Source organism: Nesoenas mayeri (genome assembly GCF_963082525.1).
Source record: "Nesoenas mayeri genome assembly, chromosome: Z".
Classification (NCBI taxonomy): domain Eukaryota; kingdom Metazoa; phylum Chordata; class Aves; order Columbiformes; family Columbidae; genus Nesoenas; species Nesoenas mayeri.
This window is the reverse complement of record NC_137542.1, coordinates 47,149,215-47,293,393: the sequence shown is the minus strand read 5'-3', so window position 1 is coordinate 47,293,393 and position 144,179 is coordinate 47,149,215. Positions and strand designations below refer to the sequence as shown.

The 144,179-nt window shown below is 39.6% G+C and overlaps 1 protein-coding gene across 4 annotated transcripts; it reads right to left on the bottom strand.

The window, feature by feature from the left end:
- Positions 1-69,899: 69,899 nt before the first annotated feature.
- Positions 69,900-133,077, bottom strand: CSNK1G3 (casein kinase 1 gamma 3; the record flags this gene model as incomplete). Of its 4 annotated transcripts, XM_080362373.1 has the most annotated exons (13): positions 69,900-69,954; positions 76,002-76,025; positions 76,388-76,494; positions 84,513-84,608; positions 85,590-85,685; positions 86,704-86,852; positions 91,084-91,168; positions 91,301-91,386; positions 99,243-99,477; positions 100,757-100,905; positions 122,319-122,388; positions 129,049-129,089; positions 132,900-133,077. In XM_080362373.1, 13 exons carry the CDS (start codon positions 133,075-133,077, stop codon positions 69,900-69,902), a joined length of 1,371 nt encoding a protein of 456 aa, XP_080218499.1. The 4 variants fall into 4 exon arrangements, with proteins under 4 accessions (XP_080218499.1, XP_080218500.1, XP_080218501.1 ...); XM_080362374.1 differs by lacking the exon at positions 76,002-76,025; XM_080362375.1 differs by lacking the exon at positions 84,513-84,608.
- Between the last annotated feature and the right edge of the window lie 11,102 nt (positions 133,078-144,179).

Genomic DNA, 144,179 nt, shown 5'->3' with positions numbered 1-144,179 from the left:
GTGGGGGCCTCTTCTCCCGCTTGCACAGAGCCTGTGCTCTGGGGGTTTCTCTCTCGCTCGGAGAGCCGCAGCCGCTGCCCGCGGGGGGACGGCAGGAGGAAGGCGGGGGCAGCCGGCAGGCAGGCAGGGAACCCCGTGCTTCAGCTGCGGCCCTGCCAGCGGCTGCGTGCAGCGGCGCTGCATTCAGCAGGTACAGCCCGCGTCGCTCCGGCCTCCAGCCAACAGGGCCTTCCTCCTTGGCAGCCAGTGCTAAGGGGAGGAGAAGAGGCACCAAGACCTCAACTCTGCATAAGAACAGAGCAGACTTCACGTTGCTCAGAGAAAGAAAGAAGCCAGAGAGTTGTGATCAATGGGGCCGAGTCTAGCTGGAGGCCTGTATCTAGTGGAGTGCCTCAAGCGCCAGTACTGGGACCAGTACAGTTCAATATATTAATCAGTTACTTGGATGAGGGAATATAGTGCACTGTCAGCAAGTTTGCTGATGACACCAAGCTGGGAGGAGTGGCTGACACGCCAGAAGGCTGTGCTGCCATCCAGCGAGACCTGGACAGGCTGGAGAGTTGGGTGGGGAAAAATTCAAAGAAATGTAACAAGGGCAAGCGTGGAGTCTTGCATCTGGGCAAGAACAACCCCAGGTTCCAGTGTAAGTTGGGGAACAACCTGTTAGAGAGCAGGCTAGGGGAAAGGGACGTGGGGATCCTGGTGGACAGCAGGATGACCATGAGCCAGCACTGTGCACTTGTGGCCAGGAAGGCCAATGGCATTCTGGGTGTATTAGAAGCAGGGTGGTTAGTAGGTCGAGGGAGGTTCTCCTCCCTCTCTACTCTGCCCTGCAGAGGCCGCATCTGGAATATTGTGTCCGGTTCTGGGCCCCTCGGTTCCAGAAGGACAGGGAACTGCTGGAGAGAGTCCAGTGCAGAACCACAAAGATGGTGAAGGGAGTGGAGCATCTCCCTTATGAGGAAAGGCTGCGGGAGCTGGGTCTCTTTAGCTTGGAGAAGAGGAGACCGAGGGGTGACCTCATTAATGTTTATAAATATGTAAAGGGTGAGCGTCACGAGGATGGAGCCAGGCTCTTCTCAGTGACAGCCAATGATAAGACAAGGGGCAATGGGTACAAACTGGAACACAGGAGGTTCCACTTAAATATGAGAAGAAACTCCTTCACGGTGAGGCTGACAGAACACTGGAACAGGCTGCCCAAGGAGATTGTGGCTCCTCCTTCTCTGGAGACATTCAAAGCCCACCTGGACACATTCCTGTGTAACCTCATCTAGATGGTCCTGCTCTGGCAGGGGGATTGGACTAGATGATCTTTTGAGGTCCCTTCCAATCGCTAACATTCTGTGATTCTGTGATTCTGTGATTCTGTGATTCTGTGCTTTTGTGCACAGCATTCAACGAAATAAACGTGAGTAAATGCTCAATATTTCCATGACCAAGGCCTGTATTTCTTGCAGTGCCATATGTCTGATGGTTGAATTAAGGCAACCTGTTAACCTCTCTTTCTTGTGTCTCTGTTTCCTTAGCTGTGCTAGCAGCTGAGCAGGTGAGGCAGGCAGGCAGAGACCTGGCTTGCAGCAGGCAGGGTGGCCGTGCCCAGTGCCCAGCAGATGAGACTGGGCCTGTCCGCGGTGGGCTGCAGGGACCGGCACGCAGGGCAAGACCCTCTCCCTACACCCCAACAAACCTGCCCGAGCACATGGAGGTGTAGATTAAAAAGGCTTTATTGGGAGGAGCGGTCAAAAGGGCAGCAGCCCCTCGCTGACCACAGTGAGGATCCTTCCCACTGCATACGCCACGTTGCAGTAGGTCTCCTCACGCAGCATGTGCAGCAGGAGGCGGTAGAGGAGCTCGGTGTCGCAGCAGGAGGCGTAGAGCACTGCAGCCGCCAGAAAGAAGAGGACAACCAGCTCCGGGATGACGAAGAGCACGCAGAGCATCCTGTGGGGCAGAAGAGACATGGGAGACTGGGCAGGGTGGACGCCTTGCAAGCCCTTCTAGATATGGGATAGAGGGAACCCTACTAGGAGCTCCACAGGCCACCTCCCTGGCCATTTCTCCTTGCTCCCTCGGGCAAGCTGGGACACGAGACTCCGCAAGCCTGGGAAAACATCCCGGCCCAGGGAAAAGTGACGCCGAGCACTTCTCAGCTGCAAAGGCAACAGCCGGCCAGCAGCTTGTCAGCAGCCTGGCGTGTGAGCCCCACCGGTTGGAGCAGGCGCCTAGCCCATCATCCCAGGCTCTGCCCAGGAGCAGGCCCCAGGACACAGGGGACCCAGTGGGGGCACTCACTGCAGCCAGTAAAGGAAACCGCGTCTCCTCGCCAGCAAGTCCTTCTCCTGCAGGTCAACACAGAGCAAGGACACTTGTCAAGCACTGACGCACAGTCGGGACAGACGGAGTTACACGGTGGCCCCGACCTCCGCCTTGAGCAGGAGCGTAGCCCATGGTGCCCATGTCACAAACTCCATGGAGCCCTCTACCCAGGGAGACCCCCGCTGGCCCTGGGGCAGGGGCTGGCACACGCTCTCCTGCTTACCATCTGTTCTTCCACCACCTCTGGCAGCGCAGTCTCCGGCGTCTCAGCCTCCTTCATCTTCTGCAGATAGCTGGGGGCAACAGGGCTTGGTTGGACGACTTACAGACCTCCACAGCCACGCAGGGGTTCGCTTTCCAAACATACGCCACCCCAGCCAGGGACTGGGCTCCCCTGTCACACCCCCACTCCATTGCCTGGCACCAGCACTGGCAGCCCCATCCCTGCGGGTGCTGCAGAGACACCCTGGAGACCCGTATGGGCTGAGGGGCCCAACTCACCAGGCCTCTTCCTCCTCCACCTCCTCTTCAAAATCACGTATTTCCCGACGCAGCGCCTGGGAGTCAGAAGAGTTGCGAGTGCCTGAGCCCGCTGCGGCCCCCCGCCAGATCCCCCACCCCAGGGCCTGTGGGCACCCACCCCTTTTCCCCCAGCCCTTTCGGCTTTACCTCGGTCTCCTTTATAGCCTGGTGCAGCAAGTCCACAGTCTTTGCATAGCGCCTTTCCTCCTGCCAAACAACGGGTACTTCATGCGGGTGGCTGGGCTGGGACACGGACACCCCCGACCCTCTCCTGCCCCACGGCCGTGCCCACTCCGGCCTCCTTCTCCCCTCTACCTGCTGCGTCTCTTCTCCTGTCGCGCCTCCCTCCAGACATGCTGCCTCGCACTGCTCCTGTGGGAGAGGAGGGCATGAGGAGCAGCCATCAGTCGGGGCACGGGGACAGCCCCACGAGTGCACTCCCCTCGCCATTATCCCCTCTCCCAGCTCCCTTCAGGCACCGTCTTTGCCCCCCTCGCGTCCCCTCTCCTTCCCAGCCCTGCAGCCACTGTGGGCAGACAGAGGCACCCCCATGCCCAACTCGGGACGCAGTCCATGTCTGGACACGGTCCTGAGCAACTGGCTCTAGGGGAGCCTGCTTGAGCAGGGGCACGAGATGAGACACCACCATCTCCAGAGCTCCCTTCCAAGCTCAACCAGCCTGCGATTCTGCAACCTCACCTCACACTGGGCCAGCAGAACCTCCAGCTGCTGGAGCACCTGCTGGCAGTTCTGGTAAGATGCCGCCACAGCAGAGTTCTGCAAAGAGGAGCCGCATGGAGTCATTGAGGCCCTGACACAGCCTGAGCTGCTGCAGCTGGGGGAACATGGGCGGAGGACGGGACACTGACCTCCTCGCTCAGCAGCCCCTTGCTTTGCTTCAGCTCCTCCTGCTTTGCCTGCATGGGGAAAGGAGGGCTCAGGCGCTGAAATCTCACAGCCCCAGCCCGCGGCGACAAGAGGACAACTCCACACCTACCAGTGTCCCCCTTGGCCTTTGAGTCATGGGAGAACCCTGAAACAGGCACTCCTCGAACATGTAAAGGTCTTCCTCCAACATGTTCATCTTGATTTCCTCACTTGTGTGTCCTGACACTGCAAGGTCTGAGGGACACGGCTGTGGGCACTGTTGGGCACAGACGCAGTTGGGGACGTTTCCCAAGAGCACCCGCAGCCGCGCTCTCTCGCGCACAGGACACGGCCGCACACGTTGCACAGTCAGGGAAGCCCAGGGCCTTCCACTGCACAGCGAACACGGGACAGGTCGTTGGCGACTAGTCTCCAATCTCCTGCCCCGCAGCACCGAAGTTCTCCTCCAGATGCTTCCCCGCCTCGGGGAGCAGCCCTTTTTATTGCCGCCAGGGTGCCCATGTCACAAACGCACAGTGTCATGGCGGTGACACGGCCAGCGCTGCCCATTGTGACATGGCCCTCCCCTCCGTGGGGCTGGTGCCAGGAGCAGATTTGGGCTCCAGCTGCGGCCGCAGGAGGAGCAGGGCTTCCCCCGCAGCACCCACTCTTAGCACACAGGCGGGAGCGAGTGCGGGCGCCACGTGTCGGCGTCTCCCTGTGGGCTTTGCCTGTTCCTTGACCAGCCGGCCGCCTCAGCTCCCCAGCCCAGGATCAAGCAGGAGCCAGGCTGCGCATGTGCTCCCAGCCGGCACCTGCAGACGCTCACACACACGTGCGTGCACACGTGCATGGACGACCACCCCGTGTGGGCTCCAGCACAGGGCTCAAGCATCCAGCCCCAGGAGGGAACTACAGCTCAGGAAGGGGAAAATCAAGAGTGGGGGCCTCTTCTCCCGCTTGCACAGAGCCTGTGCTCTGGGGGTTTCTCTCTCGCTCGGAGAGCCGCAGCCGCTGCCCGCGGGGGGACGGCAGGAGGAAGGCGGGGGCAGCCGGCAGGCAGGCAGGGAACCCCGTGCTTCAGCTGCGGCCCTGCCAGCGGCTGCGTGCAGCGGCGCTGCATTCAGCAGGTACAGCCCGCGTCGCTCCGGCCTCCAGCCAACAGGGCCTTCCTCCTTGGCAGCCAGTGCTAAGGGGAGGAGAAGAGGCACCAAGACCTCAACTCTGCATAAGAACAGAGCAGACTTCACGTTGCTCAGAGAAAGAAAGAAGCCAGAGAGTTGTGATCAATGGGGCCGAGTCTAGCTGGAGGCCTGTATCTAGTGGAGTGCCTCAAGCGCCAGTACTGGGACCAGTACAGTTCAATATATTAATCAGTTACTTGGATGAGGGAATATAGTGCACTGTCAGCAAGTTTGCTGATGACACCAAGCTGGGAGGAGTGGCTGACACGCCAGAAGGCTGTGCTGCCATCCAGCGAGACCTGGACAGGCTGGAGAGTTGGGTGGGGAAAAATTCAAAGAAATGTAACAAGGGCAAGCGTGGAGTCTTGCATCTGGGCAAGAACAACCCCAGGTTCCAGTGTAAGTTGGGGAACAACCTGTTAGAGAGCAGGCTAGGGGAAAGGGACGTGGGGATCCTGGTGGACAGCAGGATGACCATGAGCCAGCACTGTGCACTTGTGGCCAGGAAGGCCAATGGCATTCTGGGTGTATTAGAAGCAGGGTGGTTAGTAGGTCGAGGGAGGTTCTCCTCCCTCTCTACTCTGCCCTGCAGAGGCCGCATCTGGAATATTGTGTCCGGTTCTGGGCCCCTCGGTTCCAGAAGGACAGGGAACTGCTGGAGAGAGTCCAGTGCAGAACCACAAAGATGGTGAAGGGAGTGGAGCATCTCCCTTATGAGGAAAGGCTGCGGGAGCTGGGTCTCTTTAGCTTGGAGAAGAGGAGACCGAGGGGTGACCTCATTAATGTTTATAAATATGTAAAGGGTGAGCGTCACGAGGATGGAGCCAGGCTCTTCTCAGTGACAGCCAATGATAAGACAAGGGGCAATGGGTACAAACTGGAACACAGGAGGTTCCACTTAAATATGAGAAGAAACTCCTTCACGGTGAGGCTGACAGAACACTGGAACAGGCTGCCCAAGGAGATTGTGGCTCCTCCTTCTCTGGAGACATTCAAAGCCCACCTGGACACATTCCTGTGTAACCTCATCTAGATGGTCCTGCTCTGGCAGGGGGATTGGACTAGATGATCTTTTGAGGTCCCTTCCAATCGCTAACATTCTGTGATTCTGTGATTCTGTGATTCTGTGATTCTGTGCTTTTGTGCACAGCATTCAACGAAATAAACGTGAGTAAATGCTCAATATTTCCATGACCAAGGCCTGTATTTCTTGCAGTGCCATATGTCTGATGGTTGAATTAAGGCAACCTGTTAACCTCTCTTTCTTGTGTCTCTGTTTCCTTAGCTGTGCTAGCAGCTGAGCAGGTGAGGCAGGCAGGCAGAGACCTGGCTTGCAGCAGGCAGGGTGGCCGTGCCCAGTGCCCAGCAGATGAGACTGGGCCTGTCCGCGGTGGGCTGCAGGGACCGGCACGCAGGGCAAGACCCTCTCCCTACACCCCAACAAACCTGCCCGAGCACATGGAGGTGTAGATTAAAAAGGCTTTATTGGGAGGAGCGGTCAAAAGGGCAGCAGCCCCTCGCTGACCACAGTGAGGATCCTTCCCACTGCATACGCCACGTTGCAGTAGGTCTCCTCACGCAGCATGTGCAGCAGGAGGCGGTAGAGGAGCTCGGTGTCGCAGCAGGAGGCGTAGAGCACTGCAGCCGCCAGAAAGAAGAGGACAACCAGCTCCGGGATGACGAAGAGCACGCAGAGCATCCTGTGGGGCAGAAGAGACATGGGAGACTGGGCAGGGTGGACGCCTTGCAAGCCCTTCTAGATATGGGATAGAGGGAACCCTACTAGGAGCTCCACAGGCCACCTCCCTGGCCATTTCTCCTTGCTCCCTCGGGCAAGCTGGGACACGAGACTCCGCAAGCCTGGGAAAACATCCCGGCCCAGGGAAAAGTGACGCCGAGCACTTCTCAGCTGCAAAGGCAACAGCCGGCCAGCAGCTTGTCAGCAGCCTGGCGTGTGAGCCCCACCGGTTGGAGCAGGCGCCTAGCCCATCATCCCAGGCTCTGCCCAGGAGCAGGCCCCAGGACACAGGGGACCCAGTGGGGGCACTCACTGCAGCCAGTAAAGGAAACCGCGTCTCCTCGCCAGCAAGTCCTTCTCCTGCAGGTCAACACAGAGCAAGGACACTTGTCAAGCACTGACGCACAGTCGGGACAGACGGAGTTACACGGTGGCCCCGACCTCCGCCTTGAGCAGGAGCGTAGCCCATGGTGCCCATGTCACAAACTCCATGGAGCCCTCTACCCAGGGAGACCCCCGCTGGCCCTGGGGCAGGGGCTGGCACACGCTCTCCTGCTTACCATCTGTTCTTCCACCACCTCTGGCAGCGCAGTCTCCGGCGTCTCAGCCTCCTTCATCTTCTGCAGATAGCTGGGGGCAACAGGGCTTGGTTGGACGACTTACAGACCTCCACAGCCACGCAGGGGTTCGCTTTCCAAACATACGCCACCCCAGCCAGGGACTGGGCTCCCCTGTCACACCCCCACTCCATTGCCTGGCACCAGCACTGGCAGCCCCATCCCTGCGGGTGCTGCAGAGACACCCTGGAGACCCGTATGGGCTGAGGGGCCCAACTCACCAGGCCTCTTCCTCCTCCACCTCCTCTTCAAAATCACGTATTTCCCGACGCAGCGCCTGGGAGTCAGAAGAGTTGCGAGTGCCTGAGCCCGCTGCGGCCCCCCGCCAGATCCCCCACCCCAGGGCCTGTGGGCACCCACCCCTTTTCCCCCAGCCCTTTCGGCTTTACCTCGGTCTCCTTTATAGCCTGGTGCAGCAAGTCCACAGTCTTTGCATAGCGCCTTTCCTCCTGCCAAACAACGGGTACTTCATGCGGGTGGCTGGGCTGGGACACGGACACCCCCGACCCTCTCCTGCCCCACGGCCGTGCCCACTCCGGCCTCCTTCTCCCCTCTACCTGCTGCGTCTCTTCTCCTGTCGCGCCTCCCTCCAGACATGCTGCCTCGCACTGCTCCTGTGGGAGAGGAGGGCATGAGGAGCAGCCATCAGTCGGGGCACGGGGACAGCCCCACGAGTGCACTCCCCTCGCCATTATCCCCTCTCCCAGCTCCCTTCAGGCACCGTCTTTGCCCCCCTCGCGTCCCCTCTCCTTCCCAGCCCTGCAGCCACTGTGGGCAGACAGAGGCACCCCCATGCCCAACTCGGGACGCAGTCCATGTCTGGACACGGTCCTGAGCAACTGGCTCTAGGGGAGCCTGCTTGAGCAGGGGCACGAGATGAGACACCACCATCTCCAGAGCTCCCTTCCAAGCTCAACCAGCCTGCGATTCTGCAACCTCACCTCACACTGGGCCAGCAGAACCTCCAGCTGCTGGAGCACCTGCTGGCAGTTCTGGTAAGATGCCGCCACAGCAGAGTTCTGCAAAGAGGAGCCGCATGGAGTCATTGAGGCCCTGACACAGCCTGAGCTGCTGCAGCTGGGGGAACATGGGCGGAGGACGGGACACTGACCTCCTCGCTCAGCAGCCCCTTGCTTTGCTTCAGCTCCTCCTGCTTTGCCTGCATGGGGAAAGGAGGGCTCAGGCGCTGAAATCTCACAGCCCCAGCCCGCGGCGACAAGAGGACAACTCCACACCTACCAGTGTCCCCCTTGGCCTTTGAGTCATGGGAGAACCCTGAAACAGGCACTCCTCGAACATGTAAAGGTCTTCCTCCAACATGTTCATCTTGATTTCCTCACTTGTGTGTCCTGACACTGCAAGGTCTGAGGGACACGGCTGTGGGCACTGTTGGGCACAGACGCAGTTGGGGACGTTTCCCAAGAGCACCCGCAGCCGCGCTCTCTCGCGCACAGGACACGGCCGCACACGTTGCACAGTCAGGGAAGCCCAGGGCCTTCCACTGCACAGCGAACACGGGACAGGTCGTTGGCGACTAGTCTCCAATCTCCTGCCCCGCAGCACCGAAGTTCTCCTCCAGATGCTTCCCCGCCTCGGGGAGCAGCCCTTTTTATTGCCGCCAGGGTGCCCATGTCACAAACGCACAGTGTCATGGCGGTGACACGGCCAGCGCTGCCCATTGTGACATGGCCCTCCCCTCCGTGGGGCTGGTGCCAGGAGCAGATTTGGGCTCCAGCTGCGGCCGCAGGAGGAGCAGGGCTTCCCCCGCAGCACCCACTCTTAGCACATAGGCGGGAGCGAGTGCAGGCGCCACGTGTCCGCGTCTCCCTGTGGGCTTTGCCTGTTCCTTGACCAGCCGGCCGCCTCAACTCCCCAGCCCAGGATCAAGCAGGAGCCAGGCTGCGCATGTGCTCCCAGCCGGCACCTGCAGACGCTCACACACACGTGCGTGCACACGTGCATGGACGACCACCCCGTGTGGGCTCCAGCGCAGGGCTCAAGCATCCAGCCCCAGGAGGGAAATACAGCTCAGGAAGGGGAAAAATCAAGAGTGGGGGCCTCTTCTCCCGCGTGCACAGAGCCTGTGCTCTGGGGTTTTGGAAGCCAGAGAGTTGTGATCAATGGGGCCGAGTCTAGTTGGAGGCCTGTATCTAGTGGAGTGCCTCCAGTGCCAGTACTGGGACCAGTACAGTTCAATATATTAAACAATGATTTGGATGAGGGAATATAGTGCACTGTCAGCAAGTTTGCTGATGACACCAAGCTGGAAGGAGTGGCTGACAGACCATAAGGCTGTGCTGCCATCCAGTGAGACCTGGACAGTCTGCCGAGCTGGGTGGGGAAAAATTCAACTAAATGTAACAAGGGCAAGTGTAGAGTCTTGCATCTGAGCAAGAACAACCCCAGGTTCCAGTGTAAGTTGGGGAACAACCTGTTAGAGAGCAGGCTAGGGGAAAGGGACGTGGGGATCCTGGTGGACAGCAGGATGATCATGAGCCAGCACTGTGTCCTTGTGGCCAGGAAGGCCAATGGCATCCTGGGTGTATTAGAAGTCCCTCCCTCCAGACATGCTGCCTTACACTGCTCCTGTGGGAGAGGAGGGCCTGAGGAGCAGTCATCAACTGGGGCACGGGGACAGCCCCACGAGTGCACTCCCCTCGTCATTATCCCCTCTCCCAACTCCCATGTTCCTCCAGGATGAAAGTAGTAGGTGCCATTTATTGCCACGAGTGCATTTTTATACAGTTTGACCAATTGATGTGTCTCTCCACTATTGGTTATGAGTTACAGCAGTAACATCTCATTGGTTTATTTTGTTATCATCAGTGTTACTCTTCTACTCTTCTACAGGCTGCCCAAGGAGGTTGTAGCTTCTCCTTCTCTGGAGACATTCAAAGCCCACCTGGACACATTCCTGTGTAGCCTCATCTAGGTGTTCCTGCTCTGGCCAAGGAAATGGACTAGATGATTTTTCGAGGTCTCTTTCAATCCCTAACATTTTGTGACTCTGTGATTCTGTGCTTCTGTGAATGTTAGTTTCTTATTTTCCACTGCAGACTTGTTAAACAAAACTTCAGAAAGCATGAGAAATATATTATTCCAGTGGCAATCTCTAATTCAAAGTCAGCTTTAACGATTAAGTCTTTTTCTTTTTAATATATAATTTTGAGCTCAATTAAGCCAATTGTGTACTAGTGTTCTGCCACAAAGGAACAGAAATGACTGACATATTAATATTTTAAATATTTGCTTGCGAGCTGAAAAGAATGGCTCAACAAAATGCATAACCCTGGAGAATAAGAATGCAGTCCTGAAGGTGAGGAACCTCCAGGGCAACAGAAGTATGACATTTTTTGTCACACAGGTGCAAACAGAAAACTGCATTTTTTGTGCCCACAAATCTTAGTTACAAATTGGGCAGTGTGGATGAGGTCCTTAGAATCATAGAAGATCCTGAGTTGGAAGGAACCCATGAGGATCCTTGAGTCCAAGTCCTGACTCTACACAGGGCAACCTAAAAGTTAAACCATATATTTAAAAGTATTTTTTAAACTGCTCCTTGAACAGCAACAGGCTTGGGGATGCTTCTCTGGAGAGCTTGTTCCAGTGCTTGACCACTCTCTCAGGAAGAACTTTTTCCTGATATCCAGTCTGAACTTCCCATGTTGTTTTAATCTGTTCCTTCACAATCTATCACTGGACACCAGAGCAAAAAGATCAGCAACTCCCTTTCCATTCCGTCTCATGAGGAAGCTGAGTTTATACATCTCCTTCAGCCTGGACAAACATAGTCCCCTCAGCTGCTCCTCCTAAGTCATGTTTTTAATTCCTTCCACTACCTTTGTTGTCTTCCTTTGCACATGTTCTAGTATTTTTATATCCTTCTTATATTGTGAAGACCAAACCTACACGTAGCACAGATGATACTGCACCAATGCAGAATATAGTCGAACAATCACTTCTTTTGATTGGTTAGCTGTACTGTGCTTAATGCACCTCAGGATATGATTGGCCCTTTTGGCCTCCAGGACACAGAGTTTACTCACGCTGGGATAAACATCAACCAAGACCCCCAGATTTCTATCTACAAGACTGTAGCCTCTTATCCTGCAGACTATATGTATATTCAGGATTACACCACCCCAGGTGCCAAATCTGGCGTTTGTCCTTGTGAAATTTCACAGCTGGTGATGGCCTAGCACTACCAAAATCTCTCTGTAAGGCCTTTCTACCATCAAGGGAAACAGTGATTCCTCCTAGTTTAGTATTGTTTGCAAACTTACTTAGTGTGCATTCAACTCCTGTGTCCAGGTCTTTAATAAGAACATCAAAGAGAACTGACCCTAAAATTGAGCCATGGGGAACTCCAGGACTAGATAGTAGCTAGATATTACCCGAAATACTACAACTCTGTGAGCCCCATCCTTCAGCCAGCTCTTTACTGATCATACATGGATCACTGTGTACATGTCCAGCTGTATATTGGACATTTTGTCTGGAAAGTTACTGTGACAGACAGTATCAAAAGCTTTGCTAATTATTATTTAAAAAAAAAAAACCCACAAACAACAAAACAAAACATCCCCTTCCTTTTCTTTGTCTACTCTGCATGTAACCTTGTCATCAAAGGATATTAAGTTATTATAGTTAGGCTTGAACCTATGTTGTCTCTGACTGATGACTGCCTTGTCTTTCAGGAGATTTTCAGTAACTCACAGAACAGTCTTCTCCATAATTATACCAGTCACTGAAGTAAGACTGATAGGCTTATAGTTACCATGGTCTTATTTCTGGCCATTCCTGAAAACTGGAATGATATTTGCTAGCTGGCAGCTGACTGAGGCCTCTCTAGATTTCTAAGACAATTGATAACTAAGAGACATCTTGCAATAACATCAGCCAAATATTTTAGGATCATCAGGTCCCATAGACTTATGTACACACAGTCGCAGCAGCAAATCCCATACAAATTCAAAGACAACTGGGAGTCTATCACTCCCCTAGCTGTGGTCATCCAGCCCAGGGCTCCAGATGTTTCAGGGTGCACCACTGCTCTTAAAGAGAAAGGCAAAGGCAACATGAAATGTCTGCTATATTTTCATCCCTATTTGTGAGGTGGCAACCAACATCATCAAGTAATGGACTAATGTTTTATTTAGTCCCTCTTTTTCCTGTTAACATTCTTTAAAAAGCCTTTTTTGTTATCCACTGCAGTACTGGTGTGCTCCAGCTCCAAGCTTTGGCCAAAGAAATTCTCCTTGCAGTGGAGAACAGCATCACTACAGTTCTTCTGTGTTGCTTTACCCTGCTTTCAAAGTCCATACATTTTTTGCCAAAGAATCCAGAAGAAGATCCCTGTTCAGCCAAACCAGCCTTCTGCCCTACCTCCTTGACTTCTGAAAAGTTGGAATTGCCATCTCCTGTGTTCTTTTAAAAGGTGGCTTTTAAAAAGTGACCAGCATTCATGGACCCAAATACTCTCTAAAGCAGATTCCATTGGGATCTTATTGACCAGTTCCTTGAGCAGCCTAAATCCTGTTCTTCTGAAATCCAGGGTAGCACCTCTGCCAACAGTTTTTCTCATATTGACAAACAATTTAAGCTCAAAAATTTCATCATCTTTGTGGTCAGGATAGTCACTAATCATCACTTCACCCACAAGACCATCTCTATTTACAAACAACAGATCTAGGAGGGCATCTTTTCCACTGAGCTCTCTAAGCACATTTATCAAAATGTGATTTTCAAGGTGCTTCAGCACCTTGATGGGCTTGAAGAGTGGGCCCATGCAAACTTCATGAAGTTATAAAATGACAAGTTCAACATCCTGCACTTGCATAGGGGCAACCCCTAGTATTGGTACAGACTGAGGAATGATGGAATTGAGAGCAGAAAAGGAGAAGAACTTTGGGATCCTTGTGGATGAGAAATTGGACATAAGCCAGCAACACATGCTTGAAGCCCAGAAAGCCAGTCATATTCTGGACTGTGTCAAAAGACATATGGCCAGTAGGTTGAGGGACGTGATTGTCCCACAACTCTGCTTTTATGAGACCCTTGCCTGTATTCAGCTCTGGGGTCTTCAGTACAGGAAAGTCATGGATCTTTTGGAGAGGGTCCAGAGGAGGCCACAGAAATGATCAGAAGGACGGAACACCTCTGCTATGAAGAAAGGTTGAGAGAGCTGGGGTTGTTGAGCCTAGAGAAGTGAAGGCTCTGGTGAAACCTTATTGAGGCCTTTCAGTAGGAGGGCCTATAAGAAAGATGGAGAGAAACTTCTCACCATGGCCTCTAGGGACAGAACAAGGGACAACAGTTTTAAACTGAAGGAGGGTAGATTTAGATTGGATGTACGGAAAGCAGTTGTTGTTTTTTTTGTCATGGCAGTGGTGAGACGCTAGAATAGGTTGCCCAGAGAAACTGTGGATGTCCCATCTCTGGAAGTGTTCAAAGTCAGACTGGATGGGGCTTTAAGCAACCTGATCTAGTGAAAGATTTCCATGCCCATGTCAGGGGTGTTGAACAAGATGTTATTTAAAAGTCTCTTCCAATCCAAAACATCCTGTGATGCTATGAATTTGCTAGAACTCTTCAGATCTGCTGTATGACACTTCCAGTTAACATCTGGAAAGGTGAAGTTGTTCATATGGTCAAGGGCAAATGATGTTGAGCACTGGGTTGAATCCTTATGGACTAATACATCAATGTCCTTCCTGCCTGGGTGATGTATAGTAGACTTCCACAGCAATATCTGCTTTATTAGATTTTCCCCTAATGTTTACCCAGAGGTGCTCAACCATTTCACCGCCGCTGCAAGCACTGTACAGTCCAACCACTCTACACACAGCACTACATTGCCTGCCCTGCCCCTCTCTCCTGAAGAGCCTGTAACCCTCCATCACAGCTCTCCAGTCACAGGACTCTCCCAAACAAGCTTCACTTAGGCCAAAGCTGCAGCAGCTCTGGGATTGAGCCAAAGCTTCCAGTTCCTCATGTTTACTCCTCAATCTGCAGGCATTCATGTACAAACATGTAAAATGCGCTCCATTGTATTGGGTGCATCATGGAGCAGAGTGAAAGTCCTCACTACTAGCACACTGTCATTCAAATCTTGTCATGTTATCCCAGAGCTTATCACCAGTAACCCTGTCCTGCCTCACATCCCTGCAGCGTCACCTTTCCAAGCCACGGCCTGGGCTTCTGCAGGAGAGAGCAGCCAGTGCCTCTGGTGAATGAAGGGCTGCTACACTGCAGTGCAATGCTTCAAGCCACAGACCACAGGACATGCCACTGCGTTGAATCTTCGTGCTGTGGACCTAGCTGAGACCTCGGTCCTTGAGAAGAAAAGCCAGCCTGAGAAGGCAGGTAAATTTCTTTGCTACTGCCACCTTGCACCAAGTGGCAAAGATGAGGTCAGGCTCATGTTTGTTGGGGCTCCTCCTTGTTCTCATTACATAAGCACCATCTCGAGTTCCCCGAAATGGAAAAGTGGTGGGGATGCCTCCTCCTTGTTTCCCTCTCCACTCCCCTGCAAGCTGTAAGTAGTACAAGGACAGGAGCATCTCAGGGCAGAGCTGGGAACACAATGCAGAAAGGGGGGTGAGCACGTGATGTGAAGTCAGACTTTGCCCACCCTTCTGGTATAGTACGCAAGTGCCTGAGCAAACCTGGATGGGAAGAAATTTAGGTGTGTGGAACACCAGGTGTTGGAGACAGTTCTTAGTTCATCCCTGAGCCTGGGCTGGAGTGGCTAGGAGACATCAGCTGAGCCTGTCTGGCACTGTGGCTGTTGATATATCTTCACCCAGGCTGGGCTTGGGCAACCAACCAACCAGCCCTCCTGGCTCTGTCAGGGCATTTTGTCCTATCAAAATGGGCCTTGCTAAAAAAGTCTGTCCCCATCTTTCTTATAGACCACTTTAAATACTGAAAGGCTGCTATAAGATCTCCATGGAGTCTTCTCTTCCCCAGGCAGAAAAATCTAAATGCTCTCAGCTGTTCCTCATAGGAAAGGTGTTCCAGCCTTCTGATCATTTTTGTGGCCCTCCTCTACACTATCTCCAACAGGTTCATGTCCTTTCTGTACTGAGGCCTCCAGAGCTACACGCAGGACCTCCAGCTTGGTCCTCACCAGAGCGGAGCAGAGGAGCAGAATCACCTCCCTCCACCTACTGACCATGCATTTTTGCTGCAGCCCAAGATACAGTTGGCCTTCTGGGCTGCAAGCACACATTGCCAGCTCATGTCCAGTCTTTCATCCACCAGTAGCCCCTAGTTCTTCTTCACAGGACGGCTCTCAACCCCTTCATCCCACAGCCTGTATTGACTCTGGGTGTTGCCCTGACCCAGGTGCAGGACCTTGCCCATGACCTTGTTGAACCTCAAGTGGTTCACATGAGCACACTTTTCAAACTTGTCCAAGTCAGGCAAGTCAACTGCACCAGTCAGCTTGATGTCATCCACAAACTTGCTGAGAGTGCACTCAATCCCACAGCCTATAACATTGATAAAGACATTAAATAGTACTGGACACAATACGGATCTCTGAGGGACACCACTTGTTACCAGTGTCCATCCAGACATTGAGCCATTGACCACTGGTCTCTGGATGTGACCATCCAGCCAGATTCTCATCCACCAAACAGTCCACCCAACAAATCCAAACCTCTCCAATTTTGAGAGGAAAATGTTGTATGGGACCATGTCAAAAGCTTTACGAAGTCCAGACAGAAGACATCCCTAGCCCTTCCTTAGTCCACCGGCATAGTTACTCCATCTTAGAAGGCCACTAGCTTGGTCAGGCTGAACTTGCCCTTGGTGAAGCCATGCTGGCTGTCTTGAATCACCTCCCTGTCCTCCATGTGCCTCAGTACAGCTTCTAGGAGGATCTGTTCCATGACCTTTCAAGGCACAGAGGTGAGGCTGACAGGTTTATAATTCCCAGGATCCTCCTTTCTACCTTTTTTAAAAATGGCTGGGATGTTTCTCTTTTTCCAGTCACCAGGGACTTCACCTGACTGCCAGGACTTCTCAAATCTCATAACGAGTGTCTTGGCAACTACATCAGCCAATTCCCTCAGGACTCTGAGATGCATCTCATCAGGTTCCATAGACTTCTGTATGTTCAGGTTCCTCAAGTGTTCAGGAACCTGATCCTCGCTTACAGTCAGAGTGACTTTGCTCCCCCAGTCCCTGCCTTGCAGTTCATCCACTGGAGAGGTGTAGGAAGAGAGCTTGCCCATGAAGACTGAGGCAACGAAGCTGCTGAGTACCTCAGCCTTCTCCTTGTCCGTTGTTACCTGTTTGCCAGTCTTGCTCATCAGGGCGGGTACACTTTCTGTGACTTTCCTTTTCTGGTTGACATACCTGTAGAAGCCTTTCTTGTTATTCTTTGCATCTCTTGTCAAGTTCAGCTCCAGATGTGCCTTTGCCTTCCTGACCCCATCTCTGCACAACCAGGCAGTGTCCCTGTGCTCTTCCCAGGATCCCTGTCCCTGCTGCCACCGCCTGTGCTTTTTCTTCTTGCCCTTTAGTTTGAGCAGCCTGTCTCAATGCAACCATGCTGGCCTCTTGCCCTCCTTATCCCATTTCTACACCTATGGATTGTGAGCTCTTGTGCTCTATGGGAAGCATCCTTAAAAATCTGCCAGCTCGGTTCTGCTCCCTTGTCCCTGAGGGCAGTTTCCCAGGGGATCCTGTTGACTAAGTCCTTGAAGAGCTGGTAGTTTGATTTCCTAAACTTCTGGGTCCTGACTTTACTCTTCACCTGTTCCACCTCTCTCAGGACTGTGAACTCCAGTCTTGATGTCAATGATGAGCTCACTTGTATTGGTGACCATCAGGTCCAGTATTGCATTCACCCCTGGTAGTGTCACTGCCACTGGCTCCATGGGGCATGAGGACAGCAATCTCTGCAGTGTTCCTCAAGCACCAAGAATGCATTTCCCTGGGCTTGTTAGACCACCTAAACCAACCTTTGTCACTGTCATCCAGCTGAAAGGGCCTGACAGCCATGGGCACCTCCAGGTGTGTTTGGTGCTTCCTGTCTTCCCAGAAGTCTGTCTCTATTCTTTAAAAGACAGATGAAGAAGGATTTCCATCCAGCAGATGCAGCTTTGAACGTGGCCCTGCCAGGACCTGGGATTATAGCACAGAGCCTCCTGCAGTCTCATCCAGATGCATCTTCCCCCTACAGCCCCTTCAGTTAATTCCATTGGACCCTCCAAGATGTCCACTCCCTCTGCATGTCTTGTCTTCTTTAAATAAGTTCCAGTTTTCTTAAAAATAAATAAATAAATTAATAAATTAATAAATAATATTGTTTCTGTAAAAGTAACTGGAAAACTCTCTAAAGGGCCTAAGTGAGAGTCTCCCAATGGGCACATTTGTTTTCATAAAGTACTTCACACTCAGAAAGTTGGATGATGTAATGACTATTCCATGTCCTTAGTGCGTTATGTAGGGAAACATAAATAATTTCCTCCATTATTTATAAAAAGATAGAATGATCTGTGAATTCACATACATACAGTGAAGTAAACTCAGAACTCAGTATTCAGCAACTACTACCATCTGGTACATTTTAACTTGTGCCTTTTGGGCTACTGCTGAACACATCACCATTCCAAAGAGGTTGCTTTGTTTAAAGTGCTGGCTTGAAGGATTCTCAGTTCTATGCTGGGAAGGGAAAATATAAATACACTCCATTCCCTCATCTTTCTATGGCCTGCTCAGACTTTCATTCGTGACTGTACTTAATGTTCCTGAAAAGAGGGCATAGCAGTTAGCTGACAAATAAATGTCTGAACTGAAGTCAGATGATTCTTCATGATAAAAGAGCAGGAACTTACCCTGGGTAGTCAGATGCTTTACTAAAATAGATATTAAAGGCATTTTTACACTCAAATCTAGGCAAAAGAATTATGAAAATGTTGATCAATTTTGGATGTCAGTGATGGCTGTTCAGTGATTTCATTTAGATAATAATTGACTTGCTCCATTTCTGAATATGAGCATTCACTTTAAACATAAGAATCAGAAAAAAACAGCTGGCAGCGAATGTATAAGGGACTAGAAAACAGGGACTGCAACAAATGCCACAGTGACTGGCTTCTGTGGCAATAGAGTTTGACATATGTAGAGGGAGCAATGGGGCTGAGGACTAAGCACTGGCTCACACTTATAGCTTTCAGAAGGGAATCCCCATACCAAAAGCTTCTGGATGGATTATACAGATTAGGCCAAAACTGTTTGGGGGAATTCATTGGAGCACCACAGCAAAGAGATATGCAACACTGATAGTGCTGGGGTCCAGAGTTTACTGGCTAGCTGAAAGAGCTATCATCCCTTAAGGCAATGGTCTGCTATTGTGTTGTTGCCCTACGGGTTTTCTAGCATTGACCACAGCACAGAAAATCAAAAATATGAATTGAGGCTGCCATGGAAAGCACAATTACTCCTACTATGTTATTGGCCATAGGTGTTTTTTCCCATGTCAGCCTGACTGGTGACTAGTGCTGTGTCATTTCTCTTCTACTGTTGCAAGGAAAAAGTCACTGCCAAGACAATGTATTTACCATTTTACCATTATTATTTCTGGTCATCTTACTTTCTATAGTACTTGCTTTCTCAAATACAAATATAAAGAGTGATAACTACAGATACCTATATCTGTATTTCACCTCTGTACGTTTGCTGATCAGAAAACATGGCATCCCAGGCTGCCAGTCCACAGAGATGAGTTAACTTTCCACTCCCCTTTACCTTTTTCAGGGAAAAAATGCAACCAGATTGCACTATGGTCTTTCACTGAAGGAGCCTCAGTGGAAATGAGCATTCCAGTCTGGACCCCATGGCAGATGAACACAGATTCACTTCCAGGCCCATGGCAGAAAGTGGACTGTCTCAGCCAAACATATTTCAGTGTCTGGTGACTGAACAGAAAATCAGTAACTGAATAGGATTAAGAGTTCAGAGGGGTAGGTACCAGATATGAATTGCCTTTGTGAATACTAGAAAGAAATCTCACTGGGTAAGAATAACAACGACAACTATAGCATTCAGATAACTGACAACAAATTGCTGAATTGGTATTTTTTTCTTCTTTTCTCCCATTTTTTTAAAGGAGAAAGAGTTATTAAGCAAGTATACATGAGGGTAATCACTGTTAACACTAACACCTTTTCTTTCCATTTAGTATAAAGGGGAATTTATAACATTTTCTGTCTAGGATACTGCTATAATGCTAGTGGAAGTATCAGAGTTACAAAGATTGTAATTTAGCTATGCATTTGTGCTTTTGTTAAACCTGTAATCCCAGCTTCAAGTAGACTTGTTAGGAGCAGCCAGTTACACCCTTGCAAGGAGAAATCACCAGTTGCCTGTTACATGTTTTCACTATTTTTTCACAGATATTTTCCCTAAATACATTACTCAAAGCAATAGCAAAGTTACTTAAGGCAACAGGAGCTCCAGACCAGAAAAAGAACTCCAAAAGTACAACTGCATTTGTCGTAGACCTGTGAATTCCTAAGATCCCTCTCATCCAAATTCATTGCCAGCCTCATACCTGACAACAGTATTAGCTCTATTGTAACCCTGGAAATCAACCTAACATAACTTGGGTCTTATTTGTTCAAGGTCATTTGTTGTCATGATCTGGTTTAAAATACGAATCACAGTAACAGATAAAACTAACTTCTCTTTCACTAACTTGGAAACTGAGGTATGCAGCTCTGTCCTTAGAGTATGTGAAATGTGTTCACAGCGTTAAAGGACTAGACAGCTTTCCAGATATCATTTAGAAAACCTCCCTAGCCAAGGGGCAATGATCAATTTTGTGTTAAAACTCAGCTGGACAGTGCAGTGCAGAAACACTGAAGGCCATGTCAAATACAAACACTGAATGCTGGTCTCTATAAACTGACAGACCCCTGGGTTATGTGAGGTAAGTAGAGAATTGACGCCATTATGCTGTAGCCTTCCTAAATTCTAGAATGAATATATAATACAACAGTGTAATAGTTACAAACAACAGGCAGATGAAAAAGCAAAAACTGATTCCAGATGGACTGCCAGACGTACAAGAAAAATACAGGAAAACACAAGCAATTTCTAACCGTTGTGGAGCAACTTCTGTTTTCCACCTGTCTACCTCATGAAAAGTACTATGACTGCAAAGTTACATCAGACACATCTGTAAAAATAGCTTAGCAGGAAGACCAGCTAGAATATACAAAAACTTTTATTAAGCAAAATAGTTGTATTTCTGTTATGCATAATTGTGCTTTATACTACCTAGAAATGCATATATATGTGTACACATGCATTCACTCACACAGCTAGGTTAATTTGTGCTGGAACTTCATCTTCTGATGCTGCCCAAAGGAGAAACTGAAACACCTTCCCCCATCCAGAATGGGCGCCTAGCTGTTTTGCAAACTGCCTAAGCTCCTGTTCACTAAAAACTTCCTGCAATTAAACATACCAGACGTGACACATTTTGAAGTTCTTCCTTAGCCTAAAATGAAGTAAAAAGAAATTGACTGAATTGCGGGTCAGCAGTCAGCTGACTGAACTCAAACACAAATTCAGACCATCTTAAGTCATCATTTCCCGTTCACATTGTTTTGTTCTCCACCAAGTGAATACAAAATCATTATAGTAAGCTTTATGTAATCCATCTTCATACACAAAGAGAAAAGATCTACTTTGGATTGCAGCCAGCCAGAATTTAACTTGAAAGCACAAGTGGAGAGAAAAAAAGACTAAACAACTTCTAAATCAACTTTCATAAAACTGAATAAAAGATTACTTCCCATTCCTGCACGATCAGGGTTATTTAAATGCCAACATAGCATATTAATGACACAAAGTTACAAAGCAATGGTACAACTGAATACTTTATAAAAATAAAAAAACAATTTATTAACTCTTCAGCTAGAGGTATCTCGTGCCATGACTTTTTGTAGTGCTGCCCTTCAAACAGAGCTGTAGCTCAAGATAATATTGACACTGAAAATGGCATACAGTGCAATAGGTGACTTACATAGCAGTGTTTTCTGCTGAAAGCATATTGTCCTATCTTGGACTTACAATCACTGTCAATGAGTTTACAGGTGAATTTCAATGAGGCCTGTGTTGTGGAACCCTATAATTCTATAGAAGTGTAGTTATGACAACTTCATGTGTTTTGGTTTTTTTTTGTTTTTCTAAAATTCTGTTGATTAATGGCTTTACAAAGATACTTCAGGTCTGGTGTCCTCACAAAAGCCAACTTGTATGTTTCAAATCCCATTCTTCATTCTCTTATCAAGGATAAAATGGGATAGCTCAACAAAGTGTAGCACTGATGTACTTGGCAGCTGATAAAGACATCACTTAATAGAATTAGAAAAAAACTATGGTGGCAAAAAATAAAATCATTATAAACCCTGTCTTATGAGTTCAATGTTGTTTACCATTACATGAAGAACCTAATACCATTTGTTAAAACTACAAATAATAAAAAAGCTCTTCTAAAATGTTCTTTGAAAAAAACAGAAAAGTTGTATGCTCATTAAGGATGCGCATACAGAATATAATAACTGCATGCTGTTAGTTCATATGACATTATAAGAACTTTCAAAGCACACAATAAGAAACACATTTTGTATGGAAATCAAATTTCTACATTCAAGGATTGTTGTCTGTATGAAAAAATTTCTTCTGTAACAAAAAACGTTTATACTTACAACCTTTCCCCTCTCCTCCTCCCACAAATAAAGACACCACCTGAAATAATTTCTTCATCACTAAAAAAAAGGGAATGAGTCACATACCAGGTTTCAGTTTAATGCATTTTTAAATGGCTGAGGTATAAAGCCCTTGAAATCAAGTTTTATAATTAAATGTTGATAGACCCTTAACTTTAATGGATCTTCCAAGTGCTTCTAGAGTAGGTGTTACTTATAATGTTGTAAAGTGATTTTTAAAACTAAAGAATTTCAGCAAGGCAGATAAACAGATGTTTGGAAGGGCATCGCTATTTAAACCTCACTGATTCATGGGACAAGCTGCAAGAAAAGCCAATAAGCTTTATGGAAGCTCACAGCAGAAACTGCGGACTTTATTAGACACAGTGCCACCGTTGTCTGAAGATCACCAATACATATTCATTTCCATGTTGTAACATTTCAGCTCCTGCATTTTGTACATGTTACCAGTAGTGAAATATATACCTCACCTCACAGGATAGGGGTCTCCTTTACTGATATAGTTTTCATAGGGTATTGAACGTAATAAAATCCATTGCTCAACTGTTTCATCATACACAGCAGTGAGTTATCTGTCACATAGTTCTTTTATTAGTCTAGCAACATCATTTCTTTCAAAGAGTTAGGAACAGAGTGACTTCCCTCAGACTTCTTTGTGTAGAATTAAAAGCAGAAGATATGTCAGAATTTACCTGCAATATTACCCAGTGGTCAGAATCATCTTCCTGGAAATCATTCCACTATTGGAAAAGCAACCAATAAGCCATCAAACCACTTTATGTAATTGATTAGCATTTTCTGCTTGTAAACACACACACACACACACACAAATCAATATTCTTATGGCTATGAGATCCAGCCTTAATGATTTAGTGAGACTGTAATTTACTCCAGGCAAAAACAACAACAGCAACGAGTTTAAGTCTATCACAAAACTCTGCTTATGACCTTTCTTTTGCTTGATGTTGTTGTCATCAAGTTATGCTTTGGCAAAAGGGAAGTTCAGCACTAGCAAAAGCACAATAAATCTAAGGTTTCCTGATTACTACCTTTTTTCATCAGCACATAAATTAAAAACAAAAGAGGAGTCTTCAGAATAATTATAATTTATGATATTGGGATGAATCTTTTTCCCTTATACTTGATCTCCTTCCTTGTCTAACACATCAGTTTGGTGGCCATAAGAAAAATTCCTGATTAGGGTTAGATTCCCCTATTTTCCAGGTACCATCTGCTGCACCTGAAGATTATGTAGAGACATGTTTATACCTTCTGTGCAAGGACAAGCCCTAAGATTACAATAGATGTGAGAGAGAAGTAAATTAGCAAGAGTTAAGAAGTGAGACAGTGCTTTAGTGTTGTTCTTCTTCGTGACCCATTGTAGGGATTATTAATGCGAAAACAGTCTTTTTTTTTTTTTTACAAATTAAAAGAATGACAAGTCCATACTTGGGATCTAAAGGAAGTTATATTAACAAATACCATATTTGATACACTTTACTGTAAAGAATAGTTTCAGATTAATTTTTTGTAATGCTATAAAGAAGTCCATGTTTTTTATTTTCTGTATGCCAATGTAGTTGGAAAGACTGTAAACCTACTCAGACCTTTTGTCACAGGTAATCTGATCTCTACCTGTAACATAATGGCGAAGAAGCATCCTTTGAGCAGTTTTAGATTTCACTGTGGTTGTTTTTTGCTGATTTATTTTCTTCTCAACTTCTCACTACTTTTTTCCCTTTTAGAGCTTTGCTCTCATTACCATCAGTCCTGAAAAACTACATTGCCTTTAGATACAGTGAAGCCTAAAGAGGGCAGAAGCAAGGACAGAAGACCTCTTCCACTGACCTAGACAAAGGGTCACAATAATGTTAAAATTACAGGTCCTTTAAAAGGTGATCAAACAAACCATACAGAGCACAGAGATTTGATACCATCATGACATATTGTACTGCTACTATGCTCTTCTCTTCCATCCTATTCTTTGTGTCCGCAGGAAGCAGAATTCACAAGATTGTAGCTCTCTGAACACATCAGTAAGTTATAGTATTGTCCTTTTCAGTCTCCTGCTGGTTCATACGACAGGAACCAGTGGAAAAGATAGTTCACAGATCTTATGAAAGACTGCAACAAATGTAGAATCCTTGAGGTGGTTGCTGGGTCCCCTGCACCAACAAGTTTAACACAGTCACAGTCTCCTTCAGATTTTTCACATTCTCAACAGAATTTAAGAAAAAATATTCTTTATTTTCCCTCTGAGTGGTCAAGTGAAGACTGAGGGAAGAGGAAACTTTAAAGTGGTTACCCACACTTAGGGAGTATGAACTCATCTTTGTTATCTGGTCCTCCTACTCCCTCCTGCCAACTTGGCACTTTAGGGTTTAGACAAATCATAAAGTAGTTTCCATACTCTAACAAAAATATGTTTATCTGCTTTATTCCATGTGGTTTTGATACAAAGATGCACTGTTCTGTCAACAAAGCATAGGTCCTCCGGGCATCTCTCCATGTTTTCTAATTCTTCACTCTTACATACGCTAAATATGAATAATGAATCCACACATTTATTTGTATTTTCTCTCAGAGAATTAAAGTTCATAACTCAACCTTTCAGCTGCAGTATGTTGCTTATTTCAATTATGGTTACAAAATATTGTAAGGGTAGGAGAGTTGAATAGTACCTCAAAGAGGTTGCCTTAAGAATTAATTGGATTTTCATCCCAGTTTTATTTAGCAAATGTCCAACTGTTCTGCCAGTTCTCACAGCAGATCAGCATACAGGTCTTTAGCACAGGTGTTTCTGGGACTGGGATTTGTTAGGAAAAATTTCTTTTTAACAGCTTATGGCCATTTTAAAGCCAAAAATTATTCTAACATTTTTCAAGATCCTGTTGGAAATACCCACGCACTTCTTGTAGAGACACCTTGCCACAGATCTGATGATCTAAAAACCAATGTAAGTAATATTATGTAATATTTCCACCTCTAACAAGTACTTTATTTGTGCAATCTCATTTATTGCATTCATATATAACTGACAGTCAGATAGCATAATCTTTAATCACACTTTTCATAATCAAATGATGAATGGGGTAAAGCTGAGCCACTGTGATGGGGACTAATTCATTTGAAGGCATGAGTCTAGCAGTTTTTAGTTCATTTTAACACACCACTTCCACTGACTTTTTGCCAGATCTAAGAGTTACTGCAGCACTGCTTAATAACAATGTGTGGTTTCTGACATTTATTTATAGTGTACTAAAACCAAAATCAGGCTGGGTGGTAAGAGTTTTAGACCACCTGAGATGTCTTTAAATTCTCAGCATATGGTCAAGTGCAGCAAGAACAGTAATAATTCCAAATATGCAGTCATCACACTATCGGCTGATTCACCCTTTAAAGTTACAGATTCATTTTAGGGAACTGTTTTTCCCAAGTGTCCTTTTGAAAAATGGCTTGTTGGAAATCTTTTTATCAGTTAAGTGATGCAGAAATACTCGGAGAGACAGCAGTGATTTTAAAATTTTATTTTAAAGTGAGGCCATGTGTGCACAGAAAATTGATGGATTTTCTGGAATTAATTTACCTTTTTTTCTTTCACTCTCTTCTTTGCCTTTAGTGTGAGGCAGCACCAGTTGTTTGTTTAGTTTTATAACTGTGTAGCTGTCAGTTTAAGACGTTTTTTATGTAGTAACTGCTTTAGAAAACCTACCTTTTCTTTCAAACTTTTATTTTAAAAAGTCTTTCCTAAGTGTCTGAAGGGTATTTCATGTGGGTAACAAGGTGACAGTGTAAGGCAACACCATTTTTAGTGACCAGGAGACTAATCAGTCCCCTCCTCCTCCGTCTGTATTGTCATTTGATGCGAAGGACACACATTGTCCCCTGTCCAGCAAACCATTTAAGCACTGGTAGTCTCCTTGACTTCAATAGTATTATTCATGGGCCCAAAGTGAAATATGTGCTGAAGTGGTTTGGTGTATTGGATTGTTGCTGAGCAAGGGCAGCAAAGCAGAATCTAGTACAGAGCCCCTAGTGCAGGAAACACTGTAGTAGTAATAGCAATCTTTTTCAGGAACAATGGCTTTTGAATTTTCAACAACAAATCTAGATGCAAATAAAATTATGAAATACATGATTTTGGGGTTTTTTTTAAAGGCTAATTAAAATAAAATGAAACTTAGAATCTTAGAATGTCCTGAGTTTGACAGGACTCACAAGGATCAAGTACAACTCCTGTCCCTGCATAGGACAACCCCCAAATTCACACCATATGTTTGAGGGTGTTGTCCAATCATTTCTTGAATACCATCAGGCTTGGCACCATGACTACCTCCCTGGGGAGCCTGTTCCAGTGCTCCACCAACCTCTGGGTGAAGAATCTTTTCCTAATGTCCAACCCTGGCACATCTTCCTGCCACTCCCTCAGGTTCTGCCATTGATCGCTAAAGAGAATATATAGGCACCTGTCCCTCCTCCTCCCCTTGTGAGGATGCTCTAGTGCTCCAGGTGAGGCTGTATCAGCGCAGAGCAGAGCGAGACAGTTACCTCCCTCGCCTGGCTGGCAATGCTGTGCTTGATGCACCCCAGGACATGGTTCGCCCTCTTGGCTGCCAGGGCACACTGTTGGCTCATGTTCAACTTGCCATCAATCAGAACTCCCAGATCCCGCTCCACGGAGCTGCTCTCCAGCATCTCATACCCCAGTCTGTATGTACAGACAGGTTTGATATGTCCCAGGTGCAAAATCCAACACTTGCCTTTGTTGAACTTCATGTGGTTTGGTTGGTGATTGCCCAGTTCTCCAATTTGTCCAGATCCCTCTGCAGGGCGTCTCTGCCCTCAAGAGTGTCAACAGCTCCTCCCAGTTTTGTGTCATCAGCAAACTTAGTTACTATTCCCTCACGTCCTGCATCCAAGTCATTTATGAAGACATCGAAGAGACCTGGCCCTAAGATGGATCCCTGCAGAATGGCGCTAGTGACTGGTCACCAGCCTGACATAACCCCATTTACTAGAACCTTTTGAGCCCAGCCCATCAGCCAGTTGGTCACCCATTTCCATTGTGTATTTATCCAGCTGTGTGCTGGACATCTTGTCCAGGAGCATACTGTGAGAGACAGTATCAAAGCCTGAGGTCTAAAAGGATGACATCAACACCTTGGTCAACTAGGTGGTTAACCTTGTCATAGAAAGAAATTAAGTTGGTCATGCAAGACTTTCCCATCCTGAACCTGTGCTGGCTGGGACCAATGACTGCATAGTCATTCAGATGTTTTCCAATAACTCCCAGAATAATTTTCTCCATAATTTTGCCAGACACAGAAGTCAGGCTGGCAGGCCTGTAGTTGCTGAGGTCCTTGTTGTTGCCTTTCTTGAAGACTTGGACATTTGCCAGCTTCCAAAGTCACAGAGAGAAGCTTATTTTAAAAAGCAACAAAATCAGCCTTGATTTGACACACAACGCTATCTGAGCCAGAGGCACCCTTCGTGTGAATTGGGATAGGTTCAGAATACTGGAAATTTCCTGACAGGTGCTGAGCCTCCAATTTCCACTAGTTTCATACTAGTGTTAAATGTTTCCAATATAACTTATATTGACCCTCAATTTCAATTGCTTTTCTACTCTGCCAGTAAACAAAAGTACTATGGAAAATTAATAAAGTCTTCATGAGTCAAACATATCTACCAATATGTAGTTGACAGTATATTAAACTTTCTTACCTATAGCCTTTAAACTAATGGACAAAATAGTTCAAGCATTTGGAATTATGTTTTCTGCAAGAGACTGTCAAACAAGCTCCCATCCCACAGACTCAGGCTAGCTGAGATTTTCAAGTAACAAGTGTTTCTTTTTGTGTACGGTATGGGAGCCTGAGAAGGACACAGACTGTTGGGATTGTGCTCTGGCCTCTTTGAGACAAGAAAGGCCACCATTAAAAAAAAAACAAAACCAAGAACAAGGGAGTCTTGTATCCTTCCCCTGCCAGACTAAAGACAGTAGGTCAAGGGAAAGGAGTGAATGGAGGCAATTCCATGCTTGGGGTGGCAGGCAAAACCCCCTTTTGCCTCCTTGCTTTCCCAGGTGCCTCTGTACAACAGGTACAAGGCTCTGGATGTGGAAGCCCAGTCAATGGACGAGGAAAGTGGGGGTCCATCTACACCATAGGTGTTGACAGGATCAGAGAGGCCTACCCCATGTATCACAACTGCCTTGTCAAGGAAGAAAAGCAGGTTTATAGTTCTAGGTGACTGCCTTCTGGGGTGTACAGAGGGTCTAACATGCCAGACAGACTCTCTTCTTAGAGAAGTCTGCTGCCTTCCTGGGGCACAGTTATGGCCTTCGGACTACTACCTGTTGTGGGTCCATGTGGGTGGCGATGATGTTGCAACCCATAGTCCAAGCCTATGGTAATCAAGAGGGACTTTAAGGCCTCGGAACAGTTGGGGAGGGAATCAGGAGCAAAGGTGATTTTCTCCTCTCTTTCCAGTTGTGGGCAGTGACATTAGAAGAAACAAACAGAGGGACACAGATGGAGAGATGCAGGTGGACAGACAGACGTAGTCTATTAATACATTGCTTTGTGGCTGGTGTCACCACCACAATTTCATTTTTTTTTTTTATAATGGAATGACCTGCATGACACCAGATGTGCTGGGATCAAATGGAGTTCACCTTTCTCAAAGGGGAAAGAGAGTCTTTGGACATGAGTAGCCAGGCTCATCAACAGAGCTTTCAACTAGACATGATGGGAGAGGGGAATGATGACAAGGGGCCTGTGATGGGAAAAGCTGTGGAATGGGACACTGAGGACAGAGGAGTGGGGTGCTAGCAAGGACCTTCAGCCAGTGGCGCTGAGATGTGCTGGCTTCACTGGAGTCCACCTGAAGTCTTATGGAGACAAGTCAGGGGCTCCTGAGGTAATACTGGCCAACAGAAAAACACTAGTCAAATACTTCAGAGGAATTAAGGGGTGTTCCTCTAAGAAGGTGGCACAGCCAACAGCCCTGCTGAAGTGGGTCTACTGCAATGCTCATGGCATGGGCCACAAACAGGAGGAGTTGGAAGCCACTGTGCTGCTAGAAGTGTATGACCTAGTGGCCATTACTGAAAATTGGTGGGATTGGTCCCATAACTGGAATGTGGCTATTGGTGGCTGCGAGCTGTTCAGAAGGGCCAGGCAAGGAAGGAAGGGTGGAGGAGTTTCCCTCTACATCAAGAGATGGAAAGAGTGTGAAGAGCTGTCTCTGAAGAACAGCCATGAGCAGGTTGAAAGCTTATGGGTAAGAATTAGAGACTGAGGCAATAAGGGAAATCTTGTGACTGGTGTCGACTATAGGCTGCCCAATCAGTGAGAGACAGTTGATGAAGCCTTCTTACTCCAGCTACAGGAGGCGTTGTGCTCACAGGCTCTTGTCCTGCTGAGGGACTTCAACTACCTCAATATATCCTAGAAAAGTAGCATGGTGAGCTGTAAGCACTCTAGGAGACACCTGGACTACGGAGAGGGTAGCTTCTTACGTCAAGTAATAGACATCCCTACCAGGGTGAATGCAGTACTGGACCTGATGGTCACCAATACAAGTGAGCTCATCATTGACATCAAGACTGGAGTTCACAGTCCTGAGAGAGGTGGAACAGGTGAAGAGTAAAGTCAGGACCCAGAAGTTTAGGAAATCAAGCTACCAGCTCTTCAAGGACTTAGTCAACAGGATCCCCTGGGAAACTGCCCTCAGGGACAAGGGAGCAGAACAGAGCTGGCAGATTTTTAAGGACGCTTCCCATAGAGCACAAGAGCTCACAATCCATAGGTGTAGAAATGGGATAAGGAGGGCAAGAGGCCGGCATGGTTGCATTGAGACAGGCTGCTCAAACTAAAGGACAAGAAGAAAAAGCACAGGCGGTGGCAGCAGGGACAGGGATCCTGGGAAGAGCACAGAGACACTGCCTGGTTGTGCAGAGATGGGGTCAGGAAGGCAAAGACACATCTGGAGCTGAACTTGACAAGAGATGCAAAGAATAACAAGAAAGGCTTCTACAGGTATGTCAACCAGAAAAGGAAGGTCACAGAAAGTGTACCCGCCCTGATGAGCAAGACTGGCAAACAAGTAACAACGGACAAGGAGAAGGCTGAGGTACTCAGCAGCTTCGTTGCCTCAGTCTTCATGGGCAAGCTCTCTTCCTACACCTCTCCAGTGGATGAACTGCAAGGCAGGGACTGGGGGAGCAAAGTCACTCTGACTGTAAGCGAGGATCAGGTTCCTGAACACTTGAGGAACCTGAACATACAGAAGTCTATGGAACCTGATGAGATGCATCTCAGAGTCCTGAGGGAATTGGCTGATGTAGTTGCCAAGACACTCGTTATGAGATTTGAGAAGTCCTGGCAGTCAGGTGAAGTCCTTGGTGACTGGAAAAAGAGAAACATCCCAGCCATTTTTAAAAAAGGTAGAAAGGAGGATCCTGGGAATTACAAACCTGTCAGCCTCACCTCTGTGCCTTGGAAGGTCATGGAACAGATCCTCCTAGAAGCTGTACTGAGGCACATGGAGGACAGGGAGGTGATTCAAGACAGCCAGCATGGCTTCACCAAGGGCAAGTTCAGCCTGACCAAGCTAGTGGCCTTCTAAGATGGAGTAACTATGCCGGTGGACTAAGGAAGGGCTAGGGATGTCTTCTGTCTGGACTTCGTAAAGCTTTTGACATGGTCCCATACAACATTTTCCTCTCAAAATTGGAGAGGTTTGGATTTGTTGGGTGGACTGTTTGGTGGATGAGAATCTGGCTGGATGGTCACATCCAGAGACCAGTGGTCAATGGCTCAATGTCTGGATGGACACTGGTAACAAGTGGTGTCCCTCAGGGATCCGTATTGTGTCCAGTACTATTTAATGTCTTTATCAATGTTATAGGCTGTGGGATTGAGTGCACTCTCAGCAAGTTTGTGGATGACATCAAGCTGACTGGTGCAGTTGACTTGCCTGACTTGGACAAGTTTGAAAAGTGTGCTCATGTGAACCACTTGAGGTTCAACAAGGCCATGGGCAAGGTCCTGCACCTGGGTCAGGGCAACACCCAGAGTCAATACAGGCTGTGGGATGAAGGGGTTGAGAGCCATCCTGTGAAGAAGAACTAGGGGCTACTGGTGGATGAAAGACTGGACAGGGTCCCAGGGAAGACCTTACTGTTGTCTTTCAGTATTTAAAGGGTCTATAAGAAAGATGTGGACATACTCTTTAGCAGAGCCTGTTATGATAAAACAAAAGGTTTTAAACTAAAGGAGAGGAGTTTCAGGCTAGACATTTGGAAGAATTTTTTTTCCATGCAGATTTTGAAACACAAGAATAGGATGCACACGTAAGTGGTAAATGCCCCATCCCTGGCCACATTTGAGGCCAGGCTGGATGGGGCTCTGAGCAACCTGATCTAGTTGAAGATATCCTTGCTCATTGCAGGAGGTTAGACTAGATGACATTTGAAGGTCTCTTCCAGCCCAAACTATTCTATGAGTCTATGATCCCAACCCTGGGAAAAAAAAAAAATTAAAAAAAAAAAAATCAAAGTGCTAAAATGTGCAGTAGGTCTGTTGGATTTACTTTTGTTTTTTTAATTTGACCTAATTTTATAAATATAATCACAGGACACGTTAACGAAGGACAAATCAGAATAACCTCTGATGTAAATAACTGTTTAAATTCATTCATTTCATGCAGGGTAGTTACAGTCACAACTATTATCAGGGAAATACAGATGACATAAATGCATTCTGTGAGAATTGCTCTTAAAAAAAAAATCTCCTTTTCCTACAAGAATCTTATTTTTAATCAAATACACTTTACTTTTCAAGCAGGAAGCCAATTTTGTATTGCAAATGTTTCTGCTAAGTGATGGAATGTGCAGTCATGCACCAGCAATTGAATCCTGAAATTCAGTTTGTCAGCTAGGCAAGAAAAAGCTTTTGGGTTCAAGCATGTACTATATTACAAGGGGAGGCACTTAAATACATGAAGGGGAGGCCATACATTTTATTTCAGAAGACTGAAATACATCTTGCAATGCAGAGCTTTGATGTTATTCATATGCTAACAATATACCATTTCCTCCAAGTGCTCAATACATTGGAATAAAAAGACATAATTTGCTGACATTGTGCCGAACACTTCCTGTCCAGAATACTGATCAATTGCCATTCAGCTTCCAAAGCTAATCCACCCAAAATAGCCCTCAACCTAACCTTTAAATTATTCTTTTAACACTTTTAAATTCCAGTTAAAATAATTTACCATTTTACAGAATAAAATGGTGAAACAAAGACTATAACTGTATTTTCACTCAGCTTCTAAAATGCAGTTCTAGTGCCCCAGGGACTCCTTTCATCTAGTGTAAGTGCTGGCATATGATGTGATTGTTAACATAGCTGGCCACCAGATGAAGTGAATTATCTAAACTGCCAAGGTCCCTACTTTCATTCCAATTTAAACATCAATTTAACACTGAAACTGAAGGGTATTATGAAAGCTTTAATATGAACCATTTCAGACAAGAAAAAGAAATAGAAGGATTTCTCAAACCACCAAAACAAACAAACATGTAATTCATTGAACACGAAGATGAGTTAGAAAGTGATCAGTGCACAAAGGCATGTCTATCTAATTCCCCATGCTGATAAATTAAGGCAGTATACCCAGGGCACCTTGCAAAAAAAATGAATCACCTGTATGAATCTGCAAGGGCATTATCCAGAAGCAACTGTTATACCAAGTGGTTAAAAGTGGAGCCTGTAACCAACAAATATTTGGTTATTTTTCCTAAGGGAAAACAGTTCATAGTACATTCTTGCCTTTATGATTACCATATTCAGGAAGGATTTTCTCCAGTTAAAAAAAAACAAAAAAAAAAAACAAACTGTATTACAGATTTTTTTCTGTGAGCCACTTAATCACCTTTTTTCTCAGCTCCTTCCTCCTCCATATAATAATTCTCTCACTCTGCTCAATACCATACCCACAAGGCTGTGAGCTCTTCAATACAGCAGCTCTCTTTGCACAGTACAATACAGTTGCCTCTTATCTAAGGTACTGAAGCATCAATAGAAAGAAAATCCACAAGCAGTATTAATCAGCTTTCCGTGCACTAAGAAGATGTTCTAGTCTCAAAGCATGTGAAAAAATTCTCTGAGCAAATGTTCTGGTGCAAATTAAGTTTTTATAGAGAGAAGGACCCACATCTTCAAGGATTTATGTGACTAGCTAGTGATTTAAAAAGGAATGACTAGTGTTAAGATATGGTTGTTTATAGACAGTTTGCATAGGAGTAGAAAAATAAATGCAAAAAATGTAAGCCATAAGTCTAGTATTTCTTCCTCCAGTACTATGTAGTACTACAAGATGTGTTCAAATGAGAAGAAGATGTTTCTAATGAGGTTAAGCACAGTGCACACAATAGGCATGTACACAGCTTTTTGTAAAATTCAAGTTTATTAGCTACTAGCGTAAATTATCTTAGCCCTTTAGTGGGAAGAAATGCTATTTCCGCATTATACTTGAACAGAGAAAAATTGATAGGTGGATGAGAGTAAGAAATTACCAAAACGAAGGAAAGTCTTTGAAGAAAATGCAAATATGGTTGCTGTGCTCTGACATTAATGAGACTGTGCTGGATATACTTTACCCATTTGGGTCAATATATTACAAAATGAATAACAACAAGATTGCAAACACCTCCCAGAATTATTCAAGATTGTGAGGATACAAGTTGGCTTCTAAAATTAAGAGGGAAAGAGACAAAGAAGGGCAATGAAACTGGTGAAGGGTCTAGAGAACAAGTCTTATGAGGGACAACTGTGGGAACTGGGTCTGTTTAGCCTGGAGAAAAGGAGGCTGAGGTGAGACCTGATCGCTGTCTACAACTACCTGAAAGGAAGTTGTAGCATGAAAGGTCATTGGTCTCTTCTCCCAAGTAGTGAGTGATAGGATGAGAAGGAATGGCCCCAAGTTGTGCCAGGGGAGGTTTAGATTGGATTTTACAAAAAATTTCTTAACATAAAGTGCTGTCAGTCATTGGAACAGGCTGCTCAGGGAAGTAGCTGAGTCATCATCCCTGGGGATGTTTAAAAGACAAACAGTTGAGGTTCTTAAGGACATTGTTTAGCACTAGAGTTAAGTGAATGGTTGGACTCAATGATCTTGAGGGTCTCTTCCAACCAAAATGATTCTATGACTCTAAGTGGCAGACTTCATGAGAACATGATATGGGCCCAACCTATAAAATGAGTCGGAGAGGGAAAGAAGCCCCATCTAACATCATTTACATGAACAATGGCTGTACATGGAACAGAGCACCAAAGCAAAAAGGTGGTAACTATCACTTTGAAGGAGATTTGACAGTTTTGATGGGATGAAATCAGTCAACATACCAATAGATGGTTTCTTTGTTTTACACTGGCAATTCTGTATTTGTCTCAGCCAACTAGCTGCCAAAACCTCAACTCTGCAGCATGAGTAAAAAAAAAAAAAAAAAAAGCATTCATACCAGAAGGATGGACAAACTACTCTTTATTCACTCAATAAGCCTGTATTACATATAGAGAGCACTTTCCAAATACTTCAGTGCAGGTTCAAACACATATATCCACTTCTTCTCAGTAAGGGTGACAGAGCACTGGAACAGGCTGCCCAGGGGGGTTGTGGAGTCTCCTTCTCTGGAGACATTCAAGACCCACCTGGACATGTTCCTGTGCAACCTCACTTAGGCGTTCCTGCTCCAGCAGGGGGATTGGACTAGATGATCTTTTGAGGTCCCTTCCAATCCAGAACATACTGTGATACTGTGATACTGTGATACTGTGATATCCAAACCCTGGATTTACATGCTTTAGATGCCAGATCCTTTTCATGTATAAAAAGACATGTTTTTCAAAGTGCCATAGATAGAGCAAAGCAAGTCAGAAAACGTGCAGCATTCACACATAGTAACCAAAATTTCAGCACTGGAACTTAAGGTCATCCTCCTGTTCCCTAAACAGTTTGATAGTTAAACATAAGAAAAATTGTAGGCAGTGAAATTTAAGTTAGTATTTCTAAAGGCAAAACAGTTTTCAATTTACTTCCACTTTGGGCATTTATGAACAAGAGTTAGGTAGCCTATAAATCAAGTCAACAATTCCACCATCTAGTTTAAGTGATCCCTCCCACTTAAAAGGTACTGAGAGAGCTGGCAGAGGTGCTCATCAAGTCACTTTCAATCACTTATCAGCAGTTCTGGCTAACCAGGGAGGTCCCAGTTGACTGGAAGTTGGCAAACGTGACATCCACTGACAAGAAGGGCCAGAAGGAAGATCCAGGGAATTACAGGCCTGTCAGTCTGACCTCAGTGCCAGGGAAGGTTAGGGAGCAGATCATCCTGGTGATCAGGTCCAGTCAGCATGGGTTTATGAAAGGCAGGTCCTTCTTGACTAAACTGATCTCCTGCTATGACAAAGTGATGAGGGAAAGGCTGTGCATGTTGTCTACCTAGACTTCAGTAAAGCCTTTGAAACCATTTTCCACACCATTCTCCTGGAGATACTTGCTGCTCATAGCTTGGCTGGCTGTATTCTTTGCTGGCTGGATGGTTGAGTCCAAAGAGCTGTAGTGAATGAAATCAAATCCAGTTGGTGGAGGTCATGAGTGGTGTTCCTCAGGACTCAGTATTGGGGCTGGTTCTTTTTAATATCTTTATCAATGATCTTGATGAGTGGAGTAGTTTTGCAGATGCCACCAAGCTGGGTGTGAGTGTTGATCTACCTGAGGGTAGGAAGGGTCTACAGAGAGATCTAGACCAGCTGAATCAATGGACCGAGGCAAATTGTACTGGCTTTTGCAGAATACATCTAATCACTTTTTTCAATTTCCACAGGTATAGTCCAGTAGTTCAATAGTATGTTTTTGTTGAAGAATAGCTATAAAAATTCATAGATATGTATTTTAAGCAAAACTATGGTTCATAAGTTATTTTTCCTCTTATACAACAACAACAAGCACCAAGAAAAAAAACCATCCATAATACCTTGAGATAGGAAGGACAGATGGGAGTATGGGAATGGAAGGTCACAAATCTCATCTTTCTCAGAAAAAGAGTAGGGATGAAGTTGGGGCAAGGGCCAGAATTAAACATCTCATACCAGATTATTGATTCCATCACAACATATATTTTGTTTTCCCACCTATCTCTCCTTTGACAAATATTTCAAACACTTCTTTTTTTTTTTTTAAACTCCTAGTTGATACGTCTTCACAAGACACCTAGCCCTAGGAACAGAGCATACAATGTACTATGGTATCCTGTACTGTGTATCTATTTCTGCTACTTATTGTAAAAGATATAAACGGATCAGGTGTGTTACTTCAATACTGATGCCACTCTACAGGCATATATTGCAAATATTGCCTTCTTATCAATGTGTTTATTCGTTCCATCACACTTTTAATGAACTAGTAGTTTATAATTACTTTACACACCCATAAAATACCACACAGGTGGAATAAAACTGTAGTGTTTTACATAGGGTCCTCATAATTTTCGCATTTCCATCCTACTTTTTCTGAATCTCAGGCTTTTGTGTGTGTATGCATTCCTATATTTTTGTGGCTTTAGCATTATGTTTTTAATTCTTTTTATGGGAAATAACTAATTTAAAGTGAAGGCACACAAACACACATTCTGGACTAGCTGAATCAATGGACTTGCGAATACAACACCAGCAATGCTTGTCAAGTGTGGAAAGGAAGATAAAATCAAAATACATACAAATACACAAAGAATGCTTCCTTTTTCGTATTCCTTTTCAACTTTCTGATATTGGACATTCTGCTCAAGACTCAAGACCATTTACAGTAGTTCCAAAATGCTGACATTGTTAATGCACAGACCTCAGCAGGACAAGGAGTGTTGAGGATGATTGATTGAAATTCAGAACATCTCACAAAATGATTTGTTTGACATACCCAGTAGGGAACTCTTGTTTGTTGAACTTATTATTCATTCATGTATTCATGAAAAAAAATACAATAAAAGCATAATCCCTCCATAGTGCCAGAATGATCACATTGAAATGAATCCAGAGCTTTGCAGTGCTAAGCAAGGTTTTTACTTTGCAACAGAACTGTTTTATATTTCAATATCATTAGCTGAGCCTAGAGTTTACATTATACTTATAAATCAGCAAAGGAAATTTAACCTGCATTGTAATCTAAGGTTATGCTGAAAATCAGATATTAAAAATACACATGCATAATAACGACTGGTTATATGACTATTTGATTTTCTTCTTCCTAAATGATTTAGCAATTACTGTGTTGAAATGTAACTAACACTGGGAATCTGTTTGCATATTGACAACTAAAATATGGGTCAAAGAAATACAGAGATAACAGATAGCTGTTGGTGAATTGAAAGTTCTTACAATAAACCACTATCAATAGGGAAAAAACCTGTGTTCAAAATACTGAAAAAAATAAAGGACAGCAATTTAAGGGAAAAGCCCTTATCATAAGATTCAGCATTGAACAGCATCTACATTCACAAATATGAGTGGGATATATTACATTTTCCGGTATAGTGTATCAAACAATGCTTGATTTTCCATTCCATACTAGACTTCCCTATTGCTCCTCTCCCCAAACTAAACTTTTGGATGTTTCTATTCAGCTTGCACTAGTTTTACATTGTATATTCATATCCTGTCTTATTCTAAGAAGAAATACATTGACACACTGGAGACACTGGGTTTTGCATTACTAACCTCCGTAATTTGTCATTTTCAAACACAGTAGATGCAGAACCACTTGGCAACACACTGTTACTGTATCTGACCTTGCTGTTGTCAAAATGTTACACTAAACCAATGGGACCTCTGGAAATCTTGTTTTCTGCTTGCTTCAAAAAGAATCTCCTCACCTCTCTGCTAAATGCTTGTAACTTGTGATAGATGGATAGGGAGTCCTGACTTTGCAAGCTCTGGGTCAACTTTCCATTGAATACATTCTATCAGTTTTAATCAATCAGATCAAAAGGGTGAAAAAGCCTTGAGTTAACAAAGTATTCCTGACTGCATAAAAAATTATTTTGGAAGATATAGTGAAAATAATTAGGCATAAACCCAGCCTTCCAAAGCTGAGACTAAACAAAAGAGTAAGCAGTTATCTCAGTTCTCAGTATTAAAGTTGCAGGAATCCTGTTAGGGGACATGTACACTCTTTGCCTTCCAAAAAAAAAATGACTTACCTTGCATTAATCTGTGTTCCTATTCCTTTGCCTGTACAAAACACTTAAGTCAGTCAAGGTTGTGTGGTTTTTCTGTTTCCTACTCGTGAAAGAAAGTTGATGAGTATCAAACCACATGAGTTTTTACGTACAGAAGACTTTATCTTCCTTTTCCTGTGACCTAAGCACAGGAGATTTCCATGATGTCACCCCAGCAAAAGGAAAAGCACAAGGTTCATCCCTGAGTTGATGCCCTTGTGTAGAATAGAGGAACAGTTAAGTTTGTAATGAAAGAAGATTTCAGCCTTTTGAATAAACAGCACCTTGAACACAGAAAGTGACTTAAGGTTGGCTTCAAAATAACGTCAAAGATATTTTAACACCATGCACAGTCTCACTGTGTGTTCTAAAGGGTGTTGGGTCTTTTTATGTGGAAAGTTTTAAATATTTTCTTTTATTTACCGTCAATGCCTCGATCTGCTGTTACCACTGGTAAGCACTTTGATGTGTTCATATACAGAAAAATTAGTATGGATGCCTAGAAGACAACAGTGCTATTTTCCAGATAATGGTGAAATAACAGCTTTTTAAAGAAACTTTTCTTCAATTGGGAAACAGTGCCAATTTGTTATCAGCTTGTCAGCACTTCACTAACTACTTTTGAAATAACTTACAATTTTTTGTATTTTGTTCTTCTGCATTTTATTAATGCTATGAGTTACTGTGCTGGTTCAACTGAAAATGGGCTAATTCTCGTCATGTAGTTAGAAAGCTTTCCGTTTCATAGCTAGCACGGTCATTATTTTTTACTTAGTTTGAGAACAAGCAGATAACACCCCAGAACAGAGTTAATGTTTTTAATTGCTCTGGTCTGAGCGCCAAGGGCACTCTGAGTGCTCTGCCTAGAGGTGTGAGGCAGTGAGGAAGTGGGGCAGAGATGGGGCAGAGCTTGGCTGACATCCAGACTGATCAATAAGAGTATTCCATCCCATCAGCATCATACTCCTTATTTAAGGATTTGAGTTGGGCTTTCCTGCCCTTCCCCTCTCTCTCTCACTCTTGCTTATCCTGGAGTGCAGCTGGGAGAGTTTTGGTCTGCACATTTAGTCTGGCCTTTTCCCACTTTGCAGAGGCATATGGGCTTTTCTGGTTTTTTTCCTTTTTTTTTTTTTTTTTCCTCTCTTTTGTATCGGCGGCTCAGGACTGAAGTATGGCTTCCTGGGACTGGCTGCTTAGTGTGGATGAAATTCATGGGGAATTGCCTTGAGTAGTGTATTAGTATTTTTTTTTATTTTATTAAACTGTGTTTATCTCAATCCAAGTTTCTCCCTTCCCTTTTGATTCTCTCCCCTGTTGGAGGGCACGGGGAGGGGTTGAGCAAGCAGCTATCCTGGTTGTATTGTTAGCTTGGGTTAAACCATGGCAGTTACAAATCATCAGGAAGCCTAAAAGAGTTACAAGCAAATATACACCAGCTAACAAGACATTCTGCTAACAAGTCATTTAACAATTAAGCTTCCAATGCATTGGGGACATCTAAAAATGTCATTTCATATTCTATATCAGCATTACTTCAAATGGTGCTTCTGATTTCCGTCAAATTGGAAATTTTCAGAAAAGTGAAATTGGCTAAGAAACTCATAAAGTGCAGAGCCTGAATTAAAAATCTATTTCAGTCAAATAAAAATTGGAAGATGCTTTCACTGGAATTAAATTGTCAAAAAACAGGAAACAACTCAATTCTCAGAAACATGTATAACCTCTTAGGAGCATCTGTTAACAGAAAATAAGCTCTCTGCATGATGGGGTCGGAGAACCTTTCTCTAGTTCAGCAGTGGAAAAAAAAAGCCTCTCCTTACTCATCTCTTTCGAGCTGGAGGTCTACAAAAGGGTCTACACAAGCGTGTCTGTCTTCTCTCTGTTCTGAGCACCTTAAGGGCTTCAATTAGAAAAATACAACTTCTCAACCTTCAGTCTGGTGACAAGTTTTTGTTCTCCTTATCAAGGATATGCAATTTTTCAGGCTGATGTCTACCACGCAAAGTATACTCACACACCATCCTACTGTATCTACAAGGCAGAGCATACTGCTAGGCCAGCAGAAATACTTTTGTATTGACCTTGGAAAGTAGGATTAGTATTTCAATAGTACTAATTCAACAGTACTGATGCCACTACGCATCTTTCAGAACTTTGATTAGCTCACTTATCTTTGCATAACACCATACTGAATTTTACACCATAACCCAAGAGTCACAAATATGCAATAAATACACACACTTATCAGAGCCTTTCTACCAGTTCTTCAATTAAAGCTCTTACAGCCAGGAGCTATTCAGATTCTCTATTTGGAGGAATCATCTCCCTTCATTCTAAGGCTGCTCAAGCAGCCTTTTTGACATATCACTCTCTCCTGTATTGAGTGTCCAGTATCCATATCAGGTAGACATTTGCAAGCCTGTCATCTTCCAAGCCAAATAAGACCCAAAAAGTGAGTCTTAATTTCAACTTCATACTGAAGATGCTTCTTCTAATCCTTATTTGTGAAATGCTCCATCTCTTCTCTTATACTCACGCCCTGTGGTCATTTTGCTTTAGCTTAATCTGAGTAAAGCTAAATTGACCTAATCAGCCTGCAACTGTTAATCATATATATAAAGTGATTTTAAATTGTTACCCTGTTCCATCTTCAATGGTTATTGTATACAATTTCCTATATCGAATGCTAACACAGGAAATTACAGTTAAAAACAAGTGATAGGTCAACATCTCAGACAGTATCTGACTCCTTTAGGAACCCTCCAAAGTGATACTCTAAAGCCTTCCTTCCCTCAAAGTCCTGATGGATTCTAATTCTCTCATTTTCTCAGTTTGTCACACCATCCTCTCACCATCCTAGTCAGGCAAAACTGAGCTGAACCTGCTTTAGCAGAGAATGGTAGATCCTCATCAAGAAGGACTATGTATTCTGTGACAGCAGCTCAGAAGAACAGCAGAAGTGTGTCTTCTGCTGCGAAGGCCTCTTCAATGGTCAATTCAATTAATTTCAAAAGTTTTGCTCATTCATTTCAGGAAGAAAAGTTTTGCCCCGTTTAACATGCAGTCACTACTTATTACATAGACAAACACCAGCCCATTACCCACTCCCTGTGAAACCATTACTAAATTTCTAAACTTGTTAGAAAATTATTCCTAAAAAGCCTTCCACTGACCTTAGTGCAGAGAGATTAACATTAAAGTGTTTGGGAGCAGCAATCTTTCCTGCTCACACCCAAGTCTTTTGCCAGCTGATTTCAACACGGTGTGAAAATGCCAGTCATTAGACAAGTGTAAGCTCCTGTCCTCACATGAAGTTCATTTTAAGATCAAGGCATAAGTCAGTGTAGCCATAGCAATAGCAATTTTATTTTAGCACACTGATATCCAAACAGTTACCTTGGAACCTCACTAGATAGACTTGGATAATCAGCTGTGATTATAACAGTTAAATGGTCATGATTTAAATACTACAAATTGTAATTTTCATACATGTGTTTGAATTAAATATTTCTGTCTTTTGAGGACAGTGAAATAATTTGCCCTGATATTCACACAAGCTTCTTTTCTATTTTTTTTTCATCCTTTTTTTTCTTCTCCTTAACCAACAGCCAAGTGACAATCAAAACCGTAAACTCATGCTGTCTTTGGAGATCAAAGAAAATCAAGGAAATTGCTTCCAATCTGATCCTGAGTAATCAAACTTTCAGCTGTTTGATATTTCAAAAAGCAAACAGATCAGCATCAAATGGAATTGGCTTTTGCAAAGTAATTTTTTTATCCTGCAGTCAAATAAAAGCACAATTAACTTTCCCTGCAAGCTGATTTTGGAAAAAAAAAAAAAAAATACAGAAACAAGAGAAAAAGAATGGAACAGGATGATCCAATGACATTTTATAATGTAGACTTGGTTATTATTTTAAAAAGAACCAGAATAAAAGGCAATTTTATTTTTTTCCAGATTGGTGGGAGAAGCAAGAAGGAGGAGAACAGAGTGAAATAGCAGACTAAGCAAAATAAGTGTCCTTGGAACAGATGACACTGAATGCTTTATCAGCACGTACCAGAATATACTGTCTAGTGGTCAGAAAATCAAATGTCACAGCTATGCCAGGGGCATGGTTGTTTTGTGGATTCTGACAGGAAAACAAGCACCCTGAATACTCACTTCAGCAGAACAAGTGCAGCCTTCTCCACTCACAGTCTAAGATACTTTGGGGCCTAAACATAAGCTACACCTATTGCTCATTTGAACAAACAATCAAAGCATGTACAAACCAAAACAATGTGTTGTTTATTTTGTGCCATCTGCCACCAACATGACATAAACTTGGACAGCATAATCCATTACTCTTAGTGGAAGAATAGCATGAAGGTGTTCACTGTCAGCAAGCTTTTTGTTGAGAAAGTGTGTTTATTTTGTAATTGTTCAAAGAACATTCCAATTTGTTTACGTAACTTCTTGGAGGAATGTTGTGTCAATTGAGGGCTTGAAGTCCTATTCACCTGAAAAATCTAATGTATCATAAGAAAAAAGAAAATACAACAGCATGACCATTATGCTGCTGCAAAGCAAAAAAAATGCCTGCAGTAAAAAACACCACACTGATTTAAGCACTGCTGTCAACATTTGCTTCTTTTAGGCCCTAAGGACCAATAGCCTCTTAGAGGGAAGTAAATCTGGGTCTTACAGACAGGCAAAGCTCCTAGTACTGATTATTCACAGTCAGGTCCCCAGGAACTCTTACCACATTTCATATTTTTTCAGTTTGAAAGAATGCAGTACTTATCTTGAAACCTCCTTTTTCCCAGAAATGTAATCCATCAATAAAAATGTAACATCAGTGCAAAAAACCCCACAGAACTGATGTTTGCCTCTGATTTTCCCTTAAGTGTTAAATAAATTAATATATGACTATCCACCTCAAAAATCGTTATCCAATAGTGTTGTCCATAACCATAAAATAATATTCACTGGTGTGAAACTAAATTGGAAGTCTCTATAAATAGCCATAGGCTGTGATAGCCATCACTGTCACAGCCTTCTTTTCCTAATTGCATATGTATTTTTGCTTCTGGATTAAGCAATTGACACAAAGCAACCGAGTTTGATAGTTATTGTGACAACAGCTATCCATTCATTTCTTCTAGCTGCTTTTTGTATCTCCTTGAACTGTGAAATGAAAGGTAGTACCTTAAAAGTTAAGTTATACTGAGGTAAGAGAAAAAGGATGAAAGATGTAGAGAATAAATAGCTGGCTCAGGAAAGACCTGAAAATCCAGACCTGGTTCAGAGACTGGTATTTAAGCTTATGTCTCTAACATGAAAGCTAGCTGCAGAGGCTCTTTTGTGGAGATGCATCTGGCTGTATGAGGTAGGATGTCAGAAGTAATGGAGCATGGAGCCTTCAGATTGGAACACACTCTCTTTCAACCAGACTGAAAAGCAAACAGAACAAAAGATAGCTCCTTACTGAAGATGTAGATCCAAATCGCTTACACATATATGCAAATGACAAACTGTAAATAAAGTTTCTCTTGGTAACTCTACAACTTTAAAACTCCAAATCTTGGATCAAAATGAGGGATTGTGGTAAAAAGGGGAAAGAAAGATATACTACTTGCATGTGATCATGTTTTGTGCAATGACAGTATTTTTAAATGGCCATTGGTTAATCTTAAAACTGTAAAACTAATCCTGTAAAGACCAGAACTCTTGAGACTTTGTTTCCTACTGTGTTCTCTGATCTATACCAATGCACATAGCACGGGCAATGAACAGGAGGAGCTGGAAGCCATTGTGAAGCAGTAAAAATATGATATAGTTGCCATCATGGAAACATGGTGAGGTGGCTCCCAAAACTGGAGTGGTGCATTGGATGGCTATAAAATCTTCAGAAGGGACAGGCAAGGAAGGAGAGGGGGTGGGGTAGCCCTGTGTGTTAGGGAGTGTTTTGATTGTCTGATGAGGGTGATGTGAGGGTCAAGTGTTTACGGATAAGAATCAGGGAAAAGGTAAACAAGTCTAGGAGCTGGATGAGATCCACCCAGAAGTACTGAGAGAGCTGGTAGAAGTCTTCACCAAGCCACTTTCAATCACTTATCAGCAGTCCTGGCTAACCAGGAAGGTCCCAGTTGACTGGAAGTTGGCAAACGTGACATTCACTGACAAGAAGGGCCAGATGGAGGATCCGGGGAATTACAGGCCTGTCAGCCTGACCTCAGTACCAGGGAGGGTCATGGAACAGATCATCCTGAGTGATGTCTCATGGCACATAGAGGACAATCAGGCAGTCAGGCCCAGTCAGTATGGGTTTATGAAAGGCAGGTCCTTCTTGACTAAACTGATCTCCTGCTATGACAAGGTGACCGGCTTAGTTGATGAGGGAAAGGCTGTGCATGTTTTCTACCTAGACTTTAGTAAAGCCTTTGAAACCATTTCCCACACCATACTCCTGGAGAAACTGGCACCTCATAGCTTAGATGAATAAGAACTAGCTGGATGGTTGAGTCCAAAGAGCCATGGTGAATGAAGACAAATCCATTTGGTGGAGGTCACGAGTGGTGTTCCCCAGGGCTCAGTATTTCAGCCATTTCTCTTTGATATCTTTATCAATGATCTGGATGAGGAGATCAAGTGCATCCTCAGTAGTTTGCAGACAACAGTAAGTTGGGTGGGAGTATTGAACTGCTTGAGGGTAAGAAGGTTCTACAGAGATATCTGGACAGGCTGGATCAATGTACTGAGGCCAGTTGTATGAGGTTCAACAAGGTCAAGTGCCAGGACCTGCATTTCGGTCACAACAACTCCAAGCAAATCTACAGGTTTGGAGAAGATTGGCTGGAAATTTGCTTGGCAGAAAAGGAGTTGGTTGGTTGACATGCAGCCAAATACAAGCCAGCAATGTGCCCAGGTGGTCAAGAAATTCAACAGTATCCGGGCTTGTATCAGAAACAAGGTGACCAGCAGGACCAGGGAAGTGATCAACCCATGTACTCGGTGCTAGTGAGGCCCCACCTTGAACACTGTGTTCAGTTTTGGGCCCCTCGCTACAAGAAAGACATTGAGGTACTAGACAGAGCTCAGAGAAGGGCAACAAAGCTGGTGAGGGGTCCGGAGCACAAGCCTTATGAGGAGCGGCTGAGGGAACTGGGGCTGTTTAGTCTGGAGAAAAGGAGACTGAGGAGAGACTTTATCATTCACTCCAACTACCTGAAAGTAGTTTGTAGAGGGGTGGTTCTTGGTCTCTTGTCCCAAAGAACAAGCAATAGGATGGGAGAAAAGTTGCACCAGGGGTTGTTTAGATTGTATATTAGGACCAATTTCTTCTCTGAAAGGGTTTTCAGGCATAGGAACGGGCTGCCCAGGGAAGTGGTTGAGTCACCATTCCTGGTGGTGTTTAAAAGACGCATAGATGAGGTTCTTAGGGACATAGTGTAGAGGTGGACTTGGCAGTGCTGGTTTTATGGTTAGGCTCAATGATCTTAAAGGTCTTTTTCAACCAAAATGATTTTATGATTCTATGATTCCCTTGTTTACCAACAGCGCTGATCAAAGGAAGTCTCTATGGTTTATTCCCAGTAGTGAGGTGTATGTGCTTGCTGAGGCTGGTGCCAAATGAACAGTAATGGTTGAGCTCTGCCTGGTATTCCTGCCACTGATCACTTTTCATTGATTTTCATGCATCTTTCAAGAATGTAATTATCTTTGAGAAATTCAACTTTCTTTCAAAATTGCTTGAAACCGACCAATTTTTGGCAAGGACAAAGGGAATTGACAAGCAGATGGCTTCATTCTACCTTCTAGGTCTTTCAACAGTCGCTCATAAGTACGCGTGTTAGCTTTTTTGCTTGTGTTCTTGGTTTCCCTGTCTGTTAGAGAGCTCAAAGAACCTAGGTTGGCATTTGCTCTAAGATACAATTTTTGCTACCATTACTTGAATGGGTGAAGTTATTAATTTATTTTGTCCTGACTTTTAATTCAAAATCAGACATTCTATTTCAAAAATTTATTTATGAGTAGCAGCAGCACCATAACTGCATATAGATACACCAGGAATGCAGTCCAACTGTATTATGTGCACAGAAACTAGACAAAATCCACTAGTTTGCATAATAGTGTTCAATTTATGCTTTATCTTTTAAAATATGCACATAGTACTGCATGCTCAGATGTTCTTGACATATTTAGTATATTCAAGGAACATATTTTGGAGAAGAAAGTCTCAAGAGTAGCACTATCTGAAGAACTGTTAACAGACATAGATCATGTATTTAAGATGGAACAAGCCGGGCAACACCAACAAAATATGATCAAAAAAGATACGACAAATGTATCTCAGTTCAATCTCTCTCTAAACCAGCAAAGCTGAGAAACAAAGCATTACATTTTCAAGCACATATAATTAGGCATACTTAACCCCATCTAAGTAGTCATTCTAACCTTGTACATTTCAGTAGCAAGTGGACTGATTTGTTATCCATCCTGTAGATTCAAATGTGTATTCACACCCACAAAAAAACTGGGAAAGCAAAGAGATTATGTGGAAAGAATCCAAACAAATTGAGAAGGAAAATCATCAGCTTCAGGCAGTGCCAAATCCTTCTCAGCAGAATTATTACTTCTGAAGATCTTACTGTGTTGCAGTTTCTTATTCTTCATAAGAAAGACCTTCAGTTTTATGAACAATAAATATCTTCCAAACCATGAACAGATGCATTTCAATGCAAGTCATTTTATTATGAGAGCTAAAGAAAACTGTTAAAAATTAGCCTCATCAAAGAAAAGTAAACTAAAGAAAAGCAAACACTTATTTTACTATGACAGTTCAGATGCTATGTTACATGATCAGCAATAATCTCTTACATTGAAGGACATAAAAAATAACCAATACTCAACATATGTCATAGGTTCCTTAACTTTCTGGATGCTAGACTCCTGTCAGCTCTCAAAATTATACTGATTTTTTTACATGAAAACATTAGACATGCAAGATGTTTGCTAGGATGAGCTGAAGCTGCCTTGAAGACCAGCAGTACATACTTGACCTTTTTTGTATTAACAATGCCTTTGAGAAAATAAAATCAAGTTTAAGAAAGTAACCATACCCACAAGAGATACAGACCGTGGTTTGAAGCTCAATCAAAAACATGTTCACATTTGGATTTCATAATACTGTAATTACAAGACTATAGGTCATAACTGCAGAACTGTTTTCAGATTTCAAGAGCTTCCTTTTGGCTGCTTTGACCTTGAGGTTAAATGGTATAAGAATATTTTGGTTTTCTTCTGGTAATTTTGTCAATTGAATTAGTAATAAAGAAATAAACATTTTATACATCAAACTACCAACAAGAAATACAAGGAATCTAATTAGGCCTTCAAGTTCAATATTTACACATAGAAAGTCAATTTTACCCCAAATAATCTGTTTCTGCTGAAACAGCAGTATGCAAATAACATTTCAGTCCACAAATGTAACTGCTGTGTAATCACAGAATCACAGAATCACAGAATGGTTGGTGTTGGAAAGGACCTCTGGAGATCATCTAGTCCAACCCACGCCTGGTTTGGAATTATTTGTACAGAATAACAAACACATTAGCAAAATATTTCAGTCAGACCTTCCAAATCTCACTACTCTAAGTTGCTCCATCTTAACCACATTTTAAACACAATGAGACTGAGCAACTATAATCTAAATCATACACTTACCAGTCTTTTTCCCACAAGCCTTGAAGTCTAAAAGTTACCATGGAAACAAATTCTACATTTCCACAAATTGGAAGAGACAGTTAAAAGCAAAACAAAACTAAAAATAAATAAATAAATAAATAAATAAATAAATAAAATTAACTCATTGCTAACTATTCAAGGTATAAAGATGGCAATGGCTAACTAGATTGCAAGCAGTCAGGAATAATGAGAGGGGCACTCTCATTAATTAATTAATTAATTAATCAGGCATCCAAAATAGTATGGGTCTCATAAGACCCTCTTAAAAAATAATAAATAAAAAAACCCCACATTGTTTCTTCCAAATAATTATTTTTACAGTGTATTTACAACGTGCTGTTAAACTGTTAGCGTGTGATAAGAGTGTCACTAAACCACAAATTATCCTTTCACCTAAGTGGAGGCAGAACTCCTGACTGAAGCTTTAGATTCAATCAGCATATACTCAAAGTGTTGCCTACATCAGAAAATTACAGAAGGATTTAATCTCTCACAGCTCTGGTTTCCTATCTATAGAATGGGGATGGCAGTGCTTGTAATAGCAGATAATTCTTGGGAGAGGTACTGCTTAATGTCTATCTGCATGGATACCTAATCATGTAACGTCATACAACTGCCATATTGTGCTCTATTTATATTCCATGATGCTTATCTGTGACTTTGAGCAATACAAAGAAGCTGTAACTCCCAAGGTCATCTCTTCTGTTTATAGAGGCAAACAGATGCATCTCCTGATACCTATTTTATAACAAGGTCTGATACATTTCAGATTATACATGACCTAAAAGCATATGAAAAATCAAACCACAAGGGATAGAAGCCAAAAACATACACAACTGGGGATCACCTATCCTTGTTTGACTATTTCTACTATTGGATGAATGAGGACTGGAATTCTTGTTACTTCAGAAGTCCTTTTCTCATTCATAGGACATAAAAATAATCAGATATAGTTCTGATATGGGAATTTACTTGCAAAGTCTCCTGCTTCTGCATGATACGATTCTCAAAATATCTAGGGTTGGGGGGCATTATCCTCCTGTTCAGTTTGACATCTAATTTATCCTCTAAATCCTCGTCATTCATTTTAACCTTGTTTAATCACTATATTGATCTTAAACATTGTGTCTTCTGAGAATGCCAATGAATGTGACAGTCCTGATAATGGCTTATGTCATGTGAATCCCTGTCAATTATAAACCAGCTTCAAAGCGCTAATGACACTGAAGTAGATCAGATAGTAACTGTTCTTAACCTAAGCCAGATTTGAAAACACAATGATGAACAGTTGTATCCAGGTTTTTCACTTTTTTTTTTTTTTTCAGTGTGTATTTCTAAGAAATCTTTGAAATGTGGCAAGCTACTCATTGGGATTTTTGAACTTGTACAGTAAAGAGTCACATTAACTGAAAAGGTTTAAAATCGGGACTAGACTAGGAATCAGCAGATCTTTGGAATGCATTACAGCCTCATCCTGACTGCATCAGAAAAAATATAGGGGACGGGGAAAACATCTCATTTCTGTTTTTTTGTTCACTTGTTTTGTTGTTTGCTTGGGGTTTTTTTATCTATTCCATAGTTTAGGAAATTTATTGTAAAACAAGTGTTTTCTTCAGCCTCAACTGTAAACCAATAAGGCTACAAATAAAAAGACAGCAAATATCTAAAGAATCTGTACATTTTTTTGCTTAAAATAAAATTTAATAAATATTATGGGGATTTAATTTGTTTTCTTCAAAGTGTGCATGTGAGGCAGACTTTTTCCAGTACTCCTCAAAAATAAATATGGCTACAAGAGGAGGTCATAAAACTTCAGTATTATTTCTCCATGCTGCTTCAGTGCAAATGCTGAAATTATTTCTAGAAATTCAATCCACTGTTATAAGTGACAGTTACTAAAATCAAACCTATTGTTAAATACAGTTTTATTCTTCTTTTGTCCTAAAAATCTTTCACTTGATGAAAACCAAGAATGAATATGCTGGTTTTTTGCTATAAAAATGCAAATTTGCAAAAATGTTATTTTTGGCATAGTGCAGATCAAGTATAATCACAGAATTCATAAAATTTCTTAGCATTGTCTGCACAGGATAAACATTCACTGTTCTTACTAAGAAGTACATTTTAACATTTTCAGATGAGAAAAATTGGGTGTTCATGCAGCTTTAAGACATTGTCCCAGTTTCGGACTAGCTACCATCTCTGGTCATTGAAGAAATGTCAGTGACAGAGCTTATAAGTAAAATCCTTTTAGCATAATAAAAGAAAAAAAAAAAGTAATAGACACTAAAGGAAAGGGGGTAGAGACAGCAAGAGAGAATTGCATGCTTCTCAAGAGATACAGCAGAGAGGACACTGATTAACTGACACCATCTAAACCAGAATATTCTAAGGGTGTTTAAGGGGCAAAATAACTCTGCTTCTTTCTCTGCTAAAAAATGTACACTAACCACCATTTAAAAAACAACAACAACAACAACAACAACAAAACCCCAAACAACAAAAAACAAACAAATGAAAAAAACCCTCAGTCTCTGATTCAACCTTCTTTGTGTCATAAATCTTTAAAGTACCTCTGTATTGTTTTTCTCAGGTCCATTCTTCTGATATGGTTTGATCACCTGTAACCCTGGTCTCCCTCTGAGGCTGGAAACTTAATATCTGTTTTTTCCTACATCTTCTATCAAGCAGAAAAGGAATAAGAAAATCTTCAATGATCTTTGCTTCTATAAAGTGACTACCATTCAACTTCTAAAGCATTACAGCTTTTTTAAACTGTTTTTCTCACATAGCAAAAGGGGGCACACACATCTGACTCAACATTAAAAGCCATATGCTTTAGCAACTCAAGTAATTCATATTGTGCCCCGTTACCTGCCATGACAATGGATGTACTGACTGACATTCAGTACGCATGCAAGTTTACAATGTTATTCTTGTCATTTTGGAACAATCATCTAAATTTAACATAGCCTTTGATTTTCTAACAAACAAATCTTCTGGATTACAATCCTGAAGTTACCTCAAACTGAACTTTATATATAAAATCATCACTAGTCTGCAACTCTATGGTGTTTCTCAAGTTTGCTTCACTTTTGCTTCAAACTCATTTACTTTCCCAGCAGAAGTCATGTCACCACTAAGATTAACACATGTCAATTTTACCACAGATTTTATCCAGAAACATTTCACAGTAACTTCAAGTAGCCAATTACAAGACATATTCTGATGCACAAGGAGTGAAACGATGAAGTTACCATTTAGGATACTATAGTCTTTAGTTCACTGATGATGCTTGAACACCTTCTACAAACAATTCTTCATTACTACATAGGATATATAAGAACATCTTACTCCCTAAATAATGCACATTTTGTCTTTAAACAGAAGTTGCAAAATCGTTTGGGTTCTTATTAATACAGTACCTTGGACTAAAAGTATAATACCTTTTTTATCTGCATTCTCTTCCTGTCACAAGTATTCTTTACACAGACCCTTGCACACTAAGCTTGTTTGCAAAATGTACATTCTTCATTACAGAATTCACTAATACTCTCCTTATGCATACTCCTGGAAATCTGTAGTACACTAACCCAGACAATGGTATGTTGCCTTGTTTCCTTAATTCAAGGCTCATTTGATTACATTCAGTAACGTGGAAAATTCCTGTGCATTTTTAAGTTTAAACCAATACATTTTAACATCTTGCATATGTAAAATATTGCACATCTGTCATAAAATTCTCATCTGTTACGAACGGGAAAACTTTTTGAGAAATTTATGGTTTTCATGTTTTGTGACACTTCTTTTGAAGGTTTAGACATGGGAGATACTTTCTGTGGTGTCATACACAGTCTGAAAACACGTTCACTCAAGTGAACTGTTGTAGACTTTCATCTTCTGACAACTGCCTTTTTAGTCATGCTGATTTTAAGCCAACCAACTTCCAGCCATATCTCTGTTTTCACTAGGCATAAAGAACTTTCACCAACACGTGGAAAACACCTTAGACTGTAACATCTTCCAATCTCTCAGAAACCAGACAACAACTAAAGAGAACATTAGCATCAAGCAACAATTTCACAGACAGTGAGAGAGGGAGCCCTCACGCCTCTGAGAACAGCTGACAGCTTGCCCTCATTTGAAGAAGCATTAGCAATGCCTTCCAACAATAGACCCAAGTCTATTCCACTTCTTTTCCACAGCTGCATAAAGGGCACAGATAGCATGTTCAGCTGCTTGTGCAGATCTTCTTAGCACACGTGAGACTGCCAATCAGGACACAAGGCAAAACTCCATCAGGGCAGGTTCTGTGTTGACATATTCCTGCCTTCATTTCATCAAATTGTTGTGAAAACCATCCTGTAACCATTCAAATTGTACCTACAAAGAAAACTGGAATAGTATCTCTTCTTCGCGCTTACTCTGTACTATCCGAATACTTGCTTTAAAATTGTGTCCCTCCAGAAAGGCCTTCCACAAAGCATCTGCTAGACTTAGAACACACACATATATTGATCCCTAAAACATAATACAATTTGAGAAGAAATTGAAACAAAAAATTCTGTAGGGAAAAATCAGTTAAACAAAATCTAATAAATATAAATACAACCCTAGAGTTACAGATTGAAGTGATTTTTTGTTGCTATCCTGTCAAATGTTTAACCAATGCCAGATTACTACCTTTGCTCTTTTATTAATCTTATCTGCATTGCTGTGTTCCCAGGCTACTACAAACATTGCATAAAGCCATATCTATATGGTAAATAAGTTCTATCTGGTTACCTAGGCACAACACAAACCATTTTCTGTGAACAGAATAAGAAATTCAATGTCTAAAAATGCAAACCTTAGAGGAAAAAAAGACAACTAAGGTTTTCTGCCAGAATGTGTTATTCATATTTAACATTCATATTCTCCTAACAATTTTTTAAGCAATGAAAGTGAACAATATTTAGTGTAATTTAATTTTAAATCTTATGCTAAAAGCCAGTGACCTTTGAACTTTGGAAGTTGTGCTACTATCCACATGGCAAATGTAATTATGGAATTTGATTTCTTATATGTTGTAAACAATGAAACTGCTTTAACTGACACTGATATATATATTTGTAATAACTTCTGTGTAAATTAAAAATCAATGCCAATTTTGGATCCCTGGATACTATCTTTATTGAACTGGATATTTCTTTAGAATTGCAGAAATAGGGAAGAAAATGTTTTGCTGAATGTGCAATATATATTTTAAACCCCAGTGTAGTTTGCATGCATGCAAGTTATGTTTAGAGCTTGTGTATCTCACACTCACATACATGAACATAAAGACAAATCCCATCAGATCTAGGCTGCTGCCAGAAGGTTTTCTTCCAGCTGATATTTGATTGTCAAGCGTGCTTCACAATGACTAAGTAGGATATCATTGTATTATCCAGTACCAATGCTTCAGTGCAGCGTAGACATTCAAAACAGGGTTAAAAAAACAAAAACAAAAAAAAAGCCTGGAAGTAGAGTTATTAACGTTTTTTTTTCTTCCAAATTTTTATGGGGTAATCTAGATTTAGCAAAACTTTCAGCCCTTTTGGGCTTTCAAATACATACTTGGCAAACATTTCTTATTTTATCATTTTACTTTGTCCTCATACTCATTGATTGAATGTTGGAAAGCAAACTACAAATACAAATATCTAAAATAAAGTTACAACTTCATACCAAGGGCAATGTTTTTGTTTGGCTTCAATAAAAAACATTTTGTGATCTGGAAAGATGTATTCTTTATGAGTTCAGGTAGATTTCAGTCTAGGTTTTTAAATAGCTGCTGTGGGGAGTGGAAGACAATCTTTGTATTTCAGCCCTCCAGTAATCTGTAACAGTATAACAGTAACCAGTAATCTGAATACAGTATATAATGTCAGATTTCCAAACAAAAGTGAATGGAATTGTAAACTTCAGGAATTTTCCAAACTAGAAAGACAGGATGGAAATACAACATCGAAATCTGAGAAAGTTAATAAGTTTTAGCTTAGTAGGAAATATTTTATTGCCATAGGGAGGTTTAAAATCACTTCAGAAAAATAGAAGTGCAGGAGTCATTTCTCTTTTAAAAAATATGTCACAGTCAGTAATCATGAAAAAGGTGATTTATTGCAGGATTCTATGCCCAAGTTGTAGGTGCTTAACGACAAGTATGTGCTTACATGCTTTTCTAAATAGAAGTGTATTTAAGCAAATGCTCCAAATCAGCATGCTGAATTACATAAAATATTTTTCTATTGTCATAAAAAAATCACAATAGCTTATATTTTTTCCCTAAAAGTAAAAAAGGATAGAGGTATATTTTGAAATGACCTTTCATGTTTAAACAGTGTTCGCCATATAAGCTACATACTAAATAAAGATAGATCGAGTAACAATGAAGAGAATAAGAACACTCACAGCTCAAAGGTCTTGCCCTCATACACAGCACTGGGCCACATCTGATCTCACAGTGGTTTATCCTGCTGTGACTGCATAGACTTCATTAAGCTTCATCCTTTATATAAACACAAATGAATACATAAATAGAAAGCAAAGAGTTGCACAGATTTTACACTAGAAAAGGGGTGAGGGGGAAGGAACCTCAATCAGGAAGCACCCAGCTACAGCTCCAGTTCTGTTTTCAAAAGCTGTTTGTTCACATTGTACCCCAGGCAAGAGAGCTAATTTACACCGTATCTTTAAAGCAGCAAAATCAGTACAATATTATAAAATACTACAGAAATTTTGCTTTTTTTAAAAAAATAGTATTTCTCACCTGTAAGGGCAACTCAACATGACCTAAATTGAGTCTTTAAATAGAAGCATTGAACCACAACAGCGTTTGTAATAATTTCTTTTTGCTCCATGTCAAGTGGAGAACTCCCTTCTTGGATCCTTTCCTAGCATTACTAGTCTGTCATCAGGATGTATCCAGGACTTGCACCCCACAGTGAGAATCATTACAGCCCCTCTCACTTCAGTCTCCTTTCAGCAAACTGTGTTTGGGAAAAAGGGGGTGGGGAAACAAAAACAAAAAAACCCACAAACAGTAACAACCAACCAACCAACCAACCAAAAAAAAAAAAAAACACCACGGAAAGCTTCAAACCATAATTAATTTCTGCTAGCTTGCTAAAAGAAGCACATTTTTGTAATCAGTAATTTTACTATAAGCATCTTCTCATGAACTAATTCCTTTTATAAATAAAAGACTAAGAAGAAAAAATTTATAAGCTAGCCCAGCATAACCCAGCATACCTGTGGTTATATTTTACATAACAAACAAATCTTCAGCTTGTAATTTGCTTCTGATGTAGCCTAAAAGCACTTTATTATATTAAAGCTTATTGATGCCTGTAAGGCCATTTTACCTACAGCTATTTCAAATGTAGTGAAATAATGCAACACTAATCTCTAAGACTTTTATTCCATAATAGATGTTTTTCTCACTAAATCAATTCAAAGGCTAATTGGGGTGGAAGGTGACTATCTCTAGTGGTTATAAATACATTTGCATTGCTATCAATCTTTTTACACGACGGATGTTTAACGAGGCTGAACAAGAGCTCAGCCTGGCCTTAGAACGGTACAACTCGACTCAACACGTAGTCAATGCTGCCATCAAGTGGCACAACTCGCAGTTGCAGCACTCGCCAGTTTCCAGGTCGGAGCTCCTCGCACATACTCAGTTCCCACACACCAAGAGGGGGGAGGATCGCGATAAAGAGATGGCAGAGACGATGCTTTTGCTCAGCTCCATTTTGTCCCGTGGGTTCCGGCGCCCGAGCAGCTCTTCCAGCACGCAAACACTGCTGCTCAACCTCCCTCAGCTCTGCTGGGCGCCTCAAACTCGACCGGTTACCACCTGCCCACAGTCAGGGCTGTATCGAAAAGCAGCAAACACCCCCATGACAGCTTAAACCAGATAAGCCTTGCCTCAAGGTCTAGACAGACCAGAGAAGGTTATTGATTCCGTAAGTGTATCTTGGACCGTAGTCTTTTGTCCACACATTCTAAGACACTCAAAACATCTATAAGTGCATTTCATCCTCCTGCCCAGTGAAGACTCCTCTTCTCATCTTCCAAAACAAGCTTACTCACATGTACAACCCAGAAAAAAAAAAAAAAAAAAAAAAAAAAAAGGCACTTTGCAGTTGTATTGGGCACTTAAGATAAGGTGTTGTATATACTCCACAAGTTACAGCTATCACGGAGAGACAAGGACCAACAATGCCCATCACATGACCATCTCAAAGAAATTTACAGGCAAAGATGTCCAAAATATTCCTGTGAGCTGGACGGAACAGGATATCCAAAATATATAAGTCCAGTTTACCTTCCCCCCAACAAAAAATGAATTTGTCTGAAGAAGGTGATAAGGCTCTCCTTAGACAATAAACTTTAATAAATATTTTTGGGCTGAAGCATGTTCAAAAACATCTTTACAACTTCCACCTAATAAGAAATATAGAGATATGGGAAAGAAGCCATCTGTTTTTCTAGCAGGAAAATTATTTGGGGAAAGAGCTATTTTGTTTCCTTGGTCTGCCTGTGACAGAGTCAGATTATCTGAGCTCAGTGGCTCTTTCCTCCATACATCATTTCTGCATGGACAGCTTGCAATGAAGTGTATATTGCTCTTGAAGAAAGGGTGATCTAAACCAATTATTTTGCATACATCTGCAACTTTTACCCATCACCAGCCAGACTGTTACAAGCATTATCACTGGAAGGATCATACATAGTGAATGGCAAACATATAATAAGCAAGCAGACAATACAACCTTTATGAAGTTACAGTATTACTAGGTGCTCTCTAGAGTTTTACAACCAGAAACTTGAAATAGTTAATTGCTGCTATGATAGAAGACTGACTGGGTTTACTGAAGCGAGCTATTATGATTCCAGAATTTTGCTTTCATGTGCCTAATGTTTCAGTAAACAGTTCATAAACCTCAAGTTGTGATATTAAAGCAGCAGGCAAGAAACTTGTATTCTGTTTTCATTTCTGTATTCATTAGTACTGAGCATTTCTGCACATATGCAGAAGACATTATTTCTTCTGTAAATATTAATGTGGTAGCATGGTACTTCACATTGCAAGTAAACACAAGACTTTGTGTCAATGAATACACAGGCTAAAACAAGTATTGGAATAGAAGTGGAAGCCTAAGGGAAAATAGCATCATGAAGACAGACAAAATGAACAAAATGAAATTAAAATAAGTTACAGACACATATGTGTAATGGTAGCTGACAGCACTTTCCCTAACTACAATGTAAATTTACACTGTTTGAAAAGAATTAGGGGATATACTTGTCAGATGGCCAGGGGAAATTAAAAAAAAAAAAAAGCAACAACACAAAGAAACATATTTAAAAATCTTCCTTGAGACTTAAGCCAAGAATTCACATTGGGAAATTAAAAAAAAAAATTAAAAAAAAAAAAAAAGTTCAATTTAGCAGGCCTGTGGCTAAATAAGGACTGAACTTTACAAACAAAAGCAAACTACCCTCAAATGTGGTACATATGCTGCACCATTAGTATTGCTCATTTCATGCCTTCTGAGATCACAACTGGTGTCACGCTGACATTTTTAATTTCTGCCTCAAGAACTTCTAAACAAAGATGTATACAATTAGAAGACAACTGAACAGAATACATCATATCATTTATTAGTTGCTCAGAAATCAGTATCTTCACTGTTTATTGGACAAATATAATTGGCTTGCACAGTGTAAGCAGATGTGAAAAATGAGAAACTAAGTACATATAAAATATGCAAGATGTCAAAACAAGCATTCCAAACAGAAAAAGGACAGCAATTGTCCATTCCAGATTTTCTTTGATGTCATGACATATTGCAATACATTATCAACAACAATTAAAAAACAAAACAAAACAAACAAAAAAAACCCCATACCCCTTCCCCTGTTTTCATTCTTCATTTCAATTAACCATATTTGGAAACACTATCTTTGAAAAAAAGTCATAAAAATTCATTAGAAATGTCCTTGTAATCACCTGTCTATGCTGAGAATGTTTGTAGTTTCTGATAAGCCATCTTAGTTTAAATACATTTCCTTAAAACCTTCACAGTTATTGAGCGGGACAACCTTGTATCTTCACAGTAAAGACTGACTAGAAGCAATCGGCTGAGTTTCCATGCAAACTAATTCTGTGCTGTTTGCTCTGCACCTGCTTTTGCAGGTTACGTCAGCTCACTGCTACATTGCCATTGCATTAGCCTGCTTACTGAAGGAAAGGCACAAACAAGCACAGCATCAGCAAGGACCATAAACCAACATTTTACTCATGCTTATAGGGAATATTTGAAATTAAATCACTAAAACACTTCAGCAACCATAAAGTTCAGTGAAACCACAAAGTTCTATATTTTTATTTTGATCTAAGAGCAGCATTCAGATTTAAAAAGATTTTGTTGCATGGTAAGATTATTCACATGGAAGCAGATGCAGTTAGTTTGTCTGCTGAATCAGGCCCTAATTTATATCACATTTCATCCAGCAGAAATGCCCTGGTTTTGCTGTAAAGTGTTACCATCTATTAAAACAAAATTGGAATCTTTTCAGTCCAACAGCTTTCCTTAAAAGACTCTTCCAGGCAGGTTTGACCTTTACATTACAAATTTCATTTCATTGTAAGCTCTTACATTTATATTACTGCTTAACATGAAGTCTCACTGAAACGTGACCTGACAATTTCTATCTGTATTTATTCAGGCTAAGCTTTCAGCTTAACAACCATTGGGCTAAAAGTGTAGTATCATTACTGTAGAAATAATATTTCCTGCTATTTCAGGCAACGAAGGTCATACCAGCTTCACATAAAAGCATTTTTTTTAATGTTTTCCAATTGTGGCATACATTTTGAATTCCTAGTTTAAATCACCTATAACAGAGTGTTTGCCTAAATGGCTTTTTTTTCCCAACTCCCTTTTCTCTCTTTTAAGTCAGGCATAGAGTTTATCATTAACACTGCCTCATCAACAACATCGGTTGCTTTTTCTTTAAGCAGATAAATACTTTTAGAAATATGTAGATATTTTTGTGCTCTGTGGATATGCTTCCATGCTCATAGAATATGCTCTATTGTACAACTTTAAACAATATACTTTCAATAAGTTGTAAAAACACAAATATTTACAAGATAGTTCTTAAAAATATATCTACAGTCTTTTTAATAGACTAGTTACATGAGGGTGTCAACATTTATAGCAGTTCAACATATTAAATACAAGGATCAGTAGCTGGGTTGGTCTTTTTTGTTTGTGTGGGTTTGGGGTTTTTTGTTTGTTTGTGGTTTGTTGGGTGATTTGGTTTTTGTTCGTTTGTTTTAGGCAATGCATTTTAGCTACAAAATGGAGAATTTTCTGAAGCACTTACTCCATTCCTGGTCACAGTTCTTGATAAAGCATATTTTATTTGGAAATAACTAATGATTTCAGTTACAAAGCACATATAATAAGAACTTTCAAATGTCCAATCTATGTGGCAGTATTGCAGCACAGTTAAATGAAGTATTTTAACACTCGTAGCAGGAGTTCTGTTAAAAAAAGAAACAAACCAAAACATAAAAACAAACAAACAAACACCACACCATGTAAAAACCAGTTCATCAGCAATGTTTATTTTGTGTCTGCACAAGTGATATAAGATGTTTTGGTCCAGGGCTCCAACTCTTCCTCAGTCACTCTATGTCCATTATCCTAGACAGCCCAGCACCCATCTGACAACAATCCCTATTTCCATACATCTCCGTTCCCACAAGTAATTAACTCTCTCAAAAGACTGGAAGTCTACATGACAAGCAGTTAGCCTGGGGAAGAGAGGGAAACATAAGCATCTGGTGAGTGTGGTTATACAAATGTTTACTGCCAAGGTGTTACATTTGTACAAGGATTGAGATCAGGTGAAGTAAATATCATATTTGTGAAAATATGGAACTTGAGAGAAACAACCTCAATACTAACAGCAACCCAACTGCAGCGTATCAACTGTATCCAATGAAATCCAGCAGTTGATTTAATAAACTGTAGTACGCTGGCAAAACAAACAAACAAACAAACAAACAGAAACATTAGATGGAGATGGGGTGGGTCATTACTATTATTTTCACTGGACATACACAAATTGCAACTAATTGCAGAACACTATGCCCCATTGTTGTGCTTATGTGCAACCTATAATTACGACAGGTCAAAACATACAGTGTATAGCTCAAGCTACTGAATACATAGTACTTGCAGAGAGACGTGGTAGCTGCTCCGTCCCTGGAGACATTGCAGGCCAGGCTGGACGGGGCTCTGAGCAACCTCATCTAGTTGGAGCTGTCCCTGCTCATTGCTGGGGGTTGGACTAGATGACCTTCAAAGATTCCTTCCAACCCAAACTGTTCTATAATTTGATGACAATCAAGTTTTGACCCATCAGCTCTATTACCAAGTCCCTCAAAAGTTGCATCAAAAAACCTCATCACATACTAACTGTGGAATGTCATACATCTTGAATGTTGTACATCCAAGACAGGAATTTTCACTGTCTTATATGTTATTTGTAGACTTCAATACTGAGAATCAGTATTACAGAATGCTTACAGTGTGCTATTATACTAGGCAGGACAAGACAAACGGCCACATGACTGAACAGTTTAGCTGCTACTGACATGGTTCTTGTCAAGGTTAAATTCTGCCTCATGGACCAAATACAACACAGGAATTAGTATAACTCCTCTCTAGAATATATCCCTCCAAAGCTATTTGACTCTGGAAGAATGCAGACCACTGAGTTCTATATGTTAGTATTTTAACGGGTGACCTGCTAGATAGCAATTCCAAAATGAAATCAAGTATCATTGTGAAACATCTCTAATATGCTGTCTGTATTAAAAACAGAGGAGTTGTGTATGCCTTTTAGAACAACTTCCACATCAGCTGTTACAGTTGCACGGATTGTACTTGGTTAGTGTGCCAATAACTCATCATTCTTATGGCATACCATAAAGAAAATCTTTGCATCCGAAAGCCTGAATACAATTATCTTCAGAAGAACATAAAACTACCTATCAATAGAAATCATTCTAAAATGAATGGGCTTTAATACTAGTCCTAAAAATACAGTATTGAATTGCCTTAGTTTTCTGGATCATTCAAATGAACACTGGAACATATCACAGCTTTTGAAAACTACATATATAATGATTGGATTTTTTTCTTCTTTTAAATATCTCAAACCCTAGTAGGCTTTTAACCTACTGCCTCTTAATTTTTCCCCTCATATTCTTTTACACAGACTAGGCCTAACTCAACAAGTTTTATACAACAAACACACTCAAGCGTAGTGCAGGTTTTTTGCCTTTGAAGAACCAATAACTGTTCACGTTATGTGTACACACATGTAGAATTTTAAAATCTGGCTTTGATCACTAACGAAAAAGTGTTTGATGCGTAAATCTCTAAACTGTGACAGCAATGTAGGAGAGGAATGAACTGGCTTCTTATATGAGTCCATATTATGAAGTCATGACTTTATAAGGTACTGGAATTATGAAATATAATTCAGATCTCAGAACTGACATGCAGTTAGGCTACCAATTCATCAATCTGTTTACTGGATTTTGTACATATTATTCTTCATAAAATATGAGGAATTCATATCTCTGTTAGGAGAAAAAGTCTATCAGTCTTTGGAGGAAAAAATATTAATAGAAGTTTCCTTAATAACAGGACAAATAAGTTTTAAAAGTTCCATCTTATTATTCAATAAATTTTTCACTACTGCTTTCTGATAGCTCAAAGATGAAATGGGTCACTTCTGTGCTGATCAAATGAATCCCATCTCAGTAATTGCTAACTGATCAATGAGGCAAATCAGAATAACAGGGAAAGAAAGCAGACATTACCACACACATTTTATCTAAAAAAGGGAAAAACCTATTTTTCTTTAATATGGGCATAAACAATACAAAGCAACACTGCAGTAAAATAACCACACATTTTAATAGCAGATCTCTTCAATTACGTCAAAAAACTCAGTTAAAAAAAGTGCTGAATTTGCATTTTTGGTATTGTCTTTTATTGGAATTCTTTTAAGTCAAGACTGTTGGTCTCCATTGGATTTTATTTAATTATCCACAGCTATTAAGTAAAATGCAGTAATACTACTCAGAAATATTTAAAACATAGCTTTTTAAACCATTGCATATACAGTGTATTTAAAAAATATGAACCTGATTTCAAAGCACAGTGCTTTCAAATTGGGTCCATTTTATGCAATACCCCACATGTGGTTACATGGTTCTCTGAGTAAACTAGACACTTAGAGCAGTAGCTGGTACAAACCTGTTCCTAGCTGTGTCCTCTTGGCTTGACCAGCCACGTTTTCTTAGCCTAAAGACACAACCCTTCTTTCCCAGGGTACTGACTTGAACAGCACTGCAGGGTGACAGCAAAGGTCTGTTGACTTGCAACTTGTGTCTGCCTGGGCCAGGCTTTCAGGAATGCCCTGGCACTTGGAGGGAACCCTCCTTACTCTTTCTAAACTTCCATCAGTTAGCTCTACCCAGAGCATCCAAAGGCTTAGTTGTTCTCATTTAGTATCCATCGAGGAAGAAAAGCATTTCCAAGCTTGCAGCAATGACCACAGGACCTGTGCAGTCCATCTCATTTCTTTAGAGGGGAGCTCTGGTGAAGCTGATGACTCTGCATCCCTTACCTTTCCAAAGATGCTCTGTAATTTTTTCCAAGGCCACCAGTTTCAGTCCATTCAGTGGGTTGATGATGGCATCTGTGTTGTGGTTGATGAGGAAGTCTTCCAAAATGAAGTGGTGGAGCAGGTCACTAATCATTTCCCCTTGGATTACTGGGGTTTCATTGTGCTTCCCATCCCTGTCTTCCAGCTCAGGGGGCTGGGTACCTGGAGCACAACTGGTCTTACTATTAAAGACTGAGGCAAAAAAGGCATTTAGTACCTCAGCATTTTCCTCATCCTCTGTCACTGTGTCTTCCCCTGCATCCACTAGGGAATGGAGTTGCTCCTCAGCCCTCCTTTTGTTGCTAATGTATTAATAAAAACATTTTTGGTAGTCTTTTAGGGCAGTAGCCAGATTCTGCTATAGTTATGCTTTGGCCCTTCTAATTTTCTCCCTCCATAACTTCACAGCATCCTTCTAATCCTCCTGAGTTGCCAGCCTCTTCTTCCAAAGGTTATAAATTATCCTTTTATTCCTGCATTCCGACTGCAGCTCTCTATTCAGGCAGGTCGACTGTCTTCCCTGCCGACTCGTCTTCAGCACACAGGGACAGCCTGCTCCTGCGCCTCTAAGATTTCCTTCTTGAAGAGTGACCAGCCTTCCTAGACCCCCTTGTCCTTCAGCACTGCCTCCCAAGAGCCTCTGCCAATCAGTCTTCTAAACAGGTCAAAGTCTGCCCTCCCAAAATCAAAGGTAAGAGTTCTGCTGACCTCCCTCCTTACTTCACTAAGAATCAAAAACTATTATAGTATCATGATTGCTATGTCCAAGACAAGACATAGGCCATGTGTTACATCTCCCACAAGTCCTTCTCCTTAGACAAAATAGTTCACTGGGGCATCTGGATCCAAATACTCTCAAAAGCAGATTCCTAGGGGACCTAACTAACTAGTTCCTTGAGTAGCCTACACCCTGCTCTTCTGAAATCCAGGGTAGCATCTCCACTAACAGTTTTTCTTATATTGCCAAAGCTCAAAAATTTCATCACCATTGTGGCCAAGCTAGTCACTAATCATCACTTCACCCATGAGACCATTTCTATCTACAAACAGATCTAGGGGAGCATCTTTCCCACTCCACTCCCTTAGCACATCTATCAAAAAGTAATCTTCAAGGCTTAGAGGAGTGGGTGCATGCAAACCTCATGAAGTTCAAAAACAGTAAGTTCAACATCCCGCACCTGGGTTGGGGAAATCCTTAGTATCAGTACAGACTGAGGGATGAAGAGATTGAGAGCCGAAAAGGAGAACAGCTTTGAGATCCTGGTGGATGAAACACTGGACATAAACCAGCAACAAGTACTTGCAGTCCAGAAAGCAAATCATATCCTGGGCTGCGTGAAAAGACACATGGCCAGCAGGCTGAGGGAGGTGATTCTCCCCCTAACTCTAATCTTGTGAGATCCTTGCCCAGAATACTCTGCCCAGATCTGGGGTCCCCAATACAGGAGAGACATGAATGTGCTGGAGCAAGTCCAGAGGAGGCCACAGAAATGGTGAACCTCTGCTATGATGAAAGGCTGAGTTGGGATTGTTCAGCCTAGAGAAGTGAAGGCTCTGGTGAAACCATATTGTGGCCTTTCAGTATCACAGTATGTTTGGGATTGGAAGGGACCTCAAAAGATGATCTAGTCCAATCCCCCTGCTGGAGCAGGAACGCCTAGGTGAGGTCGCACAGGAACATGTCCAGGCGGGTTTTGAATGTCTCCAGAGCAGGAGACTCCACAACCTTCCTGGGCAGCCTGTTCCAGTGTTCTGTCACCCTCACTTCTCTTTGAGAAGTTTTTTCTCAAATTTAAGTGGAACCTCTTATGTTCCAGCTTGATCCCATTACCCCTTGTCCTATCATTGTTTGCCACTGAGAAGAGCCTGGCTCCATCCTCATGGCACTCATCCTTTATATATTTATAAACATTAATAAGGTCACCCCTCAGTCTCCTCCAAACTAAAGAGACCCAGCTCCCTCAGCCTTTCTTCATGAGGGAGATGCTCCACTTCCTTAATCATCTTTGTTGCCCTAAAATAGAGTATATAAAGGGGGCCTATAAGAAAGACAGAGAGAGACTTCTCACCATAGCCTCTAGTGACAGAACAAGGGACAACAGTTTTAAACTGAAAGAGGGTGGATTTAGATTGGATGTACGGAAAACATTTTCTTACTGTTAGGATGCTGAGACCCTGGAACAAGTTGCCCAGAGAAACTGTGGATGTCCCATCCCTGGAAGTGTTCAAAGTCAGATTGGATGGGGCTTTAAGCAACCTGATCTAATGAAAGATTTCCATGCCCATGTCAGGGGTGTTGAACAAGATGTTATTTAAAAGTCCCTTCCAATCCAAAACATCCTGTGATGCTATGAATTTGCTAGAACTCTTCAGATCTGCTGTATGACACTTCCAGTTAACATCTGGAAAGGTGAAGTTGTTCATATGGTCAAGGGCAAATGATGTTGAGCACTGGGTTAAATCCTTAGGGACTAATACATCAATGTCCTTCCTGCCTGGGTGATGTATAGTAGACTTCCACAGCAATATCTGCTTTATTAGATTTTCCCCTAATATTTACCCAGAGGTGCTCAACCATTTCACGGCCACTGCAAGCACGGTACAGTCCAACCACTCCTTTACACACAGCACTACATTGCCTGCCCTGCCTCTCTCTCCTGAAGAGCCTGTAACCCTCCATCACAGCTCTCCAGTCACAGGACTCTCCCAAACAAGCTTCACTTAGGCCAAAGCTGCAGCAGCTCTGGGATTGAGCCAAAGCTTCCAGTTCCTCATGTTTACTCCTCAATCTGCAGGCATTCATGTACAAACATGTAAAATGTGCTCCATTGTATTGGGTGCATCATGGAGCAGAGTGAAAGTCCTCACTAGCACACTGTCACTCAAACCTTGTCATGTTGTCCCAGAGCTTATCACCAGTAACTCTGTCCTGCCTCACACCCCTGCAGCGTCACCTTCCTGAGCAGTGGTCACGACCTGGGCTTCTACAGATCCAGGCAAACAGTGGTGTCTTAATGCTGCAAGAGCAGGAGGCAGAAACTTAGCAAAAATGGCCTAGAGAAGCCCTGCAAGGGGCTCTGCTGAGTGCTGCAGAGGAAAGAAAAAAAAGTCTCACCTTCTGGCACATGGGGACAGCCTGCTTCTGAACCTCTAAGATTTCCTTCTTGAACACAGACCAGCCTTCCTGGACCCCCTTGTCCTTCAGCACGGCCTCTCAAGGGACTCTGCCAACCAGCCTTCTAAACAGGTCAAAGTCTACCCTTTGGAAGTCCAAAGTGGCAGTTTTGCTGACCACCCTTCAAACTTCACCAGGGACAGTAAACTCAATCATTTCATGATCGCTATACCCAAGGCGACCTTCAACCGACATGTGCCCCCTAGCCTTTCTCTATTTACAAGCAACAGATCCAAGCGGGGCTCCTTCCCTGGTAGGCTCCCTAACCAGCTGTGTCAGGCAGTTGTCTTCCATGCACTGCAGGAGCTTCCTAGAATGCTTTCTCTCTGCTGTGTTGTACTTCCAGCAGACATCTGGTAGGTCAAAGTCCCCCATAAGAACAAGGGCTAGTGATCAGGAGACTTCTCCCAGCTGCCTGCAAAATATTTCACCTGCCTCTCCATCCTGGTTGGGTGTTCTGTAATGCAGGGGGGTGGGGGGGTGGTGTTAGGGGCTATGGGGGGCGGGGGGGTTGGTGTTAGGGGTTTAGGGGGGCGGGGGGGTTGGTGTTAGGGGTTTTTTGCTTGTTTGGGTTCTCTCTTCTTTTTTTTTTTTTTTTTTTTTACAGTAGTTTTAGATTTAGCAGCATTTCATAACAGGATAATATTTCAGAGGAAAGTTGTGTAAAGATGTAAATGTCTTAAATACCCCATATTATAGTATGGGAAGCCCCCAAAATATGCAGTAAAGCTGTATTTTGAGTAAGGTTCAAACAGATACAGTAATAAGATATGAAACAGTCTGTCTTACAAGAACAATAAAAATTGAGCATCTGAGAACTGAATACATCTTTAAAACTATACTACTTCAGTTACTATCACTCATTCTGAAAACTTGAAGAGGAAGATACCTTCAGAAAATACACTACATAATTTGATCAGACAATCAATGAAGCATCTTCATGTTTGAAATATCTTTCAAAAAAGTTACTAAAAGCTCCTAAAAAGCTACTGAAAAAACACACAGGGGTGTATTTTTTAGCACTCAGGTGTTAAAATTCCTTTTCAAAATTTTGAGGAAGACTTTAGTTTTAAATAAAAAGAAAACATGAACTTGAAAAAAATTTTACTTGCAATAGTTCTGTGTAACAGCACGTGAATGACAAATCTGCTTATAAAGCAAAGTGCCAGCAATCTTAACTAGAAGTCTAGCAACCAATTTTGCCTATAAACATTGCTCTCAAATAAATATGCCCTTTTTTATATCATATCAAATGCTTTACAGCTAGGAACAATCATCTCCACTGAATAAAAGGCTGGAACTGAAAAACTAACTAGAAGTCTGCTTTTTCTAGATACCTACCTGGCAAAATTAAAGACACATTTATTGCATATGTCACAGTATCTGTAGCAGCTTTTATTCTAGGTAGCACAGACAGCATAGACTTCAATCCATGGAGACCCTGAGTAGACTTCCTAGTTACAAACACATGCATTCAAGTGTCTTCACTCTATTGTTATCATTAGATATATTAAAGCATATAGCAATAACACCTGTTAACTAAGCAAACATAACTGCAATGTTGAGGTAGCATTTTGAGTAACACATTTCCAAATTCTTTGCTGCCCAACAAGATAGAAACTGTTCAGCAGTTCTTAAAATAACAGCTCCCATTATTTCATCCAAGACTGTAGCAAAGGCGGGGAAAAGGCAAGTTTTAAAAAACTATCTTTATTTTTTTTTTTCTTACATTTAAACTAGGATGTATTTCATTAGACACCCAGCCAATGCTGACTTCATTAGTTTAGTCAGGAAAAAAAAAATGCAAATCATAATATCATAACCTGAACACAGCTGCATTAGTACTGACCGCTTTGCTAGAAGAAAACTTTCTTCAGCATTTAAATCAAGCACTTAAAAAAAATTGCTGAAAAGCAAGTCCCTAGACACTGGTCATTTCAGCAAACAAACAGCTTATATATTCAAATATTTTAAGTCCATAATATACACACTTTCTTTCTACGTGTATAGAGTTCAGATTATACAAACACTGTAGAGGTCAAAAACCTCTGAGAATAAAACTAATCAGGTGTGTGAGAAATACACATACCACATGTACTTAAGACCTTATGAAGAAACAAATTTGGTCAAGTACAACAAGGAAGGATGTGTTTTCATATGAGAATGGCAAGTAACCTACCTTTTCAGTTCAAATAAAAGCAGAGAAGTAACTTCATGGGTTTGAGATAATCAATAACACAAACTGGTGGAGTGGAAACCTACAACATATAGTATGTTTCTGTAGGCCAAGTTCAGGTTTTTTAAAACTAAAACTTAAGGTCATGAACAGTAATAATGACAAATATCAAAGTATACATATGAGCACATAATCCAAACAATAAAATATACTTTGGGCTGTTAAGGAAAAATAAATTACAAAATACAGTTCAAATACTTGTAAATGTAGTAATGAATTCAAAGGTGTGCATTTATCTTAACATATATTTTAAATGCTACCACAAAACGGATTAAAAATAAATAAGTATGCCAAAAGGCATATGTGGATAGGAAAAAAATGCTAACTATGTCTAGAAGAACTAAAAAAAAATCATATCATCTGAGTTTTGGTCAACAAATCTGTCTAGTCACATTTATTTTTCAAAACACTTCTTCAATAACTGGCAGCTAAACATGAGAAAAGCATACCTCTGTCACTATGGCTTTAAAGAAGCATATATTTTCTGAAGAAAATATAAAGTGGGCTGCATTGTCCACAGAATTGCTGGTTTGTTCAGACTGCAGGCACTTCATTGGACTGTGGGGAAGTACCTGACACTTTCTTGCTATCTTACTATAGTAGTGACGTTACACTGAAAGACAAGAAATTTCCAAGAAAAGAAATTTCAGGAAATTTTGGGTGCTATGTACTAGTGTGCAGAGAATAAAAAAGCCTAATTCATTTCCATTGCATTTGCTTTCTAAATTAAAGAGTAAAACAATTTACAAACAGATCTTGAACATTACATGGCACACACATATTTTCAGTTTAAAGATGTTGTCAATCATCAATTACCTTAGTGAACACATAGGCTTTAATAGTGATTCCACTGTAACCAGATTCACATTTATTTCTCATTTTATAATTCCTCTGTAGATCTCTTTTGAAGGTATTTCAATCTTACTAACATCACTGGAAACACAACCTGAATTATACAAACTTCTGTATTCTTTGTATAATACACATACTCTTGTCATTTCTAGTGTACTACAATTCCATTGTAGGCATAATAAAAGCAGGTTTTCAAACCTAGAAGCTACTGGCAATACTTTGTTCATCAGTATCACCAGCATTTAGACAACTGTCAACAGTTATATCAGCATCCGCAGTATCTCTAGACAGTGACTGTACCACAGATCACAGACAGGGTTTAACACTGACACAATTTGACTACACCAGTAATATGGTGTGAAAAAAAAAAGTTAAAAAAAAGAAAGGGTCAGAAAAGAAAACATTATTTTTCCATGGTTGTACATCTGTATTTTTCTTCTGCATTTTTGAAGAAAAGTGCTTTTGATGAACTCAAATAACAAATATACGGCATCTGACTTCAGCTAAGACACTGCTAGTACTTCCTAGGACAGAAAAAATACTTTTCAAGCTTAGTTTTGCTGAAGATACTCTTCATTTGTACTGCTTTCTTGGTCCATTGGTTGATGGTCAAAGAAGCACTCATATTTGACAAAACCTTAAAGCTTTCAGAATAGATGAATAGAAGAAACAAATGATGGATGAAGGAGGACCAAATCAAAGCACACAGGCATGACATTGTTTCTAAGGGAGTCCTTGGAAAACGTGTGCTCATTATGGAGGTTTTCTTTTTTTTAGGATCACAAGACAGTAGTTGAACAAATAGGCAATTTCCCATGTTCTGCTTGGTTCTAGTCACTTGTGGCGCTGAATGGTTTTCCTTTTCCTCCGCTTGAAAAAACAGCAGCACCTGCAGGTGTGACATGAATTACATATGATATAAAAAGAAAACACAAAATCAAACTCTGCTTACTGTATTTGTTTCATTTGAAGTATGTAGTTCAAGTATATCCAGGACCATAAAGAATACATTAAGCTCTATTGCAGTTGATTAATTTATTAGTGAAAGAAACTGAAATAGGTATTTTTGCCACATTTTTTTTTTTGAAAAAAATTATTAAATGAAAAACGTTACAGTAAAAATAGCTATCAAGTAGAGTATTGTGTGAGGGTATTAAAAGCATAGGCATTATAGGCTGACTTAAAAATGTATTTGTAAGAATAAGGAATATTCCATTACCTGAGTACTCTTTCACATTAACTGCTAATATGCCAAATAGAAGCTTGAGCTTAAGACTGTGTCACCTGAACTGCATACTTAAGACACTACTGTTGCTAACACTAGAAAACAAACTGAGCTTCCTTTGTCAACCAGAACTTGGAAAAACCTTCCCCAAGGATATTCCACAAAATATTTTAGAAGAATTCATGAACAATATAATGTTCAGATTCAACACTGTGATGATATTACTGTGAAAAAAAATCACAGCTTTAAGTGTACTGACATTCTCTTTTGTCTTTTATTGCAAAGGAAACTAAAATTGACAAATACTGCAAATATCACTTAGCAAAAAGAGACAATCCAAAAGTAACTGCAAAAACAATACAAAAGGAAAAAGAATTGGAGGGAGTTAGAGACAGACAATACAGAGGAGGACTGCAGAAGTCCAGGAAGTATTTTTGAAAATAAACTAAAAAGGAAAGCAACAAATACACCAAGAATAGTTTTTCATTTGCACATAATGTTAGCCTTATTTGAAGCAAGTCCCAGCTCCTGAACACCACCTTTTAAAATAAATCTTGCACTTAGTACAGTTTTCACAATTCGCAAACAAAAGTGAACATGCAGGCTCTCTACCTTAACAGAGCTTGCCCCATGGAGTTCTGCAGTTTGGTTACTGAATCCTCACCTGCAGTGCTATATACTCAAGAGTCTTTCTTAAACCAATGCAATGGAAGTGAAAACCTAAATGTACTGCATCAGTAACCTATCAGTAAGTCCTTAAGTTCACCCAACATTCTGTTGATTTAGTTTGGAATATGGGAAATGGGGAAAGCATCTGAAAAACAAGGAGAATAAGGGTCTAAAAATAAGGTTCTATAGGGGATCAGAACAACATCCAACGTAGCGGGAGACAGAAGTTACCTTATCATAATATCCAAGGGCACCCTGTTGCTCAGTCACTGAAAAAGTAGCAGTGGGCAGAGGCAGACCAGGGCTGCTCTGAGAGTTACATAACTTTTAGTAGAAAAAAACATTGGTTATTGATAGAAAGTCCAAAACTAAAATTCAATAGGGGAAACTACATAGATAAGTACTTTTACAGATCGTAGAATTATACTGTATTTATGAACTTCAAAGTACTTCTAAATGAGACATAATTGTTTTTGAAGGCTAGTAGCCATCAACTGCAACGGGAATTCTCTCATAATTACTAATCCTTTATATTAGCATCTGTCACAACCACTAACATCCATTATCACTTAAGCTTTGAATTTATGTGCAGGTGTATGGAGTCCAATTTAGTTTAATCCTTCTTTCACCCCAGTCTTTTCCCAAGGATTTCATTTCTATATATATATACAACAAACATCATATTAAAAAAAAAAAAAGCATTTTACAGTGCTCCTTTGCTTTCATTATGAATTATCCTATGATACTGTAAAGGAGGAAATCCTACCCTACACTGTGATGGTAAATCACTTTTGTACTTGTTTCAGATTAGGAAGCCTAGAAGAAATCTTATAGAAAAATTTTCTCTTAATTTCGGTATATACAGAACATAGGTTACATAAGTAACTGTAGGAAGATCAAACTGTCTCAGAAAATTTATATTCTAGAAAAACAATACCGAATTTTAACTTTTCACTGTTTAACCACATTTGCTTATATGGAGCATGTCTCAAGGAACAGCAAATCACACTTCTAATTCAAGAACACTTCAGATTTTCTTTCTTTCCTTCCCAGAAAATTTTAAGCCATTCTTGCTACAAAACTCATACTGTCCTTTATTCCTTCTCCACAGCCTATTAAGTTTGCTACTTCTCTGTCAACCAGGTAAGAAGGACATCATGCAACACAGAATCCAAGAATTCTATTTTTAACCAACATAAAGCACTGCTTTTTTAATGCCCTGGCCTCTTGGAGTTCGCATAATACTCTTACAAAGAGTATAATTTCTATTAATAGCTGGTTTTTTCTGTTGTTATTGCTTGCCTTTTGTTTGTGTGGTTTTTTTGTTTGGTTGGTTTTGTGTGTATGTGTGTGAGGTGGGTTTATTGTTGTAAGAACTAATCAAATGCATTCTAGTTCAGAGAATTTCACTAAGTGCTGAAGACTGTTATTTGGTGTGGGAAAATAAATCCCTTACTAACATACAATATATCTAAAAAATGCTAAAGGAATGCAAGTTATGTAGAGCATTGTAAACCACAGAACTGGCTTGGAAACTTACTGAAATGTATATTTATCAGCCTGAGAGTGTTAGACCTGCAAACCTTCCAAGGCCAAACATACGTCATTTTTAAGTATATTTACATTTACACGGCAATAAGACAGGTCAGACTACATTGCTGATAATAGGTTTTATGACAGAGATGTAACTCTGATATTAGAGATCCATAGTGTACGATCTCTTGAAGAGTATAAAAGAAATACAGACATGTTCTTAAGAATACTGTCACTAGAGGGTGTCATTATCACTTTTCAATGTATATTACGTTGCTTAAAGTCATATTAAAGCTACAGATAATGGTATTATTAATTGGTATTAAATCATGCATTTATCATATTAATCAATACACATGCAAAATGCATACGAATAGATGCACTTTGAAAATTTCTAATTCTAGGAAAGGAACTTTTTTTCTTTATAAAGAAAGCATTTAATGACTGCTAACCTCTTTCTCTGTAGGTATTAAACATTTCTACAGCAGGCAGTATAATACCAATTTTTGAAACTCGACAAAGAACTTAATTTGCCCGTACAATCCCAAGTGACCTTTGAGATATCATCTATGGTAGCAATCTCTGTATTATGGTTACAAAAACTTCTTGTCGTTCTTAAAACATTATCATACTTTTATTCTGTTAATCCCCTGTCCTCTACCACTTGAGCAGTCCCTTGGCACAACATGCTAAAGTAACATCAGTTCTCATTTGTGTTTAAATAGCTGTGGTTTTATATTTGCCATCTAGCATGTGGCAGCACTTTACTGCAGGATTATTATCAGGTGTTTAAAGATGCAAAAAGAATGCAAGATGCAAAAAGGAAAGAGTATATCTTTTCCTGTTTGTTCTCCTCTGTCATCCCAGGACAGAGCCTTTTAGTTACCAAATTATGCATGCTTCATAGATGCAACTGTTCTGATAGCTAGCAAAGAGTTAACAAAATAAAGGCTAATTGCTCAGTGATAACTCGAAGACCACCCATACAAGACAAGATGTACAAGTTTCAGGGCAGAACAGTGATCAGGTTAGTTTTCTCCCTGTTTTACAACTCCAGTAAGTAACAACTGAAATAGTGCTGAAACTGTTTTTTCTAAAAAAAAGCAAAAAAAAAAAACCCAAAAAACAAAAAACAAACAAACCACACAAACAAAGAAAAAAAAAAAGGCAAAAAAACCCAAACCAACAAAACCCAAACACCCAAAACTTGTAAAACCCAACACCCAATGCTGAGCTGTGCTTGCTGCCCATGCTTGCTACACAGCAACACCTGAAGTGCATGAAGATGACAAGGCATAAGATTTAGCATATATACTGCATGTGAGTACATAAACATATAAGAAAAAAAGGAAATGTTGGATGTACGTCCCAAAATAATGCAATGCTTACTGAAAAAAACCCTTCTACTTTCTGATTTACAGTATCTCACCGAAATGGTAACAGAAGATCTAATATTCAGGTAAGCAATATTTGTGTTCATAGTTAAAACCACTCATGACAGAGCACCTGTTCTTCAGTCTTTTAAATGAAGGTATAGTGATGCTAAGCTGCTAAAACTATGCAAACATCTAGAACAAAGAATGACATGTTTCTAAAAAAATATTCTAGTTTGTGTCCTCAGAGTATGAGGAAATGTTACAAACATCAAGATACCAGCAAGAGACATTAACTTTGTTCATACTGTCAGACGGAAAAAAGATTATGGAAGAGGCATAAAGTCAGAGTCTTCCAATTAAACAATGTCTCCTTAAAACCAAAAAAGTCTGAATCACAGACATGAAAGATACTGATCCTTGCATTTCCTTACACTGTTCAGCAGTATAAAAATCTATAAATGGATATTTAATTGTCTCACAATATCTTTGGATTATTTAAACCTTCTCTAGTATTGTTACTGAGAAAAGATGTATACTTATACACTGATGTCTGATAGCTACGTGGGGGAGGTGTGGGTGCGAGGGTATTGCTTTAATTACTGTCAAAATATAGAACAACTTCTACTCCCGCAAAAATAGCAAATGTGGAATCTGCAGTTTAAATAGACACTATTGGAAAACTAGTTTGTCTGTTTCATATTGAAAAATAAGATCAACCTAAAGTGTAGTATATTGAGACTAGATATTTTGTCTGAAACAAAACCAGTGAAGCGAAAGCCAAAAAGGTGATGGATAGCATATTTGTCCATCAACTATTCATACCAAAGGAAATGAACATCTACACTTTTAGAGTAGCTGCAGCATCTTGCCTTCTGAGAATTCTCTTACTTTCTGTAGAGAAGTCACGATTGGTTTAATTGTGCTAAGCACTACTCAAAACTTAAGATACCTAATCTTTTCCTCTGTGTACTTAAGCTGGGCGTAAGGAAGGTTATGACTGCACATGTCCAAAGAGAGGAGATAGGGAAGTTCTCTATTTGCAGCCCATCAACATCCTTGCTCTTTGGGGTCTGGGGTTTTTTTTGCTTTAAATGTATGTTTTAGAAAACAGAATTATAGAAAAAACAGAAAAATAATAATACAGTACTCTGCAAAGATGGCAGATAAAAAACTGGTGTTCTCAGTGCTCACACAAAACTAACTCACAAGTGTGGCACAATAGGCACTTCCATTCACAATTTTTAAGTACACATGCACATAAATCTTACACATGAAAACAAGAGCTTGCAGAACAATCACTTCAAGAAAAAAATTGTACTTTGAGAAACTGCCCCTTATCTAAAAGTTAGGAAAATTGGCCCTACAAAACTTACTGCTATTAAGGAATGCTTACTGGATTTTTCTGCTACTTATGTATCCTTCATACTTGCATGCCCCCATTTGATGATAAATGAGATCCATACCCTTGCAAAATTCTATTATAAGCAAAATTATAAAAGAAAACATGTCAAAAGTTATACCGCCTTTAGCTATCAAGAATGTTTTACAATATTATTTTGCAAGTCTGACTTTACTACTCAAATATATCTACACTAGTTGTCCATCACTTGTTAACAGACCTTAATGTTTTCCACTTTAATTACACTGTAACTTCACAGAACCCTGAAGTCATGTTTTAGTAATTAGTTAGCAGGTTATCAAAGACTAATCATCTGGGAAACAATGTTTACAGCAATAACGGGCAAAGTTCAAATATTTGGTAGCATTTATTACTTGTTCATATAAGCGAGTTACCTTCTAGATGTTAAAATACTAGTTGAATGCTACAACATCTGAAAAGAACAATTCCTCCTCTAAAACAGGATAGGGGGTAAGGAAAAATATTCTGCTACTCACTAAAAAGGATTAAATAAAGTACATCACAGACTACATAACTTAAAAGCAAGCAAGATGTGAAGCAGGTAAAATAGCCCCTGAAGGTGGCTGTTTGTAAAACACTTGTTTCATAATATTAAAACATGTTTTGTGATTTCCAAATTGACTTATTATTTTGAAGTTCTCTGAAATTAGTTTTAAACTAAATAACAAGTACAAAACCCCTGGGGCTATTTCTGCCTGTGCTGCAGAACTCACCACATGTTCAATACTTTCTGGCAGCTATACAGAAAGAAAGTAAGGGAAAAAAGAGAATGAGAATACAACATAGAAGAAGAATTTTACATTTTTCATACGTAATTTTTGGTAGACAGAAAATGTTCTTAAAATAAGTATTTCAAAATCAGTTGAAATATCAAAAATGCATGCATTTTTCTAGTGTGGAGAGATGTGTTATTGAGGGCTCATCCTAAAAAGCATAAGCTACAGGAAGTCTATTATTTAAAGCCAAAATTATGTATAGGACTATAGTTTTGCCCCTTACCAATGGCTATTCAGTTTAGACAATATTTTTTAATAGTTATACAAGAATTTTTAAGTAGCTGAGCACATAAGATCCAAAGAATATAAAAAGATGGACATACTTAGTTTCATCCGTTACTTCTACTTCTGCAGGAGCTGTGATGGGTGCATTTGAACGGCCTGCAGTTGGGTCATCTGTGTTCAGTTCTCCATTTGTTGAGCTTACTACCTGAAATTACCAGAAATACCTGAAATTATGCTAGTGCCAGACATACATTGGTCAATTCCCAAAGTCATAATACACCTTCAAAAAACAGTACTTTTTGCTAATTCCATAACTCTTTTGATTCCAATAACAGTATACTTCCAGGTTTCATTACTACATCCCTGCACTCCTGCAACTTTACTTTCATTATCTACTAGTGGAACTGATGTCTATGTGACAGACTCAAAGTGAATGGACTAAGCAAAGCAATTCCATTCCAGGTTTGCTGATCTCCCTCGCGTCTCTTCAGAGCCTTAAAGCAAAGGCACTAATCACTTTCCCAATATCAATTCAGTACGTCTTACCCTATCTCTACTTCTTTAGTGTATCTAAGCTCCTTAGTGGCCCGATTCAGTTGATCTCAGAGTACCCAACAGAAGAGGGGAAAACCAAAACATTTTCTAGATATAAGAGTGTAGAGATGGTGTTTGGTTTTCACTCTTAGGGCACAAGAACACTTACTGCTGTCTTCATTTCCATTAACTTACTCTCAAATTCCTTCATAAATTCTCGAGCCACCAGGACAGCTCTGGTTCTCTGGGAATGTTTGTTCTGACCCTAAACCAAATAGAACCCAATATTTCCTCTCTCACTTCCTGACATCTTTCCTGCATGACAAATGAAGCTACTCCAGAGGCCTCTCCCTTATTCACCTCACAGAATTGGCCAAGAAGATGGTTAACTGGATAAAAGACAAATGCGCATCTGGTCAGGGCAGCTGACACTGGTAACAGAACCTTTAAAATAGAAAGAGGTCTAGTAGCTAAAGACTAGCAGCAAATGATTGGCCTAACAACACTGAAAAAAAGTATCGTTCTGCCCAAATAACCTAGGAGCCAGCAGAAAACATCTGTAAAACGTAATCAGCTAGAGGAATGTGGTCCGACAGTAGTTCATAGTTCAAGATTCTTACCAGCCTGAAGGTCAGAGATTAAGGTAGAAGAAAGCAGAGAGAGGGAAATTAATCATGATCATGTCACTATCCCCCTCACCCTTCCAAGTTCTCTTAATGGAGCAGCTACATCTCCTCTGTTTATAAGTAGAGCTAATAGCCTTGCCTACTAAGGCTTGCTTTCCAGTTCCTATTGCAACTAAGAAGCGAGCTTCAGAAATCTGGGGAACCTAAGCCATTTTCCGTGCCATATGCCTATTTCAGGCTGAGTTTTCTTCTTTTTTTTTGAGTTTCACTAAAATAGAAGCCACTGCCAGAATACTGTGCAGCCCAACAACAAAACAAAAGGAAAGATCTCTGAGATTGCACTAACCAAATTACTTAAATTTTGGTCAATATAACTACAGAAATTTTGGGAGATTGAACTTTATTTCTGTGGCGACAGGTAGGTCAGTGAAGTTTCAGCCAGGTGGCTTAAGCTTAGTTTCATATCATTTGGGATGGCAGAAGCACTAAACATTCAGTGACAGAAATAGGTAGGAATTGTACTAAAACAGATCATAAGATGGTGGGTCAGGCATCTTAAACAGAACATGCTGGGATAGCAGATTTTTTTTTTTTACAAGTATCTTAATATTTGTTGACATCATTGCCCATATTTTCCAGCAAGGGGAAAGAGTATGATCCCAAGAATCTCACCAGGCATCTTACTGTGCAGGCAACTTCTTTCTTTTTTATGAAATATCCAGTTGTAACAGTGATAAGCAGAGCAGAATCATATGGTGCTTGCATGGGAAGTACTTGCTAAATAAGACAGGATCATTCATGAAAATGTAAGGGTAAAAAAATGTGCTCAACTTGTCTACCAAATGAATTTTGGATCCAAAGGATCTAAATCATAACTACATAACTAATCACAATGACAGCCTGCACTAACCCATATACAGCAATGCTATCCAATTAAGATTGTGGTCAGCCTTGAGTGCAGTCCTAATCATTCCAGATTTCTGCTCCATTATCTAAACTTAAAATGAACTTCTCTAATGAGATCCTCAGACCTCTTCTCAAATTTTAGTAAGAACATTTGATAAGAAACAGAAGCCTTGTCTTCAGTTTTCTCAAGGGTAGGGTTCATCAAGAAACAACACAACAGGTATATGCCCCTTTCTGGACGGGAAGCATCCAAAACCCATACACCTTAGCATTCCTGATCGTTTTAAAGAACAGATGACAGTTTGCATAGGTATTTGCAAGAACTCTTATTTTCTTCTCTTTCCTACAAAAAGCAAATGAAAACATTTATGATTTTTACTCAAATATCAAACACATTCCCCAACTCCAGCATCTGCGGAGCTTTCACATGGCATTCTCCTTCACACTTCCTTCCCAGAAGTGCATATTCAATCATTCACCTCTGTTTTCTTGAAGGAGATTCAAAAAAAGGGATCAAACTCAAGCATTTACACATTCTTCATTTGAACTGGAAAACATGAAAGCAGGTAACTAGAACTCCTTCCTACATTAATAAACCAGGTATGAACGTTATTTTTCAACAATAGGTTGAAAAAACCCATCTTTCCCTTCTGATGGATTAAAAGTTTGACAGGAACAAAACTGTATCTAAGCATGTTTTTATAGTCTGTCATTCTATCCTGACTAGAGGAAGTTTATTTTCGAAAGGCAGGCAAAAAAAAAGGCTTGCTGCTCTGATTCAAGATTCATGGATGGTTCTTATCAGTCTTTGTCAACAACGCTCTTCTGGCCTCTTTGGAACCTCTTCTGGCAATTGTTAAAAGAACATGTGCAAGATTTAAGCAAGTCAAAACCAAAAACCTCTGACAGGTTTTGTTTTGTTTTAAAATCACAGCTAGTTAAAGTCATACTAATCTAAGCTGACTTCAGCTTTAAAGGAGCAATAACAGTCTTCTGCTTGGGTCAGTACACTGCCATATGGTAACAAAGAGTAAAGCTTATTTCAGTGTTTCCCAATACATTTATATGCTTACAAAAGAGGAAGTCTTTCCTTTCAAGACAGCATTTGTCCGAAGGTATTTTTTTATTAATTTAACAATGCTGTTTTCTCTATGAAACTTTGACACAAAGTTTGTGGAAACCTTCACATCAGATAGCAGAAGACTGTCCTGCCTCACTCTGGTTGATCTCTATCAAAGAAAGAGAGACATCAAGGAGAAAGAGACCTCAGTCTTGCCCATATACATACATCAGGCATATCCAACAAATACACAACCCAACATGACCAAGTACAAATAGCTGTTGCATGGCTTAGTTCAGATGGGAAAAAAACGACATTCATCTTTCTGGAAAGAGTTGTGATCTCTGAAAGCGTAAGTGAACCAAAGGGTATTGGTAGTTAAAAAGAAACAGCTTCAGTCATCCTTCTCTGGAATCACAAATTCCCTGAGTTTCACTCTATTCTACTACTGCTGAAAAGAGCTCTAGGAACAATCTCAGTAAGATGAAAAACCAAGAACTAATACACCTGCAACAGAGTCAAATCCTTTTAAAAAAACCTAATAAAGCATCATTCAAAGGCATACAAAAGATAGGCAGGAATGCTTCAGTTCCAGCATCACTAAGGGTACAACTGTATGTTCTTACAACCATAAATTCTGTAGCTTGTTAAAATAACCTACAATGCTGGAAGTTCATTCCCTGAACATGAACATTTTTCAATGAATATTTACAGAATTAGCTCTCTGAAAACCACTATTTTAAACTAAGTTTCACAATGGAAGTGTTTCAATGTTGAAGATTAACTTAAGCTACTCACCTATATACAAGTGAGAGATTAACCATTAAACTGAAAATCTAAACCAATTTTAAACATTTTGATAACAGATCTTATTCTCCTTCAAATTATTCAGTTCTTTAAAAGTTTAAATGAAGAAGTATGTGTGTCACATTAGCTGTTTCTTCCTACCCTCTATTCCATAAGGCAAACAAATTTAAAATACTAGACCCAGCTATCTAATAATTAGATATATTAATTGTGGAACAGATTAGCTTCTTAGATATGCATCCTTATGAAGCTTGATAAAGGTCAGATATAGCAAGGCAGAGTTAGGTCTGAATACCAGTTCTCCAAATGGCAAATCTTCAGGCTAGCCCAGTGTTTCATTTTGGATTAGCATGTAAACTAGTCTTTTACTTGCTATGTTCAAAAATCAGTCAGAAACTCTCTCATAAGACATTTTGTTGTTTTTCATGCTTCTAATCACAATAAGAAATTGAAAAACATTTAGAATCACAGAGAAAATAATCATTGATTTCATTACCGATCTCAGTAACTGAATTCTTCACCCTCCAAAAAATAAAGCCAGCCTTCATGTCCAAGCAATTAATTAGTGATATTACAGAACACTATATTTTACCTTCAGAAAGCTTCCAGTTAAGACAAAAGAAAAGAATAAAAAGAATAAAAAAGAATTTTTAAAAAATCACACTATCTTTTTAATACACAAAAGATTAGGGAAATTTATTTGTTAAATCTAACACATTGCTATCTTGACTTCTTGAAGAAGACGTGTCTCACAACGCAAAACTACTTCCATCAAATATCTAACCCTTCAAGCAGTTCCTAAGCACCTTTCAAGACCTGTGGCACTTCACTGGGAACTCTTTAAGCTGATGTTTTAATCTAACCTTCTTTTAAAGAATTTCTAAATGGGAAAACAGAAAGAGAAAGGATAAGGGGAAGGAGATAAGCTAGCAAGTGAGGAAACAAAGTAATGAACAGATTAGTACAGTCTTTCTGAGTGCATAAGCAGTTTGCAGTTCATGTAGAGAAGGAAACAATTCAATGTTGTACAGCTGACTTTTTTGGGAACTGAGGCAAACTTACAAACTAAAGACACAGAAAGTTGTTTTGAATGAAATGCTGGGAGGTACAAGGTGCTCTCATTAATAAGGCTACACAAACTAGAAAGACAGACTGCCATACTATAGCTTTTTTATCTTATTCTAAATACAGATGAGAGGAAGAAGAGATGTGAGCTATTTCTGTAGGTCTTCCCTTTACAACTCAATTTGCTAACAGTATTTGAACTTTAAATATGAACTGATGCTACAAAGTAAAATTAGACTTCGAGTATATTAATATATCATTAACATAGGTCTAGAGAGTCTGGGATAAATTGAAGTAGCACAAAACTAGAATGATCACTGTTAATGAACAAATCATTTAGAACCTGAATGTTTCCCACTTCAACATAATTAATAAGAGCATAAAAAAATATGTACTGACACACATATACACACATACATTCAGATCACTTGAATTTAATGTCACAGTGAAGTATCACTAACACAATTTAATAATCTTCTACAAAAGGATTTTAAAGATGACATCAGCAGTAGTATTACAGATGAGTGCAGCGGTGACCTATGAAACATTCCATTGTCACTTTAAAATAAAATTATCTGCCAGATTTTCATATATTGCAGAAAAACAGATAATTCCGCATAAAACTGATCTCAAAGATAAGCAATGACTCACTAATGTCACACAAAAAATAAACAGACTTCAATTTCACACCTTAGACTCAATTTTCCTTTGAACAATTATCCGTGGCGCTTTTAGAACTAGCCTTCTTGGGTGCAATTAGGAATCCAGCTAAACTAGCTAGCTAATCGTCCAGCTCAATAGCGTGATTCAGTTAGTGTCGCTACAACAAAGGGGTATTTGACAACAGTCAAGGGCTCAAACTTCAAAACAAAACTGAAGATATTATGTGGTTTTATAAGTGCATTTAGTGAGGAAACATAATCACATTAAAAACCCAGTCAAGCTGGCTTGAAAATACTCTTGTGCACAACACTTGACCTTCAAAGACACAGACCAAAAGTCTGAAATCTGCCACACTGCTCTTTTTACACGGCAACTCTGTAGTCTCAACTGATCTAAGTGATCTGAACTCAGAATACCCATATTCTTCGAGGAAAAAAGAAAGATCGTTACATTAACAGAAAGCAGTATTACCAGTATTTCATAGAAAATGTTCTCTCCACCCCCAAAGGGCATTTAATGTATGTTAACATTACAATGGAATAACATCTCTCATGATTATTATGTTTTACCTGAGAAAGAACAAGACGTTTCTTAAGTGCTAAAATTGCCAAGAGAGTGTTATGATATACAATTTGAAAGTTCTACCAACTGGAACTTAAAAAGTTAAATACATATTTTTCTAATCTAAAAAAAAATAGAAATAAAAAATAAATTTAATAATTTATGAAGATACAATTTCAAATCCAATTTTCATTCCACATTACCCTAATGTTCTCAAAAGATGCTACTGCGAGTACTACAGCAATTCAAGTTAAATATATATGTAAAGTTTTTTTAAATTTTGATAACGTGAAGCCCAGAATATTTTTTGTACTTTTGATATACCCAGAGAATTATCATCTACCAGCTTTTCTTACAAGACACTTGACAGTAATTTCTAAAGCAGCAAAATTTAGAGAATGTTACATTTGAATTGTGTTTCAAAGAATTTAAGATACAGAATTTTCACACTGCTGAGACTACAGCATTGTTTTCCTTAGTCTGGACTTCTCATTCTTCAGGCATTGAAAATATTTTTCCAAACCAATACATCAGAAGAAATACATGTAAATTAAACTGTCAGAATCAAAAATGCAGCAGACAAAACATTCTTCCCCAGATATCCCTTTATAAATACAAATGATTTTCATTTCAGACCAAAAGGTCAAAACCCCATAGAGACTTTGCAGCTGGCATTCTGAATCACAGAATGTTAGGGATTGGAAGGGACCTCAAAAGATCATCTAGTCTAAAACCCCTGCTGGACCAGGAACATCTAGATGAGGGTACACAGGAATGTGTCCAGGTGGGTTTCGAATGTCTCCAGAGAAGGAGACTTCACAACCTCCCTGGGCAGCCTGTTCTAGTGTTCTGTTACCCTCACTGTGAAGAAGTTTCTTCTCAAATTTAAACAGAACGTCCTGTGTTCCAGTTTGTACCCATTGCCCCTTGTCTTATCGTGACACTCACCCTTTACATATTTATAAACATTAATGAGGTCACCCCTCAGTCTCCTCTTCTCCAAGCTAAAGAGACCCAGCTCCCTCAGCCTTTCCTCATAAGGGAGATGCTCCACTCCATCATCTTTGTTGCTCTGCGCTGGACCCTCTCCAGCAGTTCCCTGTCCTTCTGAAACTGAGGGGCCCAGAACTGGACGCAATACTCCAGGTGTGGTCTCACCAGGGCAGAGTAGAGGGGAAGGAGGACCTCTCTCGACCTACTAACCACCCCGTTTCTAATACACCCCAGGATGCCATTGGCCTTCCTGGCCACAAGAGCACAGTGCTGGCTCATGGTCATCCTGCTGTCCACCAGGACCCCCAGGTCCCTTTCCCCTATGCTGCTCTCTAACAGGTTGTTCCCCAACTTATACTGGAACCTCTCCTTATGTATTATTCCAGCCATCTCATCCCTAAATATATTCAAAGATCAAGACACTAAAAAGTAAAAATTAAGAGTAAACCAGTTAAAAAAAAGCTCTTTGATGATGAAATAAATTAATAATAAAGGAAAAATTCTTGATTCCTGCTTATTTTTCCACTGATAAGTGTGAAGTACTGCCCTGGGAAAGATTCTTCTAGTCAACTACTGTTTAAACAAAAGTTGCAAAGTTGCATATTTGAAGTTTGCTTAAGGAATAAAAAACATCACTTGAACAACACTGAATTCCGTCAATTGTGTTTCAATTGCTAATACAACTAAGTAACACATCAAAATTCTAAACTTCAGTTGCTTGCACTCATCTAAGTGCACATTCCCTCAAGAAGAGATAGTTTCTTCGGTTTAGGCTTCCATTAAAAAACATGTAGCAGAAATTCTAGTACAAAAAGATCCATATGCTTCTGCGCCTGTTTTTATTTCAGTTTGAGACTTGTGAAGTAGCGTATAGTTGGAACATTCTGAACATTATTGGACAGTAAACTTAATACGAAAACATGAATCATGTCATGCACTACAGGAAACTATAACAGTATTATATAATGCAAAAAGATGGATTAAGTCATGGAAAGAAGCAGAAAATACCTGTACCGAGCCACCATGTCTGTCAGCTGCTAGGTGAGCCCGCAAATGATGTTGATTGGCTTGCTGTGAGTCCCAAGCTGCCCTATGGTCTGCCGACTACCATTTTTTAATGCATTAGGAATATAAGGAAAAGAAGAAATAAAAATTCAAAAACCAAAAAATTCATGCATTAATTATTATACATTATTTTTAAAAGCACAAAACCACTACAGACTCCACTCCGATACATATTGTAAATCAACATTATATGCATACTGACATATAACTACACATACATTTTCATAGAGAGGTAGATAAAACTCCAAATTTCTAGCAAGAAACAAAGTCCACCAACACAACCATGTAAATGGACACAGATCTAAATTCCTAATGTTTTTACCACCTTGGTAATTATCATAGAATAGTTTGGGTTGGAAGAGACCTCCAAAGGTCCCAGTCTAGTCCAACCCTCCTGCAATGAGCAGGGACATCTTCAACTAGATCAGGTTGCTCAGAGCCCTGCCCATTCCAACCTTGAAAGTCTCCAGACATGGGGTATCCACCACATCTCTGGGCAACCTGCGCCAGCATTTCACCATTCCCATTGTAAAAAATTTCTTCTGCATGTCTAGCCTCAATCTACCGTATTTTAATTTGAAAACATTACTCCTTGTCCTATTGCCACAGGCCCTGATAAACAGTCTGCACCCTTCTTCCTTATCCTGATTAAAAAAAAAAAAAGTGAAAATGATAGAACGCCACACATGTTACAGCCCCTAAAGATGATACAGCATATGGGGAAGAGACAGTGATTAAAAAGAGAGAGCTAAAAAAAAAATTTAAAGAACTATCAGCAGAAAGAAAATTCACTACTGATTTAAGCTATACATTTTATCACAGCATCAAACAAACAACATTTTAGGACATTTTAAGGTCTGCATATGTAGAAATACATTAACATGGACCTACTTTAATCAAGGAAAAAGCAAAGAAATCCTGAAGTCAATTTTATTTTGGAGTTCTAATAAAAGAACAACATAGCACAAATAATTAGATAAAAGACAAAGTAATTATGATAATCTTATATGAACAGTTTACCTGATTTTTGGATTGTTGCATTTTTTCTCTGTGCTGATAGGCTTCTCTGTTTGAAGACAGTGCAGGGTCTGAATGTATTGAACCCACCGGAGTAGGCTACAAACATAAATAATATGTAGCAACTGGTAAAAAAACAGATTTCTAAGTCTTACCAAAAGTTACTGGTTTGTAAAAGAAATTAATCTTTAAATCTGACAGTTTCCCATAACCCAAAATGATCAAATTAAAGTAAATATGTAGTGAAGCTTTTGCTAATACCAAAGAGAAAAAGGTAAACCAAGACTTATACCATTTCATGAAGTAGCAATTCTGAGTATTATTAGACATTAATTTTCTGAAAGACTTTAGGCTTACATTTTCTGCAGTTAGCAGTTAGGACATTCTGATGAAAGCCTGAAGAACGGCTTAAAGCCTTTTTTAATGCTGAAAAAACATTTATCAATAAAATACTACAATTCTTTCAGAAAGTCACACAAGGAATTTCAGGGTAAAATGTATAATCTGAAATCATTCAACGTACACACACAGCCCCTCCTCTACTTATTAAAAAGATGCAAGGAAAAATTTGAGGTGTTTTGAAAAATTCGTCTTTTACTCTTTAAGGAATTCAACGCAGTATTTTTCTGTAACTTTAGATGCACTGTGATCAAAACTGATATTCTACATCATATTTCATTAGAACAATGCATATAAAGCATAACCAGTTTCTTCATAATGAACAGATAAATATCTGGAGCATACCTCAGATGCAGAGAAGTGATTGCTCTACATTTTAAAAACACTAGGAGCAATAAAGTCCTCAAAGCAAGAAAATACATGCAATAATGACAATCACTTGCAAAATTTTAAATTCCTTCAACTCAGAAACAGCCTGAACCCCTACAACCTCGTTTCCAATTGAACAATTTACTTTGATATTAACAATAAGTTTGGAAGAAGACTTAATATTAAATGTTTGGAAATGCATTTGAAAATGGGTTTGTAATACCAGCTGTTCACAACTGCAATAGCAGTCGTGAGATGCACATGCATTCTAAAACTCAAGACCAACATTGGTTCAAAACTGATCACACAAGGACCCCCAACATATTACTAATACCTTAACTGTACTCACCAACTGTTTGCCAATCCAGTCATATTCATAATCAAACATATAGCCTTTCCGATCAAGTAAGTCTGTGAAGAGCTTTCTTAAGTAGTCATAGTCTGGCTTTTCAAAAAAATCTAGCCTTCTTACGTAACGTAGATATGTAGCCATTTCCTCTATATATATATTAAAAAAAAAAAAGTACATAATTGCCATACCTGTTTTAATGGCACTTAAAACCGGTACTTAGTTTTACACTTTGAAGCAACTTCTACCTCTCACAATAAAACCTGAACAGTTTTTCACTATGAATCTGTGAATTACCAGAAAGAAAAGTTACTTAATAGCAACAATATTCTTTAGGATATACTGCCATATTCTACAAATACCAAGTGGCTTCCCACTAATTTTCTCTTGGCATTACCTGTCAAGATCTTCCATACAACCTTCCAATTCTGATGCACAGTGTGTGAAAAAATGGGGAGAGAAATGCTTCTACGTTTCAATTTTTTTTTTTCAATTAACTGTGAAATGACAAGCCTAAAGAAAGGTAAAGAAGGGGGTGTATGTATGTACAGAATGGACTATGTCTCAAAAACACCTGCTACTGGAATGTAACCTTCCTTTCTATAAGAGAGGATAAATATGTACATTCTGAAGGGGGCAACTCCAATTGTCCTGGCAAAAAACACTCACTCTAGGCTCTGTTGAGCTCTGTCTGTAGTATGACTACAGAAGGTTGCAACAGCACTGAATGCTTCAGGCATTATGTTATATGAAGGTGGTGAGCAGAAGTGGCAAATATTCTGAACAGAAACACTGCAGAGAAATACCAAGGTTACCTGAGCTATTGTAGAGTGATTTCTGACCAGCGTCAGTTTAATAGCACTGTTTAAATAACATGTCCGCATACAAATGGAGATTTGAGTAGGTATTACATGGAAATGATAACATTGTTCCAGTAGTAGAGATGAGGGAGATTTCTGAAAGGGCCTGTGCCTGTAAAGATAAAAGGAGCTTTCCTAGCCGTTAAAGGGTGCACTACCAGCCAGAACTTTCTAGTTAAAACAAGAGTTCCAGCATAAACCTCGTGGCTGTTAAGTAGAGCATACAGATGTTCCATTCTTGATAATGGGTTTAAGCCAGGAAAGGCTTCTGAGACAACAACTGTAAGGAACAAGCATCCTTATGGACAGAGGACTACCAGAATCTAAGGGGTGAAAGGGATGAACAATGAACCTCTGAAGCAAAAGTTTCAAATCCTATTGAGAAACTGCTCAGACACGTGATTACCTTTGCAATAACTCCTTTAGGAATCAGTGAAATGAGGGCAGGTGGAAATAAAACAGTCTGAGAAAAGAGCAGATGGTGGGAAGAGATACACATTAACAAGCATTCAAAAAGGCCAAGTCCTACAGGTCCTTCCAATCCAGTAGGTATTATAAGAAAGAACTAAAGTACTAAAGGAATGAAGAGTTCAACAACCTAACCAATACTGACATTTTGGTTCACTCATCCATCCATACCTTACTGTTACAGGAGGAATAGTAAAAGGAAAAAAAATCATACTACAGTGGCTTGAAACTGTGTACTGCAAGAACTTCTCACAATCTGATATGGATCAAGTGAAGCACTTGACGTGAGTCCTGGGACCAAATTTCCTGATGGACACAGCTCTTAAAATATAGCTTGTTTAGGAAACTTCGTAGTTCATGAAAGAGTGGGAAACCACCCACTCTCAAGCCATCCTGAGAAAAGCAACGACTCCTTACTCTCAAGCCAAAAAGGCTGTTCACATGGTCCCAAAGTACAAGAGAAAGCACCTCTATATGACCAGAATTGTCAGAGGATGAATAAGGTTAAAAGTAGGTGCCTCCAGTACTCACTGATCCTGTGAAGAGGTATGTAGTCAGAAGCAGCACTAGAGTATCACTGCATACTCACCCTCCAGTAAATCTGGAGAAGCTAACATTTCATGGTACATACAAGGTGGTGTAAGAAGCCTGTGTTTTGATAGAGGATGGCTGAGAAGTGAAGAGGCAGTGCTAGGACTGAGCTATGCTAAGTTAAACTCTTTTGGAGATAGCAGAGTAGAAAGAAGGAGAAGCGAAGGTTTGTGACCAGCTTGATAACAAAAAGTTGTGAGGCAGCGACATATTGATGCTGTCAGGTATTCACCACACAACAAAGGTGCCAAGACATTCAAAATTACTCAGTTCTGACAAAACCATAGTATTAAGCACTATGTTTTAGGCATGAGCAGATGGAGCAGCAGATAGGAGGAATTCCTTGGTACCTAAGGTCCAGCTCTACAAATTAGAACTGACTCTTCAGCAATACCAGCCAAAGAGACAGTTTTTGAAGAAGGCTAAAAGAAATGTTGACACATTGGTATGGATCTCTTTAATCATACTTTCCCAACGTAAACCAGAACCCAAAGCAGATATGTCTTCAGAGGTATGAAGGCTGGAATTGAGTCATATAATACAGCTGAATCTGTTAAAGCTGGCTGACTCAAAAAAATCAAATACCACCCTTATCATGTATTTGAAACAGAAAATCCAGAGTTTGAATCCTTGCTCATATTTTGTACAAGGCTTGAAATAGCAGTACTGTTACACACTCAAAGACAGTACAATTAAATGGAACAAGGGATGAAAAAGTTAAGTGCTTCCCATGTGACAAAGACTAAAATATTTTTCACTGATACTACAGAGTTCTCTTGCCTTATGGAACACCAGTTAGTTAGCTCAGTCTGCAGGCTGACTGAAAAAAATTGAAATGATGATGGATGTACTCATTTTATTCTATGTCCTAAGTGACAAGAAGGACAGGAAAAGGTGAAAACTCCTCAGATATCTGATATGCAAAAACTTCCACATTCAAGAAAATACTTATTATGAAAAAGTGCATATGTACTGTCAAATAAGTTTATCTTTCATGCCCTCCAAGGCCAAATATCTTTTCCTTGTTCTATTTTCAGATCTAAGCCTGTCAAAAAGTATGTACTTCATTAAATTTGGTGAAAACAGTCCACTAGATATATGGAGATACTCATGCATAATTATTTAAACGAATTGCACCATATACACCTAAAGTTAGATATTTAAAGGACTCTAGCAACTACATAACAATCAACATGCAGATAAGCATGTACTACTGGACACACAAGACTCATATTTCAGAATACTTATTTTTCCCTCGCATTTAAACTCTTTTCAATTCACCAAATATTATGTTCAGACATTTGCCCTAAGTTCTGTGAAAAAAGTCAATTTCACTAGATTTTATTATTTTTTTTAATATACAGAAGTGAAATGAAAAACATAAGAAAAATTGATAATAGACCAATTTTTACTACAGGGTTGGAAATAACTTCAGAAGGCCATCTGGTATACCACCCTATTCCATAGCAAATCAGTTACAGCCTTGTCTGACTGGTTTGCTTTCACACAACTCCAGTCAAATCAACTCCATACTCTCCCTGGCAATAGTAATCCCTTCATGCTCTTCACTTCGCATATAAATTTCAAACTTATAATTTCTAAGTTTAAGAAATATTTTTAATTAGACAAGACACTCAAAAATACGGAACAGATCCAGCACATATCTCTCTGAAATACTGTTTCATGTTTTAAATTTGGCAGCAATGTACTTAACTACTACAAATTGGTTTACACTCTTCTTCCCACAGTAGGTTCTTTGTGATTATGCTTTTAAGATTACTTGTGAGGATACTTAGAAAGAGTGTCAAAAGCTAAACTACTAAGATTTCATGACACAAAACATCTGCCTGCTGTCTGCTGTGGATATGATTTCCTTTCATAAGAGGAAATCAAATCAGTTTGTCATAAGCTATTCTCAGCAAATCTATTTTGCCTATCAGTGACATTGTGATTATTTTTCAAGGCGTTTACTTTTATTTTGGCAGAATTGTGTCCATGTCATGAGTGAGTATTCCCCTGTCCTGAGCTGATTAGCCCAGCTTCTAAAAAATGTCCTATTTGCTTCTCTCCAGTTTTCCAGTACTTCATTGATTCTCTGCGCATGTAAGGAAGATTAGAAGCGACACCTGAAAGTACTTGAAAGTTATTTTAAATATTATTTCAAGCTGTTCCTAATTGATTTTGTTTTTAAAAGGGACATATCAGTTTTGAGTTAAAAGGCTCGCAAAATTTTGTATTACTTTTTTTAATGTTTCCTTTATAAGAATCTATCTTTGAAGAACATCAGCATTAGCTTACTGCTGCTTCAAAGGACAACTGTTGTACCTATTACAACAGTACATAATATATGTATTTGGAAGAGTTATTTTATTTGTTTTTTTAAACCAGATATTAAACAATTATTTATGTTGGTTTCATTTTCTAAATCAATACACTACATTTTATTAACAGCAGATATTACCTGGGAAGTTTTCACACAATACTTCTATAGGGGTTGTTCGTTTTGTGTCTCCAATTTTCTGGTAACGTTCTTTTAACGTATCAGCCTACGACACAAGAACAAAACAAGCTTCTGAAGTTATACAGCTCGCAGACAAACTTCCAAAAAGAAAAAAGATCATGGCAAAAAAAGCTAATGATCTGATAACAGGATACAGGAATATATCAAAAACCACTACCTTTAAACCTTGCCATGGAAGGCTTCCTCTGAGAAAATACATAAACATATGACCTAAAGCTTCCAAATCATCTCTTCTACTTTGCTCTGAAACAAAATTTAATATTATTAGAACATTCAAATTTCAAAGTTTTCAAAGTACATTCCATATTATTTTTAAATAAAATCCATTATTCTTAGGAAAACTAAATGTAACAGAGAATAGCATGTCTTTAGGTAATTAATAGAAAACAGATTTTTACATTTTCACCCTATTTCATTCTGTAATGCTGCTGAAATGATGGTTACACAGTGTATTATGTCTTTTAGTAACAGGTAGTATTTACCTCTAACTTTGATTCTCTCCCTGACAAGGAAGAAAAGCAAAATATCAACATTGTTTCTACTCAGTATTTTCACTATGCTTGAGAAAATGGAGAAACAGAGCAGAAAAATAAACAAAAAAGTATTTGCTAGATTTTGAACACAGGACAGTTAATAAAACCAACCTGGCTTTGATCTGATCAACACAAAATATTGACACAAATACACTGCATTTGAAAAACAATTCTTAATCTTCATATAAAAAGAATAATTTATTCATTACTCTGTCTTCCATTCTTCTCATTTGGACACTGAGTAAACACAGTGTAGCAAATGGACAAGAAAATACCAAACAAATATATGGTAATTTCAAAGAATGGGCTACGTCTCTAGGCCATTATTTCCTCACACCTCTGCCAGTCATATGAGGCTCCTTCATAGTCATGTCTCTTTAACTCATTTTCATGTTTCCAATTCCCTTGTCAACACTCTTCTTGGTTTTGTCCACTCCTCCACTCATTTTCTCAGTGAGAAAGCCCAGACAATCTGGGCTTATTTGAGTTTCTGTGTCAACCCTGCAACATTGCAATTACTGACCTTATGCTATCCTGATGCAAACACGTATGTTAAGAAGAAAGCAGATTTCTATGCCTGACAGTTTTCAGTACACAAGACAAAATGACTCCAGTTGCCTGCAGAAATCCTGTGCTCTTTATGAGATAGGGTGGAAATAGAGATAATGAGTACTTATAAGCACCACTCATGACATTCTTTTTCATAGGAAGCAGATAATGATCTGAATTCGGACAGGACAGAGCTCTCACAGGAAGCTGGGAGGGGACACAGACAGGACAGCTGACCCAAACTAGCCAAAGGGATATTCAACACCATATGATGTTGTGAGGAAGAGAAGGAAAACAGACAAACAGGTACTGCAGCTACTCCTACCCTTGTGCTATACACAGCTACTCATACTCGGGCAACAGGCACTGAGGTTGAACCAGAGAATCAACACATGCTGCCATCAGTTGCCTCTACAGAGAAAAAGAAATACACAAAAAAACCTGGCCTGTGTAGTGAGGGATAATGATGAACCATGGTCATCACAAGATAAAGACAAGAGGCAGAATCAGAGATAATCATCTGATCCCTATTGCTGAGTGAGCTGTGAGATACAGCTCACTGTGAGATACAGCTGCTGTCCCAGTGAGGATATTGTCATCTGGCTCCTCTGATGCTGGCTTAACTGGGCCAGCAGCCTGGAATTAGAGGATAAGGAAGCAAAACACCTGGGATCCTTGTCAAGGGAAGGTAGCATTAACAAGGTGACTGGGAAAAAGACAGAAGCCCTCAGACTCTGGTGGTGACTTCTGTCAGGTGTGAAGAAAAGTTACCTCTTTCAGGAAGATGTTCCTTCTCACCCAGGCAAGTGGACCACCATGGAGAGAGGTATCCAGTACCTGAGGGAATTAGCTGTGCTGGAGGTGATTTGCAATTATCCTAACAATGAGCCTTTACCCAAAGATACAGATGAAGTTCAACGCACACAACTCATGGCAGAAGTGGAGCACACCATCATTGTATGTCAGCTCATTGACAGTAATGTCCTGGAAAGACGGCGGATGAATTGGCTGGCCAGCTCCAGCAATATGAAGGAAGGCTTTCTTCCTCCCTACAAGCCTGCATCTTGGCTATGGAGTAACTGTCAGACATTCTACCTGAGAAACTGTCCTGAGAGTTCCAGAAATTTGAGGGTAAGTTCCACTTCCCACCTGTGCAGACTGGTATCTCAACTATTAGCAGTCTGTTCTTCAGACAGAGAAGAAGGGCTGGTCTTACCTCTGAGTCTCTTAAAGAGACTTCTGATTCACTTTTACAAAAAGTGAGTAATGAATACTACAACCAGGACTAGAGGAGCCCTGCCTCCAGCCATGGGGAGCAGAGGGACAGGTTTACAGGACAGTGTGGATTCCATAGCCTGGCATGTGAGACCTCCAGGAGTACAAGGCTCTAGTGGACACTGGTGCAGTATACCCTAATGCCATCCATCTATGCAGGGGCAGAACATATTATTTCTGGAGTGACAGAGGGATCCCAACAACTGCATTAGATGCTGAAGTGAGTCTAACTAGGAAGGACTAGCAAAAGCACCCCATTGTAACTGGCCCAGGGGCTCCACACATCCTTGGCACAGACTACCTCAAGAGGGTATTTCAAGGATCCAAAAGGGCTTTTGGCATAGCAGCTGTGTTGACAGAAGACATTAAACAGCTGTCTACCTTGCCCAGTCCATCAGCGGACTCTTTTTGGTTTATTTTCTTACAGGATATGGAGGGGGTTCTCTTATTTAAGAACTAAAAAAAAAGTTATTTGATTTCGGAACTTGTTTCATGGCCTTAAACTGACACTATGCCCGAAAAATAAAGTGAATGCTTCCTTTACTTGAAGAATTTGTGTTCTAAAAGTTATGTTTAGAAAGCTCAAACCATGCTATCAAGTGTTAAATATTCATTATAGGAAGTATTAATATTTACACTATAAGTCATTAAATGAAAAAACATTTAATCTAATCTTAAACCTCTTTGGCTCTAATATAGTTCAACAACAACACAGTTTTAGTCTTACTTGGTGAAGAACATTAAAGCTAGCAAACATGACAAGCTTACAGTAGTTCAGCTACTTTTTACACAACCTTTTACTATGTGAGTGCATACAGAATTAAGGTCAGCTTCATAGACAATGCATTTTTGGACAGGTAAGTGGGGTGGGAGGTCTTTCACTATGGTTAAATTACCTGAAATATGCTAATATACTGTTTTAATTAAGACATTGCTCCTTATCAAGAATTTCAAAACTCACTGACATCAGTGATGGTAAGACCTGAAGTAATGAAAATTTTGTCATCACTGTGGTTACAATTAAAAAATATTGTAGCATTCTAGTACATAATGCTGTATTATAACAGTAGGATTCCATTTTCAAACACTTAAAGAACTGTTTAAATAAAGCTGGGACACATTTCTTTTCTACCATGGGGGAAAAGCCAAAATGTATTCTAGTAAGCTAGTTCTCAGAAATGGTTTCAGTACCATTGTGGAAAATATATTCATCTGAAAAAGGAAAAGATTCCTATTTTTATACAACTGTAAAACAATAAGAAAAATATATTAGTTTAAGCTCATAACCACTACTTCCAACAAATATTAAATTTAAAAAAAAAGTAAATAAAACCTTTTATCCATCTGACAAACTTTCAGCTGCAACTGCTAAATCAGTAATAACTTCACGTGGTGAGAAAGTACAGAAAGTTTTCTGCGCTGTATATACTACAAGAAGATGTATTACTGGTGCAGGCTGCCTAAAGAGTCTCCCTCCTTGGAGATATTCAAAAGACATCTGGACACAGTCCTAGACAACCAGTTCTAGGTGGCCCTGCTTGAGCAGGAAGGTTGAATAAGATGACCTCCAGAGGTTCCTGCCAACCTCAACCATTCTGCAATTACCAGTCCACTACTGGAATCTTTCTTATTTGCCAAGGGTCACCAGACACTTCTGTAATGAGGAAAAGAACCACAGTGGCCATGATGCTATGGCAAATGGGGATGATGATTTAAACTCTTCAGTGCTGAAATATGTAACCAGTACCTTCTAATTTTGAGACATTTTCTGAGACTCAAAACAGCAGCTGAGAATGCACAAAACAGAAACAGGGTAATATCCTGATGCCCAGAAGCATCAGTTGAAATAAGGAGAGATTCCTCCCGCCTTTTTTCCCTGTCCACATGAAAACATGTGGGTACAACTGAAAACAATGGTAGACTGTCAGCCAATATCTAACAAAACAGACCTTTGGAAGCTATTGGTCACTGGCTGTGGAAGGTGAATATCAGATGGCTGACAATGAGCTTGGTCTTCCCCTAACACTCAGAAATTGCAGCCCTGTGGCATGGATGACTGAACACTTTGTGAATCAAACTGTGAAACTTCATAGTTTTCTAGTGCAGTTCAGAGGTTTGATAGCTTTAATACTTAATGTTGAAACCTGTAGTTGTCCACAATTTTCTCGATTATCAATTTGGTCTCCTTTCCATGACTACTACCAATCATTGTTCTTTCCTTATACAAGTAAACGTGACCTTCAGTGGTTCAACTTCTAATTTGCTATTGCACTGCAAGCTACAATAAGCTGCTACACAATTTCTTGTAAAATTTACTTTCATCAATTTATTTAAAACCTTGGAATTCTTTAACTTTCTACCACTGTTTTCTACTTAAATAGAGAGAATATCTTTCGGATGAATCATTATTCCCACTACTTTCTAAAGAATATTTTTGCTTTAAAAAAACCCCAAACCTTGCTCATCAGTGAAGAGTTGAGTAGAAAACTATATGAAGTTATTGACATACGTCAGGTATTGAAAAGGTTCCAGAGAGAGACAGAATGTCTTGACATCTAAATATGGAAACCAGGGCTATTTAAGTACTTAAGTCAAAATTCAAAACTTGGTCCCTTCTACTTCTCCACTCTGTTGTCCATGTCAACCTTGTTCACAAATTGCTTATTTGAAGGAAGGATCCTTCCAGAATTCATTTGTATTATAAGAAAAGGAAGTCTGTAAGAATTATAACAAAAAAAACCTCCATCAAACTACCAAGACTCAACTTGCCAGCAAAAGTATTTCTCACTTGTTTCAACTGTTCAAATACAACATGACAGTTAAACTTTGTATGTCAATTAACTTCTTTAGGTACAAAAGCTTTAATCTCAAAAAAAAAAAAAAGAAAAGTAAACTGGGTAACTGTTTCACAGCTGCTCTGTTACATATAAACCCACTTAAAGTTAGCCAAGCAAGTTGAATTCTAGGATGCTTACCAAGTCAAAAGTCTCAGTTGCTTTTCACAAGACTTAGTTATGTTCTAGATATTAGACGTGTTTCTTTGACAAATGATATTGTTGAAATTTGTGCATTTCTGATGTATAAGTACAAAGAATTACACCAGTGCTTCACAGACTTAGCAGAAACTACCTAAAATATATGTTACTTAAATTAATACTCTACTTTCTACAGAAGCTATTCCATAAAACTGAGCAGATATGCACAACAGCCCAATCTCCCACCTTTGAAGTGAAGCAACTATTGTTTTATTTTCAGAACCTCCCCCAAAAAGCAAGTATATAAAGAAGGTAGTCACCTTGTGCAGATGTTTCCAGCATGTTAAACTGCCAATGGTATTTTAAAATCAACTCAGAAGTCTGCCTCACAAATCAATTTTCAGTTACAAAGGCAAGACAGGTACACATTAAATAGCACTTTTTCCATTTCCCTAACAAAATACATAGTGTGTGCATACATAAAAACTTATTTAAATTTAGGTGAACACTACCCAAATGTAACTCTCATCAAGTAACTGGGATTGTCTTTCAGAAATTGTCCAACTCAGTGATTTTTGACCACATGCTTCCAATAATCTGGAGATCTTATATTCACTTACATATGGATAAATAACATAGCCATAGCTACACTTGCTTCCTTCTCCCTACTTTTTGGAGAAATTTTAGGTTGTTTTAGGAACCTGTGGAAAAAGCAAGATCAACTGATGTCAGAATCTGGAATGAATGTCAGAATTTGCTTGCAAATCATGAAATTAAATTCTTCAGCTTTGATCGTGAAGAAACAAAGAAGCCAGAGGATGCAAAGATGCATGTCAGGTAAAATACAATTCAAAACTAATTTTAAATTATAAAGTAATATTTAGTCATGTGAAATCAAAATCCTTTAGAAATGTCAACATAGAAAAACGTATTCTTTTTACCACCAGTTAAATGCATCTGCTTAAGTCTTACTCCTATCTGTTTTGTAGATTTGTAGGTTTTGTTTGATTTGAAAAAGCTCCAGGTTCTTCAGCTTGCCTGGAGATGCTGAAAATTTCCCAAGTTTGATGACATGAAGTGCTGTGGAAGGACATGTTGTAAACACAGATCTACATTTGCCATGGAATGCACTGAACAGTAATTGTTTGTACTCTTCCTCTACATTCTCATATAAAAGACATATCTGAAGTCAGTTTAGTAGTCAAGAAAGTTACTGAGATCTTTCATTCCAATTAATTTTGAGACTAAGGCAGACAAGAAAAGAAAGGCCGAAATAGACAGAAGAGCTTCATACTAAATAAGTAAAACAATTTTTGCCTATACATGAGGTAATTCAATTCCATATTAAGAAGGCATAAAGGCTGAACACACATGCCTAATTATTGTTCTTTAAAGGATATCTGTTATTACTTCATTATTAAAAAATAGATTAAATTGAACTACATTTGAGGTGCTGGAATGCGTCCAAAGAGCTGTTGAAGGGTCTGGAACACAAGTCTTATGAGTAGAGGCTGAAGGAACTGAATTTTTTAGCCTGGAGAAAACAAGACATTACTGCTCTGTACAACTGCCTGAATGGACGTTGTTGGTCTCTTCTACCAAATAACAAGGGATAGGACAAGAGGACACAGCCTCAAGTTGCACCAGGGGAGTTTTATATTGGATATTAGGAAAAATGTCTTCACAGAAAAGGTTGTCAGACATTGAAACAGGATGCCCAGGGAAGTGGTTGAGTTAGCATCCCTGGAGGTGTTTAAACAATGCACAGATGAGGCACCTAGGAACATGGTTTAGTGGTGGACTTCACAGTGTTAGGCTGGACTTGATGACAAGTCTTTTGCAACCTAACTGACAATATGAGTCTATATGTTAAGATCATTCCACCGGCTGCAGTTGCTAGCCACAAGCTGTTATAGTCTGATTTTATTGATAAAGCACCTCATTACTATCTGTAAAATGTGAAAGGTTTCTCATCTGCCATGTTAGTAAAAAAGACCTTTGAACAATCAGTGTTGTGCAACGTATTTTATGACCAAAGAGCAACTTAATTAGTGATTACCATGCAATGATAAGCAACTGGCTTACACAAATTCAAAGATGTCCAACCTGTTTTCACTAGAAAACTTCTATATAACCGAAAGAAAGACCACCTTGAGTGCACCTTGTTCCAGCTAAATTTATGCAATAACAACTTACCTCTCTGCATATATCCTGTCATTTCTTTAGCTGATCATATTTACAATAGCATAACCTTCAGTTACTTTGACAAAGCCTCATTAAGAGTATAAACAATAAAGAAAAAAAAAAAAACAATAAATCAGCAAATATAAGCTACTTTTATTCCCCTGCATGGTGCATTTCAGCAGGATTAAAAAAACTGGCAAGGTAGCATTAAAAACCTGTGTTGTTGCAATCTGTTCACTATGAAGTCTTTAATAAGCATATCTACTTTCACCCCACCCCACTATGGTATACTTCTAATATGGAGACGTTATGATACAAAAAGATACACCTCAGATTTGTGTTATGGACATATAAGAAAAATAACATAAGTATTTGCTGAGACATGACCATGATGATTAGAGAGACAGAAAACCTTATTCTCATGAATAGTATTTCCATAAGGAGCAAGTATAATTTTGTGTAGTACACAAATCTTGCAGTTCTTAATGACTACAGACTGAGAAAAACTACAAATTGAAAACAAGATGATTTCAGAGAGATGACAGCTGTTGCATTGTTTTCAGTCATTAAAAAGCACACATACCTTTTCCTGAATGTGTATTTATACTCATGTATCTAGCTGTTCCTGTAAGGCTCTTGTGTTCTCGATATGGTATGTGCTTCTTTGTTTCTGGATCTATATACTCCTTTGCCAAACCAAAATCTATAATATGAATAATATGCTGGGTTTTGTTTCCAGGTCTTCCTATTAAGAAGTTCTCAGGTTTTACATCTCTGTATATCAAGTTCTTTGAATGGACATATTCCATACGAGAAATCTTTAATAAAAGAAAAAAAAATATTTAAGCCTCAGGTGGCCGCATTGCGGTAGAAGCTGAATATCTTACATTGACTTTATATTTAGAGGAAATCACCCCACATAATCCCTTAAAACCAAATGATTATTGCTCATAACAATGTATCTCCCAATTCAAGTCAATGAAAATTGTACACATCCCCTAAGTAGATACACCACTTGGTGTACTGGAAACTTCCACATTGGACGTTAGACGTGAATCCGTATATAATAACAGAAGTTATCTTCATAAGGGTAGCTGACACTAAGTATGTTCTGTGCACATTATAACCAGAAATCATGTCATCAAGCAGTGAGGAAAGTTTCATATAGATCTATTACATATTAAAGGTATAAATTAGAGAAGCACTGAAAGTTCACCACTATGCATATAACCTTCGTTCTAGCTGTATTGCTATCAAAATTTATATAATCAGAAAGGAACAGTAAGTTTTAAATAAAGATGATCTTTAGGACTGTGATGCTTTGAGCATTTTAGAAAATTAACTTCATGCTCTTGACTGTAAATAAGCTGAATATGTCTATATGTCTATAGCTGCAGGCCTATTATACAACTACAGTCATGTTTGTAACAGCTACTTTCACACTACATAGTAAGAATGTCACTATTTATTTATGGAAGTGGAGGTTTAGTATCATTAATATTTCATAAGAACTTATTTAAAACATATGGTATCAAAGTATATATGCAAAGCCTTATTCCTCTTTCTCTTGTTTTCTACTCCCACCATCCTCAGGTGGGAACCAAATCAGGAAATCTTCAAAGAAAGGGAAAAATTCTTCATTTAATTATTTTGTGCTATTTTAGTATTTCTGGAAGGGTTTGGGGTATTTTTTCCTTTGTTCATTTGCTTGCTTTAAGAGAATGCCAAGGAAAAATATTTACACTATTTAGAAGTCCCGTCCAACTGTTTTTGTGAATGAAAGTTATTTTTGTTTCATGGACATTTTCTTTCTAATTTTGTCAAACTAAAATTTGCAATTTCAGATTGTGACTATAAGAACTCGGAAGACATAATGAAACTGCACTAATGTAACAACTGTTGAAAACCCAGAACAAAGTAAGTAGAAGTGGCATAAAACAGTCTCCCCGCTAAAACTGTGTCATAGGCTCTTTAGAAGCCATCAACACCAATTTAAAACATGAAGTGCAAATCTCTTAAGTGAAATAAGCATTTGATCCATTGAAAACTGACTTAATGATTCTAATGAACACTAAAATTAATATCTATTCTACTTACCAACTGTATGGCTATCATAAGAACGGTTTTAAGAGAAAATGTCCTACCACACAAATCAAATAAATCTTCCAGACTAGGTCCAAGTAGTTCTAGCACCATAGCATTATATTTGCCACATGGGCCAAAATAGTAAACCTGAGGTATTCCATCTGTAAAAGGAAGATAAAAAGTAATTAAAAGGAGTTAAATAAGATGAATGAACATACCAATAAAATTCCTACTGCATTTCACATTGATATGAAGTTAAAAATTTTTCAAACAAAAGCAACAATAAAAACTTGTAAAAACTGCACGTAAGAGATGCAATGGGTATAACAAAGGTAGCACAGGTTTGTTGAATATTTTATTAATATCATGTGTTTGACTTGTCAAAGATTTAAAGCTTTATATAAAAAAATAAAAATCAGAACCTGTCTGCTAGGGTTTTTTTAACAGTAACTTGAAACAGGATTTTAAAAAGTTATAAAGTGTTGTTTAAATAAGCTCCTTTTCATAAAGATAGGTGTTTAAATTAAGCTTTTAAAATTAAAGCTACGATAAACCTATATTCAGGAACAAAACCACATTATATACAGAAATCACTTAAAAATCCAAAAGATATTGAGTCTTCAAGTTTAATGAGACATTATGTCAAGTTATACAGAAAATAAATATAACATAAATGACAAATTGTTATAGTCATCACTTGTATTACTGTTTTTGCTCAAATACAAGCATTTTCTATTTAAATTGCAGTGCAAGTCTTCTTCTGTCTCCTCTTACCCTGTTATTTTTGGCTTCTGTTTACATAGTACATAAAAGAAAACATCTTCCTTAAATGTGAGTTAGTCTGTTCACAGAATCACAGAATGGTTGGTGTTGGAAAGGACCTCTGGAGATCATCTAGTCCAACCCACCTGCTAAAGCAGGTTCACCCAGAGCAGATCGCACAGGAATGTGTCCAGGTGGGTCTTGAATGTCTCCAGAGAAGGAGATTCCACAACCTCTCTGGGCAGCCTGTTCCAGTGCTCTGGCATCCTCCAGGTAAATAAGCTTTCCCTCGTATTCAAATGGAACCTCCTGTGCTTCATTCTGTGCCCGTTGCCCCTCATCCTGTCGTTGGGCACCACTGAAAGGAGTCTGGTCCCAATCTTTTGACACCCATCCTTGAGATATTTATAAACACTGATGAGATCCCCTCTCAGCATTCTCCAGGCTGAACAGACCCAGCTCTCTCAGTCCTTCCTCATGAGAAAGATGCAACATACCCCTAATCATCTTTGTAGCCCACCACTGGACTGCCTCCAGTAATTCCTTGTCCTTCTTAAACTGGGGAGCCCAGAACTGGGCAGAGGGAGAGGACAACCTCCCTTGCCCTGCTGGTCAGGCTTTTCATAATGCACCCCAGGATATCATTGGCCTTCTTGGCCACAGAGGCACATTGTTGACGCATGGTCAACCTGCTGTCGACCACAACTCCCAGGTCCTTCTCTGCAATGTTGCTTTCCAGCAGGCCAACCACTAACTTGTACTGCTGCCTGGGGTTATTCCTCCCCAGGTGCAGGACCCTACACTTGCTCTTGCTGAACTTTATCACATTCTTCTCTGCCCAGTCCTCCAGCCTTGTCCAGGTCTCCATGAACGGCAGCACAGCACTAAAAATCTAAAAACCACAGTATGGAAGTTTGTGGTATTTGTTGTTTTTTGGGTTTTTTTTTTATTCTGGGTTTTTTTGGTTGGTTTTGTTTGTTTGATTTGGCTTTGGTTTTTTGTTTGTTTGCTTTTGGTTTTTGTTCGATTTGTGGTGGGGTTTTTTGTGGTGTTTATTTGGTTTGGTTTGGTTTTTCGATCTAGATTTCTAGTGAAATATATGGTAGACTGAGACTCATTAATTCACACTGCATGAAGGACAGTTTTTTTTAATGTAATCATAAGAAGAGATAATGAAGGGGATTTTTATAAGCTTCAGGGGGAACCTATGGTAAATATTCACCCTGTTTTCACTTCTGAAGTATCACACCAGAGACAAATCTTAACTTCTTACATTATTTTAAAAATTGATGTCCAGTAAGAATCCATTAGATGCTGTTCTTACTGTCAAATCATCAACTTGTTTTAGAAGAAAAAGATCCTTGAACAAAAATCTCACATTTAAAGTTTTATACTAACAAACAAAAAATGTTTAAATTTTAGGGGGTTTTTGCTTTTGTTTTTGTTGGTTTTGTTGGTTTGTTTGTTTTTTCCTTTGGTTGGTTGTTTTTGTTGTTTTACTTAAAAAATTACTAAAACAAAAATTAAGTTCAGAATAAAACATACATAATTTCCAAACACTATATCTAGGATGACAAATATCCTACTGTATGTTCAGGTAACAATCCCTTAAATACTTTGTAAGCAGGTATAAAATACATCTACCTAGGAGGGCAAAAGGCAAATTTCATGTTAAAGCTACACTTGTTTTCAAATCCTGTAGAGAGTCTAAAACGTGAGCTGTCACTCTGATACCTTATTTCTCATTCTAACACTTTTCCTGTTGTTAAATAGGTGTTATATTCTACAACACAAAACACTTGGAGAATATATTAATTTGCTGTTCATAAAAACTACAAAAACCTAAGACTGTACTTTTTGTTGAAAAATTGATTTTTGTTTAGTTTTCTCTGGTAGCATTCCAGAAACCCTGGCAAGGTTGTCTTGAAAACTAGGGTAAAAAGTCACATGTGTTACACTGAGAAGATGCCCTTACTATGTACTCTGTTATCAGAATCATTGAACAAAGGTCTCCTGATGCGCACAGCTTAGAACAGCAAAACTACGTTACCCAAAAAATTACTTCTTTTTGCTTAAGAGAAGCATAATGAGCATGGCCATATAACACTTCTCCTGGCTAGGCAGAAGAATGATTAAAAAACAGATCAGTTAAACATATCTAAACCTTTAGCAGAGACATAATCATTTTTAGTTTCAGTTAGCAGTGTACATAAGATCACCCACATCATTAGAAAGTGCTTCCTGAAAAAATATTTGACAAAATAAACGCAGGCATCAAAAGACTGTAAATTTTCTTTAATAATCTCAAGCACTGCATTTACAATTACGCTACCAATAATGCCATGTTCTATCTTTATGTTCATATATCTTCATATATAGTCATATACTTTATCAATAAGATGAAGAGCATATAGATTCCAAAAAGCAATACAAAAATATTCTGCACTTCTAGACTCTATAGCTTTATATAAACAAACACCTGCCTTAAAAAGCCAGGCAGTTTCCAAGTTTGAAAATATAAAAATTTAAAGCCTTATGATCCAATTTTACTTTAGCTTTTTTGTACATATGCATAGTGTGACTACTTAATAAAAAATAACTTGATACCACTGCCCCTATTCACCTTGTACTTCCTCATATGCACAAGATCTCTTCCTCATTCAGCAGAATAAATTTTGTTCACTTAAGGAAGTATTCTGGATTTTTTTTGCTCTTCAGTATGTATCCTGTCTGTCTCACTTACTCTAAATATTCAATACACTGAAAATGTAATTTTCCTTTCATTTGAGCTTTTTCTATGCCATCCATTGCTACAATACTGTACTACATAGAACTACAAAATCTGTTTTCGGAATAGCGTAATGAAACAACTGGATTCTGTGTTCCTTGTAATTTTGTCCACTATAGCTTTGGGTAAAATTAAAAATAAATAAAATAATAATAATAATAATAATAATAATAATAATAATAATAATAATAATAATAATAATAATAATAATAATAATAATAATAATAATAAACAAAAACAAACAAAAACAAACAAAAACAAAACAAACAAAACAAACCCTTACTGTATTAGCAAAGCAAAAAGCAAATGAATGCAGCATGTTTAAAAGCATTTTCACTAATCTTTTTTCCTAGAAGTGAGAATAATGAATAATGAAATAATGAAGAATCAAAACATAGCCCCTAAAAACCCAGTTTAACTGTTCCATTTTCTGAAGACTAGAGCTTTCATTTACTTTTTAAATATGTATTATCAGACACATACTCATACTAATATACTTAACATGCATAATCATACGAGTTTCAGGACGACTTCAAAAGAGTAGCTTATTGCTACTAAAGAAGGAGCACATTGCTCACTACATCAGAACATGGTACAAGATAGTGTTTTAATTCTAAAAATATCATCCATATATTGTACACATAAGGGGATATCTTAATTCTAGAATTCAAGTTTTCTGCCTCTACTTTCTGGTGTGGTAGAATTACACACAGAGATGTGGATGTATCCCCAGCAGCAAATTGTTATCCAGATGTACAGACAAAAAAAAAAACCACAACAAAACAAAACACAAAACAGAAACCACCCAAAACAAAAACAAAAACAAGCACCTCACAAACAAACAAACAAAACCACAACCTAAAACCACAAACCACCTAAGCATAGAAAGAGAAAGAAAAACACTGGGAATCTGGAAAAAAGAGTACCACTTGTAATGGCCTGAGATGTGTTCTGAGAATCTCTGTTCTTATACTTGCATGTTTAAAAACATTAACTCCAAAATACTTTCAAGAGAAGTTAGTTGGTGTAAGAAAATGAGAAGAAAATACTGGGAACTTGTAAGACACATCCTGGTCTTCTTTCTGTGAAATTAAAGAAGTCAGTGTTCTTTGGTATCTTGTGCTCAATAACTACTTTGATTACTATGCAACCCTTTCTATTAGGTTGACAGATCTTCTGTGCCATTCCCAAAAATCCTTTTTAAAAATAAGTACACCACTACACTTCCGCCCAAATTATGTGCACAATTCAACGCTTGTCACACTGATGTCACTATAAAATTACAAATAACTTCCTATTCTTCCACCAATGAAGAAACTTATCTGTGGCCAAAAAATATTATCACATAGTAGCACTAAATTACTTGAACACTATAACAACTAATTCCTTTCTAGGTTTACAACTCTGAATACAGTATCCTTATTTTCAGATATGAATCATATTTGCTTATCTTTTTATATTTTTACTTGCTTACAAGTAAAATGCTTTCATTTGAACAGACTCAATTTACTAAAGCCATCTACAATGCTTTATGTGATGGCCCTGTCATAAAATTGTAAATCCATTTTAAACCAATATGACTCCCAATAACATTTTACACATGGCAAAAGCAAGAAAGTCTGGACTTGGAAATCCACTACTTGCATACTGCTTGGATTCCAGTTTCTTTTTCTGGAAAAGTTAGTTTTCATTAGCCACCTAAAAAGATGGCTGCTGTACACCAGTGGGTTCTGAAATAGAGTGCAAACACACAAAAAATGCACAAGACTAGGGTACTGGAAAAATATGAGAATTTTTTTTTTTTTTTTTTAATCTAAAAACAAGAAACAAAGCATTGCTAATATCAAAAATACAGCTTGACACTGAAGCCCTCACTCAGTCGGATGGTTGTGTCACATACAGTACATGTGGAAGAGATTCTGGCAGGAGAGTGGGAATGGAGAGATGATGACAGCAATGTATTCATTTGTTCACTTTTGGCTTATTGTAGTTTACATGTGCCCAGTTAAGTGGATTATATTGTCTAGCTTTCATTAAACTATCCCTCACAATACAAACAAGCAGCTTAAAACAATTCCTACAAAGAAACCACATATTGAAGATAAAGCTACTAATGCTAGGACAAGCAAACAACAAAACATCAGAGCTGGCACTTATGCTCCTTGTAAAAGTTTATTTTCAAGAATTCCTTGAAAAGCTAACTACAGGAGACTATCACCTTGTGCCTATCAGATCAAGAAAACTGCATTAAGTATTCCATATAAATTATCACACTCTGATAAAAATTGTGCATCAAAATATCAATTAAAAATATTATCAAAATACAATCAAAATATCAAGTAAGTGTCACATATCCTCCAGTTCGTAATTTTCTTCCATAAATGTATATACTGCAATCCCCTAAGTATTTTACTAAGTCAGACTTGCACTTTGCTTTATATTCAGAAAGCTGAAAAGGAAAACAAGTTATGTTTTCTCCTTTTTGCAGTTTCTCAGGACTAAGTAATGAGTTACTGAATAGAATTACCTCTGTCACCTGTCAAGACTGGTTTATCACTTAAGTGCGTTAGTCCACCATGTTTATGTAGATGATGTCTAGAAAGTTTTTAAAGCTGACACATCTGACTTCCTCTGAAATGATGACAAGATAAAAACATCAGAAACCTGATTTAAACCTGAGGCTACGTGCTGGTTGCTGCAATTATCTCATGCAACATACATGATGAGTAGCATGAACACAGATCAGTATCTTACAGCAAAAACTCCAGCTACTTGCTTTAATGCAGATACTAGATAGTAACCTCAATTATTGCATGTGTGTCTTCATTCAGAAAGAAACAAACAAAAAAAAAATCCACAAAATTTTAAAAGCGCAAAACAAAAAACAACAAACAAACAAACAAACAAAAACCCAAACTAATTAACAAGGAGTAGACTGACGTCAAAAAATATGTAACACACAGGTCAATGGCAATATCACTCACACTTAACCTTGTGTTCCCAATTTACCACTGACATAATTTTGACCCATATCTTGGCAAAGTATCTCTGTAAAATACAACCTGAATTTGTAAAGCTATCAAGCAAGTACGCAGCCTTTCAATGCTTTTCAGTTTCTTGTAATATTAGTTTCCTTCTAGAGTTTCCTCTCAGATAGTCAAGAAACACACCTACTGATGTGATCTGCGTTATATCTTATTGCTTAGATTGTTTGCTAAATCAGATCCATAAATGTCAGTAAAATACAAAAGATCGCACTTGTAGAACAGGCATTCCATATCCAGCTTCCTACATCCCACTGTCTTTTACTTGTAGTTCTAATTTTCATATGTGGCTACTAATTGGACACAAGCAAAATACCCTAAAGTGAGCAGCTGGAAGATCTGCAGTAACAGCCATCTTCCATGGCACATGTGTACAGGTACTCTGTCAACAATGCAATTCAACAACCTGCCACAAATACAAGTATGCCCTAATAAGCCTACAGAATCTGGCCAGAATCCTCTGATAGTAAGCAATTACAAAATCCAGAATAGTGTCATATGTGGTTTTTACTTGAAGTAATGCAGCATAGACAGAGGGCAGTATAATTTCTGGAAATGTAGCATTTTATAGCTATTGAAACCATGCTCATCCATGCACTGTAGAACTCTAAACATGGAACAAGACACTATAAAAGAAATGTGATTTCAGCACTGCTGAAATGCTATGTTGGAGGCACACATTGCAACACTTGGACTACTTTTTGTATTTATAAATACAAGAATATATTTACAAATATAAGAAATAGTAATTTTTTCTACTAAAATTGATCCAATAACTATTTCCCTTACTAAAACACAACTAGATATGCATTCTTATCGTAAGCCTTATTAAATCAAATATCCATTTATGCAGCATTCACTGTGTTCTGTGAACCTTACCATCAAGCTTTCTTCACAGTTTCATCTATCTATTATTTTTTATCCAAAAATCACTGACTCTGAAATCTGTGTTTGACGTCACATTCCAACATCAGTGCAATTCCTTTTTATACTTCCAGGCTTCTTATGGCCAGTAATTATTGTTTCTCAGAAACGTTAGCATGCGCACCTATAAGCTACATTTAAATTTATGCAGCTGCCATTCTTACCAGATCTTTCGCACTCATTCTAGGGAAAAAAAATACTTTAAATATAAATTGAGAATATTTTGTACATTTCCTTAAGCCAAATGCTAGAAAGGACTTGTAGAAAACAAGAAAAACTGCCCACAAAATTTCTTATCACTTAAGCTTATAGGTTTTGTTGGACTCTACTTAAGTAATAGATTTGCAATTATCAACATTGTTCATTCACTTAAATGTAAATACTAGTATATTCATATTAACAACTGAGCAGCTAAACCCTCCTCTTAATCAGCAGCCACAGAACTCAAAACTGAGTCAGCTTTTTCCCCAAACAACTGAAAACAAAACCACAGCAGTCATCATTACAGAGATTAGCAGTACCTATGAACAGATAATCCTTCAGTCAAAAGATTAATCATTTGATTCAGGTTTAGTGCCTTTAACGAATTTTTAAATCAAGCACAGAGCATAACTTGCTAAGTTCACCTGCCCTGTGTTTTTATTATTTGAAATAAAAAACTAACTGCTTGAATTTGAGATTCAACTAACTGCTGATTGTTTATTTTCCCACATAATAGCCAAAACCAAAGTATTACAAAAGTAATAAAGCAGGACAGCATTAATTAAAAAAATGTAAAATAATGAGTTTTAGAGTAAATTCTCAGTTACCCATCTAAGACTATAGCTCAAAGCAATGTTCATGTGAAGTTACTAAAAAAATCACTTTGGATTTATACTGAATAACTTTTAGCAAAATAAATGGACAGGTTATGAAGTGAAACAACTCAAAGGTACACACATAAGAACTCATAAAACATTACTTACATACAGAAAACTAACACTACCCTGAACTGAGTTACTTGCTATCTCTGTAGCTAACAGCTAGGCATTTTGTCTTCAACTTCCATTGTTACTGATTGCTAGAAACATAATGCGTTTTAGAAATGAAATTATATGTTTAAATCTGAAGCTTCAGTAAACTATTACCATTTTAATTAAATAGTGGAAACATTCAATTAATTAATAGGTTTGCACATATATCACATTAGAGTACTCTTGTAAAAATCATCTTTTTAAACTCACTTTGAACCCTGCTAACTTCCACCATTTTTACCCTACAATAAACAGCAAGTGCAGGGTGACAATCCCAAAGTATTTTGAAAAATACAGAATGGGGTAAGCTATTTTACATTGTTTCTATAAGGGCCACAAACAAAAATGATCATTTGTCACATTAATCTAGATATAAGTCTAGCACTACAATAGGACTTGCTACTGAGATATTTCCTCATGATGTGGCAGAATATCAATCTAGGAAGTAAGTTTCAATCTACCTATTGAGAAGGGAATTGAGACCATAAGACATAATACGCACCACATCTAGATGTCTTTTAAATACCGCCAGGAATGGTGACTCAACCACTTCCCTGAGCAGCCTGTTCCAAAGCTTGATAACCCTTTCTGTGCATAAGCTTTTCCCAAATATCCAATCTGGTAAAGATTACACACAGATTTGTTCTTGTACTGACAGTATTTACTAGTTTCTCTACCTTCCAAAATCACACTATGCCAGCACTGCAACCGTCTTCAACCACTAATCCAGCAGTAACTTTTTCATTACCACTGTCCGAGTAGGATGATTCTGCTATGTCTAAGGCAGGCTCCCATTACCTCAAAACTGCAAAATACACTTTTAGATAGCAAAGCAGAGTGCATTTACCACACGACTGCTAGTACCAAGACACAAAAAAGACTGTTATGCAATACTTAGCATTCATTTCACACTGGCTATAACCTTTTAAATTACAACACTTTTTTCCATAGTACACAAATATGTATCTTACATGTGCACTAGCCAACGGCCACCCTGCAAGTAAAGTGTTTGACTGACAGTTTTAAGAACAGAAGTGTTAACTGGACTTGAGCTAATTAACAGAAGTACGGAAGTTAAATAAAATGCCATTAGCAATACTGAACATCTGCCTTCTCTGAAATGTTAATACAGCAGCTTCTAATGTATGATAACCTACAACTGAATAGATCTTTGTCTTTTTCAAAACAGAACTCAAATGAAAAACTAGAATTTAACAACAGATACCCCTGGTTGCTAAGGACAGGTACCATAGTAACAGATTGTTTTTCATAAAACAGCAGTACTGCAGACACAAGCTCTACTAAGGCAGGTTAAACAGCAGGAGCCATATGCCATCCTCTGGTTCCACTTGTCAGATGGGTAAGTACAAAAGAGTCCTCTTTCACTTGTAAAAACTCCCAGTTGTTACGATTCATGACCCACAGATTTACTAAGAGACATTAGAAAAATCAGACAATAAAAGTTGAATACTTTTTATGCCCATCAACACATAACAATACAGAACTTATTTTAATACGTACACTGGACTCCTTATTGCAAAAGGCAACTGAACCATACTGTAAATACCTACCTGTCAAATAAATAAAATAAATTAAAATGTTTCACTAATAAGGTTTTTAAATTCAAAAAAAAACCACATTAAAAGAATTCTGAGCTTTACTGCCAAATACTCAAATTCAGCCAGATACTGATTTTTCCCCTCCCTTGGATCCTCCTAGTAGGAAAGCACACTGAATCCAGGTACAGTTGAATTATGGGTATAGAACATGAAATACATCTACAGTTCATCCTTGTAGCATAAGGAGAAACACTGGCAGTGTACAAGATTAATTTTAAAAATCAATAAAAAACACAAAACTTTTTATATTAATTCCAAAAGTCTTAGTGTAATTTCAGGTAAGAATTCAGCTATAGTTTTATTTGTACTACTCTATTTATCATAAGGTATCAGTTTTGTTACCACTTATACTTGGATGTTAAGAAAAAATACTTTTGACTAAAATTTTATTGGATAGTTTAAATTCCACCTGAGGTTGCTCATTCAGTTCACTAGAAATTTCTGCATACTAACTAAATGATCTCTAACTTCATGAGGAGAGTATGCTCACAGCTACTGAAAGTCAGAACTATGGCAGAAAAGAGACACCAGTTTTCATGAAAATCTCTATTGGTATATAAAACTTAAATGAAAGTTAAATAATGATGCAACTAAAATAAGTCACATCTTTAAACCAATTTTAAAACTAGTTTTAATAACTTACAGACCTGTTCCCCTGAATAATTAAAAATGTCTCAAAAATATTCCGAAAGTCCACAAAATGTTTCCTGTTTAAGAAAGATTCTTCACATTTTTTACCTATTGCACACTCACATGCATGTTCAGCAAAAAGCATATTTGCGACTAAAATCACAGATGAGACTTACTTATGACCAGATTCTCTCCAAAGGAATACAGTTTCAATATGTTAATCCTTTTTTAATGCAGGCCAAAAGTACTTCTTATTAAAGAATGACCTAAGTTCAAAAGTCCTGTGTATATAAAATGCACATCTATCATATTTAATGTCTATTTTTGCCTTCGTCTTTCAGGGAGGAGACCTATAAAGATCTCCCAAATTTTCTACACTCAAGTACATCTTCCATGTCATCACATTCAAGAGATAGAATAGCAAGACTCATATTACAGAAATTAATAATTAAAAAATGGTCTAGAGTCACCAGATCATTAGAAAAGAAAGAAAAAGGGATATTATGTTTCGCAGAATCACAGAATGTTAGGCATTGGAAGGGACCTCGAAAGATCATCTAGTCCAATCCCCCAGCCAGAGCAGGAACACCCAGATGACGTTACACAGGAATGTGTCCAGATAGGCTTTGAATGTCTCCAGAGCAGGAGACTCCATAAGCTCCTTAGGCAGCCTGTTCCAGTGTTCTGTCACCCTCACTGAGAAGAAGTTTCTTCTCATATTTAAGTGGAACCTCCTGTGCTCCAATTTGTACCCATTGCCCCTTGTCTTACCATTGGCTGTCACTGAGAAGAGTCTGGCTCCATCCACGTGACACTCATCCCTTAAATATATATAAGCATTAATGAGATCACCCCTCAGTCACCCCAGCTCCCTCGGCCTTTCCTCATAAGGGAGATGCTCCATTCCCTTCATCAACTTCGTTGCCCTGCGCTGGACTCTCTCCAGCAGTTCCCTGTCCTTAAACTGAGGGGCCCAGAACTGGACACAATATTCCAGATGCGGCCTCTGCAGGGCAGAGCAGAGGGGGAGGAGAACCTCCCTCAACCTACTAACCAACCTCCTTCTCATACAACCAGGATGGCATTGGCCTTCCTGGCCACAAGTGCACAGTGCTGGCTCATGGTCATCCTGCTGTCCACCAGGATCCCCAAGTCCCTTTCCCCTACTCTGCTCTCTAACAAGTCATTTCCCAACTTACACTGCTACCTGGCATTGCTCTTGCCCAGATGCAAGACTCTACACTTGTTACATTTCATTGAATTTTTCCCTGCCCAACTCTCCAGCCTGTCCAGGTCTCGCTGGAAGGCAGCACAGCCTTCTGGTGTGTCAGCCACTCCTCCCAGTTTCATGTCAACAGTAAACTTGCCAACAGTGCACTCTGTTCCCTCATCTAAGTCACTCTGCTTCAACCAGAGCTCCTTGTTAGTGAGGATGAGATCCAGCAGCACTCCTTTCCTCGTCGGCTCCTCCACCATTGGCATCAGAAAGTTATCATCAACGCACTGGAGGAGCCTCCTGGCCTGTGGCTGACTGGCTTCCAGCAAACATCAGGGTAGTTAAAATCCTCCACAACAACCAGGGCCTGTAATTCAGAGGCTGCTCTGAGCTGCCTGTAGGGTGCCTCGTCAACTTCCTCATCCTGATCTGGTGGCCTGTAATAGACACCCACAACAGGGTCACCCCTGCCAACCTGCCTCTTAATTCTCACCCACAGACTCTCAGCTCGCTCCTCGTCTGCCCCTGGACACTACTCAATACATTGTAGTTGCTCTCTCACTTAAAGAGCAGCTCCACCACCTTGCTTTGCTGGCGCGCCTTTCCTGACAAGGGCATAGCCATCCATGATCACATTGCAGTCCTGTGAGCTGTCCCACCCTGTATCTGTAAATGCCACCGGATCATAATCTCCAGCCCGAGTACAGGTTTCTAACTCCTCCTGTTATTCCCCGCACTGCGTGCGTTGGTGCGCCCTTGGACGAACCCCCGTCAGGCCCCATCGACTTGTAGACCTGCAGCTGGAGTAGCGAATCCTGTGCAAGTTCTGGATTGATTGCGAGTCAATCGTTCTCGCAGCCATGGTTCTCTAACCCAGGGCTATGGGGTCCCCAAGTCCATCTTTGGTGTTGAAGACCGACGCAAAGAAAGCATTAAACATTTTGGCTTTGTCTATGTCCCTGTTAATAAGGTGACCATGCTAATGGAGTAATGGGCAAAGGTTATTTCTAGTTTGCCTTTTCCCTTAACACATTTTCAAAAGCCGTTGTTGTCCCGGACACTACTGGCCAGCTGCAATTCTAATTGAGCTGTGGCTGCACGAATTTCCTCCCTGCAGAGGTGAGCAGCACCTCTGTACTCCTCCCATGGCGCCTGACCTGTCGTCCACGGACCACACTGTGGGGGACTACAGTGGGTGCGTGGACTCCCTGACGGAGGGCATGGGAACAGAAATTAGCCTTGAAGATATTAAGGCCTGCCCGTGAGAAAGATGGGAATAAAGGAGTGTCTGGAGATATTAAGGTGTACCCGTGAGAGAGAAGGGAGTAGAAGAGTAACCTTGATGACAGCAAAATTAGCCAATGAGATGTTACTGCTGTAACTCGTCACCAGTAATGAAGAGACACACGAACTGGTCAAACTGTATAAAAACGCACTTGTGGCAATAAACAGCACCTACTACTTTCATCCTGGAAGAACTTGGTCTATGTCGTTTGTCCGTCTCAGCCACGACACCATACCGTTTATTTTTTTTGCCACATTTCAAGGAGGAGATCCCCGCTTGACCAAGCTGGCTTTTTGCCACCCCTGCTAGAATTTTAGCATTTTGGAATTGCCCAGTCCTGTGCTTTCAGTAGGTGGCAATTAAAAAGCATCCCAACGCCTTCAAAAGCCTCTTCACAGGGACTCTTACTGAGTAGTTCTCTGAGCAACGTGAAGTCTGCTCTGTTCTTATGAAGAGTTGAGGTCTTGGTGCCTCTTCTCCTCCCCTTAGCACTGGCTGCCAAGGAGGAAGGCCCTGTTGGCTGGAGGCTGGAGCGACGCGGGCTGTACCTGCTGAATGCAGCGCTGCTGCACGCAGCCGCTGGCAGGGCCGCAGCTGAAGCACGGGGTTCCCTGCCTGCCTGCCGGCTGCCCCCGCCTTCCTCCTGCCGTCCCCCCGCGGGCAGCGGCTGCGGCTCTCCGAGCGAGAGAGAAACCCCCAGAGCACAGGCTCTGTGCACGCGGGAGAAGAGGCCCCCACTCTTGATTTTCCCCTTCCTGAGCTGTAGTTCCCTCCTGGGGCTGGATGCTTGAGCCCTGCGCTGGAGCCCACACGGGGTGGTCGTCCATGCACGTGTGCATGCACGTGTGTGTGAGCGTCTGCAGGTGCCGGCTGGGAGCACATGCGCAGCCTGGCTCCTGCTTGATCCTGGGCTGGGGAGCTGAGGCGGCCGGCTGGTCAAGGAACAGGCAAAGCCCACAGGGAGACGCAGACACGTGGCGCCCACACTCGCTCCCGCCTGTGTGCTAAGAGTGGGTGCTGCGGGGGAAGCCCTGCTCCTCCTGCGGCCGCAGCTGGAGCCCAAATCTGCTCCTGGCACCAGCCCCGCGGAGGGGAGGGCCATGTCACAATGGGCAGCGCTGGCCATGTCACCGCCATGACACTGTGGGTTTGTGACATGGGCACCCTGGCGGCAATAAAAGGAGCTGCTCCCCAAGGTGGGGAAGCATCCGGAGGAGAACTTCGGTGCTGCGAGGCAGGAGATTGGAGACTAGTCACCAACGACCTGTCCTGTGTTCACTGTGCAGTGGAAGGCCCTGGGCTTCCCTGACTGTGCAACGTGTGCGGCCGTGTCCTGTGCGCGAGAGAGCGCGGCTGCGGGTGCTCTTGGGAAGCGTCCCCAATTGCGTCTGTGCCCAACAGTGCCCACAGCCGTGTCCCTCAGACCTTGCAGTGTCAGGACACACAAGTGAGGAAGTGGAGATGAACATGTTGGAGGAAGACCTTTGCATGTTCGAGGAGTGCCTGTTTCAGGGTTCTCCCATGACTCAAAGGCCAAGGGGGACACTGGTAGGTGTGGAGTTGTCCTCTTGTCACCACGGGCTGGGGCTGTGAGATTTCAGCCCCTGACCTCTCCTTTCCCCATGCAGGCAAAGCAGGAGGAGCTGGAGCAAAGCAAGGGGCTGCTGAGCAATGAGGTCAGTGTCCCCTCCTCTGCCCATGTTCCCCCAGCTGCCCCAGCTCAGGCTGTGTCAGGGGCTCAGTGACTCCATGCGGCTCCTCTTTGCAGAACTCTGCTGTGGCGGCATCTTACCAGAACTGCCAGCAGGTGCTCCAGCAGCTGGAGGTTCTGCTGGCCCAGTGTGAGGTGAGGTTGCAGAATCGCAGGCTGGTTGAGCTTGGAAGGGAGCTCTGGAGATGGTGGTGTCTCATCTCGTGCCCCTGCTCAAGCAGGCTCCCCTAGAGCCAGCTGCTCAGGACCGTGTCCAGACATGGACTGCGTCCCGAGTTGGGCATGGGGGTCCCTCTGTCTGCCCACAGTGGCTGCAGGGCTGGGAAGGAGAGAGGACGGACGCGAGGGGGGCAAAGATGGTGCCCGAAGGCAGCCGGGAGAGGGGATAATGGCGAGGGGAGCGCCCTCGTGGGGCTGTCCCCGTGCCCCGATTCATGGCTGCTCCTCATGCCCTCCTCTCCCGCAGGAGCAGTGTGAGGCAGCATGTCTGGAGGGAGGCGCGACAGGAGAAGAGACGCAGCAGGTAGAGGGGAGAAGGAGGCCCGAGTGGGCACGGCCGTGGGGCAGGAGAGGGCCGGGGGTGTCCATGTCCCAGCCCAGCCGCCCGCATGAAGTACCCGTTGTTTAGCAGGAGGAAAGGCGCTATGCAAAGACTGTTGACTTGCTGCACCAGGCTATAAAGGAGACAGAGGTAAAGCCGAAAGGGCTGGGGGAAAAGGGGTGGGTGCCCACAGGCCCTGGGGTGGGGGATCTGGCGAGGGGCCACAGCGGGCTCAGGCACTTGCAACTCTTCTGACTCCCAGGCGCTGCGTCGGGAAATACGTAATTTTGAAGAGGAGGTGGAGGAGGAAGAGGCCTGGTGAGTTGGGCCTCTCAGCCCATACGGGTCTCCAGAGTGTCTCTGCAGGACCCGCAGGGATGGGGCTGCCAGTGCTGGTGCCAGGAAATGGAGTGGGGGTGTGACAGGGGAGCCCAATCTCTGCCTGGGGTGGCGTATGTTTGGAAGGGGAACCCCTGCGTGGCCATGGAGGTCGTCCAACCAAGCCCTGTTGCCCCCAGCTATCTGCAGAAGATGAAGGAGACCGAGACACCAGAGACTGCGCTGCCAGAGGTGGTGGAAGAACAGATGGTAAGCAGGAGAGCGTGTGCCAGCCCCTGCCCCCCGGCCAGCGGGGGTCTCCCTGGGGAGAGGGCTCCATGGAGGTCACAGCCACCATGGGCTACGCTCCTGCTAAAGGAGGAGGTCAGGGGCACCATGTAAGTCTGTCTGTCCTGACCGTGCGTCAGTGCTTGACAAGTGTTCTTGCTCTGTGTTGACCTGCAGGAGAAGGACTTGCTGGCGAGGAGACGCGGTTTCCTTTACTGGCTGCAGTGAGTGTCCCCACTGGGTCCCCCGTGTCCTGGGGCCCGCTCCTGGGCAGAGCCTGGGATGATGGGCTAGACGCCTGCTCCAACCGGTGGGGCTTGCAAGCCAGGCTGCTGGCAAGCTGCTGGCTGGCTGTTGCCTTTGCAGCTGAGAAGTGCTCAGCGCCACTTTTCCCTGGGCCGGGATGTTTTCCCAGGCTTGCGGAGTCTCGTGTCCCAGCCTGCCCAAGGGAGCAAGGAGAAATGGCCAGGGAGGTGGCCTGTGGAACCTCTAGAAGAACCTCTAGAGAGAAGAACCTCTAGATAGAACCTCTATCTCTTATCTAGAAGGGCTTGCGAAGCATCCACCCTGCCCAGTCTCCCATGTCTCTTCTGCCCCACAGGATGCTCTGCGTGCTCTTCGTCATCCCGGAGCTGGTTGTCCTCTTCTTTCTGGTGGCTGCAGTGCTCTACGCCTCCTGCTGCGACACTGAGCTCCTCTACCGCCTCCTGTTGCACATGCTGAATGAGGAGACCTACTGCAACGTGGCGTATGCAGTGGGAAGGATCCTCACTGTGGTCAGCGAGGGGCTGCTGCCCTTTTGACTGCTCCCCCCAATAAAGCCTTTTTGATCCACACCTCCATGTGCTCGGGCAGGTTTGTTGGGGTGCAGGGAGAGTGTCTTGCCCTGCGTGCCAGTCCCAGCAGCCCCCCGCGGCCAGGCCCAGTCTCATCTGCTGGGCACTGGGCACAACCACCCTGCCTGCTGCAAGCCAGGTCTCTGCCTGCCTGCCTCACCTGCTCAGCTGCTAGCACAGCTAAGGAAACAGAGACACAAGAAAGAGAGGTTAACAGATTGCCTTAATTCAACCATCAGACATATGGCACTGCAAGAAATACAGGCCTTGGTCATGGAAATATGAAGCATTTACTTACGTTTATTTCATTGAAGAGGTAATGCTGTGCACAGAATCACAGGGAACGTTAGGGATTGGAAGGGACCTCAAAGGATCATCTAGTCCTCTAACAGGTCATTTCCCAACTTACACTGGTACCTGGGGTTGTTCTTGCCCAGATGCAAGACTCTACACTTGCCCTTGTTACATTTCATTGAATTTTTCCCCACCCAACTCTCCAGCCTGTCCAGGTCTCGCTGGATGGCAGCACAGCCTTCTGGTGTGTCAGCCACTCCTCCCAGCTTGATGTCATCAGCAAACTTGCTGACAGTGCACTCTATGCCCTCATCCGAGTCATTGATTAATATACTGAACTGTACTGGTCCCAGTACTGGCACTTGAGGCACTCCACTACATACAGGCCTCCAACTAGACTCTGCCCCATTGACCACAACTCTCTGGCTTCTTTCCTTCAGCCAGTTCACAGTCCATCTCACTACCTGATCATCCAGACTGCACTTCCTCAGTTTAGCTGCGAGAATGCTGTGGGAGACTGTGTCAGATGCTTTACTGAAATCAAGATAGACCATACCCACTGCTTTGCCATCATGTATCCACCTGGTTATGTTCTCATAAGAGGCTATGAGGTTGGTTAAGTATGACTTCCCCTTGGTGAAGCCATGTTGACTGCCCCGATGACCCTCTTCTACTTGACGTGCCTTGAGATGGCACCAAGGATAAATTGTCCCATCACCTTTCCAAGGATGGAGGTGGGTCTGACCGGTCTATAGTTACCCAGGTCCTCCTTGTTGCCCTTTTTGAAGACTGGAGTGACATTTGCTTTCCTCCAATTCTCAGGCACCTCTCCCGTTTCCCACGATGCAGCAAAGATGATGGAGAGTGGCCTAGCAATGAATTGAGCCAGCTTCCTCAGCACCCGTGGGTGCACCCCGTCAGGACCTATGGATTTATGCGTGTCCAGATTGCTTAACTGGTCCTTAACCCAGTCCTCATCAACTGAGGCAAACTAAATATTTCAGGAAAACATTTCAGGAAAACAACCTCATTGTCTTCCAGAACTACTATTTCACATGCTAATGCCCCTCACTCCTCCCCATGCCATGCCAAATAAACTGGGACTGCATAAGGGCTACAGGTATTTATCTCAAACTTCAGGTTATTTCACACTAAGCATGAGTCTGTTGTAGCATAACCTCTGGAATTAATAGTTCATATTTATGAAAAATGAAGTTCTGTTTACAGGATATAATGGCTCCGCTTACAAAATTGGGAAAGAAAGGGAGTAATATTCCCCTTTGACCATTTGCTTTTCAAACAATTTTTTAGTAATCACTTGTTATTAATAAACATGTTTGCACATACACACAAGGAGAACAAGCAGAAAGTCTATTTAATACCATGAAATGCAAAAGAAGCAGTCCAAACTCGGGCATAAAGCTATCACCAAAATTATAAGAAGTGTCGTACCAATGGAGAAAAACAGCTAAGGAAAAGTCTACTTCATCCTGATTAAAAAAGCCTGCAAGTAAGGATTTTTAGTAGCTTAGTAGCCAGAAGGTTCCAGTCAACTGCAACTGCTAGTACAGCCAGTAATTACTTATCAGAGAAACCACCAATTGCTCACAGTTACTACACTTCAAATTTCTTCTAGGAATAGCAGCTATTTTTATACCTCCTACAATGGACTCTTCTGCCATATGCACAATGAAGATACTCTTCCTTCAATCTACTCTCTGAGTAGATTGAAGAGTAGATTGCCCATAAAGCAACATTTTCTGTATGGATAAATCTGACATAAGGCTTTCAGTATCTCCTGTTCTATATAGAAAGGATCAGCTTCTACCTGACTTCATTGGTTGGTCCATCAACTTTCCACCAGCATGTTTTCCAGCTGTTCTGGTGACAAAATTTTTTACATCTACTCTTGACAGCAAACATGTATGTCCCCAAAAGAAAAAAAAAAAAAAAGAAAAAAAACCCCAAAAACAAAAAAAAAAACCACCCACACTAAAGTAAAACCAAATGTCTTAGATTATATGAGGACAGAAATTATATAATTCTGCAACTTTTGTTCTGAAAGAACCTTGGCCTGCAAAACTTTCTGGCCTCGAAGACCCAACTCCTGCAAAGATACAAAAAGGTAGAGTACTGCAGAAAAACAAGGAACCAGTAATTCTAAAATCAGTGTCATGTGGGGTGCCTGAGAAAGTCAAACAAGACTCAAAAAAGAGCTTATGGGGTTCTATGGCTGCTGAAGGAGGCTTTCACTTCGGAATAAAAGCAGGTTACCTAGAAACCAGAGGAGGTCTATAACAAGTTTATTCATAAATATTGAAGATGGTTAGTAACACATCAGTTTTAACTTCTTGTTTTCATCTCAAAGGTCTCGTTGTCTTCATGTAAAGGATCAGAGGAATCACTCTCCCCTACAGCACTTCAATAAGGTAACAGTGAAAGTGATAAAGTTATTGCACCCAACCAATGGGGTTACAAAGACTGAATGAGATCAGAATTAAAGCATATTAACTTTGACTTGCCTACATTCTTACATTAAACACAGTCCCTCAGTCTAACTCAGTAAACAAAAAGTTAAACTAAGTTACATTTGCTAAGATATTTTTCCCAAGAAACATTCCCATACAGGTTCCTACCTCTGAGAATCATTGCGTATTGCCTGCAGTTTAAACTAGTAATTACAGATTTATTCTTACCTTCACTACACAGCTCCTTTGCAATTTTAGATATCTAAACCTTGGTTTTCACAGTTCAGTACTGTCCCTAACTTATAGGTTGCTGTGTTTAATTAGTTACGCGATTAAGATCTTGGCTTTCCACTTATCAGCTATTTCAAAATGATAATCTGGTGTATGCTGATGACTCACAACTACTTACAAAAAAACCAGACATTGTGCCTTGGTGCCTTTCTCCAACTCACAACCATGTAAGACTCAACGCTTTGCACAGACATTCTGCAGCTTCATTTTCCATCTATGAACAGAAAAAGCTCTTTGCAAGACATGACACTGTCTATCTCAAAAGATACCTGGTTGCAGAGCATTCACACTACAGCATCAAAAAAAAAACAAACAAAAAAAAAAGTTCTATATGGATTGAAAGTATTCGAAAGGACTTTTCCCTAGTAAAGAAGAATACAAAATTTTGAAAGTTAACTAACTAGAGAAATGCTGTCCAGCCTCTGCATCAATGAACATATGATCACAAATTTTTGAAAGTGAAGGTAGTATTTTAAAAGTATTAACATTCATCATAACACACACATTCAAGGCAAAAAAATGATAGTTGTATGGGCATGTTGATTTTGTATTCTCTGACTTTCAGAGATTACTTTTGAGCTTAAATAGTATTTTATTCTAGCTTTAGCATAACTTTAAAATCACCATTACCAAATCCAAGCTGCCTTTCATAGAAAAAACAAACAAGTGTCCCTGTATATAAAAAGACTACTAGTAGTAAATTTTATACAATAAACATCTGCATTAGTAAAAAAAAAAAACCAACAAACTAACCACATGACCTATGAAAAACTAGTATAGGAATAAAAGGAACATTTTCAAGGAAAATACATCATTATTTTTTTTTCCTAGCGTATAACTGATTTAGGGAAAAATTGTACTCACTTTTCTAGTTTAAGAAGCTTCACGTCTTGCTAACTGACTAGATACAGTTTTGTGAAAGGCACAAAATTATGTGAGAAGTTTTAGATACTGTTCACCTATAAAAGCAAAAGGTGATAATTGTATATTTGAAGGGACCGCCATAAGAGTACTTCTGGGTATAAAGAGACCACAGAGAACAAAATGACAAATTAAAATCTTAAACTGCATTTAAAATTAAACTTTTTAAAAAGTATTTAAGAGGCTTAACACTAGCAAGCAGTAATATGTGTTGTTTCAATGGAGGTAAAACTGAAACTGAATCTCTTTAACTATCATAGCAACTTTAAATAAAAATCTGTGATAAATAGATTAATGATTTGGCAATTTATAGTGTGAATTCTAAGAAAAACTGGGAATAGTCTAAGACTGCTTAGTTTAAGGTACACCCATATCCACACGAAGTATGTAATATTTAAGACTTATTAGTCTTAGGATTTCATATACACACTTTAAAGAGTAGAACAAAAATATCTCACAATACTAGAAAAATGTGTACATTAATCTACTGCTTCATGGGGCTTTTTTCTGTTTAAAATAGGTAGAGACACTTTAATAAATAGATTTGTACCCCTAACTCAGAAAACTTCTGTCAAAAATTGATACTGGATTACATCACAGTAAAATGCATGACACTGCTTTTTACCTCCAGATCCTAGCTGCTTGTAGAATCTGTATTCCAAATGTAGCTGTGGTGCTCTCGACTTCATTGGCTCCTGATTTAAAAACAAAAACAACATTTAAAACAAAGCCTCTCTGCCAAAGCTCAGAAACTAAAACACTAACCTACTACCAGCCGAACTAACCCTACTGTTTCCAAGCCACATGTAAAGTTTTATTGTTTCACCCAAAATGACTGGTAATTAACTAAGAAACCTAAACCTCAATCAGGTGAAGCTAGGGCATATAGGAACATTCACACCTTGTATTGCTCCAAGGGACTGGGGTCCAACATATACACCCAATCACAGACCCACAACAGAACAGCTAAAAAATAATCTGCCTCTCCAAAGCACATGGGTGATGTGTCTTGCAGCTTCTTGCAGCTCTCAAAAGGTAGCACTGATATGCAGCTTAACAGATTGAAAAGACCCTCCATACACTTTCTACACAATATAAAGGTATCTTCATTAAAAAAAAAAATATTACTAGGATCTTGAGAAAAACTACCAAATCCTTCCACCAAATGGTAACATCTTAGTATAAATTAAGTGGCAACATCCTAAACTCTAAATTCAAAACAAAAAAAAACGTGCCCCAGAATAAATTTGTAGTTTGAATAGCTCTTTTCCCAACATAATTTACACAAATTAATGAAATCTTAGTTCTGTGGTAAGGCCTAATAGAACAAAGTGACATGAGATCAAGTGCAGGAACACACAAGCAGCCTAAATGAAAGCCCTAACTTTAATATCTTTATCCTAAGATTCTTAAAGTAATTTCGTAGAGCACCTTTAGAGGATATGCCTGGTTTCTTGTCATACATAACATCTTCCAATGCATCAGTGATAATCTGGATATTAAACTGTGCATTAGTCTTACATTGACTGCTCCGAATAGAATTGCAGCACGTAATTAGTAAGACTGTAAATACACTTAATAGCAATAACTTATACCACTGGATGTCAGTTTTCAGGAAAAGTTTGGGCAAGGTGCTCATCTCTTTCTTCACATCACCTGCTCCAGAAGCTAACAGTTTAGTAAGCTGTGTTGTTTCCCAGTAGCACACCCAGGACATAGAATCCATGAGCCAATGTGCAATCATGAGAAACTTAGTTGTCTTCCTCCTCAAGCAATCTCCCTCGAATAATCAGGTATTTCAAATTGCTGCTAGTCCTACAGCCAAAGTCCTTGTCAGGACAAATTTACACATGTGATTTTGCCAGGGTGCCAGAGGTTGAACCCTGATAGTAAAGAGAGGCCAGTGTAACAGTTTCTACAAACAAACAAAACAATTTCATATATGCTTTTTATGCTCCAGAGCATTCATCCCAGCTGAATACTGTAGTTCACTGCAAAGAAGGGAGCAGGAACTTTCTAAAACAAAAAGATGCTGATCCTTCACAAACCTAGTATCTAAGTAAGACTAACTGGGCCACCGAAAGATCTTTCTTATAGTTAATGAGAAGAACATATGAAATTTGTTGTTACGTATTAAAGACAGATAACCCTTAATATCTTACTGTAACTGTATACCTAAACAAATCAGTGTAACTATCAACCTTCAGTAACAAGCTTTCAGAGGTGTAAGAACATCCACTATGAAGCAAATTACTGAAACATTTTAACCTTTATAAAACAGAACAATTTAGCTACTAGCTTGCCTGCAGTAGCATTGTACAAGTCTGTTAGTTACAAAATATACCACTCTCTACATTGTTTCTAATTAAAGCTTGTAATTCTGCCTGCTAAGAGGAAAATAGTCTATAAAACTCCACGTTTGCAGAATATACCAAGACAAGACACTGGCTTATGGGCAGTTCAATTCTATTCAAATATAGTTTTTCCTTAATTGATAGTACCTTAGCAATTTAATCACCATTCAATGTTATAAGATGGTCCCATAATAAGGATGAAAAATAGCCTGAACGTATTCAATCTGTGCAACTAGACAAAAAAAAAAAACAAAACAAAACAAAAAACACACACACACACACAAAAAACAAAACCCACACCCTCCAATTTTTGGCATGTCTTTACACTTTTTCAAAAGAATGCTACTTCATTCGGTCATCAGCAGGAAACAGTCCTGGCAGGCTTCCAGAAGGCAAATGTTCTCAAACAGTCAAACAAATCTAACTTGACAACTACACACCAACCAAGTTAAACCCTGTCTAGCAGACGCCAACTAAATACTGTTACTCCCTCGAGAAATGGGGAAAAAAATACAGTACTATGTACTTGTAGTCCATTTATTGGCTGACAGTCTTCTGGAATTGCCTTATTTTTGTAAGGAGGCTTAGAAATCTTCCTGACTGTTCAGTAACTCCAAACACACAAAGGAAATACAATCTTTTGTTCAACAAAACTTCTGACAGGACAAGCACAATAAGCTCCTCATATAAAATTTGTTTTGTTCCTACACATCCCTCTTTGCAAAATGCAGTGAACTTATAAATGGAAAAAGACAGAGAGGTAAGTATAAATCAAGACAAAAGTATGTTAAATGTAATCTTCTACCATAACATAAGAATGAAGAACACACCACTGTAACTACATTTTTATTAATAAGTCTAAAAAGCATATTCAAGAATAAAGAATAAATGGCAAATCATCATTCTATTTTCATTAGTATTTCAGTACATTTCAGCACCTAAAAATAGCTTGGGAACATACAACTGCTCAAACATTATGTTAATCCCAGAGGACTTTGAAGCCGAGCTCTGCTCTTACCAAAAGAAATTAGTGTACTTTGTTTACTTAAAAAAGCTTAGGTCTTCATTAAAGTATCCTAAAAGAATCATTCTAGAATTCCTGCAATGTTCTGTAAACAACCTTCACTACATTGCTTTTACATTCAAGTCTAATTATTTCCAAGCTTCTATATTAAAACTTAGCTTATTTTCTGTGCAAAAGGGCATTTTTCTCTCTCAATGAGAAGTCAGCACCTTGCTGCCATTGAAGAATTAATGTGCAGTTTACCAAGCACTGTTACCTGAGCATTAGAAACAACTGTTCCTTAGTTCAGAGAGGTTATTTCGAGCAAAGATTTTCTTTCCTTTTTTTTTTTTTGTGGGATGCTTACACATTCAAACAAAAGGATAAAGGCACCTGAAACGTGAAATTTATTTCAAGTTCATAATGCATTTTTTTTGCAATTATTGTGCCAAATACATGAAATAAATCCCTATACAGCTTCCATTATATGTTATTTCCCTTCCAAAGGGCATCCAGAAAACAGTTTACTTACTCTAAATGTAAGGTTAGAAATTTTCAAGAACTCTGATATTAACCCAAAGCACAATATAAACATTCAATTGTTATGTACTTTTCATGTTTTCAATCAGACAGTGATAACTCCTACTCAGTATATCTTCAGTTTCTGCTTTGTATTTTCTTAAGCGACAGCAAATAAAAGCTACTTTCAGGAAAAAAAAAAAAAAATATTTAAAATTCTTTAAAAGGTAGGGCTCTTGTTACAGGAAAAGATCAGTCTATTGAACAGAGTTGCACTTGATTTGGATTTACTGTGGCCATTTAAAGAGGTTCTGAAATTGTATAATTTTATAAATATCTTAATACTTTCATAATATCATATTATAAATGATATAATTCTAGACTGTAATAATTCTTTAAAAAACAAAAAAAGGGGATGAGGGGAACATTCTGGCCTTGGAACCAACCACAATCTTCTTCACATGCACCCCATTTATAATTTTAAGGACTAAATTCTTAACGGTTGAATGATTAATGAATCAATGAATTAAAGATTATAGATGAAATGCAGCAGTGACTCCTGCACATCCTTTAATTGGTATTTGGTTAGTGGTTAAGCATCCTGCAGAAGAGATAAGTTTGGGAAATAGATAAATTTGTCAAAGGGAAAAAGAAGAATGAAGGAGAGGGAAGAGCTGAATAGCAAATAGGAGGGTTAAATGAAGTCCAGGATTCTGTAATAAAAGTAGTAAATCTAACAACAAATGAAGAGGTGAGCAGGAAAGGTACAGTTCATCCATACCAAATATTTATTGCTGAAGAACTGTGTGATCAGATAATAACTTGTATATTCACAGACAAGCATAAACATAAACATCACTAGACTGTGCAAAACTCATAAAGCTCAGCTCTTAAGAGTCTCACTCTAGTTCTTAAAAATGAAAGGTCTGTTCTAACCTTTCAAACTTGAGCACCTGCCCAACCAGAACAGGCCATAATGAAAGAAGTAAGATAAAGAGTAAAACGGTGGAACCATAGTTATTTTCCCAGAATAAATATACATTTACATATAAACTTATATATTAAAATGCATACACTGTATGAGCCTCAGATCTCACACAGAAAAATTAAACATTCACACTATTTCCTTACACAAGTAAATCCTGAAGTTGCCATAAGCATCATAAATAGGAAAATACTTGTATAATTTTGGCTACAACGGAAATATTAATTCAACACAATGAAAAATTTAAGTCAAACAGCAGTTATAAAATGCATTTACTTTTAACATCAGAAGCACTACTGCAAGCTGCTGTATCATTGTAGTTATTATAACTCATTGTCTTGAGCAAAACCCACACAATCCTCCTGCACTGGAGTATATAGTTACCATTTATACACAAAACATCTGGCACAGGAGATGCTCTGCTGCTCACAAGAAAATAGTATGTCAACAATGGAATGCTATCATGAGGAATACAAATGTGATTTTAGGATACCACAGGAGAGATAACAGCACAAGTGTATTTCCAAGGGTAACTGCTCAAACCAGCAAACATACATAATTAAAGCAATCCCATCCAGGAGCGCTAAACTTGAAGTACAACAGCAAAACAGCAGAAATTAAGAGTACTTCATTTAGAATAACTAAACAAAGACTGAGCACAGGCCTAATAAGTGTTCTTAAAGCACAAAGGGAGTAAGTACCAAAGACAGACTAAACTGTCAGGCTTACATTTTAAAAGGGAAAGAATGGCATACCACAAGCAAGTACAACCAACCGTTAGAAAAACGTCCTGGCACTGTCTCCAGTAGGAAAAAGCGCAAAAAAGCAAAATTCAGCAAAATCCTACAATTAGATGCAGCTGCTTTTAACAGACTGAACCTTGTGACACAAATCCCTTCCCATTTAGAAACAAATACAAAAAAGCCGAATGCTATGAAAAAAAAAAAAAAAAAAAAAAAAAAAGAGAGAACCGTATTAAAAGAACCTATCTGCTAATGAAAGTATTTTACCTTGGAATGATGATGCAAACTCCAGTATTGATTTTCACTATGATTCCTTTCATCTGCTCACTGCAGAGACACTATAGCTTTTCATACCACTAATGGTAAAGTCCACTATGTATTCACAGTTCCTCAGTGACTTTGAAGTCAGTCATTCAGAAGTGTTAATTCAAGCTTTTTATACAGCTGTAAATGAACAGCTGTAAGACTGAGCAATTTGGAAACAAGGGTAGTTATTTTTTCCTTGTATTTTCCTTGGAAGCTGAAATGTGCTGATATAGTAGCTGAGTTTATTAATGGTTGCATCTATAATACAAATGGTTTTACCAAAACTCACTGATCAGATTTAAATGTTATCTTGCTCTACATTAATTAACTAATTAATACTTTAAAAAAACCCACCATTTTGCAAACTACTTCTGAATGTGCTTTATAGTATATAGTCTTTAACTAGAGCAATTCTCAATTTTCAAGTTTAACCAGACATACAGAATAAATTCAAGATATTTTAAGATGATGAATATAAATCAGTTATAAAACACATTAACCGACAAAACTGCATCCAATGTTGCTCTTTCAAAACATAAGGTGGATTTTTAAAAATCTGTAACTGCTGCTGAAATAAGTACTTTTCTCAGCAAGGATAGTGATACAAATATTTTTCAGGAGTTTATAGCATACATGTGCAACACTTTTTAGATTTCCCACCTAAAGCCATGTATTTCTATTTCTGTTTCCATAATTCCCTTTTTACTTTATAAAACCAGAAAGTCAAAAATTCTGTCCTACTGCAGCAAGAAGAAATTAATGGGAGTCCTAAAATTCCTTCAATAACAAAAAGTAAACAACTGAATTTCATCTTGAAGTACTTTGGTTATGAAAACAGTCACCAAGAAGTTAAAAGTGTCCCTAAGCAAAACGGGAAGTAAACCAAGTAGCTCTGACAAAAGATTCAGAAAAAGCAGAAGAGTGACATATTAACAAAATATCCAAATCAATCATGTTTGTAGGTGAAGGAAATATTTTACACATAATTGCAAATAAAACATGTGTACCAAAACAGATGTGTAAATACCAATGATTACAGATGATAAACTGTTTGAGGCATGAGTAAGGGTGTTAAAATACAGGCAGCCTGCAGAATTTCTGGAGCTCCTGTGTAATCTGTCAGATTCACACTAAATCTGGTGTTCCTCTAACTGTTGCACAAAAAAGGAATCTACTAAGAAGTCTGGATATCCTTGAAGCAGCAGTCAATCATCATCGACTTTACAAACATAGACTTAGCCTTTAGAATAGTGACAGCAATTAACTCTGGTTTTATTCAATATGGCCAAAGTATATAATTACATCTATCACCAACTGTCTTCTAGTCAGTTGAACACATACAAGACTATTAAGGATTTTAATTAAAGAAGTCAAACCACTAAATATGAAAGGAAAGTTCTGATCAGTTTCTCATCCCAAATCCTTTAAAAAACAAACAAACTTACCAGCTTAATTGCCACGTATTCATTTGTGTATAAATTTTTTCCTTAAAAAAAGAACAAAGAAAAAGAATGTGAGACACTGAGTTTCCTGTTCAAGAAAAATTTCATCTAAACCTCATAAAAAGTCTTTGAAACATTTTTGATCAAAGGTGCTAAGTACTCTGGTATTGACTTGAAAGTGGCTCTATTAGTCTGATACCATGCTTTAAAGAGAACTTCGCTCTCGAATAATATAAAAAGTAGCAGTTTCACTGAGGATGAGTTTCAGGTATTTCACTACTTTTGCAAAATTTTTATACATTAGAAAAGCTTGAAAATTATCACATTCCACTATAAGTGGAAGGTGATATTCTATATTTTCGTATTTATTTCTGAAAAATATATAAAACTTATGTTAAAATTATCACATGGATTTGGAAGACCAGACACTAATTAAAGCTAGAATTAACTAGGAACACTTTCTCCCCTCAATTCTCTAATTTACTAAGATTAAAGTTACAACAAACACTGCAACAATATTACTGAGTTAAATGCCTATTTCATTTGGAAAATGCATGTGCTTCTTTAAAAGTGACTTTAACTGGATAAGCATATTTCAACAAGCATGACTTCAAACTGTATGCAATGACTAAAATATTCAACAAGCTTTACAGGTGTAAAATTAAAAAAATAGTGGATAAAGGAAAAAATAAGTTGTCACTTTCAACACTTCATTTCTCTACAGTCTTTAAGTTGGTTTAGTGCTTGTTAACTTTAATGACAATCCTCCTTTTTTCTCTGTAGTATTACTCAGCTCTGAATTTCCCATGTTTAGCTCAGTTTTGTTAAAGAAAACAAACAGGGAAAAGACATGGATCAAGACAAAGAAGTTCCCTGCAAAGACAGCTATAGTCAAACACCATGATCTCAGCTCTAATCCTTATTTTTAAAAATAGAGTACTCTTGCAAAGCTGAAAAGTATTAAAATCTTGTGTCTGTTAAGGGGTCAACTTTACAAAAAAGCAAGTTACCCGCACCCTGTAAAATAATAAACACAAAATCAGTATAGGCAGCATACCCTAACCTGACCACCAAAAGAATGGATAATTACAAGACCTATTTAGGGACTAGAGTAGAAGTCCAAGCATCTTAAATAGTTTTCTTATGATCATTTGAGTTATATTTTTGACAAGTGTACTTTGTGTGAAGTTGCTGCAGTGTCTTTGCATGCTATTACAAACCAGAAGACACTGAAAAAAACTCCTGAAGGGATCCGGATCATTCAGTCTATTAGGTGTATTAATGAGCTACTGAGATAGCTATAATAACAAATCCAGTTAGAGTTAAGTGACTGGATACCACGTTCCAGTAGCCAAATGCAGTAATTACAGTCTAATCATTCTGAAAAAAACATCAGAAGGCATGTTATAATTTCCCATGTGGGGATTCATGATGATTGTCTCTTTAAAATATGGAAGACAGCAGATTTGACACTTGTATTGATCTATCTCTAAACAAAGAACAGGTATTGTATAATGCATCATGCGTGGTAGCAACAAGCCTTCTTTTACTACCCCATCAGTTTCCCTTAACTATAACTCCAAAGAGCCTTAAAGATTAACAGCTCAATATTAAAAAAAATTAGTTGTTTGCAAGTTAATAGTTGCACATCACACACACTCATTTGCTACATACCACCAACTTACCATTTGATCCACAAGCTATTCCAGAATTCTGGCCATTCCTTTCCTCTCAGGTGGAAGAACTACAATGGCTACTGAATAGTAACTGAATTTTTATCTCTTGAAGCACAACTTCATTGTTCTTTAAAAACTTCATTCCTCCTTTAAATCTTTAAGATTCAACCCTATGACACATGCTCAAAATATATTCCAGTTTGCAAAAACACATAAAACAAACTAAGTGCTCGTGTACATTTTTGCAGTAAGGATGCCCACTTTAAATTACCTGCTACTGCAGTAATGCAAATGCAAAAATAGCGAATTTAAATTAGAATCTGTAATACCCATCTTAACTCCTGCTTTCAGTAACTTACATTTAAAACATCTTACTCAACAAATAACAATAAATAAGGATTTGAAATATCTACTGTATATGTAAAAAAAAGTTGCCATTAAAAAGGGAAAGCTTGCACTTGTCCTGGTGGCTGTACACTACATTATTATCTTCTTCCTATGTCCTTTACTTTTTTGTCTTATTTTATTTCAGTACTATCAGGTTTTAAGTCTTAGCTATTTTAATATTGTATTTAGAATGAAATAGATTATTTCACTCTGTATCTGCTGCAAGCAAATGAGTTAATCTGACATTGATCTGAAGTAGATAATCAGCTCTGTGTGTTATGACCACTCCAAGATAGGAAAAACAGATAGGGAAAAATTTGCTAGTTTACAGTTGTCTTCAGTAGTAAATGTGACATTAATTATAGCAGTTTGATTTAGTTCACAGAGAGGTTTAAAAGAAAAATTATCATTTAAACCAGTTTAGAAAAGTTTCGGAAAAGCTGAAGACTTTAAGCTTGACTTGTGAACTGCGGAGGCACATATATAACACTGTGAAGGTCAAAATATATCTATTTTGTTTAACTATTAATAGGCATAACAAGAGTACCTCTTATTAGACAGTGTTAATTTCAGTATCCTCAGTCAGAGCTCCAGGAATATTATGTTTCATCCCTCTGCAGTACTAATATGTGAAGTTTGTTCACATTCTAACTTAGACTAGATACAAGGCCCCCAGAAAGCACTTTATTAAAAACATGTTATATTTTATCCATGTTGTAAATATGCATGTATAAACACGCTATACTTTATGCAAGCACTACATTAAAAACATTGCCTGAAGGACATTGGGTACTAGTTCTACCAGATGCAGATCATCAACACAAACACGTCACCTACATAGCCCACCCTGCTCCCAAATATCTTACTTTAGAACCCATCCTTCTTTACACCTTGAAGTAGTGCATTAACTCAAGCCTTCTAGGAATACAGGAATATATGCTTGCCATAATGGTCAAGTTATCTTTGTTAATACAAACAGAATTCCCAAATCTTGAAAAGCCCTGCTAATCACGCCGTCATTCCAAAAACTTAAGTCCCCAAAACTAAACACATACTCTTTCAAAAGCCCACACCCCTAATTTAGAATTCATTTTAATAAATGGTAAAATTTCCAGCTTTGCTGCCCAAATTCTTCAAACTTCCACAGGTCCTCCTCAGTCCCCCGCTTCTTCACCATTTGATTTTCATCCATTTGTTCAGCAGGAAACTACGTTAATTAATTACCCATCTCTCAGATTCTCTCTACACATGGATTCTCACTGCCCCAGCCTACCAACAGCTCACTGTGTAGCCTCACTACACTGCTGTGGATGGAAAGGAAATGAAGGAATCAAAGAGCTTGCTGCTGTCAAAAACCCTGTAATGCCTGCTACATTCTATGATACACTGTCTCCAAAACCACAGAAGTATAATTTGGACCTACAGGAGGAGGATGTATATCACTTACACTTAGCCCCAAATATATCTCAGAAAACTGTCTCAGGAAGCCAGGAAAGGTAGCAAAGTACAATAACCATGAAGTAATTTCCAGCATCCTCGTAGAGACAACTGACTGAATTTAGGATAGCACTGCACACTTAGAAAACATTAGTCCAAGAAACTCTCCTGCTACAGAGATTCTTAATGTGTGATAGAGCTTGCGCTGGACAAGGTCAAGCCACAAAAGGCAGGCAAGGCAAATTTAACCTAACTGAAGGTAGAAAGTACCTTGAAGAGCTGTATAGTGTGTTCATGCCAAGACTGCATACAATGGCCTTGAATAATGTAAAGTGAAATAAACAAGGATCTTACCTAACCGTAGTTCTCCAAAATTACCGCATCCGATTTTTTTGCCAACTCTGAAGTTAGGGCCAACCATTAAGACTCCAGAATTTGAAGAACCAGTTCCACGTGGATTATGGCCTGACCTCCCACTAGGCCGTGCCATTCTTTCATCTGGCTTGTCCTTGTCTTTCCTTTTATTATCCATGTCAAGTTTACGGTACTCCACCTTGATTTCTTCCTCTTTTTAAAAATTAGTATAAGCAAACCCCAGTTGGACAACGTGAGAATGAAAACATCACCAGTGAAGTGCCTTGCTGGTTACTGTAAGTAAGTAGTCAATAGCAGCGTGTTCATCCCATTCACAAAGCCTTGGTAGCATCTGTAGTAAAAATATGATCTCCAGGATGCGCAATACCAGCAAAACTTACTAGTTTTTACAGGAATTCTGTTAAAGAAAAGAAAGTTACTCAATACAGTAAGATTCTTGTACAAAACTACCTCTCCCTCCAACCCGTCATACAATTAAGTTCCAACTAATAACATTTGCTTTACAGATTCTCTATAAGAAGTACTACTGGAAGGTTAAAGTCTCTTAATTCTAGCACATAATGGCAAATGACATTGGTGTGACTGAAGTATGCTAAAAAATCTCAAGTCTTAATGCAACAGATCAGTAAAAAACAAAACAGACAAAAAAACCACACAAACAAACAAACATAAAACTACATCCTGAGTACGTAAGCACACTTAAAAACTGACATTTAGACACTCATTGAATCTTAAGCTGGCTGTGCCAAAGAAAGCATTTTACTTCTGGTGTTTTGTTTTTTTTTTTTTACAAGTAGTATCTGTTGATCTAAGGAAATGCTCAAGCTACATAATTATTGAAATTATAGAAACATATTCAAGATTAAAATGATTCAATTATCTTTTCTAAATCATTTCTGAGATGCACAATGTATAAACACATGGAAAAGACACTTCAGTTCTTTCAGTAGCTCCTAAATCCTGAAAATAGAATATTTTTACTGATTCTCCCCTGCACCTTTTAATTATGTCATCAATTTGCTTCCCCACTCCGCTTTTATACCATTTAGCATCATTGTCTACACACTAATTGCAACACAGATTTCAGTAAAAACATAATGTTAGCTTACTACTACAATAAAGAATCCAAAGAAAGCTTACATTTTTATCCTGCCCATAAGAACAGTGGATATTGTTTTCTATTTGTCAACAGTAGTTTAAAACCCAAAAATTCACAAGATAGTTGGCTACTACATAGGAAAATTTCAGGGCAAATTCAATATCTGTTCAAAATTACTTTGCTACAATGTTGGGAATACACTGCAGTAAAAGAAAATATTCTCTGAAAAAATAATGCATTTCATGTGCTAGAGCCTATTTTAAAGATAGTCATCAGGAGCTTAGTTTAAACACTTTGAACTGAAGACATCTACACTTCTCAAACCCATTTCTCACAAATTAGTACTCACATCATAGCTTACTACAATGTTTTAAAAATAAAATATCCAGTAGAGAAAACAAATAATATGAAAAACTACTCGAATACTTGCATCTACTGAACCATGGATATTCATAGCATGGTCATAACTAGATAATATTTTAAAATTTCTAAACAGCTGACCAAGCTACGATAAGGAAGCACATAGCAATTCAACAGGCAAAGAAATATGATCACCTTACTATGAAAGATGGAATGAAATACTTGTTCTGAGAACAATAAAAAAATGCAAATAGAGGTTCCAGTCCAGGTAGTCTTGCTTAATACAAGTGAAAAGGACCCGAGCAGTGTGTAATGAATGCAGTATGGTATAGAAAGACGCATTTCAGATAAAAATACAAATCTATGTGACTACAACTTTATCCTGTACATTCAAGCACTACCACTAAATACCCTTAAGCGACTTTCCAAGCCACACATCTCAGAGGAACAAACTCAACAGAAGGAAACAGGTCATTGTTCCTCACCCACTGTGCTACAAAAGCTAGGGAATAACAAAAAAAAACTAGAAACAGAGTGTCTTGAGATAATACTTCAGGAGCACATTTAGCACTTGGAAAGAAGGTTAGTATATCTGATGCAGCAGAATTGCATAAAGATTTTATGTAGCAAAGAAAAAGTAGTTATGTTCCATATCTTCCATTCAGAAATAGTAAGATAAGCAATCCTAGATTTTTTAGTGCTAATACACTGGCTTCATGGCAAACAGAAGCAATGCACCTAAGCACAGCATTTTATTGCCATCCGCAGAGCAAAAATACCTAGATAGTTACTAAAACAATGCTTTGGTAATCTCAGCAGCAGTGGAAAGCCAAACTTCCTCACACTATTTTCCACATATCAAAATTTTTATACTGCCAAGTGCTGAAAGGCACTAATACTTCATACCAATGACACCAATAGGCTCCACAACAGAGCACTAGGACTACAGAAAGGACTGGGTATGCAGGCAAACCTGAAGAAATCCAAAGCCGATTTCAGAGTTAATAAGATTGTTAGCTTACAAGTTTTATATCGCCTACTTGTTGACACATATACAATAACTAATCACATGTCAAATGAGTTTAAAGTTGTATTCTTCTAATGTATCACAACTTCATTTCAGAAGGATAAAACAGTTCTAGTTTTGTAATTTAAGATTTCCCCATTTTGTCTTTGTATTTAACTGTCACCTGAGCACAGCATGAACCCTTGCTAACCAAGCCAAAAACTTACCTATAACAGGCTGGGTTCTGCAAGTGGTGGAAGTTGTGACGCATCAGGAACATAAAATTACAAGCAGGCAATACGAGGACAAAGGGCACCAGAAATTCAGTAGCAGCACTAAGGCTATGGTGAACCCTAAGAAGGCAATTCTGAGCCAAAGAAAGTACATCATCACTGGAAAAGCTTCCAGTCCCACACTGTTTCAGCTCATGTAGCAATAAAGCAGTACTAGAGAAGCCAAGCTGGGAGCTCAAGGACAGATTTTGTATTTACGCAAAGCATATTAGCTGTTACGCGTGTATGTTTGTCCAGATGAAGCCCAGTAGTTAATAAGACACTAAAGCTTTGCCAGTAGGAAATTAGTTTGCATAATACATTTTTAACATACCTATAATCATAGGAAGATCTTAAATTTCTAAAGTCAAAATCATAACCAAGCCCATCCCTTAATAGTATTAAGTTACCAAAGATTAAGACTTGCAATACATGCAGAATCACTTTAAAAATAATCTGTTTGCACACCTAAATATCTTTTTCCACAATTTAGCAGTCTAATATTTTAGATACCAGCTCATTAGGTGAAAATGGCAACAGACTTTCTCAAGGCATTCATACTAGTACTACAGTCTTCATCAAGAGACCTTTTTCTTGATGACTTAATACACATGGCCTCAGACACTGAAAATGTATTATATAACACTACGCACTTAAATATCAAATTGCATGTTCTTTTAAGCCCATTTGGAACAGAATCCTGTCAAAGAAATCATTGCCAATATTTTTTTAATTCCAGTATTCACTCTGAAACTGAAGCTACAGTACTTAAGTTTCAACCAGTTTCAAAAACTGAGCTAATTTATGAGAAATCTTTTTACCTTTTTTAAGTCTTCTGTGAGATGCCCACCCAGCTGCTTACTTCCTTTCTTAGAAAGGACAGGTGGAAGAAAATAAGACAAAAAAGCTCAGGGGTCAAGGTAAAGGCAGAGAGATCACGCACCAGTTACGGTCACGGGTAAAACAGACTTGATTTGGGCAAGATTTAAATTATTTTCAATTAAAATAGGGTAAGATGATGAGAAATAAACACAAAGCTAAGAACACCTTTCCTCCACTCCCCTTCTTCCAAGCCTCACCTTCATTCCTTCACTTCTCTCACCACTATCTCCCTCCCCCCCACCGAGCAGCAAAGAGGAACACGGAATGCAGGTTGTGGTCAGTCCGTAACAGCTCCTCTCTGACGCTTCTTCCCCCTCATGCTGGAACCCCTGTTCCAGCACAGGGTTGCTCCCACTGGAGACTTCACTAACTGTTCCAGTATGGGTCCCTCCTATAGGGCACAGTCCTTCAGGAACAGACTACTCCAACATTGGTCCCCCATGGGATGCAAGTCCTACCAGAAAGCCTGCTGCAGCCCGGACTCCTCTCTAGGTACTGCCAGGAGCCTGTTTTGACATGGGCTCCCCATGGGCTGCAGTGTGGATCTCTTCTCTACTGTGGTTCTCCATGGGCTGCTGGATGACAACCTGCATCACCAACGGTCTTCTCCATGGGCTGCAGATGGACACCTTGAATCACCATGGTCTTTTCCACTTATTGCAGGGGGACAGCTGCCTCACCACAGTCTTTATCACAGGCTGCAGGGGAGTCTCTGATCTGGCACCTGGAACACCTCCTTCTCCTTGTTCTCTGACCTTGGTGACTGCAGGACTGTTTCTCTCATAAAAGCTTTTTTTACCCTTTCTTACATATGCTTTCCCATAGGTGCCACCATCTTCACTGCCAAGCACAGCTGTGCCCTGCAGTGTGTCTGGCATAGGACAGCCCTGGCCTCTCCTCACAGAGGTCCCTGCAGTCCTCCCTGAGAGCACATGAGCAAAGACACACAGTGCATTTACAAAAGCAACACCCCTAGATTTCAAATTTGTGAAATTCCAAACACTATAGCAGAGTAATTGCCTTTTTAAAGCAGCAAGTGCTTCCAGGAGAAAGAGCGTACCATAGACTTTTCAATTTAAGAAACCACTGCTTCCCCAATGTTTGTGTCCACACAGACTCACTACAAGCTGTTTGATAGATGTAATTTTAAACACTGAGAGTGTAGGAATAGAAAATACAAGTCACAATGGATTCAAGGGATAATGATAAGCTTAACCAGAAGCTTCAGTATTATCAAGTAGATTAGTTTTGTAAATGGTACTAGCATTTTGAGACCAAGATACTTTACAATAAATAGTAAAAACTGATTACTGAATTCCTCACTAAAAAATATTTTGTCATGTTTAATTAATGTATTATTGAGTGTTTTACAGAACTTTAAGGTAAAAATGATGAAATGCATTAACAACATAAATTTCAGTTTCCAAAAATGTATCCTATTATATGGATGAAACTATTATATGATAAATCACAGATATTCCAGTTACATTATGGTTATGCTTTTTTTATACAAACTGAAATTAGCACCTTTTATCAGACTCCTGCTGAACAAATATCAGAAGCCCTGTACATTTTTCACACAGTACATGTCAGAAGGAAGACACAAAAGCATTACTGTCACAGATCTCTAGGACACAAGCATTCTCTTACAACATTTCCTAATAAAACAATCTGCACCTAATTTGAAATAAGGACTGCACTTAGATTTTCTTCATATTAAAGTTCCTGTGCAACGCTTTTATGTATTTACCTTAGAAATACAAAAGGTATTCACTGTTCTGTTTATTTACACTGAACTTACCTATGGCATAGTTTTACTGTTGATGGCAATATCTTTTCTTCATCATAATGCTCACATTCTAGAGGAAAAGCACTAAAAGGCAAAGATATATATATATGTAATATTTGCAATTACTTGGGCATGCAAAACCTTTTGATATAGAATGCAAGTACATTACAAGTCATGTGAATCACATTAGATTTCCTAGACTGTTACGGAAGATCCAGCAGAGTTTTTTTGAAAACTAAACATAAATTGTAGGGCTCAGAATTCATACACTGTTCAAAAGTATGTATCATTTAAAGTGAAAAAATAAAACCTAAGTGTAAGCATTCTAAGTTTTTTGCATAATCATTTTCTTGCTCTGTGCTAGCTACAGGGACTATATTCTCTTCATGCACAATCCACATGAAACGTGCCATACTTGTCCTCATTTCACAACTTGACTTTCTGTTTAATTTTCATTTTACATCTCTGCCTGCATAAATGAGCACACTTGACCCATAAGCTTCAGCCAGACATCAGGGAATATTATTAGTATTTAAATAAGCCTTCTTGTTAAAAAAAATACAATTACTAAACATCAGTATAATGACAAACACACCACCAAAGCCAAGTTAACAAAGCAATGTCATTGAAGTGAAATAGCTGTTTATGATGAAGTAGAAAGAGGAATAGAAGGCAAAGGAAGACATGAAAAAGAGTCAAAACAGTGTTACATAGCAGGAAAAGTAATTAGCTCCTAAGCAGAAATCAGATCTACAATCCATATAGATTGAAGATAAAAGGTGAAACAAGACTGGAAGACTTAAGGAAGCGGTCACAGTAGCTGAGATGCAAAACTAATAGCAGTTAATAGAGGTTTTCTTTATTAGATGGAATTTCATAAACATTACTAAGCACTGTAGAGAGACTGACTGAAAAGCAAGGAGAGGCGTGATAAAGACAAGCAAGAAGAGTGAAGACAATAGCTAGATACATGTTTCAGTTGACTGACAGCAGTCATACACACAACACCTTGAGAAGACCAAACGGAATCTCACTCTCAGTTTCAGAAACATAAATAAAATTGATGGCAAAAGACAGACAGGCTATTCGTCTGTGTCGACACGTGGCTTAAATACAGAATCTATAGTCAAATTAACCAAATACATATAAACTTAGCCAAAAGATTATAGTAATACCATCCCAAAACAAAATCCCAGTTTGCAATGAAGAGGCACACAGGGACAACTGCATTTGCTGCGTCCATAGAGAACTATCTATTTCTGAGAGTACTTGCTTTCCCACATTTTATGTAAGAAGTCAAAGGCAAAACTTAATAGCTTGGATTCACTATAACACTGGTGTGGCTAAACTGCTAACTCTGGAAGCACAGTAGTTACTACCAATTCAGAAGGGTTTGTTAACTTCTCTGCTCCATTAAATGAACATGCTACAATTCACCTACATCCATCACCACTTCCAAATTTTTGAGCACTTGACTTCACAACGTCAGTCATGTTCTGTCTTACCACAATAGTTGATTAAATACTTCTTTAGCATAGCCAAGACAAAGACTAAAAGAACCATTCCCTAAATATTTCTACTGTTTAAAGGTGAGATGAGCAATTCTGTGGTATTTGAAGGACTGACAGACAACTTAATGGACAAGGGAATTCCAACACAGAAAATCCTGCCTGTTTGAAATGTTCATTTTGCACTCTCTCTGCTGCACAAAACTCTACACACAGAGCAACTGAAAGAGTTTTAACAGAACTATACACTTGTGTTAACAAAAATGTTCCTTCAATTCACCACTACACTCAAACTACTTTTTATTTAAATCTATGCTGTGTAGTTGTATAAACCTGAATAACTAGGAACACTGAAAACTCCTTAAGAATATACACAGAACCAGACATACAGAAATTAAAATTAAGCAAATATCTTCCTTACAAATTAATTCACTGTGGGAAAATGTCAGTATTTTTTTCCTCTTAACAAATAGATTATGATCTCTGAATGATTTACATTTAAAGAGTACTTGCCTAAAGATCTAAAGAAAACTGTTTAAAGGCACTGAAAAAAAAAACCAAAAAAAACAAAAAAAAACACTGTAATATTATATACATGGTGAACAAAAGGATGTTAGAAAAACATATTCAGGCTTTATTCTGTCCTCTCTTCCATTATATGCTCACTATATTCAACAATTCTGCTGCTATTGTTCCAAATTCACACAGCACCCAAAAGAATACATTCTATACTAAGCAAATATATCCTGTTACAGAAAACCTGTGAAGACAAACAATCTTCACCTAAACCTGCACTGGATAAATTTTCCTTTAAATCCTCTTAATCTTTTCCTTCTTGATTCAGTATTCAGAAACTAATGCAGCAGTGCAACATCAGCTTTAAGAAAAAGCAATAATTAGACCAGGCCACAAAAATTTGATAAAATCTTCTAATTATATTAGTATTAGAGTTCTCCATTTTCAAGTGCCCTGGAAACAGCTTCCAGTTCTTTAGGTTGCATCACTACCAAAGATCATACACACCCAGTGAAACACAATTTCTTTCACATCTTCTAGTGAAAAAAATCTCAAAGCCCGAGATGGGCTGTTAATTTTAAAGCACCATTACATTTCATTATCACACAATTATTTCTAATTTCTTGCACAGCCACACTCATGTAAGAACATCCCATTCAAAGTTTGGTTTAGGATCAAGGGCAAATTATTGCCAGAAAGTGGCAGGCTGCTAAAGTTCAAATTCTAATACAGGGATTGGCACACAGGAAGAAGATAGACCTATAAAACATTGCAGACTTCCCTAGATTACAAAGATACATATCTACACATCTCTAAATCTCAGTTCAAAATGCCCAATTTAACACTACTAAAGACTATACACCACGTAACAATAACCCTACTTCAGTGCAATAAAGACTTTTTAGGACCTTATATAAGGCAGGGTAATAGACTAACTCATTTAAGCACCTCCTTTATTCATACATCTCTCAAATGGCTGTCTGCAGCAACAGCAGCACTGTAAGTACATGCAAGTTTACATATTCAGAGGTGTAAGGTGTATCTCATAACAATGTTCACACTCAAATGTGCAAGTCACCTTTAAAATAAAAACTTACTAGCTACTTCATTCCTTTTCATGTTCCAGATTTACTCTTAAACAGACCTGTTAAGAGAAGATTAAAGCTGCTAAATAAAGTACTCCACTGTCAGGAAGTGACAAAATTAATGAAAAATGCAACCATAACTGCTCCCTTAGTTAGGTATCGTATGTATTACCTTTCAGAGTTTAATTACAAAAATTCTATATCACTGCTAGTATCAGTATACTAAGATTTTTCTCTAATTTTAGAAAAAGCATACAATAGTGCAAGTGTTAGGGAGAACAAGAAAATGTTCCATTAAGCAAAAAGACAGTAAATAAACACCTTTGATTTTAGCACAAGGCATTTAGAAATTCACTCAGTCTCCTACATTTTCATCCATCTTCAGTTTTTCTCACCACTAAAGCTTCTTTGTTCACATACTTCTATTCCCAAGGTCTTAGGTTGTTTGGCACTGACATCGATCTAGCAGCAAAGCTTCTCCTTACACCTTCTAAAAATGCACAGAAAGTTTCTAGTGCATTTCTGTCACAAATCTCCGATAGCCTTCCTCTAACGTTACATATAGTTTTTATGGAATAATTCACCTACTAAGTAGCCTTGTTTCACATGGAGAACAGTCACGTTCCATTTCCAGTATTCATTTGAATGTTATGAATACTTTTGGACCGCAGATAGAGTAACATGGAACTTTAATCTGCAAAACTCCTTTAGAAGTAATTAACAGTAGAAAAACTGCAATTCAGACTACAAATCTGAAATCAAGGTCAGAATGACATCGTCATTGGGAGGTAATCAACACACAAGTCAAATATCTAATCAACTATTTCTAGTATTGTTTGTATGCCCCATGGAAAGATTAAATTGTTCTGTCTAGCCCAGGTATGAGACAATTGCATCATTTTCATTCATTTTTATATACGTGTCTCCATGCAACAGAGGACACCCGTGAAATTTCAAATCTACAGCAAAAAGGTTCTCAATTGAAGAGTCCTTGAAAGTTTAGGATAGTTTATAGCCTTGAAAACCTCTTGGGATAGAATTTGAGTTAGAAAATAACTCTATATTTCTATATAATGTAGTCAGATTCATTGTTTACTTAAATGAAAAAATAAATCCACTCTTTAATCATTAAATATTTAATTATTCACATAATCTTCATGTCACTCAAAAAGTAGAATTGTTATTCCAACAATTCATATTACCAGTAAGTTTGTCTATACCTTTATTTTCATACAAATATATGCTTTTAATATCAGTATCACATCGCTTTGATGGTTTCTTCTTTTTATCACTAATTCGAGTCTGAAAAGAAAAACACTCACATACAAACTCCAAAATAAGAGATATTAAAAAGTTCATTGCGTAAGTCAATTAAATGTAACCAATCTGACTTTGACTTAAGAATATTATTTCATCATTTTCCAGATTTCAGAAGCAGAAAAAAGGCAAGATCATCAGCATCTCAGTCAAAACTGAGTGTGAGAATGCTGAAATATTCAGCACATAGAACTTCCACAGATGCTACTTATTCATGAGTTTCAAAAAACAAAAAAAAATTCCAAACTAATTTCTTCTGACACAGTTTTGCTCTCCAGCTATCAATGACCTGTATAAAAATTGCTCATTACTGTATCATTATAAGCTGTTCTCTAAACGTAAGCTCAACACAATGAAAACTTATTCATTAGTAACTCATTTTGTTCACAACAATGTAATCCATTTGATTTATATAGGGAATTTCAGTCTAACTACTGCAAGTCTAATGCAGCCTAATTTTCTAGGTTTTTTAATCTTTTAACATTATACATATATACACACACACCTTGGCATTATCTGCTCTTTCCTTCCTACCATTTCTAGCACATCTCAAGATTAATCATACTTTCAGATGTTAGTTGATTCATCTAAGAACTTTTTCTTCTCCCATTTCTTAAGTACTTATCCTCATGACTTCAGTCAGGTAAGCCACTACCTTGGAAACACTGCAAAAGAACACGCAAATCCTCTGAAGCAACACCATTCTGCCCTACAGAAAACAACATTCTTCTGCAAGAAACAAGGACAAACTTTTTCAGTTTTGCATATGAGGATTGGTGTCTCTACATCATTAAGATGAAAAACCTGTGGAACACACAAGACGTGAAGCGTGAAGATGCACCTGAATCACATCTTACACAGCATCCACATTCGGCTATCAAAAAACACTGTTCACATTCTTTCCCAGCCACCTTGTCTTTCAAAATACTGAAGACTTGATCATGTATATGCTATGCAATACACTAATGAGTTGCAAATACTTCCAACAGTTTTAGCGGAAAGAGGTAAAACAAGCAAAGCAAGTACTACTTCTTGATCACATGCAGACCAAACTCTTCGCACTTCAGAAGACACATTTATTTAAGAAAGCAAACATAATACCCTCATTTCAAAGGCAAATTAAATCTCCTTATAACAGATCATGCAGGAACTCAGGTGTGCAATTTGTTTCTCAGTATATATGCCCCCAAAACATACTGGATTTCTGTTCTTCAGCACTCCAAGGCAACTAACAGGTCACAACTACACTTAAATTTTGTTTGCATTACCAGCACTTCCAACAATGTGATGCTTGTATCTCAAGTACTTTCTACATCACTACTTCTGTCTTTTTTTACTTAAGTCTCAAGTTTTCCACAGATTCTTCTGTACCCTTTCCATAGGAGGACTACAGAAATGCTGCTCACCATTGTAGGGAGGAAATTC